Source organism: Alnus glutinosa, chromosome 2 (genome assembly GCF_958979055.1).
Source record: "Alnus glutinosa chromosome 2, dhAlnGlut1.1, whole genome shotgun sequence".
Taxonomy (NCBI): Eukaryota; Viridiplantae; Streptophyta; class Magnoliopsida; order Fagales; family Betulaceae; genus Alnus; species Alnus glutinosa.
This window is the reverse complement of record NC_084887.1, coordinates 29198827-29319049: the sequence shown is the minus strand read 5'-3', so window position 1 is coordinate 29319049 and position 120223 is coordinate 29198827. Positions and strand designations below refer to the sequence as shown.

General features: G+C 36.6%; 11 protein-coding genes and 1 pseudogene across 15 annotated transcripts; 4 read left to right on the top strand and 8 right to left on the bottom strand.

Moving 5' to 3' along the window:
- Positions 1–3584: 3584 nt before the first annotated feature.
- Positions 3585–5277, bottom strand: LOC133861242 (glycosyltransferase BC10). Its single transcript, XM_062296980.1, has 2 exons — positions 4577–5277; positions 3585–4471 (listed from the first exon to the last, which is right to left on the bottom strand). The coding sequence occupies exons 1-2, from the start codon at positions 5123–5125 to the stop codon at positions 3824–3826; spliced, it is 1197 nt and encodes a 398-aa protein (XP_062152964.1). The 5' UTR covers positions 5126–5277; the 3' UTR covers positions 3585–3823.
- Positions 5278–17620: 12343 nt separating this feature from the next.
- On the top strand, positions 17621–21359 carry LOC133861195 (uncharacterized). 2 transcript variants are annotated; one of them, XM_062296920.1, is made up of 4 exons: positions 17621–17777; positions 20380–20440; positions 20536–20722; positions 20916–21359. In XM_062296920.1, the coding sequence occupies exons 1-4, from the start codon at positions 17643–17645 to the stop codon at positions 20956–20958; spliced, it is 426 nt and encodes a 141-aa protein (XP_062152904.1). In that variant the 5' UTR covers positions 17621–17642; the 3' UTR covers positions 20959–21359. The 2 variants fall into 2 exon arrangements, with proteins under 2 accessions (XP_062152904.1, XP_062152903.1); XM_062296919.1 differs by having other exon boundaries at positions 20527–20722.
- Positions 21360–22470: 1111 nt separating this feature from the next.
- On the bottom strand, positions 22471–30357 carry LOC133859284 (plastidic glucose transporter 4). 3 transcript variants are annotated; one of them, XM_062294625.1, is made up of 14 exons: positions 30210–30357; positions 29465–29731; positions 28384–28495; positions 28061–28128; positions 27530–27662; positions 27348–27447; positions 27137–27249; positions 25049–25142; positions 24750–24903; positions 24310–24456; positions 24142–24215; positions 23348–23436; positions 23088–23202; positions 22471–22924 (listed from the first exon to the last, which is right to left on the bottom strand). In XM_062294625.1, exons 2-14 carry the CDS (start codon positions 29706–29708, stop codon positions 22742–22744), a joined length of 1626 nt encoding a protein of 541 aa, XP_062150609.1. In that variant the 5' UTR covers positions 29709–29731; positions 30210–30357; the 3' UTR covers positions 22471–22741. The 3 variants fall into 3 exon arrangements, with proteins under 3 accessions (XP_062150609.1, XP_062150611.1, XP_062150610.1); XM_062294627.1 differs by having other exon boundaries at positions 30206–30353; XM_062294626.1 differs by lacking the exon at positions 30210–30357 and adding an exon at positions 30055–30199.
- An 8101-nt stretch (positions 30358–38458) lies between these two features.
- On the top strand, positions 38459–39766 carry LOC133859317 (zinc finger protein 6). The gene has a single exon (XM_062294688.1). It carries the CDS (start codon positions 38950–38952, stop codon positions 39625–39627), a length of 678 nt encoding a protein of 225 aa, XP_062150672.1. The 5' UTR covers positions 38459–38949; the 3' UTR covers positions 39628–39766.
- A 2483-nt stretch (positions 39767–42249) lies between these two features.
- On the top strand, positions 42250–47443 carry LOC133859282 (chloroplastic group IIB intron splicing facilitator CRS2-B, chloroplastic). 2 transcript variants are annotated; one of them, XM_062294623.1, is made up of 9 exons: positions 42250–42386; positions 42921–43137; positions 43223–43307; positions 43417–43484; positions 45049–45099; positions 45204–45277; positions 46241–46299; positions 46404–46480; positions 47026–47443. In XM_062294623.1, the coding sequence occupies exons 2-9, from the start codon at positions 42925–42927 to the stop codon at positions 47140–47142; spliced, it is 744 nt and encodes a 247-aa protein (XP_062150607.1). In that variant the 5' UTR covers positions 42250–42386; positions 42921–42924; the 3' UTR covers positions 47143–47443. The 2 variants fall into 2 exon arrangements, with proteins under 2 accessions (XP_062150607.1, XP_062150606.1); XM_062294622.1 differs by having other exon boundaries at positions 47014–47443.
- A 580-nt stretch (positions 47444–48023) lies between these two features.
- LOC133859283 (uncharacterized) lies at positions 48024–49386 on the top strand. The gene has a single exon (XM_062294624.1). The coding sequence runs from the start codon at positions 48363–48365 to the stop codon at positions 49071–49073; it is 711 nt and encodes a 236-aa protein (XP_062150608.1). The 5' UTR covers positions 48024–48362; the 3' UTR covers positions 49074–49386.
- A 592-nt stretch (positions 49387–49978) lies between these two features.
- On the bottom strand, positions 49979–55238 carry LOC133859281 (uncharacterized). Its single transcript, XM_062294621.1, has 5 exons — positions 54385–55238; positions 54171–54238; positions 52282–54048; positions 51094–51208; positions 49979–50978 (listed from the first exon to the last, which is right to left on the bottom strand). Exons 1-5 carry the CDS (start codon positions 54542–54544, stop codon positions 50242–50244), a joined length of 2847 nt encoding a protein of 948 aa, XP_062150605.1. The 5' UTR covers positions 54545–55238; the 3' UTR covers positions 49979–50241.
- A 6000-nt stretch (positions 55239–61238) lies between these two features.
- Positions 61239–63303, bottom strand: LOC133861450 (uncharacterized protein At2g34160-like). The gene is made up of 6 exons (XM_062297244.1): positions 63174–63303; positions 62910–63056; positions 62691–62739; positions 62050–62112; positions 61891–61955; positions 61239–61435 (listed from the first exon to the last, which is right to left on the bottom strand). The coding sequence occupies exons 2-6, from the start codon at positions 63027–63029 to the stop codon at positions 61340–61342; spliced, it is 393 nt and encodes a 130-aa protein (XP_062153228.1). The 5' UTR covers positions 63030–63056; positions 63174–63303; the 3' UTR covers positions 61239–61339.
- A 3624-nt stretch (positions 63304–66927) lies between these two features.
- Positions 66928–68640, bottom strand: LOC133859279 (uncharacterized). The gene is made up of 2 exons (XM_062294618.1): positions 67226–68640; positions 66928–67102 (listed from the first exon to the last, which is right to left on the bottom strand). Exon 1 carries the CDS (start codon positions 68129–68131, stop codon positions 67424–67426), a length of 708 nt encoding a protein of 235 aa, XP_062150602.1. The 5' UTR covers positions 68132–68640; the 3' UTR covers positions 66928–67102; positions 67226–67423.
- A 4438-nt stretch (positions 68641–73078) lies between these two features.
- On the bottom strand, positions 73079–83325 carry LOC133859277 (PR5-like receptor kinase). Its single transcript, XM_062294617.1, has 2 exons — positions 82631–83325; positions 73079–74421 (listed from the first exon to the last, which is right to left on the bottom strand). The coding sequence occupies exons 1-2, from the start codon at positions 83244–83246 to the stop codon at positions 73280–73282; spliced, it is 1758 nt and encodes a 585-aa protein (XP_062150601.1). The 5' UTR covers positions 83247–83325; the 3' UTR covers positions 73079–73279.
- Positions 83326–103941: 20616 nt separating this feature from the next.
- On the bottom strand, positions 103942–106753 carry LOC133859278 (PR5-like receptor kinase; annotated as a pseudogene).
- Positions 106754–110631: 3878 nt separating this feature from the next.
- LOC133860467 (LEAF RUST 10 DISEASE-RESISTANCE LOCUS RECEPTOR-LIKE PROTEIN KINASE-like 1.3) lies at positions 110632–112549 on the bottom strand (the record flags this gene model as incomplete). The annotated part of the gene is made up of 2 exons (XM_062296066.1): positions 110632–110802; positions 111931–112549. Coding segments are annotated over 2 exons (672 nt in total), but the record flags the coding sequence as incomplete, so codon positions are not given.
- Positions 112550–120223: the final 7674 nt, after the last annotated feature.

Here is a 120223-nt window from a genome sequence, read left to right as displayed (position 1 = left end):
CATGGGCCACGACCACCCCCAAACCCCCAGGTTAAGCCACCCCAAGGGCCAAAACCTAATTTTATTTTATTTTTTTCCACTTTGACCCTTGGGGGTGGCCGGCCACCCACATTTTGGCCAAGGGGGTGATTCGGCCACCCCATGTGGCCCAAAGGGGTGGCTGAGCTACCACTATCATTTTTTATTTTTTATTTTTTATTTTCAGAAAAAAGAAGAAAAAAACCTTAAAATTAAAATCCACAATTTTTTTTTCCAATATATACCCCTGTGGTTTTATACATTTCATGATGTGCCCCATGTGGTTTTAATAAGTATTAGAAATGGTACTTTAGTTTTGTAATTATATCATAAATGGTATTTTATACACAAATAATATTTGGTATATTTGGTATGCCTGTTTTGAACAAAAGTAACATGTATGCCTGTCGTGTATCAAAATAACATATTGACAAGAATTGAACCCTTAAAAAAAAAAAGACAAAACAAAACAAAACACAATCAGTCATGTGTAACAATTGGAAACACAAAATTATATGCGTGGCCAATTAATATAACCCAAAAAATGACTAAATGTTTGTTACTTAAACACATTTTTTTTTCATATATACCCCTGTGGTTTTATAAATTTCATGATGTACCCCCTGTGGTTTGAATAAGTATCAGAAATGGTACCTCGAGGGTGGCTCAGCCACTCCCTTGGCCAAAATGGGAGTGGTAGCCACTCCAAATATATACCTGTAGGATGACGTGGCTGGACATTAGTTTTGGACGGAAAATTGGATGGAGGTACCATTTCCGTTTTTTCCCATACCACAGGTACCAATTTTGATACAAAACAAAACTGAGGAGACAAAAAATAAAGTTCGTAAAGCACAGGAGTGTCTAGCCTATTTAATCCTTGCTTAAGCGTTGAAACCACCTTTGTAAATTGTGATTAAGAGAAAAGAAAAGACTTTAAAAACAAAAAAAAAACACAGAAAAAAAAACATAAAAAAAAAAAAAAAAAAAGAAAAAAAAAAAAGAAACAAAGATTACAAGAAAGGAGTCTCCGATCAGATTGCTATCGATGGCCACTCTTAAAAAGTTTTGACTGCATTGAGATAATTTGGAATATTTTAGCAGAGAGTAACTCTAATTTTGGTTATTTATTTTAAAAGAACAGCATAAGAAAACAAATTTGCTTCTATTTTATTACTTTGCTTATCGTTGTCCTGCGCGCATAGAATGGTACGTTAAACCATTTCTAATAGCGAAAATAATGATTTGACCATCCTCAATGGCCAATCTGGAGTGACTGAAATACTCTCAAAGGCTAGGTGTTTAAACCACTTCTGGTTTGCTCGCATCGTGGGACGTTATGGGTCATAAAGGTGGCTAATAATAAGATGCATTTTTTTTTTTTTTTGTTCACATAGTAGATAACATGGTAAATTTTGGGCGTTGACGGTCCATGTTACGTTAGAATTATTGCATCAGTATTGTATACTGTATAGGATCTCGATCCAAAAAGTTTCTATCCTCCATCACCATGCATGAGGATTAATATGACCCCCACTTATTTTGATGTATGATATGCTCATATGCCTGTCCTTGGAGCAGCACTTAAGAAGTGGGAATTAATTAAACAAGAATTTTTCTTTAAGGTTTAATAACTATTTTAGACCCCAAGGAATTGGTCTAGTGGTTGAGGCTTGCGGCTTCTAAGAATATTCTTTCTTTAGTTCTCAAGTTCGAGACCTCCTACATATATGCTACCTTCCCTTTGGGGTCGGTTACCCAAGCGAAGCCTACGTCTCAATGCTCAATATCTCTAGTGGCGTGGGATATTGAGCTGAGAATTAGCATGATGGATTTTGGCTGGGTCTCTATGATTGGTAAGCTACCACTTTCTGTAGAATAGCCCAAGGTAATGCTTGGCTCGATGAGGAATTGGGATACCCTGATTAAAAGAAAAGAAAAGAAAAAAAGTTTTAAATAACTATTTTAGTACGTATGTAGTAGGTCTATTATCAAATAGTTATTTAATTTGGTTTTAAAACATATTAAAGGTGGTACATGTATACATCAAAAAAACATAGAAGGCACTTTCATACATAAAACTACTTGTGATCTACATCAATGCCTTTTAAAACGTGACAAATGTCTAATATGACTTATTACTATTAGAAAACTTCAAGGCCATGAAAGTTAGATCACCCCCATTTAGCCATTTGGGAGTGGCCAAACCCCCGCCAATGGAAATTGAGTAGCTCAACCACCACAAGACCAGCCATAAGGGATGGCCAAAACCACTCCTAACCAAACGGAGGTTGCCAAGCCACCCCTATTTGGTGGTAACTAGTCGTACAGGGTGGCTCGAGCCACCCTGGCCTAGAAGTTGTTTTTTGTTGTCTTTTCATTTTATTTTATTTTTTAATTTTTAGATAATATTAATAGGGCATATGAGACATGTGTTAATTGTTGATTGGAGTTAAAGTATTGGACGGAAATACCATCAGCCTTAATTAGATGTATACAAGTATCACTTATGATACTTTTTGAAATCAAATTTGCCGTTTGATATTAGGCCTTACCACATGTACCTCAATAGTCAATAGTCAATGGCATTTAAACATTTCTTTATGCTCCGTTTGTTTCGACGTAAATCATGTCATAAAATGGTTTCAAGGAAGTCATTTTTTTGAAAAATATTTTTCGCCGAAATCATTTTTCGGTGTTTGGTACGTACGGAAAATCACAAATATTTTTATATTTTTATTCAATCATATTAATCTATAAAAATCAATTTTTATTCAAAACATATAAATATTACTGTAAAATAATATAAAAATCACCGGAGACGAGATTTCTGTCATTAATTGACAGGATTCCGACCACTTTTATCGAATTCTGGCTATAAGATAAAGGTCGGAATCCGGACAGTCTCGTCAAAATCTGAGTTGGCCGGATTCCGGGCAAAAATACAGGATTCTAGCCAAAAAAACTGTCGGAATTCGGTCAGAATGGCCGGACGCCGGCATACTGGCCGAAAACTGCCAGAACCGCCGGAATTCGGCCGTTTTGGCCAGATCCGGCCAGCCGGCCGGAAATCCAACCGCTCTGGCCTGGCTATTTTGGCCAGATTCCGGCCACTGGCCGGAATACGATCAGATTGGTCGCCGGAATCCGGGCCGACCGGATTCCGGCGACATTGACCTGAGGTTGTCAGATTTCGGTACCGGCAAGATTTCGGTGATGGTCGACTGTTTTAACGTGAAGGTCGACTGTGTCGTTTAAAATGGGTCAAATGCGTATAGCGTCTTCGGAAAATCTGAAATTTACAAAGCATTTTTGGCCAAACCGAGATCATTTTCCGGTTGACTATTATTTTCGCCCCTACCAAACACCGGAAAATGCCGAAATCATTTTCCAGAAATCATTTTACGCCGAAACAAACGGAGCATTAAATTAGGTTGAAGAAAAAACTTTAGTTCAATTTTTGTTATATATATATATATTCATTAAACATTTGAGAAACAAATGTTGTTTTTAATAACATTAACAGAGTTGGAGGAAGTTTTATTAAAAGATAATATACTCGTTACATGTTATAAAAAAACCATATATTTTTCACGTGCTAAGTGATACAAGATTTTTTTTTTCTTTCTTTAATGTTTTTGGACTAATGCAAAAGTCTAGAAAAAATTAAAGTCAAGTCAATATATAATGTTAGTAATCGAAATTTAAATGAAATTACAGATCGATGAGCTACCATATATTATTTCGAATTTAATTACACAGACATTAATTAATTAACATTGTTGAATTAATAAACTCGATCTAATTAATATGGATCAAAACCAAGCAACAAAGGAGTAACCCGTAATAGAGGCTCCAACGCGCTGGGTAGAAACTTTCTTGCAAACAAGAAACACATGGACGTAGCATTTCCATTATGGAAACACGTCGATCCAAATCGAATCCGATTAAGAAACTCGTCGGTGATATCTCCCCATCCAAACTTTCCAGGATGAGGACCGCCTCTCGACCAATCAACCCACGTAATACTCCTATTCGAATTCAACTCCGGGAACAAGATGTTCACCAGTGTAGGAATGTAATGTTCGTCGACGTAACACGGCGGGAGACAATGTTGCTTAAAAATAGAGTAGTATTTGCTGTCAGACACAATGTGGACGGCGAGCTCACGGTGCACCTCAAACCACTGAGACCCTTTTCTCCAATCTGTAATGGTTACTGTGGGAAACATTTTGGGGTTATATCGGCCACGGCCTGGCTTCCTTGGGTCGTCAAAGCAGCCTACGAAGCTCTGTTTTGAGCCCATGAGATGGCTGTAAATGGTTTTGAAGTTGAATAATGGGATGCAAGATTCTGAGAGCAATACAAATCTTTGATTGGAGAAGTCCAGCAGGGCATTTGCTAATAGGCGTCTCTCCGCGTCAATCATTGTGGCTGTACCCCAATAAACTTCCTGAAACAATAGATAAATGGATGCACTTAAGAAAAATGGTGCAATATCTTGCTGCTTATAGAATGTCTCGGTGAAAATTTTGATTAATTTCTGAAGAAACCGTACCTGGCTAGGGATTCTTCTACCATGAAAGACAGAATCTTCAGGCGTAGAATCATTGAAAGAAGGATGTGTGTGCACATATATGGAGTAAAAGCCTTCATGCCCTTTGAAAAACTGCTCCCACAAGGGAGCCAATGGCAAAGGCCCTTTTGTCAAGAACATGAAAGCCACCTTCGGGACGCCAAGCACGGTAGGAAGTTCTGGCCGTGGAACCATTAATGATGCTCTCTGGAGCAACTCCATGTCACTCATATTATGAGCATCCAGTACTGATGGCGATGAAATCAGTGGTGGTGGAGGCGTCGGTGACGGCTGTGGTGGGGGTGTAATTGGTGCGTGCGGCAACGACGATATTGGCGGAGAAGTAGAAAACGAGGTGGCCATTTGTAAAGTAAATGATGAGAAGCTTTTAAGGTACAAACAGGTTATGAATCCGAAAGGCAAAACAATGACAAAGATGAAAAGATAAAAGACAAGGTTGGATTGTAAATGGGGATTAATGAAGAGCTTGGAAACCAACTGAGATTGATGCTGCTGATCACCATTCCCCATTGTTATCACACATCGAAAAAGAACGAGAGAGAATGAATTAAGGAGATTGTTAGTAATTTAAATTGCTAAAAAGCCAATTAGAACGCTTGAAACTCAAGTAATTATACAAGACTTTCTCCTAATTAGTTTATACGATTGCATGTTTTAATTTGCTTTGTAGGTATATATATAAGCATTATCGACCTCGATCTCTCTCTCTCTCTATATAAAATTAGTTGAAACAATTTGATGTTCATTGAAGAACGTAATCAGGTTAATTTTCTCTCAGCCTCAAAATAAATAAAAGGAAAATAGTACTACAACTCCTAGTGTCCTGCAATTTTTTCCTGGCGGCACATTATTTCCAACCGATTACTCGTTGACGTTATCGATTAATGTAGTGGAGTGCACATGGCATTAATAGAGAGTCCAAGATCGGAAAGCGACCTTTAATTTGTAAAGTGTGATTAAGAGAAAAAGAAAAGACTTAAAAAGAAAAAAAAAAAAAGAAGAAGAAGAAGAAGGAGATTACAAGAAAGGATCGAGTCTCCGATCGATCGATATGCTATCGATGGACGCTCTTGAAAAGTTTTGACTGCATTGAGATAATTTGGAATATTTTAGCAGAGAATAACTCTAATTTAGGTTATTTATTTTAAAAGAACGGTTCAAATCTTTCACAGAAGAAAACGAATTTGCTTCTATTTTACTGCTTCGTTTATCTTCGTCCTGCATAGAGTAGTTAAACCATTTCTAATGGCCAAAATAATGATTTAATCATCCTCAGTGGCCAGTCGGGAGTGACTGAAATACTTTTAAAGGCATGGCCATCGATCTCATAGGCTAGGCAAATTAGGTAATCGCCTAAGGCTCCTAATTAAATAAGGCCTCAAATGGTGATAGTATAATTAAATTTTATTTTATAAAAAAAAAAAAATTAAAAAAAATTAGGACAAAAATAAGTTAGTCAACACTCCTTAATTAAGGACCCAAATAGTGATAATATAATTTAATTTCTTTTTATAAAAAAAAATTAAAGCCCCAATTATGACAAAAAAGTTAGTCAATACTCATTAATTAAGGCTCCAATTATGGTAAAAGATAATATTAGACAAAAAAGTTAGTTAGTGCTCTTTAATTAAGGTCTCAATTACTGTAAAAAAAATAAATACAAAGAATTAAAGTTCCATTTCATTGATTATACCCCCTAAAACAGTTACTAAATTCATAATTTTACATGAACTTAAAACTAAGATTAAGTTGTCTATTAAAATAATTTTTAAAATGAAGTAAATTAAATTCTACATAAACTCAACACAAAATATAAAATTTGTTGAAATTAAATGTTGCATAACAAAAATGAATTTTGCAAGTTAGTCGTACGGAAAAAATTAAATATTTAAATATAAAAAAAGCTCTACCTAAATTTAAATAAATAAGTAAAGAAACAATTGAAGGAACTAACTGCTGGAGCCATGAGGGATAACCTAGTTGTGCAACTTGCCCTTAACTAAAAAATTAAGGGTCAAAATGCTGATCGCCGAACTTGCAACTTGAGTGTCGGTCTTAATTGGCTTAAAAATAATCAATCATTAAAAATCTTCTGTCCAGCATATATAACAATAAATTATGAATATATAATAATTTAATTATTTTTTTTAAAAAAAATCTTTGGTAATATTTAGGTGGATAGGTAACGGAATTTGTACTCTTTCGACGGCATGGCGCGCGTCCGGTTTTTCCGTTTTCTTCCTCGCTTCCTGAATTCTGTACGCCCTGGTTGAGACTAGCCAAACAAAATTTTTAATAGTTAGAAATTCTGGTCAGCATGCAATTGAAGAAAATAACTGGCCGGTTAATTAGACAAAAAAATATTAATTAAATATATAATAAGGCCAAAAGTTGATTCATTTGAATTTTGAAAATAAATCTCAGTTGGTTTTGATGCAAAGCATGATGTCGATCTGGTGGATACCAACTGGAATTCAATGGATGCAATATTGCAATTTTTTATTATTATTATACAAGAGATTTAAGATTGACTTATATTAATAATTAAGAGATTAGAGAGTGATCGATCAAACTAGATTTTACATTTAAATATTAACAAAAACAAAAAGAAATCATAAGGTTTGGGCTTCTTCTGGATATAATGGTAAATTCAAGCAAATAAATAAAGATTAGAAAAAGAAATAATCATAGAATGGTATTACCATCATAATTCAAGAGAGAAATGATTGACACCCACCCTCACATACCACTCCTCACCACCTCCCTTAAGTGGCATGTGTTTTTTATTAATTTTTGAGAAATCATCCTTAAGGGAGGTGGTGAGGAGTGGTATGTGGGGTGGCGGCCACTCATTTCTCAATTCAAGAACTCGTAGTGGTCAAAGTTTATAGGATGGATTCAATGTAATTGTTGTGACAATTTGATTTTTTGGATCATATGCCATAATAATTCAAGAACTCATCATGATCTAGGTTTACAGGATGAATTTAACGTAATTGTTACGACAAATTGAATTTTTTGATAAAAGATTTTCATTTTTTTCTTAAAAAAAAGCTTTTCTAATCCTCTTGACACAACACTGGTTGAGAAATGCCATATAATTTCTTCTTGTTGCACGTCACTAGGAAGAGAATTTTGCGTTGCGCCACGTGGGAGAGTGCTTGCGCACGTTTTGTAAAGGGTTTTGTTGTGAGTTTTTTTGTTTAAACAATAATAAAAAATGATTTATATGATATAAGGGTAAAAGAAGATTTATTTATTTATTTATTTTGTAAGAAAAAACCAGTAAAAAATGAAATTGACTTTTTATTATGGGAGGGGAGTGTGTTCTCAAACACACTTTAAAGCTTTGTGCGGTTACTTGAATGAGGTTTCTTCTTTTTCGATGCCTCTATGGTGGTCGAATATATTGTGATTATAAAATTGTTTTTGGTTTAACAGTTTTAAAATAAGAGGCTTAAAAACAATAACAATTTTAAAAGCAGCCATTAAAAATACAATATTAAAAATGCAGTTAACTGTTTTGTAAAATGGCGATTCGCCTTGTAAATAATGTTTTTTTTTTAATTTAAAAAAAGAAAAAGAAAAAGAACAAGCACATTTTACTTGTGGTTTTTTCACCTTTTCAAGTCGTTATTTTTTTTATTTCTTATTTTTCAAATACACTCCTAAACGGAACAATTTTCCTAATTTTATTTTAAACACGTTTTTAACCTGCTAAATCGAAAGCAACTAGACCCCAATAACAAGCGACTGACAAATAAAAAAGACAGCTAGACCCCAATAACTTTATGAATTATCAAGTCGTATAACAATAATAAACTCACGAGAAATGCTATATATCATTATTTTATTGATGTAATACTATCAATTAACTGATGAATTAGTTCTTATTTTTTTTCTTAAAAAAAATAAAATTAAGAACTAATTAACACGGTGACATTAACAAAATAAAAGAAAAATGTGATGTAAAGCATTCCTTTAAACCCACCAATTCAATCGAGGCCGTTAACATTATTTAGGTGGACAAAAGTTTCTTTGTGATACTTTGCCCAAATCCCAACAAGTACAAAGTCAAGTTTAGAAGACGTAAACGACGGGAAGCCATAGCTTTGCGCCTTAATTTGCTTTCTCACAAAAATAAAATAAAATTCAATCACAGCTGGATTAACTAAAGATTAACCGAAATTAAAGGGTACAACAACCATTTTATTCAAAGATACATCATCATCTGCTTATGGTTCTACTTTTGGTGCATTCAAAGTTTTCTAATCTCAAGTTTGTAATTTTCGAGAAGACAATTAAGAAATTTTAAAACCGATTAGAGAAGTTGTCCAGAAGTGATTATATGTATAGAAAGGTTTGACCCACGAAGGCTATTACTGCTATTATTTACCACCTATTTGGCTATTTCTAATCCCAAATTTCATACTTCTTTCATTAATCGGGTATTGAGGGTGCATTTGGTATTACGATTTCGTAGAGAAAAAGTACGATTTTAAATTAAATTGTAGAAAATGAACCGTTTGGAAACAGTATTTTTAAAAGATTGTGATTTGAAAACGCAGAAAAGTGCTTATTCAAATCGCAAGCAATGAGGTGCTTTTTTGAAAACGCAGTATTTTAAAAGGTTAACCTGCAATTTTAAGGCCAAATTATGATTTTATCAAACGCTTAACTGCGTTTTTAAAAATCACTTTTCTAAACTGTACTTTTTGAAATTTTAAATCCAAAAGATGCGACTGTGCCTTTAGGTGTGTGGCCGGGGGTGAAGCAATGGCTTTGGTGTCTCGAGTCTAGCTTGGCACCTAAAAGTTAAAACTGCACGCCTATATAGTACCTAGGAGCGGAGGACTTGCCCAGTAATTAAAAACCTATCAATGACTCCATAATTCAGCTAAAAAAACATCTACAATGGAAATTGAAGCTTGCAAGATAACATTCACCAAGTAACTCTATAATTTGATTAAAAAAAAAAATCCTCAATAACAAAAATCGAACCCTGAAAATCCCCGATCATGAAAATAAAAGCATGTAGAATAATATTCACCAAGTAGAAATCCCACAAAGGTAGACTTCAAAGGCCGTGACATGATGTTATCATAATAAAAATACCTCAATGATAGAAATCATAATATTTTTTGAAAATGATTGTAATTCTCGCTTAATTCAAGAGTAAATTATTCATGCAATTTTACTCAAGGAGGATGCAGCTCTGGGGTACGAAACCACTGTCTTTTGGTTGAAGGAAATATTTCAGTGCAACGGCAATCTTGGCGGGTCAGGACATCTAACAGCCTGTTACGTGCTTACGTAACGTAGGATGAGAACTCAACAAGAATGATAGATATGGTAGGATTTTTGAGGAATCTTAGACCTTTTTGGTTGAGCAATTAGAGGTGGTCTGAACTCACAAACACAAGGTTTGATAATTTACTTGATTGATTACTTTTATTCAATAACAAAGCAGTATTTAAAATAATGGAATACAAAAGAAAATAAAGTTCCACATGAAATAGAACTTTCATTTGACTCATAACTCAACAACCTAACATTCTATCAACAAGACTCCTAAAAGATAAAAGAAATAAACATAATCCTACCTAATCCTATCCAAATAACAACATAAAAAGATAAACATGAAATATACTTCTACCCAAACAATAATAGTAAACTAATAAAACAACTAATGAACTAAACAACTAGTAAAACAATAAATTGAATAATCTAATAGATCCAATACCTAACAACTACTGAATTGCACCTAAACTCTACGTGCACGTAACACATCCCGACTGGCAATTGCGATCCTGGTGGGTCGGGTAGTCTAGCATCCCAGCTGGCATTTTATCATGGCGGCCGAGGAAAGCTTTATGTTTCAGCTGTTTCCTTTAGATGCTCAAAATAGGCAATAAATGTGTAGCAGTTATGTTGCTAATTAACTCAAATATCGTTAGACCCTAGTTTTAGTCAATCTAGTAGATTTGTTCATCAAGTAGCAACAAATAATTTAAGGTACATTAATCGACAGCTGCAGATAATAAACATGTGTACTAAGATCAAACATTTCCCGACCATTGTTTAGGCCTGGATGTTGTTGGTCGGGCAATTCATGGTTGACTAATTCTTTTGCATGGAGACTGCCAGTTGGGCAAATCATGCTTGATCGGCCCTCGCGTAGACAAATCTTTCTTTATCAAAGTAAAAAGGAAGGTACAAATTTACTTGACCTAGGTGGTTTGGAGGAGTTGTCAAAGGAGATACCGGTGCTTGGAAATTACTAAGGTTATCAACTAACAAGGGATGGGCTGACTGCTCCATGAACTGCAGTGTATCCCCTCAAACCTCGGACTTTGGTGCCCCGATCCGTCAATGGGGCTAGAAGATAAGAAATCAATCCTTAGAGGTTGATCCTCGACACTCATAAGTGTTGCTCGGGCCTCGAACTTCAGATGCTGTTGCACTCAAATGAATTGGGCACCTTCCTCGGTGATGATTTGAAGAGGATTAAGACCTACGCCATATGCTAGGCACCCTAGGTGGTGATGAGCCGACAAAGCATCGAAGACCTCACCTCGGTGACAAGTTGACAGGGCATGGAGGCCCTCGCTTGGTGACGAGTCGAGGAGGATTATAACCTACCCCACGCGATGGGTAGCCTAGTCAGTGACAAGCTAATAAGGCACCGAAGACCTTGCTGGGTCACAAGCCGGCAAGGATTAAGACCTATGCCATGCGTTGGGCACCTTGCTTGGAAACGAGACGACAGGGCAACAAAGACCTTGCCTCACAATCCCACGAGGCATGGAGAACCTTGCTTGGTGTCGAGCCAATGCGGATTAGGACCTACGCCATGTGTTGGGTACTCTGCTCAATGACAAGACGATTGGAAACCAAAGAACTTGTTCGGTCACGAGCTGATGAGGATTAAGACTGATGCCATGTGCTAGGCACCATGCTTGGTCATGAGGCTACAAGGTACTAAAGACCTCGCTCGATCATGAGTTGGTAAGGAATAACTACTTTGCTACGAGAATGAACTAGCAAGACATGAAGATCCCTTCAAATATCTTTAAACATTGGTCAGCATGGCTTTAAGACTCATGCCACTCGTTGGAAACCCCAAAACCCATGGTCTCGACTAGGCACTTGGCGACCAACACTTTACCCACCATATTAAAGGTTAGAGGCAACCCTGATTGCAAGGAAACACAAGATTTCCAATGGCCGACTAGTTGGGCAGGTTGTCTATGGGAATAAGTGTAATAACCTTGATCTTCTTTTAGGGTAGAATGGTCGATTGCTATTTATGAGAATGATTTTAAAAATAAAAAATAATAATAAAATAAGAAATGATTATACTAAATATCTTATTATTTTATTAAATACCCGCTTTTATATTAAGTACCTGCTTTTATATTTTATTAAATACTTGCTTTTACATTTAATAGTTTTATATTAAGATTGAATGCCCATTTACACTTAATATTTATATTAGCCATCTCCAGTAGTTGAAATTAAAATAGCTACTCAAAAAGTATCAATCTCTACTTTAACCACTGGCTATCTTAAAAATATTCCAACAATAATCTCTATTCCACTCTTCGTTTTCTTAAAATATTGTTTTTTAATCTTTTTCTTTATTTTTTTATTTTTTTATTTTTTTTCACTTCTTCCTCTCACTCTCTGCTCTCCCCCAACCCCAACCCATCTCCGACAATGACGATGCAGAGATCGGATCCGACGGCGACGGTGTAGTCGATGGAGGCGTGGATTTTGGTGTGGGGGAGGAAGGCAACGGCGTGCTGGAGGTCGAGCATCTCACCGCGAAGCTTGTCGGGCTTGGTGTTGACGAGGACGAGCTCATTGATGGCCTCCACGTCTGCACCTACCGGGCCTTCCTTAAATCCCTCAACTTCTACCTCCACTTGCCCACCCACACCCAAGACCCATAACCGATACGATCAATGGTGGCTTCTCGAGCAGCAGGCGTTGCTTCTTCTAGGCGACGAGAATGGCCAAGCGTAGGGCTGGCAAAACGGGTACCCGACACGACTCGTTTACGACTCGCGACCCGTTTAAGCTAGATCCAAACACGACCCGTTTAACGGGTCGGAGCTCCATACAAGACACGAACACGATAATTTCACGGGTCACCCGACACAACCCGTGAAACCTATTTAATATAATGGGTTGTATCGGGTCGACACGACCCACAACCCGTTTAACATCATCCTCTAGAAATACAAGATTTGTAAAACACCCACTTCCTATTTCAAACCCCCTACCCCGGCTAGTTAAGGAACTATCTGTAAAAACCAATGAATGTAAGGTAGCTGCGATTTGGGAATCATAAAATTGAATGGTGGATTGTTCAACTGAATGGTGGATCTTTTTTCTTTTCTATGTATAAAAAAATGAGATCACTTAATTACAAAAGAAAATAACTATAAAATCAAATAATCAAATCATTTCATGTCAAAATGCTATAAAAAATTAAAAATGAAAATCAACTATTAACATACCGGCGGTGCCGCGGTACCGGATGCGACATCGGCGATTTGAGGGAAGAGAGAGAGAGAGACGGGGAGAGGCGGAGAGCGTCAGCAGTCGGCGCTCGTGAAGAGCAGAGACTAGAAAGAGTGAGAGAGAGAGTGTCGACTCGAGCGGGTCCAGTCCATGCGTCCAGTCGACTCCAGCGGGACTGCGGGAGGAAGAAGAAGGGATGGCGACGGCGTGGCACGGAGCTGAAGAAGAAGAAAATGGAAGAAGAAGAGAAGGGCGGCAAACTCGGGCGGCGGCAGCTGAAAGGAAAAGGAACTTTTTAGAGTTTTGGGAAAAAGTTAGGGTTTTGATTATTTTGATTTTTGAACTTTTGTGCTTTGTGTGTTTTCGAATTTCAGCTAAAACAGAAAATGACGAAAATCAGAGTTAATTCTCAATTTCTATTCCCCCCCCCCCCCCATTTTTTTATTTTATATATATATATATAAAAAGAGTAAGAGTTAATCGTGTCGGGTGACCCACCAGACTAAGTTAAACGGGTCATAAACGGGTCGACCCGTTTATGACCCAAACCCGTTTAAGGTAGACCCAAACCCGCTAATTTCGTGTCGTGTTCGTGTCGGATTATCGGGTTGTGTCAAAATTGCTAGCCCTAGCCCAGCGTATGTGGAGGTCGGTGGGCAGGGGCACATAGACGGCGTCGACATCTGGATCGTCAAGGACGACCTCGTTCGGCGCCGGAGCTTTGGGAGGATTGGTCGGATTTCGGCGTCAGCGCAAAGAGAGGAGACCGGTGCCTATTCAGAGGAGCGGTGTCGGCGTCGACGTCAAACCTCGTCTTCTCCGGTGGGCGAGAGAGGAGTGAGAGAAAGAGGGAAGAGAAAAAGAAAAAGAAAAACAATAAAAAGAATAGTAGATATGTGAACAGTGAATAGCCACTAGTGGCTATTTACTGTTCATTAAGTTAGCAAAAAAGGTAGAATAGCTACTCTGCTGGAGGAAAAAAATGAGAAAAAAAATAGTCAAATTTAACTTATTGGTTAAAGTAGCTCTCCTGCTGGAGATGCCCAAGGAGAGTAACCCAGCCGCAGCCCCCACTCTTTCCTCTCAGCCGCCCCTCTCTTTCACAAAATTTTCTGGTTTTCTCCATAGTCCAGTACTCTTACCTCTCACAGCAAATGCAATTAAGGTAACCTCTTAATCCTTGTTCTTTGGTTTTTGTTTCTTTATTTTTCCCTTGCACTAGGCGTGATTGACAGGGATTGTCTTCCTTATCCTTTTGTTGTTTCTCCATTTTGACAGCAAGCATGAAAACCCTTCTTTCTTTTCCCTTTTTTTTTTTTTTTTTTATTTTTTTATTATTATTTTTTTTTTATGCCTATCCGTACTTGTACTTTTCCTTTCTTTGTTTTGCTTTTGATTAATACAACTATGATGGACTTTCTTTATTTTTGTGTTTCTTTTTATACCCTTTTCTCCTTCACCCATGGTACAGCCTAGCTAGGCCCACACCCATCATCATTCTTTGTCTTATTTTTCCCTCTTTTTTGGTACTAGCATGGACTCCCTGATTTTATTGTTTGACAAAAATTTCCTCTCCTTTCTCCTTGTTCAGCCGTAGCAGATGATGGCCTTGGAATATTACTTTTTCCTCTCCTTCTCTTTATGAGCAATGCACTGCATGCCTTGCGTCTTTCTTTTTCGTTGCCCTTTTGAAACAATTGATTTTTGGGTTATTTCAAGCCTTAAACGAAAAAGCATTATTGTATCCCATATTTTTCTTTCTTTTCCATTTCATTGCAGGAATTTGTCCTAATTTTCTTGTTCCTTCTTTCTTTTCGGACAGTGGTCTCCCCGCTTGATTTTCGGCGACTTTAAAATTTTTCCTCCCTCTTCTTTTACTGTACCATAGCAGATTGTGTCCTAATCTTACGGTTTTGCTACAGCCATTTTTTATTTTATTATTATTTTTTAGTTGTCTTAAATCTGTTTCGCAAATAAGCCAAAACAGTTTTAATTTAAGTATTTCAAACCTTCTTGTAAATTTGCTTAAAATCACGGAGCCTTTAATAATTTATTTTGAGTATATGGATAATTTGTGACACCTAAGTTTATAAAAATTTACGGTTGCTAGCACGTGTTAATATCTTCTTTTAATGTATGTTAACATGTATATACAAAGTGTAAAGGGACTGGTGTTGATAAGTCCTATTATATATTTTATGGAGTTACTTTAACCACCTATAATATTTTGGTAACTTATAGGTATAGATATAATGAGGCCTGTCTTCACAGCACATGCAACATCTTTTCTTATTTTATTAACAACATGAAACTTCATCAAATTATATGACTCTATTAGCAAATATTTTTATGATATTTTCCTTTATTGAATCCTATCTCTAATAATAAAAATATGTTATTTCTTATTTAATAGTTTAATCATTATACGGTTAATGTCGTTAAACGTACCTCGGAACTCATTCTCAATAGGCTAGCAAGTCGAGCCGTAGTTGTGTCTGGATATTTTCTAGTGATGAGTATGTAGCATTAATTTCTTGGAACCTGTACTCAGGTGATTAGTTGGCTGTCAAGGAATTGCCTTAGCTGCATTCAGAGAGGTAAGTAGATCCTCTACCCCTTCTAAAATTGTTTCACGTCATATTATTTCATCAATTATCTTTTAGCATAATTGTGAACAATTGTTTTATTTATGTATTGCAAATTTACCTTACGTACATAAAATATTTCTAAGGAGTGTTGAAATGAGAAGTTGTTTGTGGAAAAAGATACTTTTGAAATCCGAAATTTGTTGAGAAAAGTATTAGTATGAAATACATTCCAATATAGTAAATTCTTTATTTTCTTAAAGTTCTCGATATGAGGAAATCACTACTTTTAAAAAAGTGATGAAAAAGATAAGCGTATAATTGTAAAACCCTCCTACACGTTGCCTCTAGATATACAAGAAAAGTGAAAGAATGAGAAAAGTTTTATGAGATAAATAATGAGAAATGTTTTGTGAGATAGGGGCACGTGTGTGGAGGAGATTATTTTGGCCTCAGAGATATTGACAGAGATTCACAGAGGATTAAGCTCGGTACCGCTACTTAAGATGGAAGCGCACCCGCTGAAGAACGTTGAGAATACGGTAATCCGTCTCTAGTTCATACTAAGTGCACTTTGATTAATTAACTGACGGGGCAGGCCTGTGGCCACAGTTACCTGCCATGGTCACAGTAAAGACCGCGCAACCCTAAGTACACAAGGCGTAATAGTGTACATGGGTCCTATTATGAGAAATTAGTTTTTCGCATATATGAATAATTATATGTTTCAAAGGAAAGAATATGCTTTAACTTGGTTTTATTGAGGATTGTATTGCATTTAATTAGCGATATGAGATAAAGTGTATGAAGAATTTTCAAGAAATTCAAATTTTGAAAAGGGGTTTTAAAGAAGAAGGTTTATCTTGTTTAAGTAGTGATGTGTTAATTGTGCCTTGGAAATGCTACAGAAAATAAATTGTTAAGTAAAAGGTTTTAAAGAAAATGAATTTAACCCAACCATTTTCTGGTTGGGGATTTACTTACTGAGCCTTTCGGCTCATTCAGTTTTACTTTTGTTTTCAAGTGATCAGGAGTTCAGTCTAAGAGGCCGGAATGGGGGCGATGTTAATTATTAAGCCCATTTAAGCTGCATACATTTCATTTTTACAATAAGTGCATGGGCACGATTTCAGATGGTTACTATTTAATAAAGAATGATCGTTACATTTTTGTTTACAACAAAAACTTTTCCGCATTTTATGAAGTTTAAAATTTGATGTTTTTAGTCTATCATGCATTTAGTATCGCATGTAGCAGTTGCTCGAGTAAAAACTTTGTAATCTTTGCGCCTCTGAGAGAGTAAGTTGACAATCCTACCCTTTTTGGGGCGGGGTTGTTACAATAAGGGAGATATTGGTGATACAATAAATTACCAATAAGTCCACTCAGGCAACCCATTACATGAAAACTAATTAGGCAACTGGAGCCCACCATGTGAAAGGCGTTCGAAGACCACCCCAAAGAGCCTCCCATTAAAAGGGGCATACATCTTCGGGTACATACATTCTACTCTCTTTATTTTCACGCATACACTTGTTTTCCTCTCCTCTCTCCAGTCTCTACATTCAATTTTCTCTTAACAACTGTTATTGACTTGAATATTGGAGGCTTCTTCGATTCCTCGTGAACCAACAGTTTTTTCAGTGACATTTTTTCATCGTTTTTACAAGATCTTTATCGTTAATATTCCTGTCAAAAAATTTGATTCACCATTTTGAATCCAAAGTATTAAACAAACAAGATATTTTTTTAATTATTTAAAAATTTAAAAAAAAAAAAAAAAAAAAACCAAATCGGGTTGGTGAATCAGGCCAAAGAGTCCGGGTTGGTCAAGAACTCGCTCCGGTTACCCGTCCGAAAAAGACTAATCTTTCTAATTCTTCAGAAAGAATGAAAATCCAAGAAAAAAGGTCATGGCCATGGAGACGAAGAAAAAAGAGCAGGAAGAGGACGAGAGAAGGGAAGAACTTATAGCATCGACCCCATCTTTGCAACCCAATTTCAAGGCCAAAGGAGGCGTCACCCATGCCCAGCTTTCCAAGTTCCAAGTACACTTTCGCAACCTCTCCTCCCTCTCTATGCTTTTTTTTTTTTTTTTTTTTTTTTCTTTAATACCAATTTATGTGCAATTTTGCATGCTATTGAACCCTTTTTGTGATTTTATCTGTGTTTTATCATGTGGGGATTTTTGTATGATCAGAGGCCTTTCAGTATGTGAAAATTGTAGGCAGTATTCTATACAAATAACTGTGATTTTTTTGAGTAACTTTGTGTGATGGAGATTTGGAATTGTCAAGTTTTGTAATTGGGTCTGTGACTTTGTCACTTAAACTCTAATGGCATTGCTTCAGTCCTCAACGAATTTGATGGTTAGTAGTGATCGGAGGTTGGATAATACAGTTTGTGTGCTATACATGTGTATACCTAGGTAGTGCCACCGTTTTTTTCTGTTTTACCCGTGAATATTTTTTGAAATATGATTTTACACTCGTTTTACTTTTAATATTATAAATTATGGGTAACCAATATTCTAGTGCTTAGGAATACAAAATCGCAATTAGATATTGTCTTTAACTTCATACATCTAGGTGGGAAGTTGGGTAAACTCTTTAAGCATATTTGTCCCCAACTGTTAGAACACAAAATGTTCAGCAATAGATATAGGCAGAAGCAGGTTTGGAGTAGGATTTGTCTATAAGAGTTTCTTGTAGGATTTAATAAGCTTTGATGAGCAGTAGTCAGTTTGTTGTTTAGAAGAGTTTTTATAAGACTAAATAAGCTCTTATGAGCAATAGTTTAGTTGCAGTAAGATTAGGATTATGAGATTGTTTTGGAGTAGGAGTTTGGTTTCATTTTCTATAAAGAATATAAGATTGAGATAAAATTGGCAGAGAGAGTATTTTGTAATCAACGTGTGGTATTCTCCCACCCTAAGTGGAGTTAGTTCAGTTATTTTCAGTGTGCAAAATTTCTGTTGTCTATCACCAACTGTTGGTGTATTTGCCTTGGTGGATTCGATTATTGGTGTTCCATTGAATATTTGTCAACCAATGGAGTTAAAGGGAAACTGGATCTCTTTTAATGGTGGGCTTATTGTTCTATGGAACCTCCAAGGTGACAACTAGCAACTTATTATTATATGCCAATTCACTTCTTGACTGGTTGTATGACGTGATGAAAATTCAATGGGCTTCTTGTTTGAGAGATAAGATGCCAGAACTAAGTCTAAGGTTGTGTTTGGAATTGCGATTTCGTAATCAATAAGTGCGATTTTAAACCAATTCGCTAAACATAAATCGTTTGGAAATTACGTTTTTAAAAATTGCAATTTGAAAACATAGAAAATTTGCTTTTTCAAATCGCAGGTAAGAGAGCGCTTTTTTGAAAACGCAGAAATTTGAAGGTTAATTTGCGATTTTAAAGGCTAAATTGCGATTTTGCCCATCGCTTAACTGAGTATTTGAAAATAACCTTTTCAAATCGCACATTTTAAAATCCTTATTTTAAATCGCACTTTTTGAAATCGCAAATCCAAACGGACCTTAAATGAGACTGTGAAAGTAGAGTGACAAAGAAAGTGCATGGCCAAATAGATTATGGGAAAGAAGTTATGTTAAGCAGAGTATATACATATCCTCTCGAGAAGTGGAGTTCTATCAGTTTAATAGATCACTCCTACTTGCCTTGCTAAATTTCCTATCAATTATCAACTTGAAGCCATGAGGAATATATAGTTCTACAATAATTAGATGAAAAAACTACAGCACATCTAAATGGCATTCTTTTCCTTGCCAAGTGTTTTATGATTTTGTAGTTTTGTCTACAGAAGCAAATTTCAGAGGGAATTTTAAATGTATAGGCAAATAAAAAACTCCCGATAAGTAGTCCAAGTAGTTTACTTCCCTGGCTTGGTGCTTTCTGTGTCCACATTCCTACAGAATCTGAGAGTTTGGGGTCAAGGGAGGATTCTATGGGGTGGTTTACAAGTAGTAAGAAATTTGATGTAAATTCTTATTCTACGAGTCTTAGTCGGGGAGGACAGGTAGAATTTCCCATGGAGAGAGATGGCATGAACGGGCACCTCCTAGGTTTGACTATTCTTTTGTCCAACTGTCGACACCTTTTGGTCTTCACTGGAAAGCTGCATTCACTGGGTTCAAATCACCATATGTTGGGTTTACTGAAAGGATGGAGCATGAGTTTTGGAGACCATAATAGATGCATTCACTGGAAAGCTGCATTCACTGGGTTCAAATCACCATATGTTGGGTTTACTGAAGTAGCTTTTTGCACGCAGCTTTATATACCCCAGTGTTAGCTTTAATCTTTTATTTTTTTTTTAAAAAAAAATTATCTATTATCAAAAGGAAGAAAAGGTTTTGATAATTTATTCTTTATAAAATTTAATTTTTATAAAAACGAAAAGGTCCAGCAAATATAAGGTCGGAATGAGAACAACATCTTTATGGATATGGAAATGTATATAGCGGGAGATGCTGTCTGCAGGAATATTTGGACATTTTCTTACGAGCTCTATGGTTTTGTTTGTTAAGTATGAGCATAGGCTTCTCTGATATTCTTTATTTATCACTCCTTTATCCCAGTAATAAACTAATAACACATGAAAACTTGAATTATTGTATATGACAGGAATTGCACATGAGGCGTTTACAGATAAAGTCGAAATCAAAGATTAAGAAGAAATCAAAAGGTTACTTTCCCATTTCATTCATTATCATTTTTATTATTCTTTTCTCCATGTGAGAGGTCTCAGTAATCTGTCCAAAATCTTTGTAGGGATTGCAGATGGGAATGGAAAATCTCACAGCAAGGACTGCAGTGTCCAAGACTCTGTAAACGATGACTCAACTATATCAATTGAAGAGTCCAGTGTTTCCAACTCTGAACGCAATAACAAAGATGGTACCTCCTTAAAGCAGAACAATGTTGCATCTCCTCTTGCATTAAAGCGGCGCCAGAAGTTACATTGGGGGTATGATATACCCTTAGATACATTGTGTGTTTGTGGATGTTCATACTTGTACAATCATTGGATAGTCACAGCTTTATAACATTTCCTGCATGATAGTATGATACTATTTAGTCTTTGATGTTAATGTTGCATTATAGGTTCTTCTGTTTCTAACCTTAAAAAACACTCTTCTTCTATGTTATTATGTTGGCAGGCTTGACACAAAGGAAAGGTGGGAAAGGAAAGCTAACATGTAGATATCACTGTGGAAAGGAAAGGTGAAACGCTCTGAAGCTGGTCTTTTGAGCTAAGATATGGCTTTGGGTGATTATGTCGCAGATGCTTTGCATGTTTCTTTTGGCTAGCACATATACCTGCATGTTGAGAGAACATCAACCTGGCGGATGTTGCCAGTTATATAATCAGGAGTATCACCTTCTCTATCAGGCTATCAGCTGCTGCCAAGAACAGACGGAAAGCACCCACTTTTGGTTAAATATGTCATGCTTGTGCTTCTTGTCTAAGGTTTTCTTCATAGAAATTATTGTGGCTTCATGTGTTGCCTTTACGAATTGGAAAGCTGTGTATTTTTTTATCGCTTTTTGACAGCAGCATCTAATGATCATGAAACAACCAAAACCTCTTTTTAGTCTTAGAAGTTTTAGTGCCATATATATGCTTGTTTCATGAAACAACCAATCATCACGTGGGAAAATTTTAAAGACACTCTTGAATCTTGATGGGGATCTCACTCCCCATGCACGGGGCAGACTATTATGGCTTTGGCCCTGTTTTTCTTTCTGAGCTGTTCTTGAGAACCCATTATTTTGTTATATAAATCAAGCAACCCAGAACTTGTTTGAGAGGGCCGGCCACCTAAATGGCCAAATGGGTAGACAATTAAAAGTGCTTGTCTAAGGCTTATTGAAAAGTACATCTCCTAAGAACTAACCTTTTTTTGACAAATGGTGTATTGTCATAATGCTAAATAATTAGTTACTTTATAAAAAAGAGGGAGGACTGAGGAGGCTTCATTTTGAGCATAAGGGGTTTCTTTCTTTTCAAGGATGATTTCATTTAATTAATTGGGATATAATAAAAGAATCAATTTTCAAAAAATTTACTCTCTATGAGCCGAAACATATTAAATTTCTTATCACAATTCTTTCTCCTTTATTTATTTTCATTTTATTATTTCTACTCTCCTCCCCTACTTTATCTCTACATGCAAAAGCTACACATTCTCACAACATATCTATCGTATTTTTTACCTTTTCTTTTTCTTTCTCATTTTTATTTTAACTAGCCTAAATATTAATATTTTTTGGTGGTCCACAACCATTGTTGATTTTAGTTAACCATTATCCCAAGTTTCGATCACTTATCATCATAGTGGTAGGTTGTACTGTTATGATCTTTATATTTTAGTTTATTTTGAATTTAGTACACCCCATTCATTTAAAAAAAATGCATTTCTGCACAAGTATTTTTTCTAATTTTAAATTCATTGTTTAGTATATTTTTGTTTTTTTAGGTAATTTTGCATCTCAAAAAGCGATAGGAATATTTGTTAAATAAACTTTTTGATATTGTATAATTAATACAAACATTTATTATATTATTGTATTAAAATTAATAAAATCTTATTTAAACTTTTTGTCTTAAATCTTAGTTTATATTGAGATTAATATCATTTTTCTTTTCCTTTTGTTCTACCATTGTTGTCATGTTACAAGGGTTAGAGCTTGAAGCTTAACAAAGATTCATACTTTCCAAAGCAATGTTCCTGAATTCAATTTATGCAATGCCATAATACAAGAATCAAGTGACAAAAATTATACTTATTTATCTCACAAAGCCTCAGCAACCTGATAGTGCCACAACAATGAACTCAACAGACACTACACTATCGATGTTCACTAGTTTGAATCCCACCAGATAATACAGTCCAGAAAAAGGAGAAGCAGAGCACCAACCCTAAGGTCAAAAATCCATGAGCTGCATTGAGATTGAAACCGCATGCTTAGGAAGATATTCTCATCAAATTGCGGGGTTAAGAGCACGCTCTATTTCCTCCAACGATCGCCCCTTTGTTTCCACAACATTACCAGCTATGTACAGGACAGCAAGAAGACAGATAGTTGAGAATCCCAAATACACTGAGCTGATTCCAAACTTGTTCACAACGCTCAAGAAATAGAGGCCAATGACGAAGTTGGAAATCTGATAGGATAGAAAAACCATTCATAATCAAAAGAGAGGTAAGGAGTAACTTAACAAACAAAAAAGGTAATAGACGGGGTATATTAATAGAAATTGAAACATGCTACAGCCTACAGGCAGTAATTACATGTAAAATTGAAAATGCCAACATGCTTTGACTTACCCAATGCATGCCTAATGACAAAGAAACTGCTTTTGCTCTGATTCTAGAGGCAAATATCTCTGGTAGAAGAAGGGCAGGCACAGGACCGGCACCAAGAGAAAAGGACAATACATAGCTGCGTTAAGTAGAATGGAAGCCAAGTTTAGATTTCATAGGCCATACATTAAACAGAAATGGAAATGAGGGGGGGGGGGGGGGGGGGGGGGGGGGGGGGGGCGCCAAGAAAGCTTTACAATCCATAAAGAGAAGTTCTGACTTACAGAACTGTCCCAAGAACAGCAATGGTGCCTGCGTATGGTGTTAGTGCCTTCCAAGTAAATGACAGAGAAAGAAGTAACATTGAAGCAGCCTTGACAAGCAGGGAGAGAGAGAGAGAGGGAGAGTTCAGTTATAAGAAAATCTGACAATTTGGATGAATCTATTTGCATGTGAATAATATAATAATGGCTCAGATTCAAGTTACAGCTTATGTAACTTTTTGACAATATGCACCACTCAAAAGCTTTTTATTTGATCAATATTTTGTTGGACCCACCATTCAATTACATGATCTCCACATATTTATTATGCCCGTTGAATATTAAGATATCAAAGATTAAGAACTATCTCATCTTAAAAGTTTCAAAATTATGATATATTTTAAAAACTAATGAATTCATGAATTTCGGTTTGAATATTAAATGACATCCAATTGATGTGAAATTTTACATGCATGATAAGCATGTTAAGAACATGTAATCTAACAGAAACTTGACAAAATATTGAGTCATCAAGTGGTGTAACATTACATAGAGTTATACTAGGTATAACTTAAACCCAACCCTAACCCAAAAGGAGCATTTAATGATATAGAAAAAAGATTTGGTTGAAGAATTTTACGGTAGAATCACTTAATGACACATTAGAACCAATTTTTAGGAAGATCCAGAAAGCAACTACAGAGAGCAGATTCCAAGATTACAAGATATGTATTTTATAACAATAGGAAGGTATCAATTGATTCATGTTCATCTACTTGAGACAAATAGCATATTTATACTAGAAGTAACACTACCATTCCACCAAAGCTTGTCATTAGAAGACTTCTCCTTCCTTGCTTATCCATCAAGGAAGATGCAACAGCTGTGCCTGCAAGACCAAAAATCAGTCATATAAAACATAATATGCAAAATATGAAACAAAATTTTCCTGCCTCCATAAAGACAGTTAACGGAAAACTAACCGAAGACATTAGCTGCCCCAACAAGAGCACTTGCTGCAACATCAGAGGCAATTCCAGCACTCCGAAACACAGAAGTTGAATAATATACCACAGCATTTATTCCAGCCAACTGTTGGAAGAAGAAAAGTGCTACACCAACGCTAACAACTGCAGCAAGATATAAAATGTTACGGATATAAGTGCTTCACCATTTTGCATCAGAGAGCTTAATGACATCAACTACAAATTATAGGAATAAGACGAGCAGTAATATTAAGGCATGGACTTTGTAGTAATGGTATTGTTTTAATATATATCTTAGCAAACTTGCTTATAACAAAAAACAACTGGCCAGAAACGACGCAAAGTAAAAAGTATCATTCAATTTACTCAAAATATAAATTATCAACAAAGAAGTAAGCTGGAAAAGAACTAAAGGAACAAAGTTGCCTCAGGTATACCTTTCCAATAGCGGCTACTAAACAGATCAAACCACCCTGCTTCAGGTTCAGCAGAACCTTGACCTGCTGTTGTTAAATCAAGCATAACCTCAGCAACTCTTTCTTTTCCAAATAGAGTTCTTATACTTTTTTCAGCCTCACCAATTTTCCCTTGCTGCAACACAAGTGTTTACATAAGCACCTTTACGAATAAACAAATAATTGAATAATACATATATAGCACTAACAGCTGAATGAGAACATGGCAGAATGCATATATAGAAGTTTCAACAAGTGACTCCACGTTCATGCAAGAAAACCTGAAAAAGCCACCGAGGACTTTCTGGAGAAAATGCCATTCCTAATGCCAATAGAAGAGAGGGTATGATTGCAATACCAAACATTGTCCTCCACCTGATAAAATGTTGAAAAGAATAAAATAAGAGAGAAGGTCATGAGAACAGAAACACTCATATCAAGAATATCAAATCTAGGCATACAATTCTTATATATCCATATAGACAACAATAATTAAATTCTTAGCCATGGATTTTTGCATTCATTTCTCACCAGTAATGAATATAATGAAGAAAGAATTCTTTCAACAAGCGAATGAAAATATGACCAACAAGCACTCTTCCAAGGAGAAAACTGAAGAAGAAGCATGAAAACAGTACTTTTACTGTTAAGGCTGAGTGAGTATTCCAATAGGTCGGATTAAGGCTTAGTTGATTTGAGCAATTTTAATAGGACATACAAGCTGGAGCTAAGTTATGGAGAATGTGCTTAACTAGAACAAAATCGACAGATGAACTAGACAAGAGCTTAATCAGCTGAGTCCTGAGTGGATGCCGATAAGACAGTTCTTACATAGGAACGTTGATGAGACATAGGCTTATTTTTGTGCACTTTCTTTTTTCTTTTTTAATTTTTTCTTTCTTTCTTTCTTTCTTTTTTTTTTTTTTTGTGTGTGCAAGTGCATGTGTCTATATATTGGGTCTAGGAATTATAAAGTTGGGTCACATGGACTGAATTTAATTTAGTTCATGTATTGTATGTTATACGTTTCAAGCTAAAAATAGAACTTATAAATTACTATTTCTCAGTAAATCGGCTCTTGGATATAGTTAATGTTAACTTATGACCTTGATATATATTCTAGTGTTTGGCACCCATCAAAGTGCTTTTAGGTTTGATGGATGGTATCAAATCCAAGATCTTTCGTTAAGTCTTAGAGATCCCCTTTCTGATGAATTCTGTTCTGTTTCAGGGTCCACACGCATTTTGATTGGTTAGTGGACGCATTATCATAAAAATAAAGCCTTGAAACAGGATTCTGAATATCTTTTCCTTCTACAGATTTTAATAATTATGACCTGATAAGATTCCATCTAGCCCCTAATAAGAAGCCTTCAACAAGGTTCTCACTATTTCATTTACTTCTCAAGATTTTCAAGTTCAATACAATCTTGATGGCTAAAGCCGAATAATGTAGAAATTGTATGATTTAAAACACAAACTCAACATTAAGGTTGAAGTTTAAGAAGTACGATTTTGGGCTGCAAAATGGCAAGAAAAGGCGGGTTCAACCTTCCAGGGCTATGAATAAGAACCCGAAAAATGAAGAAGAAGAAGAAGAAGAGAAGGAATGGCTTTTGTAGTATCAATGGTGTCACAAATCCATCGATAAATGGGGATAACAGCAGTATATACTAAAAGGAGAGTAACAATGCATCATACATTGTTACTTTTCTTTTTCTTTTTCTTTTTTTTAATATGCTACTAGACTCATAGGTCACTGATAAGACTAGTTATGCCTGCAAAATAAACAAACTTGGAGGCCAGTAAGCTTGCCAAGCAAGTTATAACTTCTACTAGTCAAGACTGATTTTAACCTAGAGTAATGACTATACCAACTACACAAACAACTCAACCAACCAGCTATTGACATCTCCATTGGAAGGAGAAAAAATAACCTTTACCATGCAAATCATGCCAATTTCAAATTAATGAAACTGCATCCATATGTTATCCAAGACAGATGTTGATGGTCCCAGTCATTTGTTGAATAACTTGAATTAGTCTACCTCATATGGTCTAACATTAAGCTGTTCATATGCAGCCAAAATGTGCGCCAACTTTGAATGAGATAGGGCCATCTTTTTTTATAAAATTAAATGATTACTTCAACAAGAGAATCTACTTCAATGAACCTTTTCTCTATTTTTATTTTTTTAATGATAGGTACCATAATGGGAAACATCTTTTTAGAGATTATTATTTATAATGTCTTGAGTACTATTTAGCAATTTTACCCAAATTGCCGTATGCTTTCTTCTGGTTATCCATAAATAGCAGGAAGTAAACAACTTACAAGGGCAAAGAAAAAAAATCAATAAAAAGAATACCATATGGGGTTTCCTGCTAAAGGTAATCCAGCCACCAATGCTGCAAGAATCCCAATACATATAAATAGCTGGTTCACCGATCCAAGTGCACCACGAATTTCAGTTGGTGAGATCTGCAATTTAAAAGAGTGTAGGAAGAATCATAACCAAAATTTATGTAATATAAATACACACGTGGTCACAGTGCCTATAATGTATACAAGGATACTACCTCAGATATGTAAAGTGGCACAATAGCAGATGTGACACCAATTCCAATGCCAGCAAGTACGCGGCCAATTATCATAGTTTGTACACTCTGGGAAGTGGCACTGAAAATATTTAAGACAAAGCATCAGTATCCAGTAGATGCATCAAATATCACAGTCTTGTCTTCAATGGCAGATGACGGACCAAAGAAATGCTCCAATTGCCAGTGGTATGGCGTCTAATTGAAAGGTCCTTGTTCTACCGAACTTGTCAGCCAATGCTCCCCCAGTAAATGAACCAACAGTGGCACCAGCGAGAAGTGAGCTAACAACCCATCCTACTCAAGATGTTACATTGTTGAAAAGTATCAGGAGGAATATCATGAAAAAGCATAGTTCAAAGAATCTGAAACTTTAGAAAGAACAAAATAAGTACGATCTTACAGGCATGTAGGAAGCAATAAATAATCCAACTGTAGCTTCCAATAACATGAAAAGATGACTTTCTTCTTCTAATATATAGAAATGGATGGCAAATGTAATATAGACAACAATTGCTATTTCATTAATTTTCCAAGGATATGCCTTCTTGTACATAAAGAGATACTAATTTATGGAAAACAGAGGGAAGAAAAAAAGACAACCAGGAAAAAAAAAAGAACGATACAAGAAAGAAGATATCATTTTTCCTTACAAGTTTCTGCACATTTATAATCAAGCAAATTACTGCACTTGCCTTGTAATACAGTGTTTTCGACAATCCCAAGATCCTTGGCAAGGTACTCAAGAGCACCATTTACCACCCTGCACAATCAAAGAAGAGTAGAAAACCATTATAGCCTCACAACATGGATATGTCACATATCGAGACATTTCAGCACAGAAAGCTATGTCAAAATTATCTCGGAACTTCCAAAAATATTATGTGCTCAATTACATTGAACATATGAGCAACTTATTCAGCACATATCAATAGACCACAGAGTATGAAATCGATGAGAAAGTAAGATTCACACATTCTAATAGGGCATGCAAAATGTGATATAAACTAAGCCATACCCGAGATGGTAACCAAATAAAATTGCTCCCAAACAAGCAACACCAACATATGGCAAAACTGTTCCAGAAGATTTGCCCTGAGGCACAGTGGAAGCAACATTCTCAAGATCACCTACAATTCAATTTCATATGGGTACTTGTAAGATATAGAAATTAATTGAAAATCTAGAGTATCATGGTCCATGGTTAAATGTTTAACTTCTAGATATATTGGAGGGACATTTCTCAAATAAGAGATATATAGACGGTTTTCAAAGAATCACACCCTATAAATGCAATGTTAAAATACCAAAAGAAAAAGAAACGGTCAAGACTGATCACAACACAACTATAGTACAGCATATTGTGTTCTCGGAGTCTTTGTCCTTGGATACCACCAGAACGGAATTGCTAAGTTTATAAAGCGTACACAGGATGATGGATCCAGGGGATAATAATGCCACAGGGCCAGCAAGGTTCAAGGGAGAAGTGAATTTGTTCTTTAGGATTGCAAAATCATGATGAAGTTTTAGTACCTCATATCCATAACAAAAAGCAAGGCCACGCAGTACCATCCACATTCCAAACAAGATTTCCTTGGTAATGAACATGACATGCTGTCGGGTAAAAATAGTTCATTGAGCGAAGGGATGGACTTAATAATGGGAGAATTATTAAGATTGGACTTAGAAGTGGTTCTTCAATTCCCAAAAAAAAAAAAAAAAAAATCCAACCGAATCCATTGCCTCTGCAGGCATGGACTCAGAAGGGGGCTCTTCAATGCCCTTTTGAAGTCTCCATTTTCATGCAAATATATCGAAACCTTAGTGCCAGTACTGTCACCGTGCAGCCGCCGTAACAGGGGTTAGTTTTGTATGAGGTTAACTTTTGTACGAGGTTTGACTGTCGTTGTTAACCCCACAAACACGAGCACACAAACAGCTATTTAGAAAACGTGACATCAAGAAAACGGAAGCAAGCAGAATTAATAAAGTACTAATGCAAACACAAAATTGTGCCACTTCGGTAAATTCGAAGAAGAAAACTACGACCCGGTAAAACTATAAGAGTCTTGAAATTGGAAAGACAGTAACGAACAAACCAGAAGCCTGAGCCTTGACTGATCTGGGCCTGGCTGAGGACCTGAAACTGGCACCCAGTCTCGCACCGGTGAGCTCAGCTTCCATAGCGATCGAACTGAGGCGTACACCACAGCAAGCGGTCCTATCTGTCATTCTAAATCCCAAACTTGATTTCCCAAATTCACCAAAACCCTTCAAAAGCGTTGGGCGGTTTTGAACCCCAAAACCAATGCCTCCTTTTACTGCATACGCTGACGCCTGCATTCTTTTTTACCTGATTGGAAATCCTTGTACCCATAAAGTCAAACAGAGTAAAAACCCATTAAAAGTTAGAGTTTGTAGCAAGCAACCAAAGGAACGTACTGAATAAGAATCAAATTTAACACAGAAAGAAGACATTAACAGAATGGCATTCAAGGGTCTGTAAAACAGAGCATAAGAATCGAAATCAAGACCAAAACAACCATTTACTTTGAAAATGAATTGCCAACAACAACAATGCTCTTATTTTTTGACGATCTATTTCATTGTTTTAACCTCAAAAGAAAGAATTCTCAGAAACCAACATAAACAGAAAGGAACAATTTAGAGTAACAGAAACAGAACCAACCCAGAAAGTTAATTATATATATATATATTCTCTTTTCCAAGCTTGCTCTGTTTTCTGTTGCTCTGCTTCGTTTTTATGGGCTTTTAGTGGAAGAGTGAGAAAGAGTGAGACTTGGGAATGTCCGGAAAGAGAGAGTGTAAAAGCGTGAGACCTACAACGACGAATTTGATGGAGAATTCAATTCCTCTTCGTGCTTGCTTTCTTTTGTTTCGATAAAATTTAGGAACTTGAGAAATTGGTAAAGAAAAGTTACTATTGTTACTACTTCTCTGGGACGACTATACACGTTGGATTTCAGATTAGATTCGAGGTTGCGTTTTCAGATGCTGCGGGGTGCACGTGGGGGCCACAGAGGCTTGTGTTGTGCGTTTCTACTTTCTTCTCCGTTTGTTAAGGCATTTTTTTTATGCTTGATTTGATCAAGTATTATTATGGTTTGATTTAAAAACTTCTTTTCTTTTCTTTTTTAAAGTGTTTTTTGTTTTATTTATTTGTTAATGTTTTTATTTTGAAAAGAAAAAACAGAGGGCAACAATAAAAAAATCTAACAAATGTTGAAATTTCTTAAAAGAGTAATATTATATAGTAGACTCTTGTAGAATTGTTATACAACTAGATGTCGTGATTGATTAATAGTAAAAATTAATCATTTCATCAACACTTATTTATTTTATATTTTTTTAAAAAAAGATAAATGTCCATCTAATGACTAATTTTTATTGACACATCCTAATATTTTTTTATTTTTTATTTTTTTTTGTATGAAGTGAAAACTATTACTTTTTATTAATAAGACGAAGAAAATATGACATTTTTTGGTTAAAAAAAGAGGTCACTTTAATATTTTTAGATCTATATATATATATATATATATATATTGATTGTGTTATTTTTAATTTAAGGGTCCACAAAACATTACTTCCAGCCAGACTGGATCTGCCCGTGCATGTGTCACATGGTTTCCGTCGAACAAGGGGTTGGACCCTCACCCTCCTGTTTGTATTGTTCTTATCAAGATCAACACACATGACTTCACATTTTTTTTTGTTTTTTTTCAATAAGATGGATGTACCGTTATTATAACAATTTTTGCCTTAAAAAGAAAAACAATAAGTTTATGTACTTCTGAGAAGGATAAAGCCTAAAGGTATGGTAATCCAAATTAAGGCCAGCATATGATAAGGTAGGTACCAGGTAGTCTCAATCGTTCTATTGGGCCTTCCATATGATGTTGGACCAAGCTGAACATTTTGGGCCCCATCTTTGTACGCTCTCTGTGAGCAGCAGGCCTGGCAATTTGACGGGTCCTTCCCAAGAAACTACATCATGAGGCAAAGAGAAAGTAGGTGAATAAGAATATTAATGCTACTTAAAAAAAAAAAAAAAAAAAAAAAATTAATGGTCGATTAGCACAGTCATATAATTAGTTCAGTAAAATGAGGATTAGATGAGAATGTAGTAAATAACACTTCTCTATTATTTAAAATTTTATGGAAAAAGTAGAGGATAAACAAATTAAACGATGTTTTTCTTCATATAGGCAATGGCATTTTATGGTTAAAAAAATCTCTTGAATATGGATTTAATATTGTATGGGCATATATTCAACAAGGTATTTCACAGCAGTTGTTTTTTATGCATTTGATTAGTCATTTTGCATAGATTTTTAAAATGTATAAACCATTGTAAATTAATGCTCTTATTTATACTTGGTGTTATTCTTTTTTCTACTAAAAATGGGTAAGTAAAAGGGTCAACTAAAAACTAAAACTTACTATCTTGGCGCCAAGGGCATAGAGATAGAAAGTGGATGAGTAGAAATTAATGAGCATGAGTATTGAGTTTCATCCTCCTTGTATTGTGCTTATGTCCTCTCCTTCACCAAACCACTAGAGACTATATATACCCCTTTTATCACTAAGCCAATTCTTTCGATGGTTTTATACTTACAATTGGAAAGAGAGTTCTTATATGATATCATTTTTTGTGTTGTGTAAAAAAAAAAAAAAAAAACCCAATTTGTTGGGAATTAGGCCGATAGGCCGAAACAATTTATACACATAGGCCCTAGATTGGCCCCACTTATCATTGAAGTGCGTTCCAAGAATAAAAACTGCTATACATTTCCTGACATGAGATAAAGAATGCTTAAACCTAAAATTGACTTTTAATTCTAGTTTAAAACTTCAATTCAAACGCATTTTACAATTCTCTTTTCTTAAACATTTATTGACTTAAACATCATAATTATCCTCCACTAACACCTCCCGACAAGCTCTATTGCTTATGTTTCCTCTTGTTTGCTGGTGCAATTTGGCCTATGTTCGACACAATAAAATTGTTCTAACAGCTTAATTGGCGTCATATGTGAGAATGAGTAATAATTTTTAGATAAAATCCAGCGCATATCGAACTCCAGATCAAGGAGCACCCTAAACAATGGCGGACCGGAGAAACCATCCATCCTAGAGTTGAGACATCCGTCCCACCGGGGCAGGAGTCCCTAATGCCTTTAACCCTCAAGATCAACACTTGGCGGCACTTGATGATCGCCTAGCTATTAATTACAAATGTCACGGCATATGGAGGCCCTGACCGATGCAGTAAAATCAGGAAATCATGCAGCACGCTTAACATGATCCGAGGGACCATGTGTCCTTTAATTTCGGCATGAAGAACAAACAAACCCAGTCCGAGAAGAGGAAGAGGTGATCGAAGGAGACCGGGAGAGCGCTGCAACACGTCAAGGCTGTCGCGACTAGACTCCACTAAACTCCCAAGTCCCAAGCTTACACTTTGTGGGCACCCAGAAGATTAAGGGGAAGTAGCTTACATTAAAAAAACTTGTTGCAACCCACCAACTTAATTGCCTTTTACCGATGAGGTAATGAGGTTTCCATTGCTTAAAAAGTTCAAAGTTCCAAGTTCAGAGTCATACCTTCTACGTATCACATAAAGATGAAGTTCCCGACGAAGAAGAGGATTGAAGAAGTTAAGGCAGACCAAACAGTAGCTCGGAAGTGCTACAACACAACTCTTAGAGACCCAACGTCAAAGGAAACTTTGTCAGTAGGAGTTAAACTCTATACCACAATGAATTTCTTCCTCTTTTTCTTCTTCTGCACTACTTTCATTTTTGGGTTTTATGGTTTTAAGAAACTGAAAAAAGAAAAAGAAAAAAGAATATGTCTAAATTAAAGTTGTTATCTAAAATGGGTTGACTTTTCGATTAATTTGAGCATCGATTCTATTCCAATGAGACCCAGCCCAACAGGATCTGTAATGTTTTACTAAAGGTGATATAATTTATTTTTTCATTTTTGTGCGGAGTTATCAAATACTTTTAGAATATTATATATATTTCTTCGTTTGGGAAAAATTTGGACCAATTTCTATGCTATATAATTGCTTAATTACAACTATTAAATAGTATGGGGCTTCTATTTGATGGTATTGTAGATTACAGACAAAATTCAATTTTTTTTTTTTTAAATAAAAAAAATTTAAGGTTAGTTCTAGAACTATGATTATAAATAAAAATAGTCTTATGCTAAGAATTATAAGAATTATATATATATATATATATAGAGAGAGAGAGAGAGAGAGAGAGAGAGAGAGAGAGAGAGAGAGAGAGAGCTCGTGTTGTTCAATCGCTAGGGTTTTTGTTTTCAATTTATTTTGCGTGGCTTCACGTCATACTGTTCGAATGATATTGACCATTGATCGAACAGTAGGGTTTTGCTGAATTCCTACATGGTACACAGTTCGATTGGTACCTACATATTGATAGAATAGTCTCAGACATATTTTGCTAATGTTTTCGAACCCAATTTTTTTAATTTTCATTTTATTCTTTGCCCCTTTTATATATCTATTCTCTTAACCCTGATAAGGTATTGTTAACTCTAATTTTCAATTTTTTAAGATTTAACATACATAATGAGATGTAATATAAAAGCGAGTTGTTGATTATAAATAACATCAACAATTTATACCATAATTATCATAACATAGAGTACAATAATTTCATTTTTGATGGTATTGTAAAGGAAAAAAAATTAAGTGATATCAAAGCAGATCCCACTGCTAACTCTATGAACTAATAGAAATCGACTTCTTAAACTATATCTCGAACAACCGATATATAGTTTAATCTAAAGCTAAGTTAGAGTTATAATTAATTTTGGGCTTCCTTATATGCATTAATCTTTCAGAATTCTTAGGATATATTTATTAAAATCTAAAAGAATTTTCGATTTTCTCAAATGTAGCCTATTGTTTCGAAATTAAATTAATTAGATTTTGTCATATCAATATTTATTACATTTAAAAAATATGATAAAGGTGATAAATATTGAGCTAAAAATAAATATGATAATAAGTGTTTATATGCAACGGCGGAACTAGGAATTTATACTTGATGGGGCCGAACTGAAGCATGAATTCTTAGTTTTGCCACTAACACAGACATGGCAACACCATAATTGTGACTTATTCAGCTACTATACATGTTTCAAGTTACAAAATTAAATTCATATTACACTATATAGTAAACACATTAATCATATCTCCCACAATACTTTGTTTATGCAATCTAATATTATGAATTATCATCTAAAAAAAAAATTAAACAAGACTATTAAAGAATAAAAAAAGAAAGAAAAAGAAAGAAAGAACATAAAATATATCTATCATTTAATTGGAAGAAAAGAAGTAGACTCTTTGTTTTTTAACACTAGTCAGACTTTGTTTACACCATGTCCATTGTCCAATCTTCAAGGTTTTTTATTTTTATTTTTTTCACTTAGGGTTTAAACTTTTCAACAAAAGAGTGAAACAAACAAAGTTTTGTGAACTTTTGTATGGGATCATTTCAATTTCAACAAAATTTGTAGGAGCCCTTAACTCTTGCTTGGGATGATCAAGCTCTCTAGGAATATATATATATATATATTTTCAACTAAATATTACAGGGGCCATGGCCTTGCTGGCCTATAAGAGGCTCCGCCACTGTTTATATGACAAAATCTGAATGATTTAATTTCAAATAATGGTTAAAAATTGAGAAAAAAAAATATCATAAAAATATCTCGATCGATTCATAAGTTTTCAATATTAGCACACCAAGCCCTGACTAGAAACACCTTGTATTGATTTTGACGAAGACGACCAATGCGTACTAAATTCTCAAAAGTCAAGTACCTTTAATTTAAATTTCAAAGACAGTTCATCTAAGATTCTAAAGTTTAGACATATTAAACAAATTTAAATACCTTTTGAAATAACATTAATCTTTGAATTTCCGGACAATTAACATGTTTATATATATATATATATATATATATATATATATATATATATATATATATATATATATAAAACCCCCTAGTTTCTCAAATCTAGTCCAATTGAAGTTTAGAAATGGATTTTCGTTTGTCAAACTAAAATATTCCCCAAGGGGTACGTACTTACTACCTACTAGAGTGATAAATATTTTGGGTTTCGGTGGCATTTTCATCAAGTTTAAGGTTTGAATCGATGTCCTTAAGTGCAAATAATTTTTTGAGACCACGTTCGTGGGCGAAACCGGAGTCTTACCTAATCCGTGTGATCGATGGGGGCCCTTTGCCTTTTTACGTATTCAGATCCGTCCAAGTCTCCCACTTTGTTCCCAACCGATTAAATTTGTTGGTTCCATATATAATTTGCTGACTTTTTATCCAACTTGCCTGGACCTACTTCACGGGCATTTTTATGGGCTTATGCTTCTAAAGCCAGACATTCTAGAATGCATGTAAAGCCATGTATAATAGTATTTATGAAATTTTGCTTGTGTCAACATAAAAATTAGTGTTTAGGTAGCGGTTTAACTTTCGTGGCGGTTTTCTCTTGAGAATTAGTCTAGTTTAATTGTACAATTAATATTAAAGCTGTTGACCAATCAAGATCATAAATATTTCTCAGCAAAAAATGATCATAACTTTTTCCTTATTGAAATTTAGGTACCATATATAGATAAAAAGCAAAGGTACGTTATATATATATAAGACTGTAGGGTGACTGTTTAATGGAAAAAGAAAAAGATAAAAAGGGTTCGAAGGGCTATCAAACCAAATTTTGTGTGGGGAACAATATCAAGGAGTTGTCTACACTATTGCAGAAGGTAGGCCACAAAACAAAAGTTCTTGATATATATATATAAAACAAGATCAATTAGGTAAACTAGAGAGAGGGAGAGAGTGAGATTTTAATCATCATATCCAGAAGTCCAGCCAACCCCACCAATTAATTGAAGGAGGTTAAAACAATTTAGACTAGTAGAAATTTTCTAGCTAGTGAACTACCCAGAACTTGTTTATCATCGAAGACGTACTATATATATATATATATATATATATGAATTGATTTAATTATATTTAAAATCATGGTAATCGATCAAGGCAAGAAAAGACAAATAGCTTGTTTATTGTTGAAGTATATATAATGCTAAATACATCATGTTCAACATGATCTTGGGTTATAATGTAATATTATATTTTCCTGAGAAAGCTCAACCTAGTGGGACATGTTCGGAGATTCGGGCAATCTTCAAACGGAGGTTCAATCATCTAACATCTGCACTACTTCAATCATCTACATGAAAAAGCATGAAGGATGACTCTTAGGTTTTCTTTTTATTATTATTATAAGGTGGGAAACATACATAATTAAAAAGGAGCTCATTGTCAAGAAACAGTTGTTGATGATCTAACACACACACACACAAACAGAGAGAGAGAGAGAGAGAGAGAGAGAGAGAGAGAGAGAGAGAGAGAGAGAGAGAGAGAGAGAGAGAGAGAGAGAGAGAGAGAGAGAGAGAGCGATTGTGGGCTCATTCCACTCACATGTGTTTTCATTCATAGAGGGATACCTCCATGTGCATCATTTTCTTTAAAAAATTTATTGCCATCCACCTAATGTTCTACTTGCAATTGTCCTTCACTGTATGTGTCCAAGAACTGATTGGAACTGGGTCCTACAACCTATTAACATAGTGGTTTTGAGGTTCTTTGAAGTTAGGACAAGTTCAATACAAGGAGAAGGACCAAAATATTCAAGACATGTTTCACTCGAGAGTGATTGGGTCTCAATCCTTGTCGACTTTGATAATATATGCAACTTGCAAACTCCACCAAAACTTGTGACCTGTTCAAACCAAAGTGCTTGTCTGCCCAGATAGGAGTAGGACTTACAACAAAAGACCCAAAGTTAATTTTCATTTGAGCATCATTGTCAATCGCTTCAACTTAGCCATCCTCATCTCCTGTTTTAAGTAGACTAATAATTTTTAATACGATTCATAAACCCGACACGAAATTAATAGGTTATAACTTATGGGTTTCATCTGTTTAATTGAATGAGTCGGGTTACGGTTTATTTGTACAATCTAACATACTCATGCCTTAACGTAAACCAAACCCGATACACGAGATTTAGGACTAACAATTTTCGACACAACTCACGAATTCGATACGAAATTAGCAGACTATGATTGAGTTATAAAATCTTATACGTATGAGTCGACACGATCCGAACCCCAATACCCGAACACAAATTGCCACTCATTTTATAAGGAAAGTAATTATTTGGTTAGCAAGAAAGATGTAGATAATTATAAAATTAAAGGATATGGCAAATTAATTAAAGAGGATAAAATTGTGTATATATATTTGAATATAAGGGGAAAAAAATAGGATTAGACAAGATGAGACAGTTAGAGATCATGCGAGTGATGACTTTAATTCAAATGAATGAAATGAGATGCTCATGCATGCATGTTAATTAATATAAATTTTGTCATATTTATTGAGTTAATAATACTGCCCACGCGCAGGACGGCGAAGGTTATTTGTAAACCAATAAATCACAAAGGAAATATCCATAGGCATAGCGTGTGAGTAGGCATGTGAAGCTTGTTCAAGGGAAAGACTTTGAACAAAAATCATGGTAGTTAGTAAGATTCGAAGAGATTTTCCCCAAATAAACAAAGCAAGACCTCAACGTCAATCACGCAAACATGCTTAAAGATAATCTAGCCAGCATGCTACGTCACGGTGGACCCACGTACCACCTGATCACTTCAAAGCAACCACACACTCTTTCCTCGCTCTTCTAATAGAAACAAGTTTTCTATGGAATTAACAATGTTAGGTTCATCTTTTCTGAACTACCCACTCTCGCCGGCGATGTAATCTAATGTCGGATGGGCAGCACACATGATGATTGTGACATGTGGGTCGCCGAGACAGATGGTACGTGTTCGATTTGAAACGTATCTAGCTAGCTAGCTACCATGTGCACCGTGCTCTTCTAATTAAGTTCTAACTATATACGACCCAAGGAAAATTATATGTTGGCTAGCAGTTAACAATTTGGGTAAAAATTAATCATCATTAATTTTTTACGTGACAGTAAAAAACATTGTGTTACTTTTTGATGGGTAAAAAGTCTGAGAGTGATCGATGCAGCAAAGTATGAAAGCTCTTATACTGGGAACATGTATTCAAAGCATCGTCCATAATTTAAGGCAGTAATAGAGTGCTACTATATATATATATAAGTATATAGATCGAATGGGAAACCCCACATAGTTTTCTTGTCCAGGGTTCTTCCTGATATTAGGTGCTTTCTTCTCCTTGGGATTTTCGCAACTAAACACTCTTTTTCTTGTTCCTGTTCTTCCAGGTATCCCTCAAATGATTAGTCTCTCCAATACAGTGTCCAAACTTTTTATGCTATATAACTAGCTGATCTCCACATGCAGCCACTACTAAGTAAGTGATCACCCACTTGAATTAATCCCTCCGCTCTGTCTCTCTGATCTCGGGACTAATCTTTACTCTCTCTCTGTCTGTCATGGCTGAGATTGATTATCCTACAAAACCAAATACAATCACCACTACCACACCTCTAAAGCTCTTTGGCTTCAACATCCAGAACGTTTCAGAAGAAAACGACTCAGATTCAAGCAAATCCCCATCTGGGTCTCAGGAATCCGAAACTTTCCAGTCCGTTGAAGGCCGAAAATACGAGTGCCAATACTGTTGCCGCGAGTTCGCCAACTCACAAGCATTGGGTGGGCATCAAAACGCCCATAAGAAAGAACGGCAGCTGCTAAAGCGCGCACAAATGCAAGCCAGCCGAAACCAGCTGGCAGCTGCTTCACACATGCGGCGAAACCCAATAATATCAGCGTTCACGCAACCAACACACCTCCTTGCTCCGGGGGCTGCGCCGCCTCAGAGCCCTTCATGGTTTGTCATGTCCCATGCAGGTGCAGCCACTCCTTTTGCCCTGCCAAACGGCGGCGTGTATCATCATTCTGGGGCGGCCTCGATGCAGCCGGGAAGGGGTGTTTATGCCGGGGGATCATTTGGGGAGTCAATGATAGCAGTTTTGTCTCGTGGGGATGGACACCATGCCAGAGTTGTGCCGGCGCTGAGTGGGTTTGCCAGAGACGCGATCGGTGCAGGAGGGTCTCACTTCGACAAAGGCTTGGGTCTAGATTTGCAACTCGGGCTTGGGCCTAACTGAGCCAAGCCCATCTGGGTGTTCTTGAGGGAAATATGTGGAATTGGGAGCTTTGGTGAATGTAAATTTCCAATTTTCTAACTTTAATGAGTGAAGCAATTTCATGTACATTCTGCGTAAAAACAGTTCAATATTCTTGTTAGCCTCTTTTTCTCATACAATTACTTCTTTTATTTTATCTTAAAAAGCTATTCACAACAGGAAAAAGAAATCAATGAGTGTCAAAGTAAAGGTTGTGTGTGCAAGCCAATTCAAAGTTTTGACATTTCTCTTAACTTCCAACCTGCTCATTTATGCTCTCACGGACTTTATGGGGTTGGGCAAATTTTTCCATTTGCATTGTGGACTTGTTACGGGACAAAGCATTTATATTCGGCTTAATAAATATTTAACTAATAATTTAATTAATTAATTAATTTTTTAATTTTTTTTACTACTTACTTTTCTAAAGCATTAATTAATATTTGGCGCGCTTAGTGTTTTAACTATTTACTTACATTGTTTCCTTTTTTTCTCGAGAGAGAGACTCCAGACTTTTCTAGAGAGAGAGAGAGAGAATACCCAATGTTTATTCTTGTCGGGGGAGGGAGGTTTCACGCCTCCCTCCTCCCGGTGCTTTGGTCCTCTAAGCCCCTAGGGGCTAGGGAGTTTTTTTGTCCCTCCTTGACTTGTTCTAGTGGAGGTTGTGTTCCTCCCGAATCATATCCGGCGGAGGTTTTGTCTCCTAACCTTATGGGTTATAGAGTTTTATGTTTGTTTTCTTTTTTCCTTTGTGTTCTTTGACAGGAAGGCTTTCATGCAACGTTTGGATTTGGGGTTTGGCCATTTCTGGCCTAGTGTTGCCGGTGCTTCTCTAGCTGAGCCTCAAAAGTTTGTCTTTTTCACAGACCAAATTTGTGTTATTTCATTGGTTTTCTTTCGACAAGCGTTTCCCAATTGTCCTCGCCGCCGTGTTCTGGTTCGTCCATTGCTTTTTGATGGCCTTGCCACTTGTTTCTGTTTGGAGCATGGTTGGTACGTGTTGGGGGATTTCTCCCTGGTTTTGGTGCGTGCGAGCCACGCCTTGCTTTTTAGGCCTTTGGTGGTGGTGGTTGGTGGATTACAACAGTTGTTGGGCTACTAGGGTCTCAAGGGATGGCTCATGTGATGCACACGCTGCTTGCAGTGGTGGTTGCTCATCTTCTGACGTTGGCAGTGATTGTTTGGTGCTTTCTTGTTGTTGTGTTTGTTTGTGTGTATTTTCTAGTTTCTATGTGATTCACAATGTATCTTTATAATACGCAAATATTTACTGGACTTATCTATTGGCTTGGTAGCTAGATCAGCTCTCTTATCTTATTAGGGTGGGCTTAATTGTAAATAGATGCTTTATAGGGTGTTCATGTATTATTTGTGTATTGTTTAAGCAGTTGCTTTGTCAAATTTGTTTTTGATTGAGATGTAGGGGTGTCTTGTACCCCTTATCTCTCTCTGTATTACCTTTTGGTTTAAAAATGGATGGAGCACATGTTTCATGTTAAAAGATAACAAAAAAAAAACTATGTACTTACATTATTTTATTTAAAATTTCTTGCTCTATCTATTTTTATTATTCCCAAAGAAGAAAGGGAATCAGATTTTTTTTTTTTTTATTAATTTAACTTATGCATTGGTTTTTTATTTTTATTTTTTTATTTTTTGAACAAAAGAACTTAGTATTTCATTGATCAACGATTACAAGCATAAAACTTACTTCACAAAGCATAAAACTATACAAAATCATAGTCAGATGCTACGAGGTTACATAGTCATAGATACAAATAAAATTCTTACAATAAAGTATTATATATGACTTTCATCTTCCACTAACCTATGTATAAAAATAGTTAAGGAGCAGATTTGCTTCGAGCAGACTAGATCTAAGACAAATGTAGCTAAAGATCCTAAAAAAATTTATTTAAACCGGCAGTGAAAGATAACCTCTCACACCGAACTATTCAGGCCGTGAGAGATAACTCCTCACACCTAACTAACCTTTATTCCCATAGATCGCTCATGATAATAGATCTAAAGAGAGGAAAATTCTTATTCAAAGTAAAAATACAACCAATAAACAGCAGCAGTGGCCAATAAAGAAATGAACGGTATAGTATGGAAGTAGACGGACGGATGCATAATAGAGAGGCAAAAAATGTTGATGCTAGCCGAAGAACATTTACAAACAAAAGAAAAAAAATCCAGAATGAGATAAGGATGGCAAGAGTGTGATCTGCTCCTTCCTCATCTCTTAACTTATGCATTTGTTGGGGCTAATACGTCTTTGGGTCTTATACAGTTATTGACAGTTATACAATTAGCGGTTAATAGTGATTAATAACCACTCCGCTTGTCAGAGGTATGGTTGGAGGAGGAATAAAAGAAGGGCTTCAGTTACAGCTTGGGTGACTGCCATGTGTATGGAGTTGGAAGTTGAGTCAGATACAAAACGGTATTGGGCTGGGCGTGTTACTATAAAATGCATAGGCCCAACGCATCACGCTCACAAATGGGCCAACACAGACACTATTTGCAGGCCCAGATGCAAAAAAAAAAAAAAAAAAATTCTGCTTTATGTCGTCCTCTATCCACGATTTTTCCAAATACTATCCGTGGAAGCCAACACAGTGCTCAAACGAAAGGGAAACAACTTCCAAAGCCTCATACTGAACTAAGCTCTTTTCCTCTGCTTCTGTCTCTACAACTTTCTCAATTCTCTTATATTACACTCTCCAAATTACCAACAGGTTCGCTTGCTTTTACTCCTTTTTTAATTTGATTTTTTTTTCCCTTTAATTTTCGAATACTCGAAGTATTTCAATCATCTTTAGCTTGTTTTTGCTGTGATTTTCACTCAGTGTTCGGACCGACTAGAATTACTAGTGGGTTTGATTGCTAATGTTCAATTATGTGTTTATGTGTTTCGCCTTTTGGCTCCATTTGGTTGCCCAGAAAATGTTAGAATAGAAATGCAAGAAAACTTATTAGAGTTTGGATACTGCAGTTTGATGGATATAACAATTTGGCTTTGGCTGCGTTAAATCCTTCGATACTCACCTAAAAATATATAAGTTTCTCAACTTAAAGATATAAATATCACAAAAAACGCCAAACTCAGATTTTGCTTTCTTTAATCCAGAAACCTACAAAAGAAAAAAGAAAATGAGAAGTACGAAAGATTTTATTTTCATAGCTTCCAAGTTCCAAATGAATTTTTAAACCTTTAGTATTCAAACCATGGACACCCACCATGTTGATAATGTTGTAGTTTTCGTTTATAGGTCAATGTTGTATGCGGTGTCGGCACCAAACTCTTGCATATCCTATCCAAGAAGCCCCAATTTCACTCATTTTCTTGGAAAGCTTTCGGTTCCAACGAGGCTTTGTATACGTGCTTCGCTGCTGGAAAATAACAATGGTGCTAAAATGGAGTATACTCCTTGGTTGGTTGTTGGATTGGGTAACCCTGGAAATAAGTACCACGGTACAAGGCACAATGTAATGCTGTACTTATGTAAGGTTGCTTCAATTGTGAGCATTTTTTGCTTTCTTTCATCTTAGTAATTGGGATTCTCTCTATCAGGTTGGTTTTGAAATGATCGATAAAATTTCTCAAGCAGAGGGTATTGCAATGAATACAATACAGTCAAAGGCCTTAATTGGAATAGGTGCGACTTCAGCCGCTTATTTGCTTTGGTCATTTTTGTTTTCTACTCACGTTTCCATTTTCATTGTGGTTGTGATGTTTATTCCGATTTCTTTGCTTGATCAGTACAGGTTCCATTGGTGAGGTACCAATTTTATTGGCCAAGCCTCAAGCATACATGAATTACAGTGGGGAAGCGGTTTGTTCTTATCTTATGTTTCAGTTTTTATTGAGGTTTCTTAGTTGTGTAAATGTCCTAATATGTCTAAATGCTTGTTCACAACCTATTTATGGAACTTTTCTTTTAGGGCTGAAAAAAGGTAGTATATTGTACATACTTGATTTGTAAGGTGCACCATTAGGTGGACGGACATTAACCACATCAAATGGGAATGATGTGGGTAAAAAAAGTGCCTTGCACATGGTTTAGATTTCTCAACACATGCCCAATATATATATATATATATATATGATGCGGTTGTTGGCAAGAACTTATTGAATCAATCGTTTGTGCTCATAATAAATTAATAGTTGCTCTTGCTACTCAGCCCAGAGCCTTGAACATTATCCAAGGACGTATGTAGGAGTAACTCATTACCTTTTGGGTGGATTGCCACAACATGGGCATTCTTCTTAGCAAGAATTATTGCAATAGGATAATGGCTAGGAGGATTTGAAAGGCATTATGGCATTAAGGTTTCCAAGGTTTAGCCAAAAAAAAAGAAAAAAAAAAAAAAGAGGGCTTCCAGAAGAAATCTAAAAATGTAGTTTATATTTTATGATGGCCAAATTTTCTTTGTTCTTTAGGCTGCTGTTTTCTTTAGCCTCTTGTTGCCTGCAATCCTTATTAGAATGTATTATTATTATCAATTTTCTAGGATTTGATTAGCTTTTGAGATGAAGAGAAGGAAATAAATAGAGTTACCATAACTTCGTTGTGACCCAACTGTTGTTTATTAATGCAAACCTTTAATTCAAAATGTGTTAATTATGTTTAGGAATTTTGGATGGAGAAAATTTTCAGGTGGAAAGTTCTTTAGGAGATTCAATTCTTTGGCATGAATTAGATCTAAAAGCATAGTAAATGTTATAGGGGATAGTGAATAAACAAAGGTTGAGATATCTGTTGTGTCTTTGAGAGGAGAATGCATCACTCTGGGTGAAAAGTTGTGAAAATGTGATTTGAGTCGAATTCTTCGTTTTAGAATTGCTTTTGTGCCGACTCAAATCATGTAACCAAGTAACTTAAATTGATGGGAGATTAATAATTTTTTTTTTGCTTTTAACTTATGACTTTTAAAAGCATGCTAAATTGTTGTATCGTTGTTTTAAGCCAATCATAGTCTCATTCATGCTTGGTAGAAAGGTTATCACCATGAGGGCTATATAATATAGCTCATGGTATAGCTTTAGCCTGCCCATATAATATGTAATGCTTACTCTAGGAAAGCTAATATCGAGTCTTTTGAGAAATTCTACTGTGCTGTGGCAGGTATTAAGTCAATCAAAGATATCTGATGTTGATTCAACAGTTTTGGTCATATGGTGATAGAAATACTTCGGATATGGTGATTATAGTGATTCAACGGGTTAATAGTAACTTTTATCCTTATTGTGTTTGTTTAAGTCTATATTATCTCTGTGCTCTAACCAAATTTCTCTCCCTTTCATTTGTAAAATAAGTGGATGGCTCGTGTTTTGATACTAGGAACCTTAAGATGGTCATATATATATCCCTGACCTTTCTTTTCATTATTGTTAAGGTTGGACCACTTGCTGCACATTATCAAGTACCATTGCGTCATATTTTATTGGTATGCGATCTAATACCTTCATGCAGCATAACCAAGTTAATAAATGACTTTACATGACAATTAATCTGAATGAATATCACATTATATGTTATCCGGCCCTGTAGGTTTATGATGATATGAGCTTACCAAATGGTGTTCTGAGGCTTCAACCAAAAGGAGGACATGGCCATCACAACGGGTATGTTTGTTTGGATATCAATTGTAACAGAATTATTATTATTTTTAGAATATTGTTTTCTGGGACGGTAAATTGTAAGTGGCAGCCTACCAGAAGAGGTGGCTATTCTACCAACAACACGTTGCTTACTTTTTTAAAAAATTGATAGTTTTGCTAGGTATGATAAATGAACTGCTATTTATGTGCCTAGATGACCCAAGTGATCTCTTTCCGCTTTCTGCAATATGAAGCCCTCCCCCTCTGTTTTTTTTTTTTTTTTCCTTGATAAATCTTACACACCCAAGGGGACTTGAACCCTTGACTCTCACCTCGTTTCCTGAGTAATTGTTTGATCTTCTGTAGATTACTAAGTCCTTATAAAATCAAAACCCTGATATTTCTTCCTCGACATTAAGAAACTGATGACCTTCAATGGAAAGGTTATTACCGTTATTTTATACTTCCAATTTAACTAACATAATTAGTTCCTTTTTATAAAAGGAGAAAAAAAAGGGAAAAGAACTAGGATGATTAAATGTTCTTGTGTTTTCTGTCTTGTTTTGGTTGTATATGTTTATTAGATCGATGTTAGAGCAATGGTACTGACAGCTTCCAAACATATACATCTAGTAGATATTTGTAATTCAACTCAAAAAGCTAACTGATTTTTATCTCCGTTATTAAAAAGTTGATATGTCTATCCGTTTTTGCCATTCTTTTCTGACTTGGTATAGCATATTATGTTAACTTACTCCGATTTTCACCTACTTTAGTCAATGGCCTCATAGCATCTTCATTCTAGAGTGGATAAATATCTCATCACCTTTTTTTTATAAAGAAAATGATTAAACCAAATCTGCCAACATCCTCTCACTTTTTTTATTTGCCATCTTGTACTCTCTTTCCCTCTCTTTTTACTTTTGTTTCTTTTTGGGGTGGTTGGGTTTCTAGAATTTTCTATAATTAGTGGATCTCTTGTTACAGGGTGAGGAGTGTAATGGGCCATTTGGATGGTTGCCGTGGATTTCCTCGGTTGTGCATAGGTTGGTTCCATAAGTACTATCACTTGCATATGTTAATAGTATTTCCTTAATTTGAAGAGCTGTACATGCCTTCAGTGTAACATTCAAAATTTTCATGTTTGCAGGCATTGGAAATCCCCCTGGAACCATGGATTTGAAAGCATTTCTTCTCCAGAAGTTTAGTTCAGTAGAGCGAAAACAGGTAAATGATCTTAAAAAATCGTACTGCATAGTGTTATTGCATGTCTTACTTAGAAAAGTTCAGATACAATGACAATGTTTGAGTTACATCTAGTTTCATATTGGTGCATTGCCCGAGCAATGTACTTAATGATGTTAAAATCATGTTAGTTGGGTCTTTATTTGTAATTGTTTCAAGATTCCTTTATAAATTATCTGAGTATAATTTTAAAATTTAGAAATAAGCTTGAGATCAAAAATACTTTCCTCCCTACAAAATAACAGGGTGGAGGGTATGGTGGCATTCCAGACCCATTGAGTACATGTTTGACTTACTGTTGAAAAAAGAAAAAAGAAAAAAAGATGCTCAAAATAGGTTGAATTCATATTACTATGGCGCTTCTGGCTGTGAAGATGGTTGCTTCTAATCACTGCATCAATCTCTATAAAATTGCTTGACCAAGTGTGTGTGCATGTCTCAGTTTTGTGCCCCTGCATTTTTAGTTGTGTTAGAATTTTGTCCTGAGTACTGGCAAAAATTTTAACTGGTAGCAGCAATCTGGACAGATTGATGCAGGACTGGAACAAGGGGTTGAGGCCTTCAGGAGCTTGATGCTCCATGGGTTTAACCAGAGAATCAATAACTTTAATTTGGGGCAGAAATACAAGTATCACAAAGTGTGATTCTAACTGATGAATGGGATTGAAGAAGGCACATGTCATCTATGAGATTTTATCATTGCGTGCTTGTTCTGTTGGGAGCTTCTCATATTTGAACCAGGAGACGAAGTTTTTTGTATTCTCGGTTGGTTATACTGAATTGCTTCTGTTCATGACAAGATTAATCTTTGTTATTTGTGGAAGCTACATGTGCTCCAACAGTTTCTCAAGGAATCAATCCCTGCTGCAATCTATTCTAGATACCCCATCTTATCTACCATTTAGGTACTACTGTTTTAAATGTCAGTGGAGTTTTAACTGTTTATTTTGCCTTTTAGTTTATGGATTTTGAGATAAAAGACAAAAAATCTGTGTCAGCTAATAATCAGAAAATTAAGATGTCAAAGAGAATATAATTGCTCCTATTAATATAATTAATATAATGGATTACTGACTTGAAAGTGCAATTCCTGCCTGGTGAGCCCAGTTTAGGCCCTGCCTCTGCTTGCAAATATTGGAGCTAACAAACCTCAAGCCTAGCCCATGGTCTGCTGGGCTTACCAAGTACTTCAAACAAGCTTGGTCATTTAATGTGTTCGTGCCCTTTTTTTTATTGTGCTATTTAGTAAACTATTATACAACTGGAATAATGTGACAATAAAAATCAGTTATTTAAACTATATGACAGTGATATAACAATTTATTAAATAACATATGCTTAGTGGGTCGTATGAATCCATTGTTTTATAGTATTTGGTAACAAACATCGAGCCTAGTTTGCGTCCAAATGTAAAGGCTTGAAATGGCCGACCTGTTTGCAACTTTTTGTCAAAATCACAAACAAAAAGAAAGTACTTTCAAAAAAGAGATTTCGTGTCGTCAATGCTCAGGAAAGCTTTCCGAAGATACTCTACAATGCCCTCAACAAAGAAGAACCCCATCCCTATAAAGTTAGAATCGTTAGATGGATCCTAGAAATCCATCATGGAAGTCCAACTAAATCGGACGGTTGGTAAGGAATCCCAAGTGATTCGACCTTTTTTTTTTAATTTTAAAAATGGACCCCACCTCAATTGGAACGTTGAAACCAACCAAAAGGGTAAAAAGGAACAAAAGCTCAGCACTCTCTCTCTCTCTCTCTCTCTGTCTCTTCAGAGTCAATAAGACCGTTGCAAAATCAAATTTTTAATTGCACAAACTACAAAAAACCCCAAGAAGAAACTGCAAAAGCTACTGATCGATCAATGCTCTGTCCCAAACCGAAACAGAGCAAGCAACATAGCCAAGCCTCAAATCCATCAACAATGGCAGAGACAAACGGCCCCCTGCGACAAACCCAGCAGCCAAATCCGACGCTCCAATCTATCTTCCACGGCCTCGACCCCGTATCTCTAATCCTCTCTCAGAATTCAAACCCCGACAAACCCGTTCCTCTCACACTCATCACAGAGAGCTTCATCATGGAGAGAGGCCCCAGATACCGAGCATACGCAGAACTGCGAGAATCAAAGCTGAGAAGGAAGCAGATAAGGGAACAAGAACCGGAAGAATATGAGCCAAAAATGACCCCTCCGAAGAAACAGGTCAAATTTCAAGCGAATTTGGTCTCTAGGCCTAAAGGGTCCTCCGTTCTTGCGCAGTCGGTGCCAGATTTCTCAGCGGCATTACGAAAAGAGAACAGGAAGCCGGTGACGACGCTTCCTCCGATGCTGGAGATGACGCCGCCATCAAAGAACTGGTCGAAAGTTAACGGAGTTCTGTCGAATGCGAGAGGGAGCAAGTCGGCAAATGCAGGGGAGAAGAGGGGTGGATTGATGGCAAGGAAGAGCTATGCAAGCGTTGAGGAATTGAAGGGGCTCTCTTCGGCCGCAGCGAATGCGATTACTGGTGAAAACAGGAGAGGGAGGAGCAGCAGAGGGGTGGGGAAGACTGTTCTGGGGTACAGACAGTTTTGAATGTGATGGTGGTGGCGGCGGCAGCGGCGGAGCTTGATTTTATACAGAATTTGTAAGCCATGTTACTTGTTTTTTGATTGAAATTGGATTTGTTTCACGAGCATTTTAGAGTAATGTTCCACTGCTTACTCCAGAGGTTGAAGAAGGATTTGTTTTCTATTTTTTTTTTAAATTTTTTTTTCCCCTATTACTTCTCTGGAGGTAACTATAGAATATATGATTGTAACATACAGGAGATTTGAGATTTGAGAACATGGTTGTTCTTTTCTATTTTCTGTAACTCAAAAGTTTGCAAGGATTTTTGATTGCACTACTTTCTCCATTCCATTTATTATTTATTGTGCAACTCTAGGTCTAAATTACAAAAACAGAGAGAGCAGAATGAGAACAATCTTTCAATCATTCAAAACGATGGCAATGGTCAGTAAGGAGGAGATCCTAAACTTGATGATTGGTAGAAACTACACCCAAATTTATTTTTTTTTTTTAAAAAATCTGTTGTTTTTTAGGGTGTTTTTGGTTTGAAAAGGTCCTTACAATGAAACATAAAAGTTTAAAACTATTTTTTGAGAATGTTTTCTGGTGTGATTCATATTTAAGAAAATATTTTCTTTGGAGAGATATTCCTTTTACCCACCCCCCTTTTCTTTTTCTTTTCTTTTTTCAAAAAAAAACTTTTTAAATAAGAATTTAGCTCTTATCCCTACAGAAATAAGCATCTTTTATATATTCAAATATTTTTACAAGAAAAGACATTTATAAAAAAATATTTTGTATTTTAAATTGTTAATTAATGGACCACAAATTTCATGTGATCATTACAAAATTAATCACTGCACAACAAAAAGAGGTATTTTTGGCTAGGTTTATAAATGATGGTGCACCACCAACCGATTGCAATAACGAAGAAAATCATTTTCATTTAATTATTTATTCCGTTATACATGATGTCATATCATTTAAAATTTTAAAAAACGTGTCAACAATTAGATGCATCAATTTTAAATCTTAACTATGAAAAGAAATATTCCAAAAAAAATATTCCCGCTGTCATCACTTGCAATAAATACCATCCATCAATTTGTACAAATAAGCCATCTTCCTTCAATTAACAGAAAAGTTCTAGTGAGTCACATTAGAACTCAGAAATAGCAAGGATATACGAAATTCACAAGGAACCTAGCCTGCATTCCAAAAGGTCAATCACAATTTCCTCTACTAGAATTTGAAGTATGTCCCCATCAATCTCAGCACCAGTCTCAAATGCTTCAATATCAAAATCTGTCCATTTCCCCAAGGAATAACTCATCTCCCAATCTATTATCTCATCAGGAACCATACCAGCCAAATCTCTCCACCTTCTAACCTCCTCTGCAACATCTACAATCAACCTCCTTGTATTCATGCATAATGGTAGTCTTGACCACACCTTGAATCCAGCATCACAGTATCGAACATATTTTGATTCTAGACATTCTACGAGGAAATCAAAAAGAAATCTCCTAAGCTGATTTCCCTCTATGCTGTCCTCTAAACCAACAAAGTCCTTGGAATTTGTCCATGCAGCATGAGCAAAAGATTCCAGATCATCAAGGAGACAGGGACTGACGAGAAAACCGTTCATTCCATCTAAATAATATGATGTTGTAGTTCCAAACAACAGTTCAGCATTCAAGATTACCTCCTTTGCATGGGTGAGCTTACTTCCACTCAATCTGGTCCCAGTAAGATTGATAATGTCTAACATTTTAGAGACGTTTCTGACAAAATCAATCACCACCTCACTAACAGTCCTCCCATTATCCAATGAGGTTGCAGAATCCAAAAGATCAGCATTGGATCCCAATGGTTGCAACCGATCGCAGGAGTAATCCATGGAATCAGGGCACAACCTATGTCCTGGAACTGCAAGCAAGGATTGGAGACCCAAATACGAACACTTAAAAACAGGCAGAAACTTGAAATCATATTTTTTTTTGGAAAAAAAGTGTTTTAATCAGTCATTTCAAGCTCTTTTTACCTGGGCTTTCATCCAGACTACTAGAAGAGAACGAAGCTTCAAGAACAGATCCAGGGCTAAGATGATGATGACCTTCACGCGCACTTGCAGCTATTCTTTCTATCTCTGCTTTAGTCTGAAGAAAGTAAAAACAGAAGCTATACTCGTTAGGAATAAATGCTTTGCTAAAACACAACTCACTCAACAATAGACCAAAGTTCAAGATCATAAAAGGATTAATAGTAGTCATATTAGAAAGCCAGTCACTAAACAAACATACAAAACGGATATGTAAGTCTCCCCAATCACAATGATACTGCATTACCCACGAGTCCCCATGTAAAATATTATTTTACAGATTATTTTTAGAATTATGACCGATAAACAAGTAATAATTTTCTAATTGGCTGCAAGTAAAATTTAAACTTTTACAGTTAAGTTCTATCACCGCTTTCTTTTCATCAAGTAAATATCTGGTTCTCTTTATCACGTGCAAAGGAATATTTTACAAGAAATCTAACAAAATGGATTATACATAATGAAAGATTGCATGACGTAGGGAACGTATATTGCTGCAATAACAACCAAAGATGACTAATCTTCATCCACCACTTGAAATAAGAAAGTTGGAACATCTTGATCAATTTCAGTGGGATGTCATTTATGTTTTGGCAATCAATATAAACCGCTATAATTAGCAAAGTAATGCTGTCACATTCAGAAAGGACCACCTGTGTATATATAATGAATGATTTCTAAAAGTCATATTAGATATACACAAAATGAAGAAAATATTACATAAGAATTTGTATTTTCCAACATATAAGGGATAGTGAATTCTGCCAGTATAATCACAAAATACTCAAGACTTTTTCTGCCATAATCACCAAGTACTCTTCAGTAGTACTACCACTTCTATCCCAGATTCATTCTTACCAGAATGTTTCAGCCAGAAGTTTCCAACAAAGAAAATTTTGGCATAGGCATACAGGTTAAGAAAGAAGTGTTCTCATGATACCTCCACATGCATTGACCTAAAAAGCCCAATATGAAAGCAACAATTCCAGCTAAGACAACGAGTATTTTTTTCCTTGGGCAGGGGGATAAAATAGCTAAAACAGAAAAGAATGGCTGGGGAAAGGAGACACAAGTTGAACTACAGAAATTAAAGTCAGAAAAGATGGTAGCATCACAGAAGAAGAAGATTACCTTGAAAGCTATCTCCTTGTTGAACATATTACCATCCTCTGAGAAATGCTGCTCTCCAGTCAAAGCAGATATTAACTCTTGGAGAATTTTAGCAGTGGATCGCTTGGCTGGAGCACCCGTTGTCAACTCATCATCTTCTTGACAAGTCAATTCCTTCAACTTTTGTTCCAGTAGGGAACCTAAAGCATCTCTTCTCAATGATAATGGCTTTTGAAAAGACATCTTTCCATCCTCATCCCTCCTACTTTCCTCCATTTCGGTGGGAATTCCAGTCTTGTGCCTTATAGGGGAATTAAATGTAAAAGAAATAACATCAGTTTCCTTATTTCCATCAGCTCTTTTTCCATCTCCCTGATTGGCTAATCTACTTTTGACACAATTTCGGTTCATTGAGTGAGCATGAAGCCCCATGCCTTTTCCAGTAGAAGTATCAGACCGACCATTTCTTTGTTTTGCAAAAGTCGAACTGGCCAAACCTGTATTTTCAGCTTGCCCACTCCCATTTATCGTCCTCCTTTTTCGTACTGCAGTCCTTAACTGTGGTAAAGAATCATCTCGTCCATTACAATCCTTCCTCTCCATGTCAAACTTAGAACTGTCGACCTTGGTAGGCATCCTCGGCCTGATTCGACCGCTTAGACTTCGGTTCAAAGCAACAAAATCCTTGTTCCCACTAGTGGCATTTCCAGCTGATGGGACCCTTCGACTCTGCAGATTATTTAGTTTAGACCTAGGTGGGATTCTATCCCTGCCTAACAAAATATGATCCTGAGGTTGCTTCCTGTGCTTGCAAGCAATGGAAGACGATTCATCCTTTTGAGGCTTGCGTGTTTGGCTCGACAAATGCGATTGTTCATGACCTTCTGTAATTGGTTCATTACGAATTCGAATATTGTCCTCTTCTTGAGCAACAAGTGAAACATCATTGTCCTTGCTTCTCTGGAAAAGTGCATCTCTTTCTTGCTCATGTGAGGATGCTGGTGGCCTTGGTTTACTCCATCCTGAATCCTGAGAAGAGGCATTGACAAAATTTGAAGCAAAAAGAGCAGACGGTTGTTCCTCAGCATCTGGTCTGAAATCCACCAAATTACCACAATTTTTACAAGAAGTCTGCCCCATCAAAGGCTTCGTTGAACACACATTATAACAGGATTCTTTCAGCATATCCGGTGATATACACCCGGTTTCCTCCATCACAATCTCATCATTGGGACAATAATGCATAGAACTCGAATAAGTAAGAGCGGATTTAGCTCTGCTTGTAGCTTGCAACCCAGGTTCCAAAATCCTAGTAGCAGCGCCAATTAAACGAGAGCTGCGAGACACATTCCTCCCGGAGGAAATCCTTGGACTCTTCACGGGAGAAACAAACTTCGGGAGATTATGATGCTGCTTTCTGGACCGTGACAAAACACTCTTAATGTGGAATGCTTCAGCTCCAAACCTACTCACTGCCCGTCTGTCAGACGGGCCCGTCTTTTGCAGCTTCTGAGGCCTTGATTCTTGCTTTGTTCCTCCTTTCTCCAAATTCAACTCCCCCTTATCAAACCCACCATGCGTACCCACAAATTTATCATCCCCGTTATCATAATTACCAGAGAATGTAGGTTTCTTAGGCTTATCTCGATGCACAGCTGGCATGGATTCAAGACCCATTAGCCTAGCAACCAAACCCGGAGCCCGCATTTCATGCTTCTTATCTAAATCTGCCCTACGATTCCCATTTTTCTTCACATTTGGGAAACCACCACTGTTCTCATCAGCAATCTATGATTGAAACGTAATCAGAAAACCCAATCATCAAAAAAGAAAAGGAACAAAATTCCATACCCACTAAGACAACAAGATGAACAGCAAGTATTCAGATTTCCAGAAAGCAAAATGCATACCAAATGGAGCTTGGAAATGGGCATCTTCCCATCCCCTCTGAACTTCTTAGAAGCTTGTTTTGCACGAACTAATACACCAAAAGAAAAAACAAAACAAAACAGGAAAAAAAATCAAAATATTTGGTTAAATGAGAAATTTTTATTTATTTATATGTCGAACAGAGAGAGAGAGGGAGAGAGTGAGGAAAAGGAAGCAATTGTAAGAGTGACTGACTTAGAGGAGGCAATTTCTTGGAGAAGAGCTTCTTCTTGGCGAACTTCCGGTTCCAATCGAAAAGCTGAAAGAAAATCCCAGCGCAACCACCAGGTCTATGCGCTCGTTTCTCTGTATTAATCGCCAAACACGACGACGCTTTCTCCGTATTCTCATTCATTTCCTCAACAATTAACAAACCCTGAAGAACACTCCCCAAAAACCAATGCACCCTTAACCTCTCATAAACACACACACAAAAATCCACGAAACCCACCAAATTTCTCAATCCCAACCCTGCATTGCTGTGAAAGAAAAAATATTTACTATAAAAAAACCCAAATACATATCCGTCTCTCTCTCTCTCTCTGAAAGACTCCTAAAAATCCAGAGCTTAACCAGCGAGAGAGCACAAATCCAAAACCATGAAACTCCGTACAGAAATAATAATAATGCTGCTAAACGTAAGCAACACACGTAAAGCTGAACCCTGACAGCAACAGCTCGGAGCCAGCAAAACGACGACGCACGCTCCACAATGCACGCTCAGAGAGCAAGAAAAACAGAGAGCGCTCACTGTTAGTCGTATCTCTTTCTACTTTACACATCTCTGCACGCAACAACCAACTGAGCCCAAAGCGCTCCGGAGCAGCAAAAGCCGAGAGAGAGAGCGAGAAAGTTGACGATGATTAGACGGAAAGCGGAGGAGGCGAAAAGAACGAGCGGAGGAGAATGGAATCATATGACGTGGACGTGTCTTCGCTGAGCCCCAGATACTGAAGCAGCTCGAGGAGGCGGCTACTGTGCCTCTGCCATTCGCTCTGAGCTAGTGTGAGACTGTGAGAGTGAGTGGGCGTGCGTAGGATAAGAGTAGCGGGGACTGCGACTGTGTGCGCACTCCACGCGCACTGGACCATTGGTCAAAATAAGACAGTTGGACAAGTATTATTATATTATTTTAATCGAGGCTTAATAGGGACAGAATTCGGAGGAAACAGAGTAGAGAGAGAGAGAGAGATAGTCAGTCAGACAGACATCAGAAGACAGAGACCGAGTTCTCGGTCTGTATGCCTATGCCGTCGAGTCTACGTCTCTGTGCTATCTTGCGCTGTAGGAGCGTGTTCTTTAGGCTTACGAGGCATACTTGCAGCGACTACAATAAATATACGCACTCGCTACGACTGCTTTGTTTCGATAATCTTACGTGAATATGGTCAGTTCTTCTACCGACATCTCTTTGGTTTTTTTATTGGGGACCATCCCCGTGGGGAGTGGGGTTGTGCATTTTACTCCGCCGGTGACAGAAATCCAACAACCTTTCGCTGACTTCCACCCATAGGGGTAGGAAAATAAATCAAAGTTTTGATTTTGATAGGAGGGGAGATGATGGTCTATATATACATAGGGTTTGAAAAATCCATCAAAACTTACCTAACCTACTCCTTTAATATAAATGCTAAGATTATTAGCCAGGGGTTGCAAGTCATCTACAACCTTAGCTTAGCTTATGTATTTTAAATGAAACTAGAAATTTAAAATTAATGCATTAAATACATCAATTTTAAATCTTAAAAATAAAATAAATAGTATTAATTTCATTTAACTTAACTTCCCCCAACCCCAGGAGTTATCTAAATTCACGAATCACAATCCAAATCGAGATTTCTTATAATTTTAAGGAATTGTATGGATATACAATTCTTAAGATTCAAGTGATTCGTTCAAAATAAATGATGTGAATCTTGCCATATAAATATTTAAAAATAAATAAATAAACAAAATAAGTAAAGGAGTGATCAACAATTCTTTTAAGAGTGGTCCACTTCTATTTAGCCGCTTAAAAAAGTGGTTAGTTGTTGACGGAACTAGAGAGGGACTTGCGAGGGCCATGGCCTCCGTTCAGCCCTTTTTAGCAAAAAAAACTTGTTCTCAAAAATGCATTTTTCAACTTTTAAATTTGTTAAAAAAAAACACTTTTAATTTATAATGTATGTATCTCTCTATTCTCTTCCATGCACCTATTTGCTCTCCATAATTTCATAATTAAGAAGAAGACTGCTTTAGTTGAGCTTTGTTTTATTAATCATTTCCAATTTTCACAGAGTCGGTTAAATAATGATATATAGAACATGCTGCAAATGGGCGATAATTATTTGATGCATTGAATGAGATTCGGGTCAACGAAGCCAATAATCCGGTTAAAAACACAGTGGTCATATAAAAACAAAATCAGTCGTAACCACCCGACCACCGATACACTCACACCCGTCAATGTTTGAGCGGTTCGGTAAATACTCCAACATGTGTTAAGTCCGCTATTGGGAAACCAGCTACTGATGTGGTCGGTGACTGTGACCCGTGACCTTTCCGGCTGTGTCCCGGCGAGCCCTGACAATTTGAGAAAGAAATGTTAAAATTTGAAAAATAATTTATGGTTTTAAAACGAAAATTATAAAGTTTTTCTGATTAAAAAAAAAAATAGAGATTATTATTTTTAGTCGCCCTAAATACTAAAAATTATTTTATAAAAATCATTTTTACGCTGAAAAACAAACACAACCTAAGATGAAAGAAAGGACATATTTGTTAAAATGGTCAAATCTCATTATGTAATTTTTAGGATTAAATATAGGCTGTTTGATAATAATTCATACCACATGTATCAAAAAAGTATTTAATCTTAATTTTTAGAATTAAAAACTTGCGTTCTTATTTATAATTGGAGTAAAATTCAAAAATATTTGAGACAATTTTCCTATTAAAAATTATGGGTAGGACAAAGAGAATAGCAACATTTAAAAACTAATGGGATATCAATTAAATGGGTCTCGTTTTTGATACAATATATCTTTTTTTTATTTAATATTCATTATATATCTTTTTTTTTTTTTTTTGATGTGATTACTTTGAAAGAGTACAAAAAAACTTCTATTGAATAAGGTGAATCCAAACTAGGGCTTTTGGTATGCCATTTGGCTTTGTTTAAATTAACTCCTTTATTTTTTATTTTAGCATTAAATTAATGTCATCCAAAACAATTAATTGACTATATCCAATACCTTCCATATGTCCTGTCTTCCTCCAAAAAAAATCGTCTCCCAATCAGGATTAGAGAGTGTTTGGGAAGTAAATCTCCTAGCAGATAAAAAAATTAAAAAGGGATGAGAAAGAAAAAGCCAAAAAGGTCAAAAAAAAAAAAAAAAAAGGTAAGTGACACACGTGAGTTTCGATCTAACAAACCGAGGTAAATGGTGTCCTTTATTTGGTAAAATGATAACCTTTTTTCACCTTTCTGTTTGCATTTTGACAGAAACTGTAGTTTTGTCTTTCGTAAAAGCAACCGACAATGAACAATAAAATGGAGGTGAAAAAGTCTAAAAGAGCGTGAACATATCTTTCTCCTTAAACATATGGTTACGTTCCTTAAACGAAAACGAACAATTCAAAACACAAAATGCTTAAAATTGCAGATGCCATTTCAAAAGGCCAAGATGAGATGGATGTGTTTGTATCAATGAAATTGAGGCAACAACTGTAAAGAACGGGAAGCATTTTGTGGATGCCATTTGAAGAAACCAGTAAGAATGTGACAAAAAAGAAATGATGCAGTAGTTCAGTAGAATGGTGAATTGTAGCATATGTCTTGATATCAGCGAGGGCCCATGTGGGCAGAGTATGAATCATAGGCTTAGAAAAATTATAATGTTTTCAATGTCCTGTCTCATCTTGTCAGTGCGTTACAGCATAGTCATGTGTTCATTTTGTAGCAGAGTGTGAATCATAGTCATGCATGTGTTCAATGTCCAAAAAACGGGAGTATTAGCCCTGTCTCATCTTGTCATCTCATAAAGGTTGAAATGAGAGTTCTCCACTTGTAAAAGTTCCAAAGTTGGAGATGATAATAAGGTTTTTTGGTGGTTTGATATTTGACATCCAGTACGGTGTCTTAATGTCTTATGGACAGATATGGATATAGACCTGCCTATGATTCTGGCCCTAAACTCTCTACCATTATCCGGAATGGTGAATGGTTTTAGCCTAATGCAAGATCGAATCAGCTAGTAAAAAATCAAAGTAGACTCCCCAAAGTCATTATTAAATCTAAGAATGGTAGCTACTCTTGTTAAGAAACTTGGGAGCATTTACGGGTAAACCATGCTATTGTATAGTGGCACAAGATTGTGTGGTTTTCTTTGGCTATCCCTAAACTCTCTTTCATTCTTTGGCTGGTTTTTAGAAATGCTCTCTCTATCAAGGAAAGGATGTGCGTATGGGGGTATGAAGGTTCTAGCTTATGTTTTTTCTGCCATGGCCGACAGGAGAACAAGGAACACTTGTTTTTTAGCTGCAATTTCAGTAGGCGTATTTGGAGGAACATTATGGCTGATTGTTTGTTCATTGACCCGCCTGTGGAATGGGATTCAATTGTTAGTTGGTTTGTTGCAACCATGAGGGGTAGGAGCATTAAAGGAACTTTATGCAGGCTTTGTTTTGGTGCGTTTGTCTATCATCTTTGGAGACATCGCAATGACCTCCTCCATGGAAATATACCGAAGTCAGAGGATGCTTTGGTGGTCCAAATTTAAGTGGGATGTGATCATGTGAGGTCGAGAATGTTGACTAAATGCTCGGCTAAGAAGATTGTTCATAGTTTATAACTTGTTGATAAGTGGAATTTGCAGGCTTTGCTGCATTTGTAATTGCTTAGTTCCTGTGTTAGTTAAATTTGTAGCAGGTTTGTTCTGTTGTTTGTTGCTCTTTGAGGGTGAGCTTCTGTTTCCAGTTTTCACTGGGTGTATATTTTGTTGGGTTTAGGTTTATAAAAGGTTTACTTCATCAAATAGTAAAACTACTAAAAAATGTGCATATGAATGTAACATTGTCAACTATTAGTTTTTTCAATAGTAAAAATTTGAGTAATACTTAAGTTTAGGTTTAGGTTTATTTGGGATTGCGGTTTTAAAACATATGACTTAAAAAATAGCAACTTTAGAATGTGTAATTTGAAAATGTGGTTTTTTAAAATATAGTTAAATGTTTGGTCAAATTTCAGTTTGGTCTTTTAAATCGTGCGTTTTTTAAAACACATTTCCTTGCCTATGATTCCAAAAATACAAATTTTTTCACGTTTTCAAATAATTTTTTAAAATTATACGTGAAACGAGACATGTTTTGTGACTTTATCTAAAACATACTTTTGACATACCAAATCGTAGGGACAAAAAGACTCTTAATTTTGTAACTTCAAGTTTCTTGGGCCTAACTAAAAAATGTTCTAAGTTTCTCTCCTCAACTCTTCCCCGTTCTTCCCATTTTCTAATGTTTACTAAAGTCTATTAAATACTAAGTTACACAAATAACCGAGTTATATAAAACATTTCCCAAAAATTAATGTAGTAGAATGTTATCAAGGCTTTGATTGTTTCGACATAAAATGTTTTTTGTTAAAAAATATTTTCGGCATTTGGTTCGTAGAGAAAATAGCGACGCGGGCAATGATAGGTGACGGTAAAAAAAGACCGGCGAACTTCGTTGGCAGCCGACAGATAATAACCTTTGAGGGGGAATGCATGTGAGGAGAATGTTAAACTCAAAAAATAGTTTACGATATTATAAAACAGAAACAATTTTTCAAAGATTAAAGAAGCGTTTCCAGTCAAACTGAAAATGTTTTTGATCGCACAAAACACACAAAAGAAAAAAAAAAGAAGATACATAAAATATTTTACGTCGAAATAAACATACCCTAAATATATATTAATAATATAAAGTTTGAGAACATACATTCCAAACCAAACTCTTCAACTCGTCTAATATTAAAGTTTCCTAATAATTTAGTACAAAAACTTCGTAATTTGTTTGTGTATCAATAACATTTTAGAAGAACTATGAAAATAATTCATGGTATTAAAAAGGGAGTAATCCAAAATCAGGATTTGTCTTAGATGCTGTAGATAGAAACTACAGCATAACAGTCCAAATTTAACCCAAAAAAGGTCACATTTGAACCCTTAAACTAGGGTTGAAAATTTGTTGGTAGGGACTGGATTCTTGTCAGATTGAAGATTCCTCAGTCTAAATAGAAAATGGGTCCAAAAACTTTCCCCTAACCCACCAAGTTTGACATACAATTCAGTGATTCACGTGACAGAAGAAATAACTTGTGACTGAAAACATAAATGCAAAATGTATATGACAATCAATATAGTTTTAGTGTTTGGTTAAGGGAATCTAACATTTTCTTCCGTGTCAACATTTTTAAGAATGTGATATCTGTGAATCTGAATTCTCAAAAAATGTGAGTAAATCTATGTTTAGGAATAATTAAAAATCTGATGAAATTAATGATTAATTTTCACTATTACTTCATCCTAATTGTATGACAGTTATATAACGGTCTACTATATTAAATAACTTTTTAAAAATTAAACAAAAAATGTTAGGCAAGAAAAGCTATATGTAGAACGTAATTTTTAATTTATTTCCCAATATATAAATTATCTATACTATTTGATTTATTTTATTATTATTTTAAATTTTCATTTATAACCAAATAAAACCTATTCATTTCTGTTTTTTTTACGGAATAAAATGGTTTCCATTTTATGGGAAGCTACACTTGCTAAGAGTGCATCGGGCCGGTGAAAAAATCGGGCCGCCCACAAACTTATTGGATGGCTATTCGGCCCAATACCCCAAATGAGCAATACCCATTTTGGCTATCCGCCATATGCGGGGTGAATAGCGGATCAATGGATCAAACCAAAAAAAAACTTCTAAAAGCAGTAACAAACGGAATCACTATTTTTTGTGATAATGCTGGGCAGTGTTTATGATTTACCACAAATTTTTTAATTTTTTTTTTAAAAAAAGCCTTAAGAAAATATTCTTCAAAAAAGGTATTATTTAATATATCTCATGTACGTACTAGCACAACAAAAACAAAACAAATTAAAGACACTAGGAAACAACCCCTTCAACTTTGCTCTTCACCATCTCCAGCCTCTCTTTTCTCTGCAGCAGCTGCCATCAATTCATCAAAGCTTTCAGTCTTCCCCAGCAATATTTCGATCTGAGGGCAGAACAAATATAAACCATTTGTAACCAACCTCTCGAAGCCCCACTCAAAAAAGCTTTCAAAATTACAGATTACAAATTTCAATAAGAGCCTTTGGAAATTCACCAAGATGACATACCAATACAAAAAACTCATGTTTTGTGCACATGTTTTTACGGACAATTCATGTTTGTGTGTCGGGTTCGGATTACCATAACCTAACTCATTTGATTAAACGGGTGTTATTGTGTTAATAATTGACAACCCTACACCTAACGCTGATCACCATCTGAATATAATTAATAATATAGCAGAAGTATCATAGAATAACTACAAATACCCAATCTGTTTCCTTTGTGGCCAAGACAAATGCATTAGAGGGACCTCATTCTGCAACCCCCACTTGACATGTATGTTGCATAAAAGTATATTGCAAACAGGAATTATGAAAATATTCTCATCAATTTTACCTTTGCTTTTTGGATGGGCCTTCCCCTAGAGTCATCCTTCATATCGACAGTTGAGGTCATGATCTCTGCAGAGAGTGAATGCTGTTTTCTATGAGAATCAGAAGTTAACTGTATGCTTAAAACATTACAAAAAATATACTGAAGACACAAAAATCTTACTCTTCTCAATAGCCAATCCATTATTTTTCAAAATTTCTGATATAATAACCACCGTGGCAATAGCTGCAAATATAACATAATAAACAAATTAACAGATGCAATGCCACAATGAAGTCCCAATCCTCCGTTTCATTTGGTGTAAAATGATTTCTAAAAAATATACATTTTTTTTTTTTTTTTGTATATTTCGGGTGTGATGGAAAATAATACTTAAACCGAAAACATTTCCGGTTTGACAAAAAAAAAAACTTCTTTAATTTTTTGTAAAAGAGTTTCTATTTTATAAACCGTCAACAATTTTTCAAGTTTAAACTTCTCATTTTCAAATCGTCAGAATTTAACGAACCCTCGCTAGAAGTTGCCGGCCATTTTCAGCCGTCGCATATTTTTTATATGATCTAAAGGCTGAAAAATATAATATTATACAACAAAAAATATTTTTATGTCGAAACTGACGGAGCCTAGATTCATCATCATTTGAAAGCAAAAGAAGTAACAAATCCTAAGACATAGGGTTACATAGTTAAGCCATAGATTCACAGGACATCAGGTTGAAATAAGTGGAAGCAAAGAAAAGGAAATGAGGAAAACTGAATAAATAAGTTTTCAGAAATATGGATATAATTGAATGAAAACATTACCCATTCCAAGAGCAGACAGCTCAACCTCGTTATGCTGTTGCATATACCTCTGCAACACAAAATTGAACGTCTATTACACCCATCATTGATCGAATACAAGAGGCAAATCATAAACAACATTCCAAATAGTCCCTAAAAAATATAAAAAGCACCAAGTTATGTAGATTTAGTAACCCAGATCACAATAGTTACATGTACTTAGCGAGAGAGCTAGAGAACCTTGGCGAGATTGACGTAGAAGAACAGGGGTTTCTTGGTGTTGGAGACTTGTATTCGGTTCTTCTTGTGGGAGTCTCCGCCCAGGTTGATGGCATTCACTCCTTCCGTGATCTCTTCCATTGAGCTCCACTGACCTAAACCCTAGCCCTAAATCAACAGAAGATGCAAACATGAAAAATTCTGCTTTCTCTTCTTTCCTTGAGTTTCTGGAAAACCAATCACAAAAAAAAAATCATCATAAATGAATTAAAACTCAGTAAATACAAATGGCGTCAAATTTGGTCCTCGCTTTGGAGACAAAGGAGGGCGCCTCCATTCCCTACGCTACACCTGTGGAGCCTATATTCGCTTGACATATGAGCAACGACAATCAGGGCAAGTTTGTAGAGAAAATGAGAGACTGGGCGTGCGTGAGAGAGAGGGGAAAATTGGTGCCACCTTAGACTCATTTGCATGATGAATACTTTTGATAGGGATGTGTTTGGAGTTTATTCTTTGCGTTTCTGGCTTTTGTTTTTTTTGAAAATTTATTATTAAATCTAGAAGACTGATGAATTTATGTACAAGATAATCAAATCAAACATTTTTTAATCCATAAAAGTAATGGTGGTAGTAAAAAAAAAAACACTCTTTATGATTGACATATAAACGTACACTTATCTTGCAGTGTTTCGAAAATCGCCTTAAACTCTTAAAGTGCTCCACGTGTTTCTTCTGAGGCTATAGAAGATGAAATCGTCAAAGCACACGATAATGATCGAACTTCTCCATTTTTCTCCATTTTTTTCAATATGGGACTATAGCGTTACAATTTTTATTTCTTTTAAATTTTTGACGTTCTCGTCAGAGTCACGTCATGCAGTACTCTAATATCACATGACTTTATTAGGTGGCTTTGATACCACTTGTAACGACCAAAAGAAATCTTAGGCACATCTGCATTACAACGCTAAAATGACTAGTCAAATTGTAATTCAAACTCCTTAGAATCATTTATAAAGTTTAGTCACATCTAATAAGGAGCTAATATAAAACTTAACTCTTATGAATGACTTAATAATCTAACTATCTACTTTACGTGAATAATTCATCTTTTTTAACGTAAAACTAAGTGTTACTTTGTTTAATCCAGTATCAGAAGCCACAAACGAAAAGCATCATTTCTCTTTCCCAAGATTTATGGAATATTTCAGATCCTCACATGCTTATAACCATCTCTTCCACGTACATTGCTTGTATAAAGTAAGAGGGAAGGGAACCGAAGTCAGAGTATATTCACCATGTGTAAGCAAACACAAATAAGGAGACAACAAACGAAGGCAATGGTTGCCTGTCATCTCGTACGCCAAAGTATGTTGCTTGGATTATATCATCCTCCCTTGACCCTGCCTGTCTCCTTTCCTTAGATTTTCAGAATGCAATCTCATAATCTATACTAGCTAGCCCTTATATGCTCTTTCCATATGATTAGATATAATATATACTTGTGTTGATGATATTGCTCCTAGAGTAGTTTAGTTGATAATTAAGGAGAAGTTATAATTTAATTTTTAAAAACAAGTTTCGGTGGCACAAAAACCATTTTATCATTATGCATAATTAATATATAACTGTTATGGCATTGGAGCTGTTTATGTTAAAAATAAAATTATCATGCACATCGGAATATTAGAGCAGTACTTTATCTGCACTGCAATATATTGTTCCACGTGATTCCCTAATAAACCTTTTCTTCTTGGCGGTGGAATACACTACCAAAAAGTATTGGAGTGATATTCACAAAATCCACCATCTAGAAGCACAAAAGAATCAATTATATTCTACAAGCCAAGTGTTGTATCTCCTGGCTTGAATGTTGAGGGGTGTGCCCACGTGGACACCCCTTTATATTTAACATTTTCTACTCGCACACAATCGGCAGGATTCGGTCATACATTTCTCAATATATTTTTTATTATTCATACTTACAAATAGACCATGCGACCACCAAGAACACTTGCATAAAAGGGTTGGAACACTATATCAAATCTTTATAGAAAAGAAAAAAGACCAGCATAGCGACAGTTTAATTAGACCAAACATTTCCGTATTAAATATATATATATATATATATTAATTTAACATTGTTTTCATCTTCATGCATTTATTATGGCATTGAGTTAAACACGTACTTTTGATATATAGATAGAGCTTTGTGACTCTTTGGGCTTCTGAAAGAGTACTTGGACAAACCTAGCCTTAAACAACCGGAAGCGTTACAGCATATCCTTCAATTATATTGCTTGCTTATGGTGTGGGTTGTGGACTATATATGGAAGTCGTTTTCAATTCCGCTAACGCTTCCATTTATACGATAATATATATATATTTTTTTTGTTTATTATTATTATTTTCATGGCTTTTGTGATAGAGCAGATCCTTTCTGAAATGTGGATCATCTATTGTCACTGAGCATATCCTTGCATCGTCCTTTCTGTACAGCCCAGAGACAATTATGGGACTCTGTTGGCCACAGCTATATATATATATATCCATCCAATTAGAAGGCGTAAATTGGTTCAGTGGGTAATTAAAGTCTTTCGGCTTCTGAGAAGTTATATTCATTGAATTATAATTAAAGCAAATGTGGGGTTACTTACCATTTACTATAATGGTTGTATATATTGAAGTCATATATTGCCAAAGATATATGATATTTGCATTTTTTTTTTTTTTTTTTTTTTTTTTTTTTTTTTTTTTACATTTTATTTCTAAATTTACTATTGAATTTATGAAATTTATATTGAATCCTACAAATTTAATAATGGATTTAAAATTTAGTTGTATGGAGATGTATAAATAATGTACAAATATCATTTCTCATTGCAAAAATATCAAATTAGCAAACTTAATTTGCATAATTATGTGATCCGTTATCATATTGCAGGATCCTATCCTCTTTTTTTTTTTTTTTTTTTTTTTTTTTTTTTTTTTCTTTTTTACCTTTAATTTTATTTTATAAAAGCGATTTTCTCATTTTCTTTTCCTAAAACCTGATCACCTCTACAACAATAGTTGTTATGCATATGATCAGTTCCACTGAGGTAACCTTCCAAAAGAATGTATATTTTGAGATTTGATGCCTGGTTAACTGGAACATACTCTTCTATTTGCAGGTAGCTATAGGAGGCCACGCTACATCAACTTTGATTGATGAAAGATAAATACTTGTCCAGCAAACTAGTGACCAAATTTACATGATTTTATAGTTAGTTTCAGACATAATTCATTCATCCCATATACATTTGTTGTTTTTTTTATTGATTTTATTTTTATATAAGTACATAAACCAAACGACAAACAAACAAAAAGAAAACTGGCAACCCCTACAACAACAGAAGGAGGATAATCTTTTCCGCTAACAATAGGAATCAAGAAGGGAGGAAGATCAATGGGAATGCAGTCAAAAAAATATCTAGCAGCGGCCTAATGTGCTGCAATATTGTTGACACTGAACTTTGCACTTCTACCAGCTTTCTTAGCATTTCAAGAGGAAGAGGTTGAGATAATGAATGAGATCCACCATACTTAAGCGGAGATGTACATTTGGTTCTAGTACAACAAATTAACATGGGAGTTCTCCCTGTCCGTAACAAGGGAAAAGGATTGTAAAAGAAGAAGAAAAGGGCTCTCATCGTGCATGTGTGTGTAGTTGAAAAAACTAACTTTTCCTGATTTGGCAAGACTGAGAGAAACAAAGCAAAACCTTGTTAGAAAATGAGTAGATATCAAGGTAACTGGAATCAATCATGCACAGCCAGAAAGCTTTCTTAAAGAAATATACAGGAAATATAAGATGGGACAACCCTGAAGCAAGGGACCTGCATGTTGTCACATGATTTAAGTCTCTCCCAACCACCCATCCTTTCATGTGTCTGTCTCTTTGATTCTAGGATTATGATATAAGCATCTTTCAATAGGCTTTACAACTTTCATGCATGTTAAACTTAATAATAAATATTTAGGGAATTTATCTTGAAAAAAAAAAAGAGTCATTATTATTAATACATCAATCATCAGTTCATACAAAGTACAATACTAGAAAACAAATCAATATTATTTCATAATCTCTCTCCAAATCAAAATTTAATAACATTTGAAACACTCCTCATCGCATACAACCAACCACCTAATCTTCGTCCTTTTCGCTCTTTCTGTAAAGAGTAAACAGATAAGGCCCAAGGGCAACAAAAATCAAAGTACGTGCACCATGTGTGAGCAAAGACCAAAAGCTTATAAAGAAGAACAGCATGGGACAGCCATGAAAGCAACGGTACCTGTCATTTTGTGCTCCAAAGCATGTGCCCTTGAATAATGCCATTCCTTGTCCCCTCCACAATCCACCTCTTTATTTCTGTCTTTTTCATACCCCATTAATTCCAGATATATTTAAATTTCTTAATCCAATGACATATCAAGAAACATATGGTAAAAATTGAAATGATAATCAAAATCATTAGATCAGCAAAAGTTAATCACTTCTTCTTGTTCTTATCTTTGCCACTGGATGAGAAGATTGAGCCTAACCCAAATAAATTCGCTGAAGGAACATTCAATACAGGACTAATCCGAACACCATTCCCATACGATCCATGAGTACCCTTCTTCAATGGAGGCTTTGGATAACCCGTGGATGCCGAAGATTGTGATGCTTTCATTGATGCATGCTTTTGAGAACTCTGCCTAGAATTAACTGCCGACCCAGTTGAATTGCTCCGCGACAAAAGCGGTGGCAAAGGGCATAAGCTCCTCCCATATCCACTCCCACAGCTACTGCTCCGCGTGAACCGCCAAAAAGACTTGGAATTTTCTTTGGAGCTCTCTTGCTTTGAACTTTTGCCGCTAGTAGTACGTGGCAGTGGCAGTGGCAATGGTGGATGATGAGAGCTGCCACATTGATGATCCATTTGCTTTGCGGTAGTGATCACCTTTTTCTTGATTTGGGTAGGAAGAATTTTCCCATCGGAGAAAAGCTCGTCCGCAGACGAAGATTCTTGATCGAAGCCCTCACGATCACGAACACAGAAGTCGAAATCGATGCTCGAATTACTCAAACCGGAGGAGTTTGACCGGAGAGGATGGTGTTCAACAGGGACGATATCGGATTGGCAGAAATCATGAGAAAATGAAATTCTAGGACTCGTACCCATACTCGAACTTTCCGAGAAGAGATCAATAACCATTTCTTGAACCTTAAACAGAGCCAAAATGATTGACAGTTGAAACCCAATACTCTGAATTTAAAAGGGTATCAGAAAAAAACAGATTTGGAGGAAAAAAAAGTTACTGACAAGTTTGACGTTTTATCTGCAACAAAGAAGCAATAAAGATTCAAACCTGACAAAGCCAACAAATTGAAAGTCTCAGCCGTCAAAAAAGAATATCATAAACAACTTTGAATTCTAGAAAACGATTGATCTCCAAGGCTTTGAAAAACATGAAAGTCTTGGAAATTTACGGTCCTAGGAAGAAAAACAGGGGATTAAGGTGAGCGCCAAAGGGTGGGAGAGAAAACTGTGATATGGGTTTGGAGGAGATTGGTAAACTGATCCGGAAAAGATTCAAAAACCCATTTTCATGTGTGTGAGGAAGAAGAAGAAGAAGAAGATAAAACGTGCGGAGAGTTTTGAGCACCAAAAGCCGGGCTCTACCGAGGGAGGACCTGAGATATGTGTAGTTTGACGGGGAAAGTTATTGTGCTACTGCCCTCAAATTGGTAGACATGTTTGCAGTGACGTGGAAGGAGACTATTGACAATGACAAATTTCTTCAAAATAATATATATTGAAAAAAATGTAGAAGTGGTTTACTTTATTTGGAATTAACTTTATGTGACATCAAAATCAACTCAGAGGTTTTTGAAATATGTAAAAAAAAAAAAAAAAAAAAAAAAAAATTATTTATTATAGTCAAATTTCATCCACTAATTTTATAGATTCTGTTAGTGTGACTTTGACTTAAATATAACACATATTATAATTTTATTGGCTCTGACGTGTCACCATAATTCTTAATTCAATGGACAAAATTTGAATGTAAGGAATAAATTACTTTTGGCATATCTCAAGTCTTCAAGGACCTATGAGTTCATTTTGACATCATATAGAAATAATTGCAAATCAAGTAAACCAAAAGGACTAGTTTTACATTTTTCTATACCTATATATATATAGGAAAAATACACCTACCTCCTCAAACTAACACACCATTGTTAATGTGTCCCACAAACTACCAATTGTGTCAATGTCCCCCTAACCTACTAAAAAATGTCATAGTTCCATTAAAGTCAACAAAAAGACAAAAATAACCTTACAAAAATTTCAATAAGACAAATATATTCTTATAAATTCCAAAAAAAAATTAAATAACAAAGGAATTTTTTTTTTTGTTTGAAAGATTGAAAAAAAAAAATTCTTAAAAAAAAAAGAGAAAAATAAAAATCCAAGGAGTGGCCCAAACTAAAAATGATATAAAAAAAAATTCTTACAAAAAGGAATTAATGAAAAACCTTGGTTTTCTTTTACTTTTTTCATTTTTTTTTTAAAAAAAAAAAGTTAATTTTTTGTTTTTTTTTTCCTTTGTTTTTATATAATTTTAAGAATTTTCATGATTTTATGAATAATATTTTTGTCATCGGTAGAAACATTGACATTTTTTTATAATTAAGAAGTGACATTGACACAATTGATAGTTTAGATACCATATTAACATTTGGGTAATAATTTTTTTTTTCTGCATGAAAATGAAAATTAACAAATTAAATAAAGTTTGTGTTAGCGGTAGGGACGCGCGAGACCCTAAAATATTTGCGTGCCGCCCTTCCACTTTTGGAATTCCTGAGATGTTTAATAAAAGTCAGATTAAAGAAAGTTGGGGCCCGCCAACAAATTACACACAAATAATATGTACGAATTTATCTAAAAAATAATATATATATATATATATATATATATATATATATATATATATATAATAATATATATGTACGAATTTGAAACCATTTTTATTAAAACCACACTGGGCCAATTGATTGAATAGATTAAACGCCTTAATTAGTCCAGTCCCCTCAATGAGTGATTTAGCATCGATCTATATAATATTTTCATAATTTATTCATTTAATGTGTGAGTTAGGACCAATTCTTTATATTTCATTCCCCCAATATAATCATGTAAAAATTTGTTAATTAATGCTTTTAGGGAGTTCTAATTATCTATGATTAGTATTTTGTGATTTTGACCAACACATTTCTTAGTCGTGACACCCTTAAAGGTAATTTTTTTACTTTATTTTATAGATCTATTAATAAATTTTTATTTGCAAAACAAATGCCTTTTAAAATATGTATGACGTCATGATCCAACCCAGGTTGCTAATTTGATTAAATTAATCTCTAAACAAAATGATATTTGACCACCCCATGACATAATTAAAAAAGAAAAAAGAAAAAAAAAAAGTAAAGTTAGTTAGTAGTTGTGTCATGAAGTGGTCAAATATAATTTCTCAAACCTTAAATCCCTCACTTCTTCAATTCTCTTTAAAATTGGTCTCAAATACCGAATTTTTAAATTAAACCCATTCCCTTCAATTTCCTAAAGGGTAGTCGGGTTACTTTCCGGTTAAGGGGTGGTCCATACACCCTCACAACCTCTTTTAAGGATGGTTTAACCATCTACAAGTAAGAAGGTTGTCCGAGCCACCCCGAAAACTTTATAAAGGGGTGGGCAGGCCATTCTCCTATGTTAGGAGTGGTCTAACCACTCTCGTAATGTCTTTTAGGGGTGGCTAAACCCCCACCCCCCACCTTAACCCCATCCTAGATGAGATCCAGATAGTAGAGAGGAGAGAGCCACCCCCTTTCACACCTTTATTTTTTTTAAGTATTTTTTTTTTTTTTTTGTTAATATCAAGTAATTGAGATATCGTTTTGTACATGTGACAATATTTTATTTAGCTTACAATGCTTTTTATACACTTGACGAAAATTCCGTTAGGATTTTGGACGGTAGATGAGCCAAAAATATCAAATTGATAATTAAACTTGTAACATACACATTAAAAATAAAATCCTAGGATTTGTATTGGTTTGTGACGTTTGTCCCTTTTTAATAAAGAAAATGACCTAACTCATCAATGTTGACCCACAAGGCTACACAATTCTGAGTCATAGCAAATTAACTTAGCATTGAATTAATTGAGCAACAATCGGTTGTATATACTATAAATGACAAGTGGGTGGCAATTGCACCGTAAAAGACTTCTTCACCTTCCTTCTAGTAAAATAATAATGGCCTTGTACAATACGCTAATATTGATTGCCAGTCGATGACGGATATATAGGTGAAAATCATTATTAATTTAATTAGATGTTTTTAATTTCTTGATCTTAACCTGGTACGGTGTTGGGTGCACAATGCACGTACATGGGGAGTGATTGTTGTACACCAAGTGTACAACAATCATACAACACCCCTTCACAAGGGGTGGGCCCCATACATTGTGGGACCCACCCCTTGTGAAGGGGTGTTGTATGATTGTTGTACACTTGGTGTACAACAATCATTATTCCACATACATACATGTGTTAGGTGGGGTTACGTACATGAGAGTAAGTTAGCAACACCTTTGTTTTTGTTTTTTGTTTTTTGTTTTAATTTATTATTATTATTGTTAATATTATTTTATCGTTGAAAAGATGTAATATCCCATTTCTTACTAAAATAATTAAGGCTTTTTGGATACTTGGAAATGTAACGTGTTAGTAATGGAATGCAATGCAGTTCCCGTTCTCTAATTAAATACTAAAGTGATTAAAACATCCACAATTCCGTTCTCTAATTAAACATAAGGAAATCGCTGATGGAAATAAACAATATACACTGATACGGCCTATTCTAGAATTACGCTCACTCACGAGTGTGGGCTTAAACTCTAGCTTTCTTAATTTTGGGAGGATAATATTGGAATTTAAACAAAGAGTTAACCATGAACGAGTATATTAGAAGTTCAAGAATTTGAGCTATAGTTGAAGATTATCACCTAATTATCGTAAAAGGCTGTGACCTAATTATAGTTGAAGACTATCATCTACTCACAGTTAAAAACAGTTAAAATCTATCGCCCTAGTCATAGTTAAAGACTGTGATCGATCTAACTACATTTGAAGTCTATCACCTAACCTGTTGTATTGTAAACATTATTCATAAAAATAATTAGGGCAAAATGTAGCATTTTGAGTTTTATCTTGTGGATGGAAGTACCGATCCACATAAAACTCTTGTATCGATCTATTTGATTATTCAGCACTTTATCTTCAATTTCTTTTAGGTTTATGCTTTCTTTCAAACCCCTAGCTCTTTCTAATGTTTTTTTCAAACCCCTAGCTGTGATTCTCTCAAGAGAAAGTATATTTGTGCTTTAACGTTCCTTTACGGGTAAGGGTCTGCAAATTAAGTATCGAATCCATATATATAGAGAAGTTGCAATATATTATATATATACCTGCAGCCAACTTGGACTTCCGAGCATCTTCAAACTTTCCATATATAATATATATGTATATATATATGTTCTCTTTTTGATAACTTGAAAGCTAAGACTGCCTTTGCTTTCATGTGGTTTAGATAAACCTACAAGAAAAGCTTGAAGGAAATCTTTACCATTCGGATGCGTGGTTGCGCTGTCCGCATCAAGTTTTGAGTCACGATGCAAACATAAATTTCTAGAATTTACTTCTTCATAGAATTTAATTATAATTCTATTAAGTAAGGAGGGGTTTAACTGTATACGTAAGAGAGAGTGTTCAATGTCATGACATTTGACTTGCTCTTTACGTGGATACGGATCTTCTCCATTTTAAAACGTCAAGATTTGAAATTGGTGTGTCTAATGGCCGGAGTAAATATATAATTTCATATTATTTAAATTTTTAAACAACATGTTAACATTGACTTTATATAAACCGTTTGATATACCAATTTTAATTTAAATCATGTCCATAAAATAGATATTATCCATTTCGTTTGAAATGGAGAGGATCACAATTCCCTCTTACATGCATGTATGTATTCCTGCATCAACATTGCTTTTGCACAAAGCCTATATGGAAGATTAAGCCTAGCTAGCAATCAACAATTAAAGTCTTTTCTCAAATTTTATTTCTTCAAAAAAGTCCTCGACATAGATTATGAAGTTCACAAAGCTCTTCTAACCCTTCCTCAATTTTACTCATCCATTCCAAACAGTTTGCTTTTCCACCACTCTTCGAGAAGACAACTCAACACAAATCCTTTATTTAAAATTTTTAAATCCTATGATACAATTTTAACCGTTTAAAATGTTGGATTCTGTGACTGTGAACTTGTGGAAGAATCTTGAGGTGACCTCATAGGTGAATGCATGACAGGCTTTGGTGGAAATTGTAAGGATTGAAGGCTACCTTCTAACATCTCGATCACCTTACCCATTGATGGCCGATCTGAAGGACTGGTTTGAGTGCACCATAAACTCACCATTACCATTTTTTTTATTGTATTGTCTTCTTCTTCCTCTGTTATATCTCCCAAAGTTACAAAACTCTCACCCTGTTCAAGTTTGTTATAAATCCCATGTGGAAAATATGTCTCGCTGGTTTGAGAGAGTTCATTATCAAATTCTTTTCTTGCTCCAACCATTTCTAAAACCAACATTCCGTAGCTGTAGACATCAGACTTGTGGGAAACCCCACCAAAGTACCGACTAAAGACTTCTGGTGCAATATATCCTGCAGTCCCTCTCATGCCCGTCATTGAAACAATGCTCTCTTTTGTTTTGCATAGTTTAGCAAGGCCAAAATCAGAGATTTTTGGGCACAAATCCTCATCCAAAAGTATATTGTGTGGTTTTATGTCAAAATGTAGGATCCTTGTGTTACATCCACGGTGCAAGTATTCTAGTCCTCGAGCAATGCCAACTGCAATTTGGAACATAGAGTTGCTGTCCAAGTGATGATTTGTACTTGGATGTCCTTTATCATATATGAACTTATCAAGAGATCTATTTGGCATGAATTCATAGATTAGAGCTCTTTTAGTCTTCTCGTAGCAAAAACCTAGAAGAGTGACTATATTAACATGGGATGTTCTACTAATGCTAGCCACTTCGTTGATAAATTCTTCTCCATTACCTTTGGACGCGCTCAGGATTTTCACTGCCACCATACGCCCATCAGGTAGCTTCCCTTTGTATACAACACCGTATCCTCCTTGTCCTACTTTTTCTTTGAATGAGTTGGTCAATTTCTTCACATCTGAATAAGTATATCGCTTTGGGGCTATTGATCCGTACTTCTTTACGAATTCCTCATTAGTGATTTGAAAGTTATTTGCACCACTTTTACAGCAGACCATTGCGTTACTTGAGAAGTGCCTTCTCTTAAGGCTGTAGATAATCATAAAAGAGATTACTACAATCCCAGCCACAGCTCCAGAAATGCCTGCTTGCAAAGAATAGTCTTAATTAGTCATGTATTTCAATATTAGAGCACTGAAAGAAGAAAAGAAATAAAATAATGTATTGCAGAAATGGTATTCTCTTCTGAAACATACCAAAAGATATATAATGCCTATTCATTATATGTTAGAGCAAGCAAGAAAGAAAGAAAGAAAGAATTCATCAAAAAAAAAAAAGCAAGAAAGAAAGAAACTAGAATAGCTTTTGTACAATATTGATCCTCATACCAAATACAATTTTCAGCAACGGATTGACCTTCGATTCTGCAAAAAGAACACAAAGTTAGAGTTCTCCCTTTTTTTTTTTTGGTACTTACATGACGATCACATTGTTACGACTAAAAATGAGTGTGGGAAGAGAGGTCATGAAAGTATAAAAGAAAAAAAAAAAAAAAAATTAGAGAGAAGTACACATACCTTTTCAAACTAGCACTCTATTGTTATTAATGTGCCCTCCAAAGTCCTAAACTATCAATAGTATCAATGTCCCCCCCTTTATAACTACAAAAAAATGTCAATATCCACCTAAAGCCAACAAGACGATAAAAATAACCCTATAAAAGTTTCAAGACAAATATATCTTTATAAATTCGGTAAAAAAAAACTAAATATATATATATTTTAATTTTTTTTTTTAAAAAAAAAAGAAAAGAGAAAATTCAAGGGGTGCCCTGAACTGAAATTATATTAAACAAAATCTTTAATTTTAATAACTTTTTTAAAAAATAATTTTTTGTATTTAAGAATTTTTATAATTTTATAAAGAATATTTTTGTCATTGTGGGGCACATTAACATTGTTTAATAGTTTAAGGGGCTACATTGACACAATTGGTAGTTTGAGAGACACGTTAACAATTGGATGGTAGTTTAAGAAGGGCATGTGTACTTTTCCCAAAAAATTATGTAGAAATTAGAATTCTCATGAAGGATGTGCATGTGAACCTTACTTATAGAATAGGAGTTTGAATTCACTGTTTTTTTATAAATTAATTAAATTTTTTTTAGATGAATCAAAACTTTTATATATAAGCAAGAACACAACATAACTACCCTTCAGTAAAAACTGGAACTAGTCCAAGAAACTAGGACACCACTTCTGCATTAACAAAGCAGAACACAGAAGCACCTAAAAAGTAGCAAATAGAAGCTACAAAACACAGAAACTAAAAAACTGCAGCAAACAATGAAGCAAGCTGTTACACAGCAACTACAATACAAAGTAGCTGCAAAAACCCCCAGCCACCAAACACAATAAACACTTCAAATTAACAATTGCAACAAGGAATGCAAATTCCATCTATACACAAGACTTAAGTCTTTGGACAAGTTCTTAAATTTAAACAAGACGACAACAAGAATTGCAACCCGGCCCTGACCAACAAGTACAGACATTGATTCTTATATCCTGTTGAACGAACAGTGTCTTTGCTGGGTATCTTCTGCTTGTTGTAGCTTACAATAGTATCAGGTATAATATTAAGGTCAGATTACAAAACCTCAGCTATGATTGTGAGATTTGAGCCCTGCCACTCGTAGTATGAAGCTAAAGCTAAACCACATCCTTTGCTACATTTGGATTCGGGTATGGAACAGAAAACTGAGACCAATAGCAGAAACCTGAAACCCCAGCTTGGGTTTCATTGGATTGGGAAATTGGAAACTGGTTTCTGATTTGTTAGCAAAATCAAGAACTGGGTATTTGGTGATTGGGGAATGCAGAGAGGAGTTGGATTGACTATGCTCGATGATGCTGACCGTTGACTGGGTGAGTTTTGGGTTTGAAAACGCACATATACGGTTGGCTGGAGATGACGTGGAGGACTGTTGCTTCTGATAGCAGACATGGTTAAGGTTAAACAGAGTTGATCCATGTGTTTATGTTTGATTGTCGTTTTCAGTGTCTGAGCCGACCAGAGAGAGTAATGCATGCACTTATTTCTCATTTTCATCAATATCCAAATGATTTGTCAAATTATAGTAAAAAAAAAAAGTTTCCATGCAAGGGATCGAATTAGTTGAGACACTTTATTTCAAAATAGAACGAAAGGGACATGAATCTTGTAACATAACATAATATACAAGCATCTTAATGTTCTGAAAATTTATGGAGAATTTATTCATAACATGATAGATTGGGTAGGAATGACAATTCCTGTTCGCATGACGTCGCATGTCAAGTTCAAGTTATGTCAAAGCATGCTGTAAATTATATAGCTCAACTCTAACCCGACTCATTTAATTAAATGGATCAGACTCCTTAGCCATAATTCTTTAATTTTGTGTGAGTTCATGGATTGTATAAAAAATTGACAGCCTTAAGATTGGATTGATTCTTAGAAAAAGTTTAGACATCTTTCAAACTCACATTTGAAAATAAAATTTTCTGGTCATTTTATTAACTTTCCGGTTACTTTAAATAGACACTTATAATAGGATAAAATAGAAAACACAATCTAATAAAACTAATGACATCCTAATTGATAACTAAAAATCCTTATTAACTAAAATTTTTCTTCATTACAAATTCTAATCCCCTCCTAATTCATGTAACATTTCACCCCACTTTGAATAAAGGGATAAATATATTTTAACCCCCCAAACTACCACCATTTCTCCAGATGGCCCCCCAAACTACCAATGCTTAGATTCTGGCCCCTCAAACTACCACTTTCTGATTTTTTGGCCCCATCCGTCCATTTATGCCGTCAATTCTAAACAGAAATCCGAAAATACCCCTCCTACACTTTGAAATTCTCATAGTTAAGGGAGGGGTATTTTCGGGATTTTGTCCAATTTCTGTTAGAATTGACGGCATAAATAGACGGATGGGGCCAAAAAATCAGAAAGTTGTAGTTTGGGGGGCCAGAATCTAAGCATTGGTAGTTTGGGGGGCCATCCGGAGAAAGGGTGGTAGTTTGGGGGGCTAAAATATATTTATCCTTTGAATAAACCTTGTCTCCAAGGTCCTAGAAAGACTCTTCATTCCTCGTGGCAGCTGAGGGTTGCTGCCTTCACAATTTGATGAGTCACCGCTGAGACATGAAGAAATGATAAAATAAAAATGAACTAAACAAATCCCAACAATCTTATTCATGTACCCCAGTGGCTTTAGGTCTTGATAGGGTTGAAATTTGAAATAATATGCTTTTGTGGGTGTTTTTATATGATTGTTGATGTTTTAGATGATTGTTTTTCTGGTGGTGATTGGTGTGGGAATATGATTGCTTGTGGAAATGGTGCTTCAACGTGGTGGAATGAGTCGTCGGTGATTTTGATTGTGATGTGTGTTAGGGTCGTACCATTAATATCTAGCTGTTTGGACTTTATCTTTATAAATGTACATTCAGATGCGGATGCAGTTATTTACAATATTTATATTCATATCACTTATGTATATATATATATATATATAATGGGATTGGTCTGACCTTTCTTACCTTTCTCTCTTTTTACAGCCTTGTGGACGGACGAAAGAAGGGAAGTTATAGAACGAGGCAGTGAAGGCTCGCGAAGTAGACAGTAAGCAACAGCTTCTCAACCCCTTAACCTTTCTATTATATTATTAAAGCTAACGCTTGCCCCTATCTCTAAAGGGGCGTAAGCACTTCACTCGCTAGTGGATGGGATTCATTCACTTGCATTTCTACTAGCACTACAAAAAGCTCTGGTCTTAACGCCCTTACTACTGCTGTGTAGCCTTTCCTCAGGTTCGTAGAGTCGGGTTTCCCGTTTACCCACAACAGAGAAACCCCCCCCCCCCCCGCCCCCGCGGCAGGCGGCCACAGTTTATAACGCACTCTTCGCACAACAAATCCACTTTGAAGTTGATTTATTTGATCGGCCAATCGTCGGAATGTGTACGAGATACTATAAGGGCCCATTATCTCAATAGCACCTTTGTCTAAAGCTTCAAATGAGACTTCATATCCGAAACGCAGAAACGATCTGACTAGCAAGTCATTCAAAACTGGATCGAAGAGCCAACATTTATTGAAGAAGCTATAGAGTCAATTACAAAAAATACTAGTTTGAAAGGCTCATTGGAATTGATCCGCTACGAGATTTACATTATACACAACAGAAGCACTAGAAGTACTAAACATAATAGGTATTAGTTAGGTAATGGTTGGAGCAGCAAACTCGAATTCGGCAAGAATCTCACTTTTTGGTAGTACGAAGGGGGAATTGGCCCAAAAATTTGATAGGGGTCAAGACACAGTCGGGCATCAGTGGCTGACTCAAGTGTCCCCTGAACCGCACGAAATGGTCGCCTATTACATGGCTCACTAACTCTGCTTGGGGTGGGGGTACCTATTATTCATCAGCAGTTCGGTGCACCCCTACTCATTTAAAGGATGTTGCTTAATTACGAAAGAAATTCTTTCTTAATCTAGAGAGTTCCCTTTCGTTAAGCGCATCGAGCCAAGAGTGGACATCATCATCATCTGCAGACAAATCCAGATCATGTTTCATCATTAGCTAAGCTAAAGTGGAATAGTATAACCAGCTTTCCGGAAAATGAGACGAAACCCACTTCTACACTAAATACGATATTCCATTTCGGCCCTCACTAGCTCTTCGCTTGGTTGTACAAGAAGCATGCCCGAGGGGGCTACTACGCTCACCGCGCACTTGCATCACCACCTGAGCTTCGCTACCACTTGGCCCAGCTCCTACGCCTACCACGAACTTGAATCATCACGTGGCTGCTAAAGCAAGCTAAGCTTCACACGGCCCTGAGAAAGCCAAAAGCACTGGAGAGCTTTTAGATCCCGCCCTAAAACACCCATTCTCCTAGAGTTCTGAAGTGATCCTCATTCTCACCGCAACCTTCTTAAGTTGAAAGAAAGCCGAAGAAGAATCTCATTTTTTGGTAGTACGAAGGGGAAGCATAATCGTATCTGGCAGTGGTTCTTCGGATCGATCACAGATTTTTGGCCTCGTCGTTTGGCTTCCACTTTAGTTGACCTCTCTTGTTCTCCTCCCCCTTACACAATCGGGTCGATCACAGATGCGTGCAAGGGTCGTACCATCATATGTGCGTGGACTATATCTTTATGAATGTACATGTGGATGCGGATGTTGATGTGGATGAGGATGCAGTTATTTGTAATATTTATATTCATAAATATTACGGATGTAGATATCTAAAATGAGTAATTCTACATGTCATATAGGTGTCCATCAAATAATAATGTGGTTTTTAAAATCACTACTGGGTATGTAATTGATCAAATAGTGAATTTGATCAAATGATGATTTTAAAAGCCACCTCATTATTTAATGGACACTTTATGGACATTTACATCACATGTAGAATTACTCATCTAAAAGTGATATGAATATAAATATTACAAATAACTGCATCCTCGTCCACATCCGCATCCGCATCCGCATGTATATTTAAATAGACATTTACCATAAGATAAGATAAGAAAATAAAAAAGTCAACTAATGATAAATCTAATAGTCCTTATTAACTAAAATTCTAATCCCCTCCTAATTTCCGTAACACTTAATCATCCAATTCCAACTAAAAAATTCAGTTATGGTTGTCCAATTCAAGCCCTGAGGAGGTGGAGACGGGATAACAGATTTTCATAAAGAGAATGGAAACTGCCTTGTAAGATGTGGGGTATCTTTGACAACCTTCTCAGCAATCTTCTTTGAACGAGAAAACATCATTATTCAGTTGAAAAAAATTAAGCAATATCAAGTTCGTTTGACATTGCCTTTTAGTTTTACTTTTGGCTTTTTAACAAAATAAATAAATAAATAAATAAAAGCATTAACAAAACGTTCAAAATATAAAATATTTACAAAACACTCAAAATTGTTTTCAGCTTTAGAGAATTATATGATGACATGATATGAAAGAGAAAAAAGAAGAAGAAAGAAAGCAGCTGAAGCGAAGAGAGAAGCGATGAAGTGTTAGGGGGTCTTTTATATATGTATATTTAAGTATATTTGGATGTGTTACAATAGTTTGTATTTCTAGAGAGGCTAGAGTGATGAACAAGAAACCTTAGAATAAGTAAGGTATTGAATAAACCTACAAGAAAACTGAATAATATAAAATATTTTAACATCCCTCCTCAATTCACGATGTAAAAGAAAGGAAATTTTTGCTGGGCTAAATTTGGTGTGGACAACACTAAAATCTGAGCGTGAGCTTGGCCTTTAAAATCGATGATGAATATGATCATGATCATTTGTGGCACGAGAGATAAGTTGTTCGTGAACTAAGATAGGAAAGGATCCAGTGTGATGCGAGCAATGTTGCGCAAGTAAGCTTGCTTGTGGGAGGCTGTCGGGGGAGGTTGTTGGAGTTGGCTAAAGGAAGGTTGCTTGAGATGGCCGGAGGATTGCGGGAAGTGGTCAAAAGGCTGCCAAAAATGGCTGGAAGACTGCTGGAAAGTGGCCAGAAGGTGTTGAAAAGTTGTCGGATGGCTATCAAAAAGTGGTCGGAGGAGTACTGTGGGAAGGTGGTTGGAGGGCTAACGGGCAGTCCAGAAGGTTGCCAAAAGTCCTCGAAGGTGGTGGTCGGATGAGGCCCTGGAGGCGGGGACCAGAGGAACGCCGAAGAAGTCGCCAGAGGCGATGACTAGAGGTGTGCGGTTAGTGGCGATGGGAGCATCAGCTGCTGAATATGGCATGGGACGTCTTAGGAGTGCTTGCGGTGAAAGGCCGTGAATAATTGAAGGGGTGATCGGTGAAGATGTGTCAGTGAACTACTGAAGGAGATGTCAGCGAAAAGTGCCAGTGATCGACCAAAGGAGACGCGTCAAAGCTTGGCTGTGAACACGTGGCGGTGGTGATGGGCTGGCTTGGGTCGGATGAGTGGCGATGGGCCGGCTTGGACTGTTGTGCGGAATTGGTTGGCCTAGATTTGAATCGGGCTAAACTCGGTGGGCAGGGTCATTGAATGGGATGAATCGTATGGACTGTGAAGACCTGAGATGAACCGGGTTTAACCGGCAATTTGGGTTGAAGATGGGCCATGGGTCGAGTTGACGGACCAGATCAACTGGATTCGTGGAATGCACGTGGAAGACGCGCTTGGCAAGGACGAGTTGGGATAGTTGTTGGAGTGTGGGCACATGAATATGACACGCAAAAGCATGTGTCGTCGATTGGGAGAAATTTTTGACACATGGAAGCACGTGATGCTCAGGGACGACGTGTGGCTAGAGCAGCAGAAGACTCTTGTCGCGCATGAAGGCGCGTGGCAGCTCGTACAAGTGTGATCTTGGCGGATCTATCGAATAGCGCGACCAGCAAGTTGATTGAACGACTATGGTGGCGCGTGGTCGAAGGATCAGATCCTTTAGGCGGCGAGTGGGGGGCGCATGCAGCAATCGTTGGTGATAGGTCTTCAATAGATTGACATATATGTTCCTCGCAAACCTGATTCTAGTTTTAAAATTCCAAAATCTAGTTTGAGGAAGGCTGGGAACAGACTCACAACGATGGTGGCGGCGCATGGCACATGTGAATGTCAGCGAGATCATTGGAGAACACACCAAAAAAAGACACTAGGAAAACATCAAAGATATTTATTGAAGGACACCAAGAAGTGACTTTGATATCATATAGAAATATACGATGGGATGATACGAAAGAGAAAAGAGAGAGCGGAAGAGAAACGATAAAGTGTTAGGGTTACATTTTGTATATTGAAGTATATATTAATATGTTACAAAAGTTTATATTTATAGAGATGTTAGAAGTGGTAAATAAAAAATCCTAAATTAAGTAAGGTAGGAAATAAACTTACAAAGAAATTGAATAATACTAAATATTCTAACAACCTTTATGTCAAATGATAACACAAAAGCAAACAACACTTTCTAAAAAGCGTTCATCGTTTTGTCTACATATATGCCAGTTATGCTTTTTGGTCTTAAAAAAAAAAAAATACTATTTAGTAGACTATTATACAACTATAATATAACTAAGATCATGTGATAATGTAAATCAACTTTTAATTTTTCTTTATACAAGCCCTTACTATTCAAATATTAACTTTCATTGCCACATGATACCATTAGATAACAATCATATAGAAGTTTATTAAATAGTATTTCTCAAAACAAAAATTCCATTATGCGTGGTTTTTGGTCTTCCAAATCGGTTATTTAAAAAAAGCAAATAATTAAAAAAAAAATAAAATCATAACGAAATTTGTCACCTTTGCCTGGTATATACACCAAACCACTCCCTTGGCTGAAATACACACCCGGGTTGTAACTCTGCAGCAACGTCGTACTAAGGCCCGTCTCCGCCGCAAGCGATACCAGAGTGTCACCCGGCCGAAGCGGGTAAGTAATAAACAGCCCGTATTCCGTCGAAACAGAGCTGCCCCCACACGAACATGTCACCGGCACCTTCAAACTCGCACCCACGGGTATATTAGTGGCGGCATAGCTATTATTCGCCTCCAACGACTCGTACGTGGTCAGATTCGCGAAGTACGTCTCCGCCACCTTCATGTACGTGTCCCCCTGGATAACCGTGTAATAAAACAGGTGACCCAGATACTCTCCATTGATGCAGTTACATGGGAAAGGAACATTGATTCTTATATCCTGCTGAACGCTGTGTTTGTTGGGTATCTTCTGCTTGTTGTAGCTTACGATTGTATCAGGGTCAGATTGCAAAACCTCGGCTATGAAGGTGAGATTTGAGCCCTTCCACACGTAGTATGAAGCTAAAGCTAAATCACATCCCTTGCTACATTTGGATTCGGCTATGGAACAAAAAACAGAGAGCAAGACCGAAATCAAAATCCCCAACTTGGGTTTCATTGGATTGGGAAATTGGAAACTGGGTTCTGAAATGTTAGGCAAAATCAAGAACTGGGTCTTTGAATATATATATGCTTGATGATGTTGAACGTTGACCGGGTGAGTTTTGGGGTTTAAAAAGGGAAATTTGTTAGGTGCAGAACTACTCACGTGAATGAGACCCAATAGTATGTGTGTACTAGCAAACTTCTGTCAAAGTCTTGGCATAAAAGGTTATTTTCTGCCCTCCAATAATAACATGCCAAGTCAGTTTAGTACACCAAAAAATTATAGGCCGAAAACACCCGGTCGCACCTAGGAGAATGAGCCTTCGTCCCCACCAACCAAGAAAAAAATTCCAAAAAATAACAACGAAAAAATAAAGAACAAAAAAGTCAACAAAATACACCATTGCTTCTTATCCCCTTTCCAGACATCACACCAAGAAAAATTCAAACCTGTAATGGGTATATTAGATTAGTGGACCCTAATCAAAATCCCCAATATTTTTGGTCAATAACTAAATATCCACAAGATTTCGCTTGAAATTCCAATCCAGCGCTGGAGCATGTGCATGGTCGACTTTGTCCAGCACGTGCTGGTACCGCTGCGACACTCTGAAACTCCATCTGGAGATCGCTGTGGCCGGAGAGACTTCATCGCCGCCGGCAATTCCTGCTTCCATTGGATCGGACTCTTACTGTATTATTGTTTTGTGTAGATCTGATTGAGAGAATGTAGATCTTTGGAGTGAGAGTGAGAGATAGTGGGTTGCCGCCAAAGAGAAGCTCAGTCGAAAAAAAATCAAGCTTTCGATTTTTTCTCACGGATTTGGTGTGATTGGGTGTTTTCAACTTATAGTATTTTGATGTGCTATACCAACGTGACATGTTATTATTGGAGGGCAGAAAATAGCCCTTTTATGCTAGTACCGTATAGAAGGGGCTCTCTACTAACTAGTTAGTTAATATATAGGAATAATTGCATCATTGGTCCTTGGAGTTGGCCTAAATTAAAAATCACTCCCTGTGGTACAAAAAGTTTATGGAGGGTCCTATGATAAACTATAATTACAAATCAGTCATCGAACACGTTTCCACCCATCAAGTTAACAGATTCCGTTAGTCAGCCACATCACACTTAATAGGAAGCCGACGTGTGTTAATTACAATAAAAAAAATAGTAAAAATATAAATAAATAAAACTATTTTTTTTTTTTTTAAATACTGAAGATATGGCTGCCAGTTGGGTAGCCACTCCTCTAGGGGCACTACAAAAAAAAAGACCAATTATTGCCGGTTTTTTTTTTTTTTTTTTTTTTTTTTTTTTTTTTTTTTCTAGAGGGTTTCAAAAACCGTCTAAAATTAAATTGTTACTGACGCTTTTCAGAAAAATGTCAGGAATGAAAAAGTTTACAGACGGTTTTCTGTAAAAAAATAAATGACATGTAAAAAAAAATAAATGACAACGTTTTTTTTTTAAAAATCCGTTGTTAAATTTTTTGACGGTTTGGTTCACGGTTTGAATCAAACCGTCTAGAAAAAAAAATTTGTAGACGGTTTAATAACAACCGTTTGGAAAGGTAAATTTCCAGACGGTTAAGACTAAACTGTTTGTAAATTTACCTATACATACGAAAAAATCGTGTCGTCCCCCCGTCTCTCAGAAACTCGATCTCTCTCTCTCTCTCTCTCTCTCTCTCAGAAATGGCCAGCGCTGTCCCCCACTTGTCTCTCCCTCACGCTCGCTCACCGGCCGGTGGAGCCCGTGACTCTCCCCCAAATATTCCTCCCCCTCCCTCGAAAGCCGTCCCTCTCCCCCAAATTTTCCCCCCACCCAAAACCTCCGGCCCCTCTCTCTCTCTCTCTCTCCCTCCGGCCACTCTGTAAGAAGCACTTTTTCAGCATTTTCTCGGTACCCAAACGGTAGAAGTCCATTTTCTTTTGGGTAAGTAGAATTTTCAGGCTTGATTTCTTGAATTTTTTATTTGGGTTGATTGTTGCGAAAATCTTTTTGGGTTGAGGAGGATTTCCGGTAGAGGAACCGAATGGGTGTGAATTTCTTGAATAGCCGAATGGGCATTGTAAATCTTTGGGTTTGATTTAAGAGAAACTGAATAGGTATTAACTGAATTAAGTTGGATTTTTTTTTTTGTTGTTGTTGTTGGTATATATATTCTGGGTAAATCACAGTTGACCGATGCATGCATGTTGGAAGTTTTGATTTTTTTTTTTCTTTATTTTTTTATTTCCTGCTAATCTTTCTGTCTTTTTTCTTTTCTGTTTTGTTGTCTCTCTAGTGTCCTAGTTATGGTGGTTAATGTTCCCAATGGGATAGCTCAATTGGCTGGATACCACGCATCAAGAAGCGGAGGTTACTAGTTTGAATCCTCTCTCTTCCTCTTGTGTGGACATGTAAAAAAAAAAAGAAAAGAAAGAAAAGTTATGGTTGTTAACTATGATTATTCTTCAAAATTGTAAGCAAGTAGATAAGAAGAAAGAAAAAAAAATGTTTACATGCTTTGTTTAGTTTATGCTAAAACTGATGAAATACAATGAAATTGTAGAATTGCATTGATGTCTCCTTTTATTTTTTTAATTTTTATTTAATGCAGATTTGTGTTATATTTGGATGAAAGAGTTACGTTATATAAATTACGGAGCTCTCTAAATTATTACACCTTATTACGTCACCATAATTAGAATTTTTTTTTAAAAAAAAAATGTGTGATGTATAGAACATTACCCTTCTCTAATAGGATATCAAAACTAACAAGGATACACAGTCAAGACTAATAACCTCATCATTCATTTTTTAATGAAAAATGCTAGACTAATAATGTTTTAACAAGGTTATGTCAGTATTGTTGTAAAATTATTGTATAAGAGTTGCACAAATAATATATCTCTATAACTTTTTTATAACTTGTTGATTTGAGGGTGTTAATTTATTTTTAGTGGTTGATATAGAGTCAATCATATATTAATACATGTTAGTAAGTTGTAAAAGAGTTGTTTTAAATATATATAACAATATTTTGTGGGTAATTCTATTTCGATTTTTTTATTTTATTTTATTAAACCTATTTCGAAATTATCTGATAGGCAAGTTTAATTTACATGAATTTTTAAGGCAAACCCATTTTATCCTCTCACCCCATCCACCCAAAAAATAAGTCCGTACTTGATAGATAATTTTTTAGCGCACTTCTGTTGATTGAATTTTCTGATTTTATTAAGACGTACTTTTTCCACCAATTTGAATTTTTGTAACAAAATATTCCCATTTCTTGTATATATGCTATATATATACGTATACTTGTATATATATGTATCCACTTATAGATTTTGCAGAAGTCTACTACTTGTACTTATTTCCTAAGCATGCTATTCTTAAAACGAGTCTATGTAAACTTTTATTGTTATACTTCTCTATTGGGCTCAAAAAAGTTCCCATTACAATGTATATTTGGTAATACGCCAACCGCATGATTATTTGTAAAGCATGATTATTTGTGTTTGCTTGGTGATTGATTGTAGGACTAGTCTTCAATAATATCCGAATTTTATTTAAACAGTGAGAGTGGGAAGAGAAAGCTAGTGGGAATCCTTTTTTTGTTGAATTTTAAAATTTTTCTGTCAAATTGTTGAATAGATTAGGAAATTGCATTCATGTTTGAATAACCCCTAGATGCTCTATTAATATTAAAGTATGTGCATTATAATATTATTGTATTAGAAATGCAGCTTTCAAGAAGACCTCACTTGGCCATGGCCTCAATCAATGTTTAAACAAAAACAATAGGATCCAAAATCCTGAAAATTTATAAGTATTCAAGTTATCTATATCCTATTATATTTTAAATATAGATTAGGCGGAAATTAGTCTAAAAACCTTTCATTTTCAACGGTATGCATGTGATGTCACTAAACCCAACTTCAAATTTTAATAAATAAACCATTTAACTTGAAACAAAAAGAGTTAATTGATTAAGTATTCAAGTTATCTAAATTCTATTATATTTTAAATATAGATTAGGTGGAGATTAGTCTAAAAACCTTTCATTTCCAACACTATGCATGTGATGTCACTAAACCTAACTTCAAATTTTAATAAATAAACCATTTAACTTTAAACAAAAACAGTTAATTGATTTCTTTCAACGGTTCAGTTGAACTAAACTTTGCTAGCCTCCCTACTTAGCAATTGATTATATTTGATAAAATGTTTTGGAGGATTTTTTTTTTTTTTTTTTTTTTTTTTTTAAATTTTTTGAAAAAATGTTTTAATATAATATAAATGTGAGTAAGTTTTTGTGATGTAGTGAGAAAGATGGACAAGAGTTGAATGAGAAAGCTGAAAAGTTCGTGAGAGTACATTCATGAGGTTATGGTGTTTGTGAAATATGCAAGTGAAAACTCTACGAAAAAATGGTTCATTGTGTGCTCCTGTAAGAAGTGTTCCTTGGGCAAAACATGGTCCAATGAAGTTGTATTTGCCCATTTAACATTAGGTGCCGGGATTATCGAGGGTTACACTGAGTGAAAAATGCATGGGGAACCACTTGTCTCTCCTGCTGCTTGCGAGGCAATATCTGAAGCTCCCAGTACGGTTCGCGTCGATAGTATTCCACTACATGGCGGGTCCGGCGGGATGCAAGACTTGCTAAATGATGTTTTTGTAATGCACAATGTTTATGTTGAAACGGGTGGGTTTTAAGTGGGAGTTGAAGCTGAAGCCGAAGCTGAAGCTGTGGAGGATGAAATTGAAGACTTTAACAAGGGGGCGAATAAGTTAGAGGATTTGTTAAAGGATGCCAATACGCCACACCATGAAAATACACAACATAGCAAATTGGGAGCTATTGTGCGTCTATATAGTATGAAGTGTATGGGCGGTTGGAGCAATACATCATTCTCCATGTTGCTTGGATTTATGAACGAGTTGATGCATCCGGATGTAAGTTTGCCTAAAGACACGTACGAGGCGAAAAAGTACATGAGGGATTTGGGCCTTGGGTACGAGAAGATATCGGCTTGTCGCAAAGGTTGTATGTTGTTTTGGAGGGAAAAATGAAAAGTTGGACAAATGTTCATCATGCAAGGCGTCTAGGTGGAAGGATGACGTAACTGATAAAGATGGGTCAACAAAAAGTTTGAAAAAAAACCCGTCAAAGTGTTGCATTGGTTTTCTTTGATACCAAGGTTGTAGAGGTTGTTTATGTCATATCATACAGCGCCACATATGAAGTGGCACGCTGAAGGCCGTACAAAAGATGGTGTGTTGAGGCATCTGGCCAATGGAGAAGCATGGAAGGCATTCAATTCATGTGACCCAGACTTCACATCAGACCCGCGCAATGTCAGGCTAGGTTTAGCGTCAGATGACTTTAATCCTTTTGGGAACATGTCCTCTAGTCACAGTACTTGGCCGATAATGTTAGTGCCTTACAATTTGCCTCCCTAGATGTGCATGAAACAACTGTATTTTATGTCAAGTTTGATTATCTCTGGTCTGAGTGCACCAGGACATAATATAGATGTGTACCTAGTGCCCTTTGTAAGTGAGTTGAAGGAACTATGTGAAGTATGGGTATAAACTTTTGATGTAACCTCAAAAAAAAAAATTCACAATGCGTTCGACATTGAGTAATCGGACCTCTTGCCTCATTGAGCATTGAGTGTTCGCGTCAAAAAGTGGAAGTTTTTTTTGTTTGATAGAGTGGCTAAGTTTAGCTTCGTAGCTTTTTTGACTTGAGTTAATAAGTCTTTAGGGTGATTTACACCTAGTGCCCTAAAACCATCTAGTTTGGGAGTTATTGACCTAACAATCGTTACATGAGTAAATTAAAAAGCTTAAGGGAATTAAGCATTGCACAGCCTGCATATATAAAAATAATAATATATATATATGTGTGTGTGTGTGTGTGTGTGTGTGTGTGTGTGTTGATTGTTTTATCTAACTAGGAGTCCAGCAAATTTTGAGTATTGAACTATTCATGATTGAGATTAGTTTTTGAAACCTCATGACTATATGTTAAGTTCACTGTACATTAGTTAAATATTGTAATATCTCATAATGCCATATTAGTAGCTTAATTTTTAATTCCTTAAAATTGTGAAGATGTAGTTTATTTTGTAAAGCTTGCTAATAAATGAGAACCATTATTTTTATGATACTACATTCTTGGGGATAACATGGTAGGAACAATGTTTGTGTGTATCATTCCTAGCAAACCCTCACGAGACTTCATTTGCCCTCTAGGGATGCCTAGGGGTTTAAAAGGCTTGTTGCATTGATAAGTCTTGAATTATTCGATTCAAGACCCCTTAATTTGCATTTGTTAGACCTAGTTTGTGTTGTATATATAACATTTTATTGTAATTTTGTTTTATGTCTTATTTTCAGGTCTTAGTTGAAATCTAGTTCAAAACATTTGAATTAGACCCAAGGGCATTATGGTCATTTCTAGAGTTCGAGGCTGATCCTGAAAAGATGAAAAATCGTCCAAGGCATTTAGATCGATCGATTATTTGTACAGCCAATAATTCGATCGATCGACTTTCAGTCGACTCAACTTTGATCGATCCACATGCGATCGATCGATTCTTAGAGCACAATATTTTCGATCGATCGACTTCGCATCTTCCAGAAGGTCAAGATATTTCTAAATCTTTGTGCGATCCAAATCAAAAGTTGAGTTCAATTGACAGAAATGGACGGCGACCACCTCTGTTTGTGCGGCTAGAGTTGATCCTTGATGAGTCCCTTGTAAATTAAATCTCTATATATATGAGATTAGGGTTTAGGTTAGATTATGCATCTTTTGGGGATTTCCGATTTGCTCAGGTGTATCAACTTAATTTCTTGTGTTTTTCATTTACTTCGATGCTACTCTCTGGACCGAAATCCAGAGAGTTTGTTTCCTTTATTGTTTTTCCTTTAAATTTCATGTTCTAGCTTAGATTTATTTTCTTTCTTTGTAATCCAAATTGTAGAAGTTTTAATCTACTGTTTTAGTTTATTTTCATCTTGTTTCTTTACTGTTTTTCATAGATTTCATGCTTAGATTAGATTCAATTATGTCTAGCTAAATTAGTTCTTAGGGTTTGATCAAAATCCTATCCAAAAACCATGAAGTGTTCTTGATGTTCTTGAGAATTTCTTAATATGTTTGATGATTGTGTAAGGCTAGAGGATTGCAAAATCCATGCTAAAAGGTTTTGCCTTCAATATTTCAATCTAATTATTCATGAAAAAGAGTTATGCTTGTCTATGAGTTTGCTTAGATTCATGAATAAAACAAACATTTTTGAAAGAGAATGATGTCTTGTGCAATGATGCTTTTTGACATGATGTGTGTTTTCTCATTAGAGTCACCTTATAGGGTATGCTAGGGAGCACCGGTCATTTCATACCTTTGGTAGTGTAAAATGTCTTTCCATTGTAGTTTAATCTTTAAATGGAATAGATCGGTGCAAAACTAGATACCTTATCATTGTGGCCTAGTTAGGGTTTGCATGTATTGTGTATGCTTATTAGGATGTGTAGTAGAGTAGTAAGCTAGGGAGCATTAATCACTCCACACCTTTCATAGTATAAACGTTTTTCAATTATAGACTAATCTTTACGTGGAGTTGATTAATGTAAAACTAGGTGCTTTATAACTACATCTTAACGAAAGTGTTTTCATGACGAGGTCGTCGCAATGGTTAACGCCCATTACGCGCTCATATCATGCATGTTAGGAGAATCCATATAGACTTTAAGCATTTCATTGGTTGATGATTGGACAAGATCAATACCCTAAGTTTCTTTTAAGTTTGCTTTCATTTTCCACTTTTCTTTACTTTACTCGTTGTAGCTTCAATTATACAACCTTTACTTTTATTTTTACTCTTAAGTTAAGTTAGGTACGTTCCTTTAGATATCCTATTACGCAAAACAGCCAATAATCTCTGTGGTTCGATCATCCTTACTATAGTACAATTGATACGTACTATTGCGAGTGGTAAACTTATAAATTTAAAATTCACGTAGCCGGTTAGTCCACTACCATGCATCCGCTAAATGCAATCGTACATCCCACGAAAGAAAGATTTATCTTGTTTTTTTTGTTTTTTTTGTTTTTGTTTTTGTTTTTTTTTTTTTTTTTTCAGTTTATTTTATGTTTTTTTATTGCTAAGGGACTAGCAATATGTAAGTTTGGGGCTGTGATAAGCGTCGAATGTTGCACATTCAAGCTTCTAAACTTTCATATATTAATTCATTAGCATTGTTATTTGTTTGATTTTGTGTTGTTTTATTGTTTTCAAGTTTTAAATAAACATGCAATTAATTCCATTGATTTTGGGCTTAAAGCACACTTTGAGAAGGTCTAGAAGATATGTTTAAACTTAACCAATCATAATAGAAGACCTATATGATGTGGTTAAGTTTAATTAAATCAAGGGAATGATTAAATCGGAATTTCTCCAATAAGAATCAAAATCGGATCGGATTCAAATTTGGATTCTGCAAATGTCTCAGTGTTTTGATCATAACTTTCTTTTCAAGTCTTGTATTGCAATGAAATTAGTAGCGTTGGAAAGCTAATACAAAATGCAACAAATATATCAGAAATAATTTTTTCCTAATTCGAACGTTCACTATGCCAAAATTGACTTGCAATAAAAGACCTCAAATTTGGATGAATTTGGAATCCTTTTCCTACTTGGATTGAATTTTCAATCTCCTACTTGGACTAAGAGATTAAGTTCCAATTTTTCTTGGATTTCTAGTAGGCTTGGAAATTTGGGTTTGCGGGACGGGTTGGTGTCAACCCGGTTGACCTAATTAGACAAACGGGTCTAACGCAAACTCAACCCAATTATTAATTGGATTGGAACCTATGACCCGAGCACGACCCGATTGTGAACCGAGTAACACAAACATGACTTGATAAACATGATTGAACTTGATGTTATTTGGAGCCTCGTTCTAGTGGATCTTGTGGTCAAGACCACCCACAGCTTGTAAGGCTTTGTAGGAGATCCAATTGGGTAATCTGGTCCTCGGAGTCTCGCATATTGTTTGGGCTAGAACACTGATGACAACGATGGTCTCTGACCCGTGGCGAGGACTTCGGGAGTCTGGACCAAGGTGGGATCGTGGTGCACTAGATCTGGTCCGGGCCTGGCGGTTGTGTTAGAGCTTTTGACGTCACTGGATTGGTTCTTTTCCAGAGTAAAAATTGATGGTGTGACCATCATGTGTTCACACCTGTGGAGAAGCGTGGTGGGGATTGTAGTTTTGAGATGGGTCTGTAAGTGTGGTGATGAAAACATTGAAAAGGGCCAAAAGGCGTGCAGTGCGGCTAGGGTTCTTCACTGAATCACTAAATTCACCTTCTTTTTTTTTCTTAATGGAACCTTGTCATAATTGTGTTCGCGGGTCAACCCGCAGATTGAACCGATTATGATCCGAACCCAATAATGCCAAACCCAAACCCTATTTTTTCGTGTCGTATTTGTGCCGGGTTCGCGAGTCGTGTCAAAATTGCCAAGCCTAATTTCTAGGGCTTTTAGGCCTCTTCTAGTCTCTATAAATAGACCTCTAAGCTTCAAGAAAATGTGTATTTAGCTTTAGACAGAAAATTCTTCTTAGAGGATGGACAAGTTAAAGAGGAGAAGAACATGGCAGGAGGCCATCTCGGCACCACAATGAGCGGCTAAATTCATAATAGGGTATTGACGTAGCCCTTTTCAAGTAACAATGATTTAATTGTATTTTAATTTGAGATTTTCTATATGCATGATGATTGTATAAATGTGAGAATTGATCTTAATGTTTATATTCAATCATTGTGAATTTTTTACCTTGTTTTAAAAAGTTTTTTATATTGATTGAACTTAATCCTTCATATTTTCTGTGATTATGTGAATGATTGTCATACAATGGTTTTAATTAATATATGAACAACAGGGTTAGATAGGTCATGCTAGGGAAGACAAATTGTACTACACCCTAGTTTAATGTAATTTAGGTAGACAGTTCGTACCAACTGAAGATGGGTTATACATTGTTTGTGTGTATTCTATTAAAGACGTAGTTAATCCATACTTAGGGAAGACAGATCATACCGTATCTTAGTGGTTAGGTGGACGGTCCGTGCCAACCGAAGATTGATTATACTTATTCTTTAGAGGTAATTTATTGATTACTCGAGTGAGACGAGTCCTATATTATGCATAGTATGAATTTTCCTTGTTAATTTATGATTAATCATTATTATGATGTGAGTGGTGAAATCAATCCCCTATTCTTTCTCTCATCACTACAATCTTTATTTTTATGTTTTTATTTTTATGCATTTAACTTAGTTATAAACAAAACCAAATCAAACTTCTTTTAATTAAGGTATATTTAATCTTGAAAAACTTGATAGCAATTCCTACGCAGTCCTTGTGGTTCAACACCCTCAATATAGTCCTATCCTACAAGGATTCGTACTATTGTGAGTGGTAATTTTATTATTGATATTTTTGTACACAAAACGACCACATCAGAGGGGAACCTGAGGGAGAGGTAGCCCCTGAGAAGGAGGATAGCTGTGAGACAGCGAATGGCCCGTCATGGGAGGCTCGGACATCTTCACATCATAGCGGTACTACCCAAGAGCCGCGTTCGTTACGACATGGGCAAGTTTACATCATAGGTATGAATTATTTTATATTTTATGATAGTCAGCTACTTTGATAATCTTATATTTGATTAATAACAGTCAAGTATGACATTCATTTTTTATGAGTTGCAGATGACCAAGGTAGAAGGGGTTTTAGGACTGTTGGTAGTCCTATGGACATATGGCACCTACATTAGAGGGAAATGGTAGTGGTCTAATTCAACCCCGTCCACCAACCAAACGGCCTGGGTAGCAAGAAATATAGAAGGATTGCAGGGAGGATCGTAAGAAATGGTCGATTTGTATAGTTGAATGGTAATTGGAGGAAGCAACCAATGGAAGGGAAGAAAGATATGTGGAACACCCTAATGGTATGAAACTTTTTCTTGACATGCCAATCACTTCTTATAGTTTTGTAGGCTTATATTTCCAATTAAGATATGAGATTCCATTTTGGATGTATAGAAAATTCTATGTGGAGCCTGTTAACGCCATTGAGGACATAAAAAGGGTAATGTTCATGGACCTCAGAAAGAAAAGAAGGCAGTTAAGGTACGAGGTCAAGAAGGGTCTGAAATTGACAGTAGATGATAACATAGAATCTATGGTGAGTAGGGCGGATCAATTTGGAATTTTTGATGCAGAAGACTTTGAAAGCCAAGTTGATAGGTGGTTGTCTCAGGAGGATAAAGTTTTTTCTCACTAATGCCAAACGCTAAATTTATGGAGTGATGTCATTCTTTTTTAATTTTTTATTTATTTATTTTGTTTAAGTAATCCCCATATTAACATTACGAAATTTATAGGATATGGCAGAGAAAGCCAAGACAAGCTGTTGCTTCAACAAATTTCTTCACACTTTGGGATTGAAGAGCATTGTACAGGTTGCACGAGAAATGGTACGTATAACTCGGGCAATTAATAAAAAAAGTTCACGGCTCGTACGTACTCTAGTTAGATCATAAACTTGCATGATAATGTGAGTGATATTGCAGGAGGAAGAAACAGGAGAAACCCCGAACCAATGTGATATGTTCACGGTCACGCATACCAAGAAAGATGGGAACATTGTGAATGAACTAGCTAGAGAAGCTATGGCAAGTGCTAAATACGTATTATTACGTGAATATAGTTATGGTAAGTATATCTTTGTGCAGATTCTATGTTCACAGGGGTCGATTTATTGGTCACCTAACAATGGGTGCCGACAAGTATTAGGACAGGAACAATCGGGTCATGTATGCTGGGTGGGACTAGGGCCGACACCCAGTAAATCCCCCTCGTATACCTTTGGGGAAGGATTTATCTCTAGTGCGCCTACTCCCAGGGAACAAGCAATGGCTACTGAGATGGAACGTTTGAAGAATTTGTACGAATCACAAAACGTCTTGTATCAAGCACAACATGAAGAGCTGGTAGCTATCAAACGTATGGTAGAAATAATTATGAAGGAAAAACAACCATTAATGGGAAACAACCAAGAAGGTGATGTTTTGGTTTAGTTTTAGTTTTTCATTAATTAGTCATTAAGTGACGAAGAAGCATAAATTAATGCAATGTTATTTAAACAAAGTTTAATGAAGTGACATGTATATGTACAAATGCAGGGAAACCCGTAATTGTGGAAGATGACTAAATATGCATAATGTTAATATGTTACTATGTTGTGTATATTAACTAGAGGTGGTGGGCTTTGACGAAGTTGGGGTTGGGGGTGAGTTTTCAAAGAGACGCATTATATTGATGTTGTAGAGATTAGGATTCATTTTCAGAGAGAGTGATATTGGAAGTAATCAGATACAGAAAGGGGGCTTTTCAACTAACGGTCAATTCACAATTAGGAGACTAGTTAGACTTTTCATCCCATCTCAACGGCTGTATTCAACAAGGCACAGTACACGACTCTTTCCACTATGGAGGAAACAAGAGAAGAATCCAAGGGTCTAGATTAATTAATGACTATCACATTAACATAATGGGATAAAATATTTCTAGCATTAATTAACAACTGAGGTCAAACTTCAAGAGTTCATAATATAAATGTTCTTTTTAAAATGAAAATTCTAAAAGAAATATTATGAAAAGAACTTTATTCATTACATATGAGATATGCTTAGCAAAATTCTTTATTTCTCATTCAGTGATGTTTTCAGTTAGAAAAAGATTGATCGGCTCATAAAAAAATATCAATCCTGTAAAAGAAATTTAAGTTTAGTAATTTATAACCATTTTTATTTTTACGTTTTTTTAATCTCATCTTTAATGCACTGTTCTTTTTGTTTGCCTTTTGATCCCTCTTTTATCTGAAGGCTTTCAAATTTTGAAGATGAGTGGGTTGGGTCTCCTCCCTGTTCAATGACATGGCGTGTTTGAATTGGTCAGAATATAGATACAAACACAAAAGACTAGCTCCATTGATCATGGATGATTGGATGGTACTCAAAACCTATCCGCTAGATCTAGACCCAACGATAAATTATATTTTTACATTTTTTTTTTTTTATATATTTCTGTACTTTTTTTGTTTTTAATTAATTATTGTATGTCTATGACCCACACGTAGGTCTTACAGATCAAATGATTAATCTTTATTTTTATTTTTTTTAAAAAATAGATGTATATAAAATATACAAAAGATGTTTGTGTATCATGTCTCATATTGAGAGCCAATAGATAAAGGTCTGTTTTAAAGCTCTAAATAGCTAATCACAAATGAGTCTCCCCATGAGACAACTAAGCTCTAAATAATTGTAACGACTCATCCCAATGACACAATATTGTCCGCTTTTGGCTCCTACAAACCAGACTTCCTAAGAAGTCACCCATCATGGTACTACTCTCACAGAAACACGCTTAATTGCGGAGTTCTGATAGGTTCATGACCATCATGACTTCAAAACGCGTTGTTTCAAGAATGATGTGAATATAAGCACATCCTCATTCACATACCCAGGCAATGTAGGACGTCACAATGACCATCCTATCACGGCTTCAAAACGCATTGTTTTTGTGAATATACTTTTACAGAAACACGCTTAACTGCGGAGTTCTGATAGGTTCATGGTCATCACGGTTTCAAAACGCGTTGTTTTAAGAATGATGTGAATATATATATAAGCACATCCCCATTCCCATACACAGGCAATGTAGGACGTCACAATGACCATCCCATGACACAACTTTATTGACCACATTTGCCTTCTATTAGGTTCATGGCTATCACTGCTTTAAAACTTGTTGTTTCAAGAAGGGTGCGAATATACATATAAGTATATCCTCATTCCCATAACCAGGCAATGTAGGACATCACAATCATCCTCTCTTGGGACCCAAAGTTCCCCTTGGCGATCCTCATGGGATCTCCCTATTTTTGGCGTCCCAACGAGTGCCCACTGGCGACTCTCATGGGCTTGTGCACACTCCTCCATCTCAGGCTGGACAATAGCTCTGATACCATTTGTAACGACCCACCCTAATAACACAATATTGTTCGCTTTTTTCTCCCCAGAACCAGACTTCTCAGGAGGTCACCCATCCTGGTACTACTCTCGTAGAAGCACGCTTAACTGTGGAGTTCTGATAGGTTCATGGCCATCACGGCTTTAAAATACGTTGTTTAAAGAATTGTGTGAATATACATATAAGTACATTCCCATTTCCATACCCAAGCAATGTAGGACATCACAATGACCATCCCATGACACAACTTTATTGACCACCTTTGCCTTTTTTGCAAAACAGATCACAACCCATTTACATGGTTTTGTGATTTCTTTTTTATTAAAATAAATAATAATAAATAAAAAAGACAAATGTGATCAATAGTTATATCATGGGGTAGCCAAATATCATTTTAATCAGAAAAAAAAAACTTGAAGAGCCATATAAAATATCTGTTAGAAGCATATATTCCTCCGGAGGGGCGATTGGGGTGCGAACATAAAGGTCTTTATGACACGAACAATAATTCGATTCATTTTCAATTAGGCCTTGCTCTAGCCTCTTTAGGGGGTATTACTTTCTTAATCCTTGGTAGCTCAATATATGTACTCTTTAGTCTTTTGAGTACTACTAGTAGCAGAAACCCTATATATAGATAGTTTCATTCCTTAAATATTTGAAAAATGCCATAAAAATCACAAAAAAATCATCTGCAACAGATTCCCTAAGCATTGTGATTATGATCAACACTTTTTTAGTCGTGACACGCTTACCGTTAATTTTATAATTGTATTTTATATATATAATAATTAATTTTTATTTGCAAAACAAATGCCTTTTAAAATATGTATGACGTCACAATCCAAACCAGGCTGTTAATTTGATCAAATTAATCTCTAAACCTTAAGGCTTCGTTTTGTTCGCGGAATAGACTCCTTCTATGTTTGGTAGAGGTCAATGCCTTGGAATAGTTATTCCCAACTATTCCCTTACGAAGAGAAATGCTTATTTCTCTAAAAAATGAGAGGAATAGCTATTTCAATTGAAATAAACTAGATTTTTCAAAAAATACCACCCTTATTTTTTATTTTCTTTCAAAAAAATATTTCAAAAAAAAAAAAGGAAACCCCAACCCCCCTTTTACAGTGGCTGAGGGTGGTCGTACCACTCTTGGAACGCCTCGTGGTGGACCCCAAGGCGTTCCGGGATAGTGCGACCACCCCTGGTGCCATTTGGGAGTGGCACAGGCCACCCCCGGCTATTTCGTGGGTGGCCGACCATCCCAATGGGTGGTTGGCCACCCACTAGCTTTCAAAAAAAAATAATAATAAAATTTAAGTTTTTTTTTTTAAAATATATATATATATATATATAATGTTAGGTTTTTTTTTAGTAATTTTGATTGGATTCCAATTAAAGCATATGAGTTGTTACCAAACTAAAGAATCTGAATAACTATTCCATTCTCTTTGATCCTGATAATAACTATTTTGTTCCCCAATGAAATACTCATTTCGCAAACCAAACGAGGCCTAAGAGAAATGATATTTGGCCATCCCATGACATAATTATTGACTACTTTTGCAACCAGATCCCAACTCATTTACATGATTTTGTGGTTTTTTTAATAAAATAAAAAAGAAAAAGGCAAAGTTGGTCAATAGTTGTGTCATGGGGTGGTCACATGATTTTGTGGTTTTTTTAATAAAAAAAAAAGAAAAAAAAGATCGCAAAATCAGTCAATAGTTGTGTCATGAGATGGTCAAATATAGTTTCTCAAATCTTAAATCCCTCCCTTCTCCAATTCTCTTAAAAATTGGTCTCAAATATCCAATTCTTAAAACCAGGTTGAAAACCTAATTAACCAATTTTTGTGTCTCACACCCAAATTAAACTATAGATACCTATGGCAGTGAAAACTTTAGGTCACTCGAGCGTTGGTAAGTATGGTAAATCATATAAAGCTTCCATATTTTCACAAGGTTTGTAATCAATGTTAAAACTTGCATAATGATGGTCAATGCAAAATTGTGTGAAGATTGACAGTAAAATTATCTATTTGTTAACATTCTTATTCGTTTTTTCTTTTCAAAAATAAAAATATTAACAAACAATTTTAAAAAAATAAAAAATAATTTTCACCTTTACGTCATATAAAATTTTTTATTTTATTGTTTAAAAAAATCTTTCAAAACGCATTGACAAACTGAACGAGCTATATTTATTCTTTTCAAATAAGTATTATTTATCAAGGCTCACGAAAGAAAAGGAATGTCCTCTTTTTCAAGGCTTAATACTGTGACCTCTCATATGAATGTGATGTCGGTAATCCATTATAACAAAGTTAACAAACTATGAATACGTACCCCTTTGTTTTATAATGGATTAAATCCACAAATGGTGTTACGGTTTTTTGTTTTATCAAAAAGGTACTTGAATTTTAAAAAGTAACCAAATTGATACTTATATTTTAAAATTTATCAATTTGATACTTTGTTTATCTACCATCTAAAAACTTATAGATTTATTATCCCTTAGAGCACTCCCATCAGTTTCTCAATCATTTTCCCTATATTTAAGGAATAAAACTACTTTTTGCTTCCCTATAAAAAAACACGCCACAATAGATTCTTTTAATTTTCTCAATATCAATTAAATACTATTTTTTTACTCTTATTTTATTATTCTTTCTCTTCCTATTTTTTTTTATTCATTTTTTTCTTCCCTCCTCTCTTGTCATCTCCGTCCTATCTCTCTCAAAACCCACCACCACCCCTTCTTATCTTCCTCTTCTCTTCTTTTCTTCTCCCTTTCTTCATCTTCTTGATCCTTCCTTCCTCTCTTCTCTGTGACCCAAAACAAGTAGAGTGAGAGAACCCGGGAGAGAGACCGAATTAGGGAGAGAGATCGAGAGAGAGAGCTTGAGGGAGAGAGATCGAATCAGAAAGAGACGCGGTGAGAGGAAGGTCCGATCTCCTGTGGGTGAATATATCTGGGTCGACGCCGTCGAAGTTGAGGGCACGATTCTAGTGGCTTGAGGTGAAAACTTCTGGTGAAACAAGAGGAAATTTTCGGTGGAATTCCGGACATTTCGAATTGTAAAATTTCGGTGGAATTCTGGTGGAATTCTAAACTATGAAATTTTTGGTGATCCTAGGGCTTGGGGCTTTACCGGGGTAGAAGAAATTTTTGATTTTGATTGAGTTTGAGCTTTGACGGGGTAGAGACGATGGAGCACGGGGAAGGTGGAATGAGAGAGGAGAGAGGAGAGAGAGATGGTTTTTTTATTAATTAAAATATTAGGTTGAGAATCTACAGTAACCATGTATATTTACATAGTTACTGTAGATTCCCAAGGAAATTATGTAAATTTAGGGTGTCTGATGGAGGGTGTTTTTTCATGTTTTTTATGAAATTTTTTCTAAATATAAGGAAGGGAACCATTTTAGGGAGTCTGATAGGAGTGCTCTTAAGAAGGTTTCAGGGGTGGTTAGATTATCTAGTCCCTAGTATGGAGGATGGCCCGACCACTCCCTTAAGGAGTCTTCGAGGTGGCCTACTAAAGGGTGGCTGGACCACCCTGAAAGCTTGTTCAAGGGTGGTTGGACCACCCCTAAGTGAGGGGGATGTCCCGCCACCTTCAAAAACTCCCTAAAGGATAATCGGGTTACTTCCAGGTTAAGGGGTGGTCCAGCCATCCTCATAACCTCTTTTAGGGGTGGCCTAACCATCTCCAAGTAAAAAGGTGGCCCGAACCACCCCGAAAACTTTACAAGGGGGTGGCCGGGCAAACCATTCTCCCATGCTAGGGGTGGTCTAACCACTCTCGTAGCGTCTTTAGGGGTGGCTAAACCCCTCTCCCCCCACCTCAACCGCATTCCAAATGAGAAGTTTGTCCAGCCACCCCTTTTCACACCTTTATTTTTTTAAAGTTTTTTTTTTTTTTTTTTTTGTTAATATCAAGTTGAGATATCATTTTGTACACGTGACACCATTTTATTAGTTTTACAATACTTTTTAAACACGTAACGAAAATTCTATTAGGTTTTTAGATGGTAGATGGGCCAAAAATATCAAATTGATAAACTTGTAGCATACACATTAATTTTGTCACTTTTTAAAGTTCAGATATGTTTTTGCTAGAGAGGGAATTAAATCACACAGGTAGCATTTATGTATTTAACCATTTTTAAAAATAAAATCCTGCGTTGTAGATGTACGTACGTAGGATTTGTATTGGCCGGTTTGTGACGTTTGTCCCTTAGTAAAGAAAATGACCTAACTCATCAATGTTGACCCACAAGGCTACACAATTCTTAGTCATAGACTCATAGCAAATTAACTGAGCACTGAAATTCAGCAACAATCGGTTGTATATATATATGACAAGCTAGTGGGTGGCAATTGTACGTGATTTCTTTTGAAACGGATCCCTTCTGAAAATACCCAATATATAAGGCTATCTCCAGCAGTTAAAGTTAAAGTAGCTACTCAAAAACTACAAATATTTACTTTAGCTACTCCAACAGTTAAAAACACTCCAACAATACTCTTTATTCTACTCTTCATTTCATTAAAATATTATTTTTTAATCATTTTCTTTTATTAAATGATAGAGAGGGAGAAGAAGAGAGAGAGAAAATATTGATAAAAAATTTATAAACAGGTGAACAGTGAATAGTCAGTGTTGGCTATTCACTATTCAATGTTGAAGATAAAAAGTTATAGTGGCTAATCTGTTGGAGGGGAAAAAATGTTCAAAATAGTCATATTTGACTATTTTGGTTAAAATAACTACTCTGTTGGAGATAGCCTAACATCCCATATATAAATAATCTTTGACCTGGCACCGTAAAAGACTTCACCTTCCTTCTAATAATTAATGGCCTTGCACAATACGCTAATTAATATTGGTTGCCACTCGATGACGACGGATATATAGGTAAAAAGCATTATTAATTTAGATATTATTTCTTGATCTTAGGGTTGGTTTGGATTTTAGATTTAAAAAAACGTAATTTGAAAAAGTAATTTTTAAGAACGCAGTTATATGTGTTTAGCAAAATCACAGATTGACCTTTAAATCGTAAGTTAGCCTTTAAAATTATTCGTTTTTAAAAAAGCACCACATTGTATGCGATTTGAAAAAGCGTTTTCAAATCGCAATTTTTTTTTTTTTAAAACAATTCCTAAACAATTCATTTTTTGTGATTTAATTTAAAATCGCACTTTTTCCTATAAAATTACAATCTAACCCGGTGTTAGGTGCACAATGCACAATTGCACATGTGTTAGGTGGGGTACGTGTGAGTAAGTTAGCAACCTTTGGTTTTTTTTTTATTCTTATTTACTCGTAGGAAAGATGTAATATCCTCCTATGTCTTACTAAAATAAGGCTTTTTGGATACTTGGGAATGTAACGTGTTAGTAATGGAATGTAGTTCTTTTGGTGGAAGAACAATGAATAATTTGAAATTAAAAACGTACAATATTTATTGGTAGCTAGTGATCAACATGATAGATAGATTTGTTGTTTAATATTTATGTTATAAATGACATCTATGCATGGGCATGCGCTTAATTAGTATAGATGTGAGATACGGCCGGGTGCTTAATTAAATATATACTGAAGTTATCAAAACACCCACAATTCCCACGGAGGCTTTGGATTCAATTCCTGAACTCTCTTACATTTTGGATCTTTCCTCCTAAACATAAGGGAATCGCTGATGATGGAAATAAACAATAACCTATTCTAGAATTACGCTCACTCACGTGTGTGTGGGTTTAAACTCCTTTTTAATATTGGGAGAAGAAGATTGGAATTTAAATTAAATAAATAGTTAACTCTGTTAAACTCTATCAAGAGTTCAAGAACCAAGCTAGAGTTGAAGATTGTGGCCTAACTATAGTTGAAGACTATCACTTAATCACAGTTAAAGAATGTGACCTAGTTATAGTTGAAGTCTATAACATTATTCAAAGAAATAAAAGCAAAATGTAACCCTTTGAATTTTATCCTGTGACCATAGACACTTTATCATTAATTTCTTTTAGGTTTATGTTTTCTTTCAAACCTCCTCTTCCTAATGTTGAGGAGTGATTCTCTCAAGAGAAAGTATATTTGTGGTTTAACGTTCCTTTAAGGGTAAGGGTCTGCAAAGTATCGAATCCATATATATAGAGAAGTTGCAATATATATATACCTGCAGCCAACTCAGACTTCCGAGCATCTTCAAACTTTCCATAATATATGTATTCATATGTTCTATTTTTTATAATTTGAAAGCTTTTAAATTGCCAGGATTTGAAATTGGTGTATCTAATGGCCGGTGTAAATACATGATTTCATATTATTTAAATTTTTTAAACATGTCAACATTGATTTTATATACACCGTTAGATGTATCAACTTTAATTTAAATCATGTCCATAAAATAGATATTATCCATTTCGTTTGAAATGGAGAGGATCACAATTCCCCCTCTTACATGTATGTAGTCCTGCATCAACATTGCTTTTGAACCAAAGCCAATATGGAAGATTAAGCCTAGCTAGCAATCAACAATTAAAGTCTTTTCTCAAATTTTAATTCTTCAAAAAAAGTCCTCGACATAGATTATGAAGTTCACAAAGCTCTTCTAACCCTTCCTCAATTTTACTCATCCATTCCAAACTGTTTGCTTTTGCACCACTCTTCGAGAAGACAACTCAACACAAATCCTTTATTTAAAATTTTTGAATCCCATGATACAATTGTAACCATTTAAAATGTTGGATTCTGTGACTGTGAACTTGTGGGAGAATCTTGAGGCAACCTCACAGGTGAATGCATTACAGGCTTTGGTGGAAATTGTAAAGATTGAAGGCTACCTTCTAACATCTCAATCACCTTATCCATTGATGGCCGATCTAAAGGACTAGTTTGAGTGCACCTGATAAGCGCTGAATGTTGCACATTCAAGTCCCTTAACTTGCATATGTTAATTCCTTAGCATTATTATTTGTTTGATTTTGTATTGTTTTAATGTTTTCAGGTTTTAAATAAAGATGCAATTAATTCCATTAATTTTGGGCTTAAAATACACTTTGAGAAGACCTAGAAGATATGTTTAAGCTTAACCAATCATAATAGAATACCTATATGATGTGGTTAAGTTTAATCAAATCAAGTGAAAGATTAAATCGGAATTTCTCCACTAAGAGTCAAAATCAGATTGGATTCAAATTTGGATTCTGCATTTGTCTCAGTGTTTGGATCATAACGTTTGCGTCAAATATCGGATTGCAATGAAATTGGTGGCGTTGGAAAGCTAATAAAATATTCAACAAATATGTCTGAAATATATTTTCTTTAATTCAAACGTTTACTATGCTAAAATTGTCTTACAATAAAAGACCGCAATTCTTGCCGAATTTGGAATCCTTTTCCTACTTGGATTGAAGTTTCAATCTCCTACTTGGACAAGAAGACTCGAGAGATGATTTTTTTGGAATTCCAAGGGCTTCTAGGACTTGTGTGCTCCCTATAAATAGACCCCTAAGCTTTAAGAGAAGGTGTGCTTAGTGCTTGGGCTTGTGCTTAGATTTAGACAGAAAATTCTTCTCGGAGGCCTGACAAGTTGAAGAGGAGAAGAACATGGCAGGAGGTCATCCCAGCACCACGATGAGCGGCTAAATTCCTAATAGGGAGTTGATGTAGCCCTTTCCAAGTAACGATGGTTTAATTGTATTTTAATTTGGGATTTTCTCTATGCATGATAGTTGTATAACTGTGAGAATTGATTTTAATGTTTATATTCAATCATTATGAATTTCTTATCTTGTCTTAGAAAGTCTTTTATATTGATTGAACTCAATCCTTCATATTTTCTGTGATTATGTGAATGATTGTTATACAACGGTTTTAATTGACATATGATCAAGAGGATTAGATAGACCATGCCTAGGGAAGACGGATTGTATTACACCCTAGTTTAGTGTAATTTAGGTAGACAGTCCGTGCCAACCGAAGATGGGTTATACTATTCCATTGATTGTGTGTATATCCTATTAAAGACGTAGCTAGTCCATGCCTAGGGAAGACAGGTCGTACTGCATCTTAGTGGTTAGGTAGACGGTCCGTGCCAACCAAAGATGGATTATACTTATTCTTTAGAGGTAATTTTTTGACTACTCGAGTGAGACGAGTCCTATATCATGCAGAGTATGAGTTTTCCTTGTTAATTTATGATTGACCATTGTTATGCGGTGAGTGGTGAAATCAATCCCCTATTCTTTATCTCATCCCTACTATCTTTAAATTTATGTCTTTTACTTTTATGTATTTATTTTTAAAAAAAAAATCAAATCAAACATATTTTAAATTAAGTTATTTTTAATCTCAAAAAGCTTGATAACAACACATACGTAGTCCTTAAGGTTCGACACTCTCTCTATAGCCTTATCCTACAAGGATTCGTTCTATTGCGAGTGGTTAATTTTATTATTGATATATTTTGGTAAACAAAAGACCACATCAGCACCATAAACTCACCATTATCATCTTTTTTACTTTGTATTCTTCTTTCTCTATTATATCCGCCAAAGTTACAAATGTCTCACATTGTTCAAGTTTGTTATAAATCCCTTGTGGAAAATATCTTTTGCTAGTTTCAGAGAGACCACTATCAAATTATTTTCTTGCTCCAACCATTTCCAAAACCAACATTCCGTAGCTATATACATCAGACTTGTGAGAGACCCCACCAAAGTACTGACTAAATACTTCTAGTGCAATATATCCTGCAGTCCCTCTCATTCCCGTCATTGACACAATACTCTCATTTGTTTTGCGTAGTTTAGCAAGGCCAAAATCAGAGATTTTTGGGCGCAAATCTTCGTCCAAAAGTATATTGTGTGGTTTTATGTCAAAATGTAGGATCCTTGTGTTACATCCACGGTGCAAGTATTCTAGTCCTCAAGCAATGCCAACCGCAATTTGGAACATGGTCTTGCTGTCCAAGTGATGATTTGTAATTAGAGATCGTTTATCATATATGAACTTGTCAAGAGATCCATTTGGCATGAATTCATAGATTATAGCTCTTTTAGTCCTCTCGTAGCAGAAACCTAGAAGAGTGACTATATTAACATGAGATGTTCTACTAATGCTAGCCACTTCGTTGATAAATTCTTCACCATTACCTTTGGACACGCTCAAGATTTTCACTGCCACCATATGCCAATCAGGTAGCTTCCCTTTGTATACAACACCATATCCTCCTTGTCCTACTTTTTCTTTGAATGAGTTGGTTAGTTTCTTCAAATTTGAATAAGTATATCGCTTTGGGGCTATCAATCCATAATTCTTTATGATTTCCTCAGTATTAAAGTGATCATTCTTTGCATCTCTTTTCCACCAGACCATTGAATTACTTGAAATGTATCCTCTTTTAATGCAACAAATAATAACCAAAAAGATCACTGCAATCCCAGCCACAGTTGTGGAAATGCATGCACACAAAGAATGTTTAAGGCCATATACTTCATTAGGACAGAAAAAATAACAAGAATAACTTACAAAAAGATAAATGTCTTTTCATTATAAGATAGATTAGAATAACTTTTATCTGATATTGATCATCATACCAATTGCAGCTATAAGCCGCCAATTGCGCTTCAAAGATTGTTCTGCAACAAGAACACAAAACAACTTAGACTTCTTTATATGATGACGACGATACAACTTAGAAAACAATAAAAGGGGAAGCATAGAAGGAATAACGATAATATCATAGTATACAGAATTGTCAAGGAGGGTTTTTCATGTGCATGTGATATGGGTGGAAGGAGTAATTCTATTCCTCACCCCCCATCCCACCCAACTAAAAAACCAATCTTTATGCACCAAATGCTATAGGGGACCATGTCACATAGGCTTTTGGAGGATTGGAGAGGGATGAAGGGGGTGATGTGTAGCATTACTAGGGTGGAAATCCTTAGTAAATTGGCAAAGAGAGATCAAATAGCCGATTCCATGAGGCTAAGACTAGAGAATCCACTCAACAAATCATATCCCAAATTGTTCAAGGTGGCAAAATCCCTCAACCTCACGGCTTTATTCCTTCCACCCAAACCAGTTGGGCTCCAGACGCATTGTGTCAAGAAGGATGTGTTTATACATATAAGCACATTCCCATTCCCCTACCTAGGCGATGTGGGACATCACAATCACCCTCTCTTGGAACTTAGCGTCCCCACTGGCGGCCCTCATAGGATCACCCCATTCTTGGCGTCCCAGCGAGTGCTCACTAGCAACCCTCATGGGGCTTGTGCACGCTGCCCCCATCTCAGGCTGAGCAATGGCTCTGATACCATTTGTAACGACCCAAGAAAAAACGCTAGCCACATCTGCGCTATCACCCCAAAAGGACTAGTCAATTTCGAGTTGTCCTAGAATCTCTTATAAAGCCCAGTTTCACCTAGTAACTAGGCAATGTGGGACTTAGCACACATGAATATCTTTATAAACCAATCACTCTATGTGAACTATTCATCTCTTCCCAATGTGGGACTGAGGTGTTTCAGTGCTAATTGCTTGTATTTCCATGTCAACTTCTGCCATGCCCTTTGCCTTGCTTGTTGCGGTTTGTTCAGTGGCCTTTGTGTCCACTGCTGGCTGGTTGATCTCTGGTTGTGTCTCTAGCCACTCCACTCCGGATAAGGCATCTGCGGCGCGGTTCTCCCTTCCATTCTTATACTCCATTGTAAAGTCAAAGCCTAGCAATTTAGACACCTATTTTTGTTGGGACGGAGTGCCAATTCTTTGCTCCAATAGATACTTTAGGGCTTGTTGATCAGTTCGGACCTTGAAGCTTTGCCCTAGCAATTAGTGTCTCCACTTTCTTATGGTCATTACCAGAGCGAGTAACTCCTTCTCATAAGTAGATAGGCTCAAATTCTTGCCTTTCAGCCCTTGGCTCAGATAAGCCAGATGTTGGCCATTTTGCATTAATACTACCTCTATTCCCTCGTCTGAGGCATCACACTCGATTACAAAAGGTTTTGAAAAGTCTGGGAGACCTAAAACGGGGGGAGTAGACATTGTCTTCTTGAGTAGGTTGAAAGGTTCCTCAACCTTTTCATTCCATTTGAAGGCATCCTTCCTCATAGTGTCCCTCATGGATCCTAAATGCAGTCTTTGGTACATCTTCTAGCTTCATCCTGATTTGATGATAACCAGACCTAAGCTCGAGTTTAGAAAAGATGACAGACCCATGTAATTCGTCTGGAAGTTCATCAATGTTAGGAATATGGTACTTATCTTTGATGGTGTCATTGTTAAGGGCACGATAATTCACACACATCCTCCAGCTTCCATCGGCTTTCCTTACTAGCAATATTGGAGAAGAATAAGGACTCTGGCTAGGCCTGATGATTCCAGTAGTTAACATCTCCCCAACTATCTTTTCAATTTCCTCCTTTTGGTAGTAAGGGTACCTGTAAGGTCTTACACATGTTGGTTGAGCTCCCTCTGTCAAATTGATCTTGTGGTCGAAGCTCCTAGTTGGTGGCCACTCTGTTGGCTCCTTGAATATGCTCTTGAACCCATCTAACAAATCGGTGATGGCTGGATGTTGGAACTGCTTTGGTTTTGGTGCCTTCGTCCCTACAAGTTGTAACCAAACTCCTTTGCAATCTGCTCCTGCCTTCTTTGGAATAGCCTCTCCTACCTCCAGGTTAGTCGCGGCTAGGACCAATCCTTGCAATGCCACCTCCCAGTTTTGATGTGTGAACTTCATGGTAAGCTCAATAAAATCTCAAAGGATAGGACCTAGAGTGCTTAGCCAATCCACCCCCAACACCATGTCACATCCTCCTAAAGTTAAGAAATTTAGCGTAGTTTGGAAAGTGTACCCTAGCTTGTAAGTTGAAGGAGACTGTCTTACAGCACCCTGGACAAGAATTGTATCACCATTGGCCACCATGACCGTTAACTTGCTTCCTTCCTGTGCTGGTAGTTGAATATTCTTTGCTACATTTTGATCCACAAAGCTGTGTGTACTGCCAGTGTCAATTAGGATCACCACGGTTTGTGACCCAACTCTTCATATCAATCGCATAGTTCTAGCTAGGAGCAGGAGCTCCTACCAGAACATGCAAAGAAATGCCCAATAATTCTGCTTCTTGTATTTCACATTCGGGCTCCTCTTTTTGGACTACTGCTTCTACCCTTATTTCCTCTTGTTCTCTCAATTCAACTCCTTCCAACAAGTAAAGCCTAGGTCGGCTACAATTATGGCCAAGCTGAAATTTATCATCAAAATTGTAACAAAGCTCTTTTTCCATTCTTTCTTGCGTTTGGGCTGGTGTTAATCTTCTAATAGGTATGCTGGGCCTTTTGTTGAAATTGGTAGGATATGTGGGATTGGTGTTTCAGGGGGTATGTTTGGGGCAGTGATTCGAGGGGTATTAGGTGATGGGGCTAGCTTGGTATAACTATGGGAATTGGTTAGCCAAGACTGATACTTGTGACCTCTATTCCTCCGGTTAACTTCTTTCTCTTGCGACCTTGCCAGCCCAAAAGTTGTTAGTGCATTTGGTTTCAACATGGTTATTGTGATCCTTATTTCTTCCTTCAACCCACTTAGAAATGTACTAACCTTAAACTCCTCACTCATGCCTTGGAACCTATTGGAAAGGATTTCAAACTGTGTTTGATATTCCTCCACAGTTGATGTTTGTTTGAGCTTAGTGAATGCCCCTTTTGGATCATCAAAAGCTGAGGGAGCAAACCTTACCCTGAGGGCAATTACAAATTCCTCCCATCCCCCAGTGTGACCTGAATCCATCAGCCAATGATACCAAGTAAGTGATCTTCCCTCCATGTGGAAGGCAGCTATTGGCACCTTTTGATTTCATGTTGTTTGGCTATAAGAAGAAAACAAAACTGCTAGGCTTACAAGATCCAATTGATTGGGTCAGTCCCATCAAACTTGAGAAAGTCCAATTCAATGGTTCTTGTATGATCGCAAGAACGCCGTTCTGATACTACTTGTTATGAGCTTACTTCTTAGAGATTGTATTTTGTGATTGAAAGTTCTGTTTTGATACTTCAAATGGTCAATTCCTCATGATTTAAGATTCTGAGTAATTGGATACTCTATTCAGCAATGTAACTTGGTTTAAATACAACTGAAACAAATAACTGCTAAACCCATTAACCTAAGATAACTGCTTCACCCCTCCCCCCTCTTACACATTCCACTACTTTAGCCCATGATAGGCTAGACACGTACTGACCCATTACATTAGCCAGCATCCAGCCCACATTGCCTCTTCATAGAAGAATCTGGAATTGGTACATGACGATGCATGCCGTTTTTGAAGGAATTGAAATAACTTGAAAATAACATACATTCCAGCTGTGTGGAACAATTTAGATTGTCTCGGACAACTGTGCGCATAACAAAATTGGTTTCTCCTGTAGTCCTGTGTGAAAGCTTGATGAGTAGTCTCAAAACTTCTCACTGCATAGAATTTCTAATTGCTTTGACGAAAATGGACTGTCTGTGGGGCCCTAATTGGCTTCTCTCCCATGTGCATGTTTTTTTGTTTTATTTATTTTTTTTCAACAGGAAATGTTTTTCTGCCTGTTAACGTATCCGATAGTAAAGACACAAACGGCGTTTGTCATTTGAGCAAAACTAGTCAAACTAAATCTTGGCTGCTCATTTTTTAACAGCATATCTGCTAGCTGTTAAAAAAATAACAGTATGTAAGCCGAATCCTACTGATTTTGGATGGCCCAGATTTATCAAGAGGGTTTTAACCCAAAACCAAACCCGTACTCCAAACAGTAAGACCAAAAAAACATTTTTCGTCTATTTTCTTCCGTGAAAACATACGGACTGGACCAAATAGAGCTCTCGGTTTTTTTTTCCCTCCACTTTTTCAACTCTCCCAACTTTTCTTCCCCACGCCACCTCTCCCTACCCATCGCACCAACAATGGCCTTCTCCGACTGCGGGATGTAGGTCAACGACCTCGTCCGGTGCTCCGGCACGCCGAGACGAGGATCTCGTAGGTGGTCTCTCGAAGCTCTGAGTCCGTGAGGCTCGAACCCAGGTCACCGAACGGGAACGGGGAGGGCAGGTCTTCGACCGGGTGCACGAGCTGTTAGGGGTGCTGCATGGGTCTCTGGGACTCTTCGTGCTTGAGTTGGGTGGTGTGTAGGGAGAGGTGGCGTGGGGAAGAAAAGCAGGGAGAGAGTTGAAAAAGTGGAGGTAAAAAAAGAAAATAGACGGAAAATGTTTCTTGGTCCAGCTGTTTGGAGTACGCCGTTTGGTTTTGGGTTAAAACCCTCTTGGTAAATCTGGGCCATCAAGCAAACTACCGGATAGAAGCCAAATCCAATGTTAACGACGGTTTCAAGTCACTGGTTATTTTATTTTTTATTTTTTATTTTTTGAAGAGAAGTCACTGGTTATTTGGTGGCCGTGAAAACGATATTTCCCTAATGCTCAAAAAAAAAAAAAAAAAAAAAATTTAGTGCTTTGATGGTATCCGCTGTGAAGATAAGGTGTGAGGTTGTGAGGATGTACATAAATACGTCCGTACCTGGTTTAGATGGGGAGAAATAGCATATTGGTCGATTCAACTTGAGGTTATAACCACAGTCTGTCATGCAGTCCCTACACGCTGCAGTATCCACCTTCCATTCCACATCGAATCCTTCTCTAATGACTCGCTCTAATTCCGACAAAACCAACGTCAATAATGGATTACTGAGAAGAACTGCGACAACCACGCTTACGTTACATTCCTCATTAGGCCCATGAGCTCCCAGCTCCACCTGCACATCCCCACTTGTGGGGCAACTGAGTTGTCCAGGGAGAGGTAACCAAGAAGAAGCACAACCGTAGGCTAATGTAAGATTCTGGTAACCAGGGGCGCCATAATCAAAAAGTGTGGGGTCGAGAGTGGTATTCACTAATTCTGGCGAACAAATTCCGGTCAAGTAGTCTTCTCTTGAAATTTTGAGTATTTGGGTTTTGGGATTGACATCTAGCACGCGGTATGTCACGTTCCTAATCTTTATGTTAGTAACACTTCCTCGCAGTTGAGCTTCAGTCCAGGATGCCCACAACCACTGGGTCGGGTTTCTCCCCAGAAAGGAAACCCGATGTTGTTGATCTCTCCGCAGTTGAACAAATTGCTGCAGCTTGACGAGTGGGAATCATCACGGCATAGAGATATGGGAATCTCGAAGAAAGTTACCAACAACAAGAAATATAAAGAAAGAAGAAAAGGAGACGGTGAGAGAAGCCAGGACTCCATTAATTTCTGTAGAACTGATGGGTAATCGATGTATTAATTAAGGAAAATACAGAAAATGGATATGAGTGGCCATCGAGCACTAGCGGAGAATGATCGATAACAATAAGGAAAGGGATAGACTTTGGACGTCTAATTATATATTATAACGCCCAACTACTTATTCATCAAAAAAAAAATAACGCCCAACTACTTTATCGTACGATGGTATAACCAGTAATTACTATGCGATAATAATGATGTGTGAATTAGCTAAAAAGGGAAAACATATTCATTTGACTAACTTGTATTGTGGATTAGTCCTCGTGACCTTGAAGCTTGAGCCTTGTAATATCTGCTTCTCCCTTTCAACTGTAACGGGGATTGATATTTTTTTCTTTCTTTCATGTGACCAGTTTAATTTATTGGTTAGTATCCATCGATCACTTGAGGTTACTCTGAAGGAAAATCTATCTAAAAAACCAAAAGAGAATATTCTGCGGTAGTTGTGATAGCACGTACGTGAACATATACGAGAGTGTCACAAGGGATGTTTTAATTTTAAACCCTTGTTGATACACGATACACGATACACGTGAATGGAAAAGTCCCATTTGCACAATATTATATATATATATATATAGCAAGCGAATTCACTCCTGCTTGTGTTGTGATCTTGTACCCACACTGCCCACCAGTTGCTTCACTTGCTTGTACCACAATATGAAGCCGCAATTCATAGCTTCTTCCAGGTTGAGCTACTGATTGCATATAATTAGAGAAGTGAAACTTTAACTTTGTACTTGCACATAATCCCAATGGTACTGCATGTTCAAATGGTAATAATTGGTAACATCGCGATCAGGGGCGGAGCCAGCCCCCCAAAGTTGGGGGGGTCAAATTGAAAAAAAAAAAGTTTTGGGGGGGCCAAAATTAGAAAAAATAATAAAATTTGGGACAAAATTTTAATTTTTTTAATTTTTAATTTTTTGGGAGAACCTTGGGGCTTGGGCCTTGGGGCTCGCGATAGTATCCGCCTAATATAGAAAAGAAACAGCAAGGTAATCAAAGTAGAGCGTCAGATTCGTATGCAGTGGCTGAATCATAAGAAAAGACCGTGAGATTTACGGTCATAAAAGGATAAACCGCGTTCCAGTAATCTTCTCTAGCTAGCAACCTTGAGAGTCCCCGCGCGCGTGACACATTATTGACTTCAAGTCAAAGCTAAAGTATCCGGCAGATATGGAAAAGAACCGTTATTGTTGGGGATAAAATTAACCCCGAGGACACGTGGATCTTGATCTTGAATCATCTTCGAGTTACATCTCGGACATTTGTTATGACCCAGTAGAAGAAGATCATTTAGGTATAATGACGCCTCGGTCCTATCGAACCCAGTAACGGTATGAAATATCCCTAGATCTCCTAGTCTGATCGGAGCGAACATATCTCGGATATTTATGCCTCGGAGATTTGACAGAAGCTACGAGACCATTCGGGAAGTTGAATCACAACTCGGTATACAAAGATTGCCTAGGTATGATAACACCTCGGATAAGATGGCCTCGGTATGATAACACCTCGGATCTTCCACAACCCTGTTATGGTGCGGCAATATTCCGAGATCTCCTAGTCCTTTTGGAGCAAACATGTCTCGGATATTATCACCTCGGGGGTTGGTCGAAGTGTGTTACAATTGTCTTCGAGTGAGATAAGGCCAGTATCCCGAAAGATCAGGGATAAGCCTTTATCCCATTATTAACAGGATAAGATGGCTAGTAACGTGGAATTAAAATTAAAAAGGTACGAATGCAACTCAATTTGGACTCTGTAGCCTTATTCAAATTCCCTGATGATAAGGTTAAGGTTCAACTAGACTAGGACTCAAACTCCTAGTTCAACTGGGCTTCAAGAATTCAAGTAAGACTGCAACTACCAACCTATAAATAAGACCATCACACCAGGTCTTAGGATTATTCTCTCTGAGCTTTTGAGATTACAGATACGTTCCAGGAAATTGATTTGAACTGACTTAGGCATCGGAGTGGGCGTAGTCGGCACCCCCGACTAGTTGTTTGTTGTTTTACAGGAATCAAGGTTGAGGGATCAGCGAATCAATAGGCGACACGTCACCATACCGAAAACTGTACCAACAGTTTGGTGCCGTCTGTGGGAACGAAGAGTTGTTCTTACGAAAAATAAATCCATGATAGTGACTACGAGACATTCTAATCCGGTTCAAAACGAAACCCAAGAAGAAGTGCGACGCCCTAATCAAGATGATGTCCGTGGAGAAGCAGAGTTTGCCGGTCCAGAGGCCAGAATAACCCAGCTAAGCCAACAACTGGCTCAGGCGCAAAAGAATGTGCAGGACTTGCTGGCTCAGAATGCTTTGTTGATAGCTGCTCAGACTCCACCACCATTGAATCACGATGCGGTTGAAGGAACAAATCCTAGTGGAAACCTGGAAGAGTCAGGGGAGAGAGTTGAGCCGTGGATCGAGGACCGTGTGGAGCCTATTAATCCGATTCCACCTCCACCAACATACTCCGAAAGAAGGCTGCAGCTGATGGTCCTGGACTTGGGCATAAAGTATGATGCACTATCAAGAACTATGGATCAGAAGCGAGACAAGAAGGAGTCTCTCGTGGACAACCTCTTTCAGCATAAGGAGTCTATATTTACTGAAGAAGTATCCAACTTCGACCTGCCTGAAAGGTTTAAGGTACCCGATATCCCTGTTTTTTCAGGTAGTGAAGATTCGGTGGAGCATTTGGATAATTTCCAATCTCATGTGTCCCTACACAAGACACCTGACGCTGTGGCATGCCGAGCTTTTCCCCTGACCTTGTCAGGAAAGGCCCGAGACTGGCTCAGAAACCTTCCCCCAAGGTCGATTGATAATTTCGACGCCCTTGGAAGGGAATTCCTGGCCCAGTTTGTGTCCGGAAGAGCCAGGAGGAAACCCAGAGGGTATCTACTCTCTGTGCAGTAGGGACCAAACGAGTCTTTAAAAGATTATTTATGGAGATTCAATCAGGAAAGGTTGGAGACAGAAAGTGCGCCAGACGACTTCATTTATGGTGCAATTTTCCAAGGATTGAAGAAAGACGGACCGTTGATGGTGGACTTGGCGTTAAAACCACCGAAGGATCTTCATACTTTTATGGTAAAAATGGACAAGTACATTAACTAGGAGGAAACACTCCGAGCCCTTCTCGGTAATTCCCAGCAGCAACAACAACCTTCCACCGAGAAGCCCAAGAAGAAGAAGAATCTCGGGCCCACACAGGAGGCTGGTCCTGGAGAGTACAAGGAGGCGAAGAAGAATTTTAGAGATTACAAGTGGACTCCATTAAATGCCTCTCTCACCGAGGTGCTTATGGAACTCAAAAAAGATCCGAATTACCAGAGGCCGAGACCCATTCCAGGAGATCCGCCTCCACGCCTGGCTCACAAATATTGTGCCTTCCATGATTCATATGGACACCTGACCGAGCAGTGTGTATCACTGAGACAGTTGATTGAGAAATTTATTGAGAATGGGAAGTTAGTCCGATTTCTCGTTAATGAGAGAAACCAACAGGAGCGGGACCAATATCCGCGACCTAGAAGAGAAGAAGATCGGAATGAAAGGAGAAACTATAGACCGAGGCAGGAAGAAAGAAGAGGTAGAAGCAGAGAACCAGTACCTCGGCCTCGAGGAGAAGAAAGAAGAGAAAGGAGTAGGAGTAGAGCTCGGGTGGAGCAGCAAGGCAACCTTCCTATTATCCACACCATCTCGGGAGGATTTGGAGGAGGCGAGTCCAATTCGGCTCGGAAGGCATATGCCAGGCAGCTGGATGATTTCAAAGTGTATTCGGTCCAAAAGCCCCCAAAGTCTCGGAAATATAACCATCTGATTATAGGGTTCTCGGATGATGATTATGCTGAAGTCTCACTTCCGCACACAGATGCCCTTTTGGTCACCCTAACAATAGCAAATTATTAGACTCGATGGATCCTTGTTGACACAGGGAGCTCAGCCGATATTCTGTTTAAGTCAGCCTTTGATTACATGGGAGTCCCACGGGAGAAGGTGGTCCCGGTCTCATGCCAATTACAGAGTTTCACTAGAGAAAAGGTGTTGCCTCTCGGTTCTATCGATCTCCCTGTGACGGCGGGGACCTATCCGAGGCAAAAGGTCATCATGGTGAAATTCTTGATAGTTGACAGAGTCTCGGCCTATAACGCCATTATCGGAAGGACAGCTCTCAATGACTTAAAAGCTGTGACCTCAACACCGCATCTCAGTATGAAGTTCCCGACAGAAGAAAGAGTTGGAGTGGTTAAGGGAGACTAGAAAGAGGCTAGGTGTTGTTACAACTTATCCCTGAAAGACACCCCGAGGTAGCACAATCTGGGTGAGAAAGCTAAGGAGGACGAGAAATAGCAGTCACCGTTGGGGGAGCCTGTGGAAGGCTTGGAGGAGTTCGAAATAGGTGATCCGGAAAAGAAAGTTCGTATAGGCTCACAACTCCCCCAACTCGTGAAGGAAGATCTGGTGGCGTTTTTAAGGCGCAATAGTGATGTATTCGCCTGGAGCCATGAAGATATGCCAGGGATTGATCCCTCGGTCATTGTCCATAAGCTGAATGTGGACCCAAATCATCGGCCAGTGAAACAGAGAAGAAGGACTTTTGCCGCCAAACAAAATCAAGCTGTTGCAGAAGAGGTAGAGAAGTTATTGAAAGTCGGATTTATCCGGGAGGTGGATTACCCCGAGTGGTTGGCCAATGTGGTACTGGTGAAGAAGTCTAATGGTAAGTGGAGGATGTGCGTAGATTTCACTGACTTGAATAAGGCATGCCCGAAGGATAGTTTTCCTTTGCCTCGGATTGATTTGTTGGTCGACTCAACATCTGGACGCGAGCTCCTTAGCTTTATGGATGCTTTCTCGGGATTCAACCAGATCTACATGGAAGAAGCAGATCAAGAGAAAACTGCTTTCATCACAGACCGAGGACTCTATTGTTATAAGATGATGCCCTTCGGTTTGAAGAATGCGGGAGCCACTTATCAGCGACTGGTGAACAAGATGTTTCGGAATCAAATTGGCAGAAACGTTGAGGTATACGTAGATGATATGCTGGTTAAAAGTATTCGGGCAACCAACATATAGAAGACCTTCGAGAAACTTTCCGGACTCTGAGAAAATACAAGATGAAGCTTAACCCTATGAAGTGTGCATTCGGAGTTTCTTCAGGAAAATTTTTGGAGTTCATGGTATCACAGAGGGGCATCGAAGCAAACCCAGAGAAGGTCAAGGTTGTCCTCGAGATGGAGGCACCGAGAACAATAAAACAACTCCAACGGCTGACAGGAAGGATTGCGGCCCAAAACCGTTTCATTTCACGGTCAACAGATAAGTAACTTCCCTTCTTTAAAATTTTAAGAAAAGCATTTACGTTGAGTGAAGAATGTGAGGAAGCTTTAGGAAAGTTGAAAGAATACTTAACAAACCCTCCATTGTTGAGCCGCCCTACTGAAGGGGAGATACTCTATCTATATTTCGCAGTATCCCCATCGGCGGTAAGCTCGGCACTAGTCAGAGAAGATTCAAGAATTCAGAAACCAGTTTACTTCACGAGTAAAGCACTTCATGGAGCAAAGGAAAGATATCCTCGGATCGAAAAATTGGTGTTCGCTTTGGTTATCTCAGCCAGGAGATTGAGGCCATACTTTAAGGCTCACGCTATTAGAGTCTTAATCGAGTATCCGATGAAGAAGGTTCTGTAAAAGCCTGACCTCTCGGGAAGGTTAGTCAACTGGGCAATGGAACTCGGACAATTTGATATCGAGTTTCATCCTCGGACGGCTATCAAAGGACAGGTTCTGGCAGATTTCTTGGTGGAATTTTGCAACATTCCCGAAGTAGAAGAACTTCCAAAAGAATTAACCTGGGTCGTGTTTGTGGATGGCTCCTCGGCACAGGGCAGAAGCGGGGTAGGCGTCCTCCTCAGGAATCCTGAAGGTCAACAGCTCAGTTTTGCTATAAAACTGGACTTTGTCACAACAAATAATGAAGCCGAATATGAAGCCGTAATAGCAGGTTTGGCATTGTCCCGAGAGATGGGAGCAACTAATGTTGAAATCCGAAGTGACTCTCAAGTAGTGGTGGGCCAAGTTCAAGGACAATTTGAAGCACAAGAAGATCGAATGGCCAGATATTTGGAACAGGTGCGTCGATTCCAATCTTATTTCGAAAGGGTCGTCATCACGAAGATACCTCGGGATGAAAATATCCGAGCCGATGAATTCTCGGAGATTGCTTCAGGAACAGATGAAGAGATTGAAGCGTCTAGAAGGCAGATTATCGTTTTGACCGAGCCATTGATAACCCCGAGGCCTAACCTCATGGAAGCAGATCCAACACCAGATGAACTAGAATGGGCTATAGAGATTATTCAGTTCCTGAGAAATGGGTTGCTGCTCGAGGACAAGGTTGCGGCTCGGAAGGTAAAGATACAAGCAACACGGTTTTGCCTCCTCGGAGAAGTACTATATAAAAGAGGATACTTCAAACCCCTGCTCAAATGCCTCTCTAAGACAGAGGCGGATTATGTTCTCAAGGAAATCCATAAAGGTGTGTGCGGAGACCATTCGGGAGGAAGGATGCTGGCACAAAAAACCATCCGAGCAGGTTATTATTGGCCTACGATCAGAAAGGATTCGGCTTTTCTTGTCAAGACTTGTGACAAATGCCAGAGGTTCTCAAGAATTATGGAAACAAGTCCTGAGAAGCTTACCCCCCTCACTTCTCCATGGCCATTTGCGAAATGGGGGGTAGATATTGTCAGCCCAATGCCTGTAGGGAAAGGGGGTCGGAAGTTTGTAATTGTAGCTGTAGACTATTTTACTAAATGGGCAGAAGCAGAAGCGTTAGCAGCTATAACTACAACAAATATCACAAGTTTCCTTTGGAAGTCGGTGGTGTGCCGGTTCGGGATCCCTCATGCTTTTGTCATAGACAATGGGAAGCAGTTTGACTGTGAACCATTCCGAAGGTGGTGTTCAGAACTTCATATCCGAAACTATTATGCCTCGGTACTTTATCCAAAGGCGAATGGTCAAGTAGAGGCGATAAACAAGACCCTGGTAAGGACATTGTAGAAAAAGCTTGATAAGAAGAAAGGAGCATGGGTTGAATATGTTCCAGAGGTGCGTACTGAACCACAAGAAGAACTCCAACAGGCGAGACGCCATTCTCACTTACATACGGGGCCGAGGCTGTGATACCAGTCGAAGTGGGATCCCCGAGCTTTCGTGTAGCTTACTACAATCCTGGGCTTAACGACGAAAAGGCCAAGGTATATCTAGATCTTTTGCAGGAGAAAATAGACGACGCTCAAGTTACATGGGCAGCGTATCAGAATTGAACAGCTCGGTATTTCAATAAACAGGTGGTCCCTAAAAAGTTCTAACTCGGAGATTGGGTACTCAGGAAAGTGAGCTTAATGACGAAAGATCCAACGGAAGGCAAAATGGGACCCAAATGGGATGGCCCCTACAAGGTAATAGGATGCCATCAGAAAGGGGCTTATCGCCTGATGACCGT

Coding starts and splice junctions, on each gene's coding strand:
- LOC133859284 (XM_062294625.1), bottom strand. CDS start 29,708: ATGCAGGCGTCAGCGTATGCAGTAAAAGGAGGCATTGGTTTTGGGGTT. Junction 25,143..27,136: donor TTAGCAGGAAACCCCATATG/GTATTCTTTTTA, acceptor ACATTTTATCAG/GTGGAGGACAATGTTTGGTA. Junction 24,904..25,048: donor GTCCTCGGTGGCTTTTTCAG/GTTTTCTTGCAT, acceptor CTTGTGTTGCAG/CAAGGGAAAATTGGTGAGGC.
- LOC133859283 (XM_062294624.1), top strand. CDS start 48,363: ATGCTCTGTCCCAAACCGAAACAGAGCAAGCAACATAGCCAAGCCTCA.
- LOC133859317 (XM_062294688.1), top strand. CDS start 38,950: ATGGCTGAGATTGATTATCCTACAAAACCAAATACAATCACCACTACC.
- LOC133859282 (XM_062294622.1), top strand. CDS start 42,925: ATGTTGTATGCGGTGTCGGCACCAAACTCTTGCATATCCTATCCAAGA. Junction 43,485..45,048: donor TGAATTACAGTGGGGAAGCG/GTTTGTTCTTAT, acceptor ATTATTGTTAAG/GTTGGACCACTTGCTGCACA. Junction 46,481..47,013: donor GTTCAGTAGAGCGAAAACAG/GTAAATGATCTT, acceptor AACTGGTAGCAG/CAATCTGGACAGATTGATGC.
- LOC133859281 (XM_062294621.1), bottom strand. CDS start 54,544: ATGAATGAGAATACGGAGAAAGCGTCGTCGTGTTTGGCGATTAATACA. Junction 54,239..54,384: donor CAAGAAATTGCCTCCTCTAA/GTCAGTCACTCT, acceptor TTGGTGTATTAG/TTCGTGCAAAACAAGCTTCT. Junction 51,209..52,281: donor ACAAGGAGATAGCTTTCAAG/GTAATCTTCTTC, acceptor TACTTTCTTCAG/ACTAAAGCAGAGATAGAAAG.
- LOC133861242 (XM_062296980.1), bottom strand. CDS start 5,125: ATGGGGAATGGTGATCAGCAGCATCAATCTCAGTTGGTTTCCAAGCTC. Junction 4,472..4,576: donor GTAGAAGAATCCCTAGCCAG/GTACGGTTTCTT, acceptor CTATTGTTTCAG/GAAGTTTATTGGGGTACAGC.
- LOC133859277 (XM_062294617.1), bottom strand. CDS start 83,246: ATGAAACCCAAGTTGGGGATTTTGATTTCGGTCTTGCTCTCTGTTTTT. Junction 74,422..82,630: donor GGTGTATATACCAGGCAAAG/GTGACAAATTTC, acceptor CTTTGCAAGCAG/GCATTTCTGGAGCTGTGGCT.
- LOC133861450 (XM_062297244.1), bottom strand. CDS start 63,029: ATGGAAGAGATCACGGAAGGAGTGAATGCCATCAACCTGGGCGGAGAC. Junction 62,113..62,690: donor GCTGTCTGCTCTTGGAATGG/GTAATGTTTTCA, acceptor TTATATTTGCAG/CTATTGCCACGGTGGTTATT. Junction 61,956..62,049: donor TGGATTGGCTATTGAGAAGA/GTAAGATTTTTG, acceptor CACTCTCTGCAG/AGATCATGACCTCAACTGTC.
- LOC133859279 (XM_062294618.1), bottom strand. CDS start 68,131: ATGGTTATTGATCTCTTCTCGGAAAGTTCGAGTATGGGTACGAGTCCT.
- LOC133861195 (XM_062296919.1), top strand. CDS start 17,643: ATGGCCATGGAGACGAAGAAAAAAGAGCAGGAAGAGGACGAGAGAAGG. Junction 20,441..20,526: donor GATTAAGAAGAAATCAAAAG/GTTACTTTCCCA, acceptor AAATCTTTGTAG/GGATTGCAGATGGGAATGGA. Junction 20,723..20,915: donor CGCCAGAAGTTACATTGGGG/GTATGATATACC, acceptor TTATGTTGGCAG/GCTTGACACAAAGGAAAGGT.